This window comes from Poromitra crassiceps (genome assembly GCF_964638095.1).
Source record: "Poromitra crassiceps genome assembly, chromosome: 28".
In the NCBI taxonomy this organism is placed as follows: Eukaryota; Metazoa; Chordata; class Actinopteri; order Beryciformes; family Melamphaidae; genus Poromitra; species Poromitra crassiceps.
Window position 1 is genome coordinate 3,653,738 of NC_139651.1, and position 131,656 is coordinate 3,785,393.

Genomic DNA, 131,656 nt, shown 5'->3' on the forward strand with positions numbered 1-131,656 from the left:
ATGACACATACACAATTACAAAAAACACATAAGGCACAATAAAAGAACAAAAGTACATTATAAAAGAGAGTCATACCAGAGTTTCCACATTTTTTACATTTTGTTTCTATATATTTTTATTTCTATATTTGTTACCTTGCTTTCATTGTTTTTTGCTGTCGATTTCATCTGTTTCTGTTTTGATCTACTCGCTTTGTCGCTGTGTTTTGAAAAGTGCCATATCATTCCAGCTGATTAAATATGACTATACACTTTGCCAGCTGGGTGGTGTCGGTGTGGTCCAAGTGCTCTGGGTCGTGCGGGGGTGGCTGGAAGCAGAGGCAGGTGTCCTGTCAGCAGCTGGACACCCAGGGAACAGCCAGGACTCTAGCACCCCCTGCCTGTGAGAGGGGCAGCCGGCCGGCCAACAGGCAGCAGTGCACCTCCATTCACTGTCCCACCTGGGTGACCAGCTCCTGGGGAAAGGTAACTGCTAACACTTGATTATTCTGTCATTTCAATCAGATCGGCACATTATAATACATTGTATGATGAATGAGTCATGAGTATGACTTAATTATGCAGCTGAGAAATTATTCAAATTGTGTGTAGGCTATTAAATAGCATGGTCTGATTATATTAATTATATTGCACGCTTTAAGTACTTTTTATGCATTGCACAAAATATCCAGTCTTTTAATCTAGTAGTCTTCAAATCTTAGTTGTCTTTAAAGCTGCTCTTGGTAAGTTTTAAGGAAACCAAGAAGACCAATGCATTTAGGGTTAACCGCCTGTCCCCGCCCTCCACTACCCACTGAGCCAATAGCGATCAGCGTGTAGTTGATTGACAACTCGTAGCGAAGCTGTCCTGCTCCAGAGCTAATCTCAGTTGAGATTCTGCCATATTGGCTTGCCTTCTGGAAAACACTTTGTTGGATTCACCAAACACATCTGTTTTTTTTAAAGGAGAATTCATGTGAGCAGATTATTTTGAAATTGGTGCAGTATTGACCAGAGCCGTGTATATAGAAGAGTCGCGACATCTCCATTCACTCCAATGGACCAGTTTTTTACTCTCAAGAGTTCCAGGAAGTAAGGTTCCCGGATTAAGCAGCACTGTTGAGTTGCAGCAAAATGGACAGTTTGGGTTGTACTTAGTTTGAAAGTTTTTTTGTTTGTTTTTTAGAATCAAATTGTACATTATCAGCTTTATTTTAGCATTCAAAAGTAGCACGAGACCCCTTCCTGGCTGTTCATTGGCTAATAAGTCATGCATTTTGGTCCTCCGCTGACGCCACTCTCTCTCTAAATTGCTCTGGTATTGACTAAGATCGCTTCAGTGGTTTTTCCCACACGCCCTCGTGTCTCGACAGCCTGCGTGCAGCACGTCCACTAAAAGCTTGTTTTTGCACCGCACACAGATGGGCCAGATGTTTGGCATGCCGCAGAAATAATCATTAACGAACGAACTGTACCGATGCATTAATTTTTCTTCTTATTCTTTTTGTGTGCGACTCCATTTCAGTGCGCGGGGAGGTGTTCAGGCCCCGCCACCACTGTGCAGAAGAGATCTGTCACCTGCCAGCACGCCAATGGCTCCTCACAGCAGGGCTGTGACTTTAGAAACAGGTACACACACACGCACGCACACACACACACACGCACACACACAATTATCGATAATAAACTCAACTTTGAGCTGAACACCACAGCAATCTGCAAGAAAAGACAACAAAGGCTCCGCTTCTTACGAAGACTCAATATATTTAACGTTGACCGTAAACTGATGGTGTTATTTTACAGATCCCTTGTCGAATCAGTTTTAACCTTTTCATTAGGATCCTGGTATGGCAACCTAAATGTCCAAAACAAAAAAAGTCTGGACAAGATTCAGGACAGAGGTACAGAGTCCCCAGAGTAAAGTGCAATAGATTTAAATTTTCCTTTGTCCCAAGTGCAATACGTATACTCAACTCCAGGGGCGGACTAGGATCATAATTCAGGCCGGGCATTAGATACCAAGCAGGCCAGGCCGATACGGGCCGATGCGCGTGCCGGTGTCCGAAGGGCGGCGGCGAAAAATTTGGGCCGTTTGAAGCTCAATTTGGGCCGTTTGAAGCCAGATTTGGGCCGTTTGAAGCCCAATTTGGGTCGTTTAAAGCCAGATTTGGGCCGTTTGAAGCCCGATTTGGGCCGTTTGAAGCCCAATTTGGGCCGTTTGAAGCCCAATTTGGGCCAAGTCCAATTTTACAATGAGATGCACCCACTTTAAACCTGAATAAAGTAATAAAACCACTAGTAAACCAGTAGGCGGCGCCTGGCCTGCTGTTCAGTGAGTGGCCTGGCCTGGCCTGCAAATTTTTTTTTTTTTTTTTTTTGCAGGCCAGGCCAGGCCAGGCCACCGGGCATTTGCCCGACGTGCCCGATTATGCAGTCCGCCCCTGCTCAACTCGCAGGATAGGTAATTGTACCTTGCACTTTTGCACTTCCAGCCTACACTGGCGCTGCTACACTTGATCCTATTCTATCTTACCTTTTATTTTTTATCCATCCAACTTTTTATTGTATCACTGTACTGTCTTGTGTTGCTATGTTGCACTGTTGTTGTATGTCTTCTTTGTGCTCTGTGGCAAGATGAATTTCCCCCAGTGGGACAATAAAGTACTGAACTGAACTGAACTGAACACACACACAAGATGCAGCCAAAATAAAGACAAACGCCAAAAAGATCTCGCTTAATGAACTGCTCTTCCATCCTCTCCTCTCAGGCCGGTGGCGGTGCGTAACTGCTCGTCAGCGCTGTGTGACGTGCAGTGGCGTGCGGCTGCATGGCGGGCGTGCACGGTGGCCTGCGGGAGTGGCTTTCAGTCGCGCCGGGTGGACTGCGCTCAGCGCAGGACCAGCACCACTCTGGCTGAGCACCACTGTGCCTGGCTGAAACGCCCCCCCACCTGGCAGCACTGCAACACCACCCCCTGTGGGAGTAAGTGTGTGTGTGCGGGCGTGTGTTCGGTACAGTGTTCGCTTTATGCGTAGGAATACGGTAGCTCTACAGTTAGTGCCAAATAAAAGGGCTGTTTGACGGCAAGGTAAAGCGCTGAAAATGGTCAGAATATAGCGTACATGTACACTGACATTGATTTGTTTAGTTGAGCCTTCTTTTAGGTTTTTGATCGTGACCCCCCAGTCACAGATGCAGAGAGCTCTGTTTCCCTGTCAGAGCTGCTCCGCTGCTCCTAACTGGGAGCGCGCTGGATGCAATCTACTGACGATCGATAGGTACCTCATACAACCCCCACGTCAAAAAATCAGAACTATCCCTTTACAAATGATACTAAAATAATCAACACGCTAAAGCGTCCAGCGGGTCTGACATATTTATTAGTCAAGAAACAGTAACCAGTAAAACCTCCATCGACGAGAAAGAAATGTCTCCTGCATACTAAGAGAGAAAACAGAGCAACAGTGGAATTACTTTAAAGCCAGCTATACCTGGCAACCCTCTCTGAGTGGTAAAGCAGTAACCGCAAGAAGTGATGTGCTTTTGAATAATTTATGTATAAATCCATGTTGACATCAAGCTCTCTCTCTCTCTCTCTCTCTCTCTCTCTCTCTCTCTCTCTCTCTCTCTCTCTCTCTCTCTCTCTCTCTCTCTCACACACACACACACACACACACACACACACACAAAGCGACTCCTCCAAGTGAAACTGATGGCTTCGTAGTAATTAAACAGATTGTTTGACATTTTGCCCCATTTTTTTTCTCAAGAGACACCAGGATGCTTCTCGTGGCACTGGCAGGCTGTGGCACCTCAGTGGCAGGTAGTGGCATGCATGGCTGGCTGCGGAAATGTTTCATTTCCTTCATTTTATATAATTACTTCCACCAAGGAGATTATGATTTCGCCCGTAAAAAGGGACAAAAATACTCCCTTTACTAATCCTCTGTTTTAATATTGCAAGAGTGAAATTGTGTTACGTAAAGATAATTGAGCATGTAGGCCACTTAATAGAGTAGTGCAGGAATTAGTCCAGAAGTAGCATTTCCGGTTCGTAGGGGGAAAAGGCACTGAGATTTTAGTATGGGAATTTCGGTTTAAAATCCACAGGCTGCCATGAGGTGCCACAGCCTGCCAGTGCCACTAAGGAGGATCCCGGGACCTGACTGCGTGTTTCCTCTCCCCCCCATGCAGGTGAATGCAAGGACACCACCCAGTACTGCAACGTGGTGAAGAGACTAAAGCTTTGCTACGTGGACATGTACAAGCAGAGGTGCTGCGAGTCGTGTTCACAGGACACTGACTCCACCTAGTGGTGGCGGGTGGCTATATCACCACGCTTCTATCTTGTGAGCGGCCAGGAAGGAGCCAGCGGAGGGGCGACAGGAGCTGGGAGATCATCTGCAAGCAGCTGATCTGATTTCAAACACTGCACATAATAATAGACCGGACAGAATTCAATCTAATCCCAAATCTTATTTCCTCAAATGGAAATTGTGATCTGTCAAATTGGAACGAGTGGAGCCTGTTAAAGACTGAAAGGACGAGGGGATTTTTTTTTGCTAATTCGGACCTGACCCTCTCTTACGACGACGAAGTGTTCACTATGTGGATCGAATGGAGTCTGGGATTTTCTTACAGCCCCCCGGTTTGTTTTGGGTTCCAGTGGTGGAGGCCAAGATACAGAACCTGTTGATGTTGCTTGTCTTAGAATGTATCCCAATGCTGTCTTGGCATAAACTATGTAATCTAGGGTTAGATCGATATACTGGTTTGCAATATTGGCCTTCAATTAGATACCGGCTATTGGCCAGTGATGTCGATGGAGGTTCATCCTATCAGCAGCTCCATAAAAACTCAGTAAAACCTGCAATGAAATATTATTATTTTTTTTTTTTATCAAGTTCTTTCTGATTTTTCTTTTCTCTTCTCCACAATTGTATTTCAATCATGAGAGACTAGAAGGAAAGTACGATAAACTTTAATGATAAAACAACACTTAGATTTGGCGAATGACTCCATGGAATGATGACGCTCCTCTGAGACAAAAGGAGGACGTCAGTGATTTATAGGATAGAGAACCCCCATAGGGAGTTCTACTGGAGTCATGACATTGGTGGTGTTCAGGGGAGGAGGAGGGGCGAAGCAGCAGCAACGCAGGAACAGCAGCTATATGGGTGAACAAACAGGGTGAGTTACAACTTGCAAGAGTCTTAAATAGAACTTCATTTAGGTGATTGGCAACAGCCGAAGAGAGGGAAAGCGTGGGAGACATTGATTGGACAGGGATAAAGAGGGCGTGCATATTTATGAATGGCTGATGTAACCTGAGGGCGTTGCTGCAGGGGAGAGAGAGATGAATGGAAAGGAACCATGGATTAGTGAATGGGATGGATAAACAATCATTGACTAGTGAAGTAGTCTTCATTATTGAAAACAGTCTAAGACATTATTTAGTCAATTCCCCCCTGCTGTCCCTGGCATTGCTCCACCCCCTCTGCCAATCTGGGGAGAGTTGTAGACTAGCACATGCTTCCTCCGATCCATCTGCAGTCGCCAGCCCCTGCTTTTCAGCTGACAGTGAGGACTTTCAGCTGACAATGAGGTGTTTCACTGGCAGGATGTAGACCCCTTCCTCCCAAACAGACCATAGGAGGCGCTAGAACAGCGACCAGGACTCATACCCCACCGGCCTCCCACCCGCAGACATGGCTAATTGTGTCTGTAGGAACGTCTGACCAAGCCGGAAATACCGGAAATGTTATTTTCTTGATTTTTTTATTTTTTTTATTTTTTACTTTACTTTACTTTATTTTACTTTACTTTACTTTACTTTATTTTATTTTATTTTATTTTATTTTATTTTATTTTATTTTGTAAATTAATTCTTCATTTGAAGACTGCTGGCACTAAAAGAATCTCATTCGTCTGGGTTTCAATGGAGAGTTTTAGTGTTTCATGATGGTCTAAAAAAAATGCTGCTTCAGAGACTTTTCCACCCTGACAAGAACACAATTCTGGTAGAAACACTGACTTCTTGTGATTTGTTTGGCATGGAAATGGCCCAGTTTAACTCAACGATCAGCTCAAATATACCAGTTTGGTATCGTATTGGCCTTCAAAAACCCTTATCGGTCGAACCCTAATGTAAAGAGACAACCAGTCAAACCGTTCTCACTCCCAACTTGTAAAATACTGATGTTCAGTCGGCAAGAGTTCCTGACTGAAAAAAGAAATGAGGAGAAAGGGGTGGTACCCCAGACGTTATAAAAGGGTACCCCAAACGTTATGAAGTGACGGCTAGAGGTCCTGACTGACGAGTTTGGAGTGAGAATGTGTTGGTATCTTGTGTTTAATTTATGACGATGTTAGGTTATGCATGTACATAAATAGTATGAATTTTGGATTTAAATCCTTAATGACCATTCACACGTGTGAAGGCATGGGGATGTGATTGTAGTCACATGTCACTGATGATGGGGGGGGGGGGGGTGGAGAGTACATTGGGTGCTACTGTGCCAGAGAGCCCGTGTGGGGGGGTGGGGTTTGTGAATGCATGAATTAATTTTTTTGCCATATCCACATATTTATGAACACCACTTTGTGATTCCAAACCTTGACAATAATGGAGGTTTTCTGAGATTAATTGCGATTTTACAAGTTAAGAATAATCTAATTGAACAATTTACAGATGCGATACAACGCTGAAGTCACTAGAGGAGCCAGTGAGAGGGTTGATTTTGAAGGATGGGTCTAATTCCTTTTTAACTTTGTCTTGGTTATCATCATACCGATGTGCTGCATTGTAAAATATGTCTTGTATATACTGTGTTTTAAGTGCAATATTGTATATTGAGTGTATGTAGATTTTGTGAGACTTTTATTTTCCTACTTCCTTATTCATGATGTAACTCCTGTTTAAGACCTTAGAATATAAAACAAGACATAAAAGCACTCATTAATGTTGATCAGGTGGCATTTTCACTGCCACCCTCCTGGTTTTATTTGCATGTGTTTAAGTGCAATCTTGGATGTTTTATAGCGACACGCCACTCAGTAACATGCATACTGACGTTCAATGTTTCTCCCTGGCTACTGATGACTATACTGCATATTTGGGGTGTTTACATTCATACCGCTTGTGGAACTGCAGCTTGATTGAAGGAACATGAGATATTATAACAAAACATTAAAGCACTCTAGATAACGATACAAAGGAATAAAGACCGTTTGATCACTTAATACATTTTGTTAACCCATTTTTTGTATGCCTTCGCTGGCGACAGCCCTGGCTGGAGGCATGATGTTTTCGGGGTTGTCTGTCTGTCTGTCTGTCCGTCTGTCTGAGTGAAATGTTAAATCAAGTATAGAAATTATCATTTTTATTTCACAGCTGAGAAAACAAGGCAGTTTCAAATATGATAGACAAAAAAAACAATCTCCTGAGGACATTGTGAGTGCTGGCCTTTCTTCCTTTCTACAAAGTTTGCATTGGGCCTGCTGCACCTAAGTTCAATTTTGGTTCGAGTTGTGCTTGCATTTGGTGAGAATAAACCTTGTACCATGGCTATTAAATGGGATAAAGAGAGAGAGCCAAAGTCCCTCCCCTTCTGGTCAGGCCCTATGCGAACCTTAACCATATTAATGGCCTCTCCCATTGATTGCAATTAATATGGTTTAAACACAAAATGTTTGGCTGTTTATTTAAACTATATCCCTCTGTGTGTGTGTGTGTGTGTGTGTGTGTGTGTGTGTGTGTGTGTGACTGTGACTGTGACGGAGGTCTGGCGCCCCCTGCTGTTCAAACTCTCATCAACCATTCACACTCACATTCAGTCATATTTTGTTAAAAGTCAACCTTTATTTAACCAGGCAAGTCATTGCAAATTCTAAAGTCATTAAGAACAATTTCTTATTTACAAGGGCGACCTGGCAAATCATCACAGGTCCAAATCATCATCTTGATGACTCCGTACATTTGACTTGGAATTAGGAAATGAATATAGCCTAGTTAGTTTAAAATAATTACGAGTTTCTAACTTAAATTTACACTTCGCATGGATCGCATGGATATAAAGATTATAAACTGCACCATACTGATAATTAAAAAAAATCCAAGAATTGTTTGCATTGTGTTATGTACTGCTACATCCTATATGGAACCATATCGAATAAAAAAAAATATGGCATGTTTTATACATACATTATGTAGAATAATAATATAATGGAAAAATGTTAATATTACCACACAATGCCCATACACTTAGATGTAGGCTATATTTATATCCATGGTAGAGAAATATATTTTGACAATCGTTAATGTTTTGCTTCCACCTGTGTTACTTCCTGCCTTTTAGACACAAATTGGGTGGGAAGTGAAAATCATCAATAGGCTGCTGACTGACCCAGATTGTGTTAATAGCGGGGGATTGTATTATTATACGAGGATAAAACGAAAAAATAATAGCTTCTCCTTTAAATGTGGTCTTGTGAAGTGACAGCTATGGGGTTTTGGCCAGTCATCATCAGCTGATCGCTAAAGAATCCCAGCTGATCCAAACTAAAAGTCAAGCCGAACAGACGTAGACAGGAAAATACCAAAAGTTTTACCTTCAAAATAAATGTGTATTTAAATATGGATTTAAACTAGGTTACATTTTTATTAGTATTGCCTAATTTAATTGACTGGCAGCATAAATTAATGGTTTTCTGAAAATACATGCATTTCTGTTACTGTTTATATATTCAGATTATATTATGTTCAGTTTGTACTAGATTGCTCTGGTTGTAGCCAGAGCGCTATAATAGAAGAGTTCCGACATCTCCATTCACTCCAATGGACCAGTTTTTTTCCAGGAAGTGGAACTCTCGAGTAAAAAAAGCAGCACTGTCGAGTTGCAGCAAAATAGACAGTTTGTGTTGTACTTTGAAAGGGTTTTTCATCCCTTGAATCAAATTGTACATTATCAGCTTTATTTTAGCATGCAAAAGCAGACATGGGACCAAGTCACTTTGGTCCAAGTCTCAAGTAAGTCCCAAGTCATTTGGTCCAAGTCTCAAGCAAGTCCAAAGTCATTTTGTTTTTTGCAAGTCAAGTCAAGTCAAGTCACAAGTTATATCAAGTCAAGTCGAGTCCTTAGTTAAGGCAAGTCAAGTCCCAAGTCTCAAGTCACCCCCCCCCCCTGCCCAAGATACTACAGTCTTACCTTCCTTTATAAAGAGAAAAGACAAGGCACAGTATTAGTCGCCTACCTGTCTAATACTGTGGTGATATTATTGACCAATTTATCTAACCTGTTCAAAAAGCATGACAAATGAATTAATTTGTATTATAATTAAATAAATGAAATCAAACCAAACAAAAGTCAAATAACTGTATGCTTAAATAACTACTAATGTAAGTGCCTTCTCCATGGAGAAAAAAAATCCAGTGAGAGGAGTGTGACTGACAGCCAGTCATCCAATCATGACAATGCCATAAGGAGGAGCATGAGTGAGTCATCCAATCATGACAATGCCAATTCCAGCTTGCACTCGCACAGGGATGTGCACAGGTAGACCCCCAGGTGGTGCCAAAACTGCTGCCTTTTTAACCTCTAACTAGAAGACCGGACCAAATGCATCCATTGGTAACAACCGTCATGCTAATTTGTAAAGTGCTACCTACAGTATTTGGCTTTGTCTGATGGTTATATGGTTACTGCTGGCAGGGATAATAAAGATGTGAACGTTTGAACCTTAAAGCATCTGATATGAAGACGGAGAAGGAAGTCCAAAGAGTGAATCCAAAGAGTAAATCCACCGAACCTGATGACGATGTCACCAGCTGTGAACTTTACACCACAGGAAGTTTGTTTTTCAAGTTGAACAAATTTGCCATGGACGTTCAGATGAGAATAAAATTAAATGCTAAGAGATGAAAATATTCTGGGTGAAGATGTAACTCAAAAGTAATTGCACCATAGAAATGTTATCTAAATGTAATAAAAAAAGTACAAATATGGAATCTAAATGGAATCTGAAACTACTACTAGCCTCCTACTTCACCCTGACATGAGATTAGATACTGTATGAACTCCTTCATGCTGGCTATGCAAAATAATAATTAGTATTATTAGTATTAGTATGTTGGTGCTTAAGTTAAGTTATCCTTTATTTATCCCCATGGAGAAATTCATCCTCTGGATTTGACCCTTCCTCTACTAGGAACCTTCCTAGAACTAGGAGCAGTGGGCAGCCGCAGTGCAGCGCCCGGGTACCAACTCCAGTTCTTTTACCATTGTCTTGGTCAGGGGCACTGACAGGAGTCTTAACCCTAACATACATGTCTTTGATGGTGGGAGGAAACCCACACAAGCACGGGGAGAACATGCAAACTCCACACAGAAATGACCTGGGATGGACCGGGGTTCGAACCCAGGACCTTCTTGCTGTGAGGCAACAGTGTAAACCACTGAGCCACCATGCCATCAGCACAAGGATCTTGTGATCAGAGATAAGAATCAGATCCTCATATCGTCTGATGTCAACACATTTCATTTATTAGTTTACAATTAACAATTCATTAACTTGCTGACTGACAATTTTCCCACAGTGACATGACAGATGTGACAGATAAGGAGGCTCACTGCACTGAACAACAAGGCTAAGTCTGTTAGCTCTGCTTCTATCATGCTGTACATGAAAGTGTAAGAAAGAAGAAAAGAAAGAAAGAAAGAAAGAAAGAAAGAATGAAAGAAAGAAAGAAAAAGAAACAAAGAAACAAAGAAACAAAGAAAAAGAAGAAAAAAGAAAGAAAAGAAACTTAGTTATAGGCAAAATTTTGGCGAGGGAAAAAAATTGCATTGCCCTTCTCAAAGACGTCCCTTGACCTCTCACCTCAAGATATTTGAATGAGAATGGGCTCTCATGGGCACTTGCATACAGGATAACTTTACACAGACACTTGAACACGTTGAACAAGTTAATATTTATTATTTAATATTTAAACTGATGAACACAAACAAGTCCTCCAAGTCATCACGTCTCAAGTCAAGTCAAGTCCCGAGTCTTTAACTTCCAAGTCCAAGTCAAGTCTCAAGTCATTCAGTTTTTGTCAAGTCAAGTCACAAGTGATCAAAACAGGGACTCAAGTCGACTCAAGTCCAAGTCACCAAAGCCGTTTTCCCACATGCGCTTTGTACCGCTAAATGACCGGAACGTGGTCTAATGCCTTCATGTGGGAAAGTTGTTGTACCGGTATAAGCGCGACCCCGTCGTCGTGGACATTTCACCAGTTTCGAGCCAGTCAGAAGAGCGGTATGCGCGATAGCGGATACAAGTGAGAAACGGGTCCAGTCATTTTCCACGACACCGGTCCTTCAATCATGGGCGAGGTGTACACACGTTGCTTAACATTCACTTCCAGCGTGCATCATCTAATCATTCGCACACATCAAAGCAAACTACTTCCACATTTCGCTTCGTGCATTTGCTTTCTCTACATACATACAAGCGTTGGGCAGCTTGCAAGCCTCTGCCATTCTCGCTGTGTCTGTCCTGTGTGGCTGCTGCGAAGTGCGGAGGACTGAGTGAAGGACTGGCCTCTCTCGAGCAGAGGGGAGGGGGTAAATCGGCTGTGTTTATTACGCTGGCTTGACGCTGCTCTTAAGTCAAACGAGTGTGATTTATTGTGTGACAAGCGAACTTATTTCACCATCAGAGTTTTGCCGACCCCCCAAATAAGCTCCCCCCTCCCCCCGCCCCCCAACATACAGGCAATTCCGCTGCTAGATTCCCACATGCGAGCGTGAAGGTGTGAAGGGAAATTCAGGGAAATGTCCGATATTGACTTACAGGTAATTTTCCGGTACGCATGTGGGAAAACGGCTCATGTCTCAAGTCCCCATCTCTGAGCAAAAGTAGCGCGAGACCCATTCCTGGCTGTTTATTGGCTAATGAGTCTCGCATTTTGGTCCGCCGCTGACGCCACTCTCTTACTAGAGGACACTAGTTGTAGCTATTCAACATTGCTTTTACTTTGAACGTTCACTCCGAAAGTTGTCTGTTTCATTCTGGGCGGCTTGGCGGTCCATCCTCTCAGTGGCAGTGCGTCAACTCGTCAAATCAATTTTAACCTCGCGTCACCAGGCTCTTCTCGGCGAGAAAGAGCCTGGCCTCCGTTCACAATTGATTTTGTCACCCTGCATGGTTCCGGCCTAGAGCCTGCCCTAGACAGGAAGTAACAGCGGATATAGCTCGTCAACTTTTACGTTAACTTGACAATTAGACACAATGTATCAGAACGGCAAACAACAAAACAAAAGATGGACGTACCGAACAAAGTTTTTGAAGAAGTTCTTGTCGAAACATTGCGGATTCACAATCTCACATCTTTTAAGCCAATACAGAAGCTTTGTGTTCTGAAGTTTCCTTTTAGTTTTTCCATTTCCTCTCCTCACCCAGTTCACTTCCTTTACCTCACTTCTTTCCCTAGCTTTACTCCTCACTAATTAGTTATTTTGTTCACCTGTTGGTTCCCTCACTGATTGTCCCCTTTCATTTCACCTGAGTTCCCTCCCTCCTATTTAAGTCTGCACTCCTCAGTTTCCTTCATTCCTTCCACACCAATGCATGCGATGCACTGACCACACTGGTAAGATAACTCTGTTTTACTCTATTAGTTTTAGATCCTTATTATTTCTTATCCTATATCCTTATTTCTTTATTTGTGTATTTTAGTCGATGGACAACTTTAAAGCCCTAAGTTTACATGGCTAAATCTGACTTGTTTCTTTTCCTAATCCTTTGTTTTGTTTGTGTCTTCCAGCATTTAAAGGGCAGCTCCTGTGTTTCTTTTCATGTGTGTTTTCCCCCTGATTTCTCAACTATTGTTTGCTGGACGAAATAAATGTTTCACATGGACCAAGCTGTTTCTGGACTCATATTTCTGCATCCTGACCGATGCCCCATAAACTGAATCCTTAGAACCAAACCCTCCGTTACACTATCAGACAATTAATCGAGGAAAGAGACTTCAAGCTAACGGCAACAAAGACGTTTTTTGGCGCACTTCCTTCCGGTGTTCATTCTGGTTCCGTGGTTTACGCCCCCATGACAAAAAGCGGGGTGAAAGGTGCCCAGACTAAATCAATTTAAACTTGATTGCAGCTGTGGCTTTGATTTGCATTTCTGTGTGTTAGATTCATTGATCGGGGTGGGTAGCTGACTACTGTTTGTAGTAACTATAGCCTACTTTTGAAACGTTTGCTTGATTGGAGAACCGCGGTGCCCAGCAGCATGGCCTCTGCCACCTCCACTCCGGCCCTAGGCTCCAGCAGTCGCCGAGGCCGCTCGGCCAGCCGCCGCGGCACCCCGATGCCTCCACCGTCCAGCCGCAGCCCCACCTCTCAGTCCGAGACTGAGGAGAAGGACGAGCTGTGCCACCTCAACGACCGCCTGGCCATCTACATCCAGCGGGTCCAGGAGCTGGAGAGCGAGAAGTCCTCCATCCGGGAGCAGCTGGAGAAGAACGACGAGCGGAAGAGCCGGCAGATGGGCAACATGCAGCGGCTGTACGAGGTGGAGCTGGCCGACGTCAGGAAGTCGCTGGACGGCATAGCCGGGGAGAAGGACCGCCTGGAGATCGATTATGGGGGTCTCCGCGAGGAGCACATGAAGCTTCAGACCAGGTAGGTCTGACTTTTTATTTTATTTATTTGAATCCAACACACAGAACATCCACAAAGAAAATGACAGAACTCCAATAAAACCCTCCCTCCCATCCCCAATAAGATTTTTAAATCAGCCCCAGAGTGAATATAAAGCCAGACAGTTAAAACAAATAGTTTTCTACTGCTGACAAGCAATGGCAACATTAGATTACCAGTTTTATCTCTTCATACTACCGGGATAAGATCAATTTACTTCAAGTCAATCACTTTACATAAAGGTATTCCTGAACTGCAACACTTGTCAATTTTTGAACATAAGGGTATCTTGACTTATGCCCAAGTGCAAGGGCAAATCTTTGCTAGTTTCTAGCACTCAAAATCTAAATTTGTCTTATTTTAATTGCTGGGTCAGTACATCAAAGTCTTGATGACATGAAGAGTCTTTAGCTTCAGGTTTCCAAATTATCAGATATATTGTATACACACATTCCTGCCAAACTGTTCAAGATCATAACATCGTTTTGCCAGCCCTGCCTTATATTTCACTATATATTATCTTGTATATTTGCAAACACCCTATCACACAGACCATTTTTGGAGGTAGGCGTACTGCACAGAGCAGTGACTACAGCACATTTAAAAGATCAATATTGATGTTGACCCCGTTACTGTCTGTAATTGTCCTATAATCTCTCCAAATGGCCCCGTCTGTATTCCCAACATGGCACGCAGGACACTGAATGACCCGGGGGCCACTATCACCAAAAGTGCCACATAGATAAAGTTGTAATTGACTTGTAAATGTGCATTTTCATACCATAATTTTCATACCATCTACTACATGAGTGTGTTTTGTCCTTTTCCATAGAAAATATTTCATCACTCTGCAGTTGCAATTCCAAATCATTGTGAAACACCAATACATGGATGTAAAGTAGAACCTTGAGAGAAGATTACATGGTTGATCAGGTAGAATCAGTAGTCTTCTTTTAGTGCTGAAATGTGCTGTGATTTGTAACCTATGGAGAGCACATCATGCCAAATTTCATACAACACATTCTGACAATTAAACAACGCCTTGTTTATTGGAAAACAATAAACATATACATACATGCACACATACAGTGTACCTACATCTACCTAGTACTACAATCTGGGGGGGGGGTCAAGTCTCCTGCTGTAGTGAATACTATTTGTTGATGGTTTCCCCCCTCACTAGGAGCCAGAAGAAGGAGGCGTTGAAGAATATGGAGTACACTAAGCTACTGGCGGAGAAGAGGAGTCTGGACGACGAGGTTGCTGACCTCCAGGGCCAGCTGTAAAATGTATGAACGGAACGGTGGCCGACTTTGCTACCTCACAATAAGTCTGTCTTAATATTTCTGTCAAGTCAACTTTATTTATAGAGCACATTTACGACAAGTAGCCGACAAGTGCGTCACAGATATAAAAAAGACAAGTACAAAATACACTGCTACCAAAGTGCAATACAAAGTGCAACAGATACAAGTGATGCAATAAACCAAAATAACAGCAATTAGGTTGCCAGGAGGCAGGCTCAACTCAACTGATTTTTAAAAGCAGGGCTGGGCTGCGTTTTATTCATCTGAATATTCGCAGTGTACTCCCCAAGATCGATATGCTACGTATCTGGGCCAACTCAACTAATTGTTACCTTTTTAGCTCGGCAGCCTCTCGGCTCCGTGACCGTAGTCGGGAACACGCTGACTTGTATCTGACTTGGCTCGTGTCAAAAGGGGTTATCAGCTCGGTAACGTAGCTTACGTCCGAACCTCCACTTGCAGATTAGAGAGGGGAGACGAGGCGAGGAGTGGACTTGTAAACACAGGGCTTTTATTCCCATCAGGTTCAAGGAACACGGCTTCTACTGTACATACAGTGTTGAACTGGACCCACTTGCTTGGCTATTACTGCTGTAGCTACCTTTAGCATATATTGTTTTCAGCTGCTTCATACATGCGCATGTGTATCTTCCGCACGGAGAGTCTAGACTGCCTACGTCACCCACACACCTCACGCCCACCAACGTATTTCTTAAAGGGGCCAGGCCAAGCCTGCAACACTACCCCCACTCTGAATAATAGTTACCCCTTAACATTACTTCAGCACACAGTTACATTCTATCTAGGATGGCATTAGAACATCATTACGCTCAAACATTCCCCAAACACCCACAGTTCCCACAGTCCTTGAAGGGGTCCTCCTGTGGAAAGTAGGTTAAGGCAGAAAGGCAATGTCCATAATATGTCCCTGAGAATTCACATCCTACATGTAACACCTGAACGCATCCTGAAAGAGGGTGAAATACGAGTAGCTCTAATGTTATGTGACATTACTCTTAAATAGGACTTAGACGCAGTACTGAATGTAGCAGTTACTCAAAAATGCAAAAGTATTCAAACAACAGAATGCAGCTTGGTGAGATCCATATTACTCATTAACACAGTCGACTAAGTGGGCCAGAATAAACCTTAATAAAGTGCACAGAACAGTACAAATACAACTTTTTTTTCTTTCTTTCTTTTTTTTTTAACATTTCTTTTTCACAGTAGTGCATTTTTCTGGAAGTCTCTTTTTTTTTTTCTCTCTTCTTTTTATTTTATGAACTCTTCTCTCTGAGCAGGGCAGCGCTCGGCTTACACCCTGTCAGGCTAGGTTATTCCTTCAGTTTTGCCCAGTGAATCAACCATTCACCAAACATGTCCGGCGGTTTGCGGACCCTCCCGGGTCTCTGAGGTAGCGGTGTAGCACTTGGGGAAAAACCACCGGTTTGTCCCCCGGCAGGATGGGGGGTCCCAGCCTCATCCAGTTGAGGCTGAGTAGGGCTGACTAGAAGCTGGGTGCAGCCCGGCGAGGCTGGCGGCGAAGAGTCGAGACCCGGCAGGGTCTCCTCAGAGAGGCCCTCAGCTGCTAGTTGAGTGTCCCCCAGGCTGAGGGGACCAGTGTCGAGGACTGAAGAGCTGAGGTCTGTTGCCGATGAAGCCGGGCCCGGTGCAGAAGAGCTTGAGTCCAACGAAGGGGGTGGCACCTCCACTGGGGCCCATGTGTTGGTTTCTTGGAAGACCCAACCATTGTCCAGCGGTGTCCTGGAATGATACGGCTTGAGCTTGTCGTGATGAACTACCTTGGCTTTGGCTCTCGGCCCCTTCTTAATCCGGTATACTAAGTCGTCCAACACGCCTACGACGAAGTAGGGGCCTTCGTAGGAAGGCAGGAACTTTCGCACTTGGTTTCTTTTAACTCTTTTAGTTCCTTTAATCAGATGCCACACTGCATCGCCGACTTTGTGTTGGACTCGGCAGATGTTCTTGTCGTACTGTCGTTTGGCACGCTCCACTGATTTTCCCAGAGCCTCCCGTGCCAGCTGGTGAGAGAGCTCCAGCCGTTCTCTGAGCTGCATGACATACTGTGGGGGTGTGTTAACATTGTCAGTGTCAGGTGGCAAACCAGCAACCAGGTCGACTGGCTCAGTGATTTCTCGCCCAAAGAGCATCATGTTAGGGCTCAAGCCCGTGGAGCTGTGTTTGGTGGCGCGGTACGCCATGACTGCGTACGGGAGCATCGCGTCCCAGTCCCAGTGGCATCGATCAGCTGTGGTCGCCAAGATTTTCTGGAGTGTGGCGTTGAAGCGCTCCACTTGGCCGTCCGACTGGGGATGAAAGGGGGTGGTCCGTGTCTTATCAATCCCCAGCAGTTCACACATTCCTTGAAACACGGCTGACTCGAAGTTGGAGCCCTGGTCGCTGTGCAGGCTTTGTGGGGCTCCGTATCTGCACACCCACTCAGAGACAATCTTTTCAGCCACTGTTGATGCTTGCTCATTTGGGACTGGGTAGGCCTCCACCCATTTACTGAAATAATCCTGTACCACTAGAACGAAACGACTGTGCCTCTCTGTCTCGTTTAAGGGTCCCATCAGGTCGACTGCGATCCTCTCCATAGGTGCGCCGACTCGCACAGTGCCCATAGCAGCTTGGGGGGTTTGCTTAGGGCGAGCCTTTGCCGCACAATTGGTGCAGGTGCGGCACCACAAGTTGACATCGTCCTTCATGTTGTACCAAAAGTACCTGGTTTTAAGGCGTGCCAGGGTCCTCTCCACCCCGAAGTGGCCACCCACAGGGCCGTCATGCATCTGTTCCATCACGGAGGGGCGGTAGATGTGAGGCAGTAGTATCTGTGGGTAGAACACCTGGCCTTCAGTGCAGTAAAATCTTCTCGCTACGACTCCATCTTTCTGGTAGAGCCTTTTCCATTGTGCCCAGTAGGTTTTGGTGGCAGGGCTGCAGGGGGCTATATCGGCCCATGGGGGGCGCTCCCTCCCTTCCTCCATCCACTTCTTCACTGGCGCTATGTCTGGGTCAGTCTCTTGAGCATTGTTCAACTGCTCTAGTGTCCAGCCACAGAAGAGGTTAGTGTGAGATGGCTCACTCACCATGTGGACGCTTGGATGTGACAGAGCGCGGTCACAGCTGTCGTCGTTTGATGTGCTCAGTACCCTCACGAGAGGAAACTCCGGCGTAGCAGCTGGCCTGCTCATGTAGCAACTGTCGGCCACCACTACCCCCACTGGATGAAACTCTGTCTCATTTGAACTTTCATCCAGATCGCACTGCACTCCTTTATGTTGAGGCGGCTCACCGAGGTTAGGCTCTGGCACGGTGCATGGACACAACTTCCGGCAGGGCCTCCTTGAGAGTGCGTCCGCATTCTGATGGTGCCTCCCTGGACGATGGATCACCTTGAAGTCGTACTCTGCCAGTTTCTCAAGCCAGCGGGCAAGCTGGCCCTCCGGCTCCCGCATCCTGGTCAGCCAGCGCAGGCTGCTGTGGTCGGTCCGGATGGTGAATGCCCTCCCTAGCAGGTACTGTCTGAAATGGGAGGTGAACTCCACCGCTGCCAGAAGCTCTCGTCGGGTGGTGCAGTAGTTTTGTTCTGTAGGTGACAATATCCTGCTTCCATAGGCTAGAACCCTCTCCTCCCCCCTTTGCACTTGGGAGAGGACTGCTCCGATTCCCCAGTCGCTGGCGTCAGTGTCGAGGAACAACTCGCCACTGTCGAGGGGATAGCCTAGCACAGGTGCTGCTGTCAGTCGACTCTTTAGTCCCTCGAATGCCTCCTGGCACTCGGCTGTCCAATTAAAGCGTGCATACTTCTGGGTGAGTTCATGGAGCGGCTTGGCCACAGTGGCGAAATCTTCCACAAAACGCCGGTAGTACGACGCCAGCCCGACGAACTGCCGCACCTCCGAGACGTTTTGGGGTGTGGGCCACTCTCTGACCTTTTGAACTTTCTGGGGGTCAGTGGCGACACCTTTGGCGGATACGATGTGCCCCAGGTAAACCACTCGCTCCCGGAACAGGCAGCACTTGGAGGGTTTCAGCTTCAGGTTAGCCGCGCGTAGCCTGGCGAACACTTGGTGGAGCCGCTCCAACATTTCTGTGCCGTCCCGCCCCAGGACTATGATGTCGTCTAGATATACCAAGCACGTCTCCCACTGTAGCCCGGCCAGGACGCGATCCATGAGCCGTTGGAACGTGGCCGGCGCATTACACAGTCCGAACGGCATCACGTTCCATTCGAATAGTCCTTTTCGGGTACAGAAGGCGGCGGCTTTTCGGGCTCGCGGCGTCATCTCCACCTGCCAGTACCCTGATGTTAAGTCCAGCGTGCTGAAGTACTTGGCGGAGGACAGCGTATCCAGAGTGTCCTGGATGCGCGGCAGGGGATACGCATCCTTTATAGTCCGTTCGTTCAAGAGTCTGTAATCCACGCACAGCCGAGAACTCTGGTCCTTTTTCCTCACCATTACGATCGGTGCAGCCCAGCTGCTGTTGCTGGGTTGTGCCACACCCGTCTCCAGGCCCTGCTGCACCTGCTGATCCGCCGCGCTCTGTTTGTCTGCGGCCATTCTGCGTGGTTGCTGCTTTACAGGTGGACCTGGCGTGGTGAGGATGTCGTGCTGCACTAGGTTAGTGCGTCCAAGGTCAGTGGGCCCCGTAGAAAAGACGTCGCTGTAGGAGTGTAGTAGGTGAACCAGCCCACCCCGTTCGTTTTCTGACAGGCCGTCGCAGCTCTCGGTGTACAGGACCTGTAGGTGGCTAGGCACAGAAACAGAAACAGAGTTATTGAGCCCAGGTGCCGCTGGGGCACCTGGTGGCGGGGGTTCCACCTTCCCCAACACCGTGGCTGGCTGAAGAAAACCAGCCACAGCCCCTCTCTTTAAGATGACGGATGTGGCACCAGGGTTGAAGACTCTGATGGGGACACTGGCAGATTGCTGTGTCTGAACTACAGCGCGGGCTACCAGGACATGGTGCTTTTCGATGAAACCTTTGATTGGACTTAACATCAACTCTCCATCAGCAGCATGGCGGGGGCGGGCAGTGCCAGGCACAATATACTCACATCCCGCCTCCAACACGGTTGTGCGGGCCACCCTGACAAGGCGGACGGGCTGGTGGCTGGGGTTGTAACGAGGCACTTTTTCACCGAAGAGGGTTATTTCCTGCCGGCCATAGTCCAAGTGTGCATATGCCTGGCGTAGGAAGGGGTGCCCCAGTATCACCTCGGTGCTCTCTGCTGTGTCGGCCATGATGAAGTTCACATTGGTGACTTTGCCTCCAATCTGCATTGGTAGAATGACTTCTCCTTGGACTGCCAAACCCCCAGGACCGATGCCCTGTAGAATCTGCGCAGCGGATGGCTGTATTGTAGGTCTGGATTCAGGGGGAAGGGAGTGGAAGTGGTGGAGGGGCAGGACATTCCTCCTAGCACCAGAGTCCAGCAAAGCACACATTTCCAGTCCATTTATCAGTATTCGAACGCACATATCTTCCTGGCTTTTGGTGCATGTGACCACCGCTCCTAGGTCAGGCGCTGAATACGTGTTGACACTCTGAGTCGGCTGACTGGGTCGACGGGGAGACGGGCAGTCTCTCTGCAAATGTCCCATACCAGAGCAGTTGTGGCAGACAACTTCCCCCCGGTTCATGTTTACGTTTCTGTTGTTCTTTGTTCGCCACTGCTGCTGAAACCTGGGCATCCTCTCTTGCGGGTCGGTGTGCCCAACAGCTACCCCCACTGGCTCCTCCCATTCCAGCACGGTAGCATTCTCACACGCCGCAGCTCCCCTGGTTCTCCGTTCCACATAGCTACGTTGGCCCGGCTGCATCAGCCGTGTGACTGCTCGGGCTGCCCTCCTGGTTGTTTCATATCTGTGTGCTATCTCGTAGGCTCTGGCCAAGGTGCGCGGCCGTTCCTCCAGTAGCTTTTGCACCATCTCAGCATCAGCCAGAGCGTTGGTGAAGATCTCCACACTGATGGCGTCCTGCTCTGGCTCCCCCCGATCAGCATACACGATGGAGACTTTCTCATATATATCATCTCTTAAAGTGTGCAAAGCCTCGCCCTGCTTTCTCACCGTCTGCCTGAGTTCGATGCCGATGGCCGCTGCATGCTCAGAACACGGTCCGTAAGCGGCATTTATCTCATCTACAATTCGTTGGTAATTCCATCGATCAGATCTGGGATTTTTGTGGACGATGGCGCCCGCTGCACCAGTGAGGCTGAATCTAAGCTGAATGGCCATGGTCCTCTCTGACCAGTGGTTGCCCCTGGCACAGCTTTCAAATTGGTAGAGGAAGTCCTTCCATGAGCCTGTTCCATCAAACTGACCTGGCCGCAGTGTGGGGATTCTCTCTCTCCGACCATTTCCCCACATTTCTTCATCGCTACTGTTCATAAAGTCATCATTATGCACCTCATGGGATGAACAACCGCGTGGTGTAGACCTTGCTCTCCTCACACTAGGCTGCTGATCATCACGCAGGCCAGTACTGTGTTTAATGGGCTGGGGCATGCCTGGTGTGAAAGGTGGTATACTTTGCTGAGAGGTTGAGGCATGGGCTGCTGTGTTTTCCATGTAGTAGTTACAGCCCATGGGAGCTAAGGGGTTAACTGGCACTGAAGATGGGGAAGTGGGCGGCGGCCATGTTACGTTAGGTTGCGGTGCCGGTTTCACTGTGAGCGCAGCTCCACTGGCCAATGTTAGCTCCGTGCTAGCCGCACAAGGCTGAGTGCTATCATCTTTGTTGGCATGTGGGCCCTCCATTTCATTAGCTGAATCCGTACTATCATAGTCCGTTTTAACATTATTCAACTCGGCATGCTTCATTTTAGCTTTTACTTTACCTCCGGGTGATGCCATTTTGTGTGTGCGGCCGTCTGTGGTCCGGGCTGGAACAACGTTTCCCTCCTTTTCTTTTTCCTTGTTAGCTAGCTTAGCTTCCACTTCTCCTTGTATTTCCTCTTCTCTTGTGTGGAGAAAGCTCCCGGACAGAGCCCCCATTGTTACCTTTTTAGCTCGGCAGCCTCTCGGCTCCGTGACCGTAGTCGGGAACACGCTGACTTGTATCTGACTTGGCTCGTGTCAAAAGGGGTTATCAGCTCGGTAACGTAGCTTACGTCCGAACCTCCACTTGCAGATTAGAGAGGGGAGACGAGGCGAGGAGTGGACTTGTAAACACAGGGCTTTTATTCCCATCAGGTTCAAGGAACACGGCTTCTACTGTACATACAGTGTTGAACTGGACCCACTTGCTTGGCTATTACTGCTGTAGCTACCTTTAGCATATATTGTTTTCAGCTGCTTCATACATGCGCATGTGTATCTTCCGCACGGAGAGTCTAGACTGCCTACGTCACCCACACACCTCACGCCCACCAACGTATTTCTTAAAGGGGCCAGGCCAAGCCTGCAACATAATGCCGATGTCATTGTCTTATGTGAAACCTGGCTTAGTAAATCCATTTCGGATAAAGCAATTTCTATAGATGGTTATAATGTTTATAGGACGGACCGCCCAAAAAGGGGGGGGAGGCGTTGCCATTTTTGTTAAAAACCAAATTCCCTGCAAGTGTCCTGCTATCTAAATCAATTAGTAAGCAGTTTGAGTTTCTGGCCCTAATTCTCAAAGTGTCTAAAGGGTTCTGTATCACTGTTGTCGGGTGCTATAGACCTCCTTCAGCTGTTGCTGAAGCACTCCCCTCATTGACACAGTTGCTGACACAACTGCAGTATAGAGAAATTATACTGACCGGCGACTTAAACTGGGACTGGCTGACATCAACCTCTGATGCTTTTAAGGATTTATGTGTTTCACTTTTACACAGATTATTGGGAGCCCTACTCATCCCAATCTCAAATTTCCTGATAAATCACCCTTAATTGATTTGTTCCTAACAAATGCCCCACATTGGTACTCCATGACAGGTGTTTTTGCGAATGATGTAAGTGATCACTGCGTGATTGCTGCAGTCAAAACACCAAGGTTGCTAAGACGAGGCCCCGTCTCATGGTCAAACGTAACGTGAGGGCCTTTGTTGAACAAGGTTTTTTTTCATGACTTGTTTTATTATGATTGGGAAATAATTGATTTAATCAATGATGTGGAGGCTGCATGGAAGTTATTTTATGATGATTTTTCTTATCTTGTGGATAAGCACGCTCCTATTAGGAGGTGTAAAGGGGAGGGACAATCCTTGGTTTACGCCTGAATTGTCCAATCTACTTCATGAACGAAACTTGGCTAAGGCTAGGAAGACGGGGACAGAGGCCGATTGGCTAATCTTTAGACAACTGCGAAACCGATTTACTTTTATTAAAAGGCCAAGTCTGAATTTTATCTGTCCGCGACAACCGAAAACTTAAATGATCCTAGGAAATTCTGGAAAGTTATTAAATCTATTTCTGCCACTGAAACCCATAGCGAACTTCCTCCCTGTATTGTTTATGATGACACCATCTCTGATAGGGCTACTATCCTTGAGTGTTTTAATAAGCATTTTATTGCCTCTGGTTCTCTGTTCGCCAAGTCTTCTGCCTCTCCTGTATTGCCCTCTACTGCCCCCACTGTCTTGCCTTTTGCTCTGAATGATGGTCACATGTCTGTTGGTCAGCCTTTTTGTTTTACCCCATTCTCAGTTGAAGAGGTCCACGGAGCCCTTCTTTTGCTGGACCATACTAAACCTGTAGGCCCAGGCAATTTGAAGCCTTATTTTCTTAAATTAGCTGATTTTATTGCCAAACCCCTCCAATGTATTTTTAACCTCACTCTTAGAGGTAATTGTATCCCCAAAATCTGGAAGTAATTGTATCCCCAAAATCTGGAAGTCTGCCTATGTCCTCCCCCTACTAAAAGGGGGGGACCCTACCTCCCTTAAAACTATAGTTCCATTTCAAATTTGTGCGTCTTGTCAAAGGTCCTTGAAAGATTAGTCAATGACCAGTTAAAGGATTTCCTGCACACTACAAATACTCTTTCCTCATATCAATCTGGCTTCAGGAAAAAACACAGCACTATTGCAGCGTCCCTAAAAGTAACAAATGATATAATAGTCACTGGATCAGAAAAAATACTGTGCAGCACTTTTTGTTGATCTTTCCAAGGCCTTTGACACAGTGGACCAGTGGTGATGACAGTGGTCATATTGAGAAAACGATTGCTTAATATTGGATTGTCTGAGCAAGCAGCTGGCTGGTTTGTGAATTACCTGTCTGACAGGTCTCGGTGTGCTTTGAAGGCAGCTCATCCAGCATTTTAAATGTATCATCTGGCGTACCCCAGGGCTCGGTCCTGGGTCCAATTTTGTTCACCATTTATGTGGATGAGCTGGGCCGTAATGTTCCCAATGCTAAGTTCCATTTTTATGCAGATGACAGGGGTATAACTAATTTTAAATATTCAGATTTTAACCAGATTTAGAGGAATATCTCATTTTAGGATGAGACTTTGACAAACATACATACCTGATTCACGTTGACTGACTGATATATCTGTCAGACTGTGTGCGCCTGTGCTGCTGCTGTCTGTCTGCATGGTTGCTCTGGCTGAGTGGAGTGCGCACTGCTGGAGTGGGTGGGGACGGGCCATGTGCGTTTTTGGGTTGGTGCCTTCAGGGGCGGTTTAGAAAAACACTGCTCCATGCAGAAGCCTATTACAAATGGTGCAATCAAGGCCAAGAGAGCTCGGAAAAGGCATTTCTCTTTGAATGCTGCCTTCAGTGATGGCATGGAAAGGGCAATTTCCATACAAAGCATCATTAGAAATGCATTCATGGTCAGGAAAGGGCACTTTTTATTTTATTTTTTCATGTGTCTGAGCTGTTTGTTTTGTTCATGTGTTGTTGGAATGAAAATGAAAAATATATTATATTTAAAATAAAAGGGCACTTTTTACAGACTGAAAAAAAGGCAGGGGCTCAAGCCCCCTTTCATGTCTATGTGTGCACGTGCCTGAAGCTCACCCATTGGTACATGTTTATCTATAAATCCATCCTTGGATTAATTCCACCATACCTCTGTGGCTATATTTCTAGAGCCCACAGTAGTTACCGCTTACGCTCAACCGATTACTACCAGCTAAATGTCCCCAAAATCCGCACGGATCTTGGCAAACATGCTTTCATGTATTCTGCCCCTACAGCCTGGAACTCACTTCAGAGCAACGTCAAACTGAAGGAACTTGTTCCACTTGGAACTTTCAAAAATCTAATGAAGGTCATAGAAGTAGATTATTTTCGTATTTGCACATGTTTTTTATGAACGTTGTAACTGCTTTTGCCTGTTTTATTGCATGTTTGTGCATTGGTATTTGTTTGTTTTAATGTTGTAACTTTATTTCTTTTATGCTGCTATCTTGGCCAGGCTTCCCTTGAAAAAGAGGTCTTTGTATCTCAATGGGACCGACCTGGTTAAATAAAAATAATAAAGGTCGAAGGCCAGGGAGAAAAGGTGCATCCTTGAGCAGGGTTTTTTTTTTTATTGTTTATTTGGACAGGACAATGCACATTAATAAAACGGTTAAACACGTACAGAATCATCCATATGTGACAACGGTAAAAGTGCTGGGGTTAGCCGACGCTAATTTTCACCCGCAGTCCTTGGAACATAAACAACTAAAAACTACAGGATAAATACGGAATACGGGAATAAAAAACAATATAATAAAAATGCACAAGGGGTAACAAAGAACATACACAAGTGATAACAATACATACACAGAATAAAAGCAATACACACAAACAAGATAAAAAAATAAAAAAGTCCAAGAGAAGGCTATTAACTATGGGTGCACTGTTGTGTCATTTTGAGCCATTCCTTGATTTTGACTTTAAAAGTAGGGTACGGGGTCATTCCCTTACTGCGGCCGGCAGACTGTTCCATATTTTTCTACCCACAGTGGACAGGACGTTCTTCCCAAAGGTGGTGCGTCTGTGGCCCAGTTCGCAGTTTCCTCTTAGACACGCCCTGGTGGTCATGACTCATGTCCTCCATGGACCTCCGTTTAAAAAACTCTCCCAGAGGGGGTGGGGCAAGACCATGGAGACACTTAAAAACAAAACAGGCCTGTCTAAAAGTTTTAAAATTGTCAAAATCAAGGAAATCATGCTTCTTTATAATGTTACAAATCTGGGCGAAGATTGTTTTTTTTATCAAAGATCTTTAGGGCTTTTTTAAATAGATTCAATCGGCTTTAGAGCTGTTTTACATGCCAACGAAGGCAAAAAACGAAGGCCAAAAAAGCCACAAGGCTCTGGGCTGATCTAATATGGAGGGGGAGGCTATTCCAGAGCCTAGGGGCTGCTATCGCTATGTAACGGGCAGTCTTAATAGAGAGCCGCAGGAACGAGTCCGGAAATCATCGATGCTAACACTCCTGGTTCTTCACTGTTTTCGCCTATGGGAGTTTTGAATGGGTTTTTGGCGCGATGCTTCTAATAATCTCTCTGGGCAACGCTGGCTTAATCAAACGCGAACCAGTGTTTAGTAACATCATCTTCACACATGAAGACCACTTTTATGAGTTTTGAAGCTTTTACGTGCCGTTAAAAGGGTGGCTAGCTAGCAAACGGCTAAATGAGACTACACTGTTGAGTCGATGGGGATATATACGTCAATAACGTCATCACTTCAAAGGACGAACACGGAAATTCTCTTTCCCTCACCTGGTTCAGCCCAGGGTAATCAGTGCACACATCAACAACAGTCCAGGTTGAGTGCTGACGTGACGTGGAAGCCTATGCGACAGTGTGTATTCTGGATTAGCTTAGCTCGAGCTTTTTACTTCTAGGGCTCGCATTTACGCTACAAAACTCATGAAAGTGGTCCTCGTGTGAAGATTATCCGACTGAACACTGGTTCGCGTTTGATTAAGCTTGCGTTGCCCAGAGACCGTATTTGAAGCATCGCGGCAAAAACCCATAAAAAAATCCCATAGACAGAAACAGTGAAGAACCAGGAAGTCCGGGACTTCCGCGTTCTGGCTACAAAAATACGTCATCCCTGCGGCTCTCTATTAGACGAGTCTAACCTGAGAATCTAAGATAAGTCTAAGGCTAGTAGACTAGACTTATTAACCTGCTACTGTAGCTAACAGTTTTTCAGCTACCTACCTAAGCTACAATTGAGCGTTTTGGAGTAGGGCTAAAGACAAAATGGTTAACTGTGTTACAGTAACCTACATTTGGCAATAACCTCCATCAGAGCATTCACATTTAGCTATAATGTGTCTGTATTTTATCAGTTTAGCAGCAATTATGGATTTTATTTATTTGTTTATGCCCAGTTCCTTTGTGATCAGTTTGTGCAAGTTCACCTGAACATATTTGGAATACACAGGATTATTTGTGAATATTAGATGGGGTATGTGTTAAGTCTCTGCAGGGAAACAAAAAAGATAATGGCTTCCACTCCTGTGTCTGTGTGCGTGTGTGGTCCCCAGCTGGAGGCTGGTCTGGCGGACACCAAGAACCAGCTGAACTCCGAGCTGCTGAGGAGGGTGGATCTGGGGAACCAGATGCAGACGCTCAGAGATCAGCTTGATTTCCAGAGGAACATCAGCGAGCAGGTAAGAAAGAAAGAGAGTTTTCTGAAGAAGGTCCTTGTTGACCGAAACGTTAAAAATAAATCAACTGGGAGCAAGTCGAGCAGTGTGCGGACTCTATTTCTTTTTATATGTTTCATTGCTTTTGTCCTGCACCTGCATTTTGAGTGGATGTGCGCGCTCTACTTTTTATAGGTAACGCACGTAGGCCTTCATACCACAAGTTTCAAACCAACCGACCAAGCCGGAGGTAACACAGGGTTGCGTACCTGCGACCCTCGTGTTGGTAGGCAGGGAAACTACCGCTACACTACCCGGATGCCACAGGCTTGACGGTTAGATATGCCCAACCAGTATCGTGTGTGTGCTCATGTAGGAGATCCTGGAGCACCAGAAGATGCACCAGAGCCAGATCGAGGACTACGAGCGCCGGCTGGGCGTGAAGAGGGGCCTGGGCAGGGAGATCAAAGCCTACAGGAAGATACTGGAGGGCGAGGAGCAGAGGTATGGAAGCGTTTGGGAATTGGGGGGGGGGGTGGCAATGTCTGCAAAAGTATGGAAAATGTTGTGGTTCACGTGCGGTAGACGCTTAATCTCTAGCTTTTATGTTGTTGTAGAGCCACTTTGATTTAGGTTTTTGTTGATATGAAGAATATTGTTTAATTAGAGGGATTACCCAACCACTGTCAGTGTGCATTATATCAAATACCGACCAATATCAAATCCAGTCAAGAGCATATGGGTCTGCCTGGAAAAATATTGCGATATTTGTCGAAGTGAAGAACAATCTTCATCTACAGGTATACGATGATATGACCTTGGTAGCAGGGGCAAGCTCTGTCTGTGTAAATCAGCCCAAAAAAATATTCCAAACAAATCAAATCAAGGTCTGTAAAAAGTATGAAAGTTTTTTAATTTTAAAATGTGTAGGAAGTTAGGAACCCAGTATATGCCTCCGTTTAAAACGGTCAGTAATCACGTTTTACTGCAAGTATCCTGGCAATGTGCTGCCTGCGTTCTGTTTACGTACCTCCTATGTGGATTTGAGATGCACTGCGTTTGCCCCAAGTGCATTTCTGACCCCCTCCGGAGGTGCTTTAGGTGGATCTTCTTCTACTTCTTTGTCTGTTTGGATGCAGGTTCATGCAAGCTGAATGCAGGTCAGTGTGGCAGACAGTCCGGGCCTAGTGCTTGTAATCCATCTCTGCTTGTGTTGTTTTCCAGATTGGACCTGTCGCCCAGCCCCTCTCAGCGGACAGCGGTGCCTCGGGTCCACGAACGTGGCGTTCGCAGGCTAAAAGGGAAGAAACGCAAACTGGAGCCGGGTGCCTCCGGCAGCTCGCCCGCCTGCAACCCCGACGATGAGGTAACTACAGCTGCATCTCACTACCTGGCTAGGTAGTGCAGGACAGCAGAAGGCAGCACCAAGTCAGTCCTGTTTTGGCCACACATATTATTATATCAACACGTGGAACGTGTAACATTAGTCACTTACAGGGATCCAAAGTAGTCACCCACAGCATCCAGGCGGGAATCGAACCCAGGACCTTCGAGCTGTGAGGCAACAGCACTACCACTGCGCCACCGTGCCCCCATGTACTGTACTTTGCTGTATTGCAGCCTTTAAAACCAGGAAAAAACAACACGTGTGCCATGTTACCATATCCAAAATCTAAAATGATATCTAGTCTCATATCACAATATCGATATTGATATATTGCCCAGTCCTAGTCAGATCTTCTCTAACTAAGATGTGGGATGAAATGAACCAACGGATTGATCTAACACCCTTTAGGAGATGGCGGCGCACAGGGTGGTGGCCATGCAGGGCAGAGGGGGCGAGGAAGACGACGACGACGACGAAGAGTGCGTTGTGGGCAGTGACCTTCACACTTCAGCAGACAGGTAAACACACACACACACACAAAGCCATCCATAACCCTGACGTGAACTCTAAAGTGCACCGTAAGGGGACATTCAAACCAAAAGCGTTTTTGGAGCTGCCAGCGTCTTTCTGCAATTCATTCTCTATGTAAGGACGCGCTAAACGTGCTCCTCTTTTAATGAACGCACCTGGCGTTTAAGCCCTGGTGGAGTCTGTTGTTTTTGGAGGAGCGCTGTGGGCGTTTTAAAGCTGAAAAAAGTTGAACATTAGAGGAAAAGCGCGCTGCTCGTCTTTTCCACTCCTCCTACATTTTCTCCTCCCGAGGGATTTTCAACCTCCGCTGCTGCCAGGATTGGCAATAATCTGGCTTTCATGTTGACAGTGAACAACATCAAACAGACAAAACCAGCTGGCTACCGTCCGTGTGGTCGTTGTGTTCTGATCTGTACTGCACGCGACTACAGGGGAAAACAAAACGGAGCACAAAAAAACCGCTCCGTGCGCTGTGTTTTGTGCACAATGGAAGCGCTCTCAACATGATTTTCATAGCGTTCTGACTGAAAAAAAACGCTTTTGGTGTGAATGTCCCCTAAGTCAACGGGCACAGATATGCTGCAGTGTCTGAAAAGTGACCTCTGCCTTCTCTCTGTCCTCTGCACCACCAAGCCCAAGAGGAGAAAAAAGAAATGTTGTTCTGTGTGTTGAGGTGCAGAGAGAAAGCCTGGATGCTGCAGTGCAGGTGAGGAGAGGCCCGCGCTTCCCCCTCCCCCGCTTTGACTTCCTAAACATTGCTAAAATTAATCTCCTTTTGAAATCTGTTGCTTGTTGAAAAGATGCTGGATTTGCTGCTTCCTGCACTTTGTGTTGAATTCAGAAGTCTCAACACGTCTAGTCTAATATATTTAGCACATGAAGAGTTTCTCTAAAGCGGGGATACTCAACCTGCTTTGCTTGGGGGCCACTTCTGCAAAATGACAGGAGGCCAGGGGCCAGTTAATAAACAATAATTATATACATTTTTCGGTAGCGTATTGTAGTTTTTTGGGGGTGCCAGCTTGAGTTTAGTCTGACAATGTTGTGCACACAGGATAGTTACTGTATTAGTCGGCTTAAGTTAGTTAAGTATAAGTGCCTGAGCGATGAACAGGTGGCAATATTTGACAATTTAGCTGGAGCTCAGTCAAACTTTATTTAAGGTTAGTTGTCATTGTGAATTGGAAAACTTTTGGGGAGCCACCCGGCACCCTATCGCGGCCCGCATATGGCCCCCGGGCCGCAAGTTGAGTATCACTGCTCTAAAGCAATGTCCCTTTTGGTGTAACTAAGTTCAGTTCTTTGGTATAGAGACACTGATCCAAATTTTTCTTCTCGCCAATTCTCAATGGCTTCCTTGTTTTGCTCAGGAGTACAAAAAAACTTTAACTGGCGATTTTTTACATTTGTTGTCTGCGCAGCCCACCACACAACAGCTTTTAGCTATGTTTAATTCAAGGAAAATGACGCTGGTCTATGGGAGTGAACGGAGCGATTTCCCCCGTGATGGGCGTGGCCTATTTCATGCAGTGTCTCTATAAACTACTTTGCATGTTAACAACAGTAATTTATTGTTCGTATAAAAAAGACTAAGTATGTTTTGTTTGTCATACCTGACATGTTTCAACTGCTGACTTCCTGCCTTCTTCTTCAAACACGTCACGTGATGCTACTGTGACGTGTTCTATGGCTGGTTTATGTAGGTTTGGTCCTCCCACCTGGATTGGTGGAAGGACCATGATCCCCATTGCCCGGTAGTTTATGGAGGACTGCATCCCAGGTATGAGACATGTAGGCAGCACTTGAAACATGTTGGGTATGACAAACAAAACATACCAAGTCTTCTTATACGAACAATTAATTACTGTTCATCTTTTTTTTTATTTTATTTTTTATGTTTGACTACTTTGCATGTTGCCATTGTCAGGTGAAAATATCCAGAACTTTTCACGAACTAAGAAACGGCTTTAACAGTCGTGCATTTTTCAGTTTATCCAATGAGTTTTGAAAGGTCAAAGAATTTTCTGAACTCAGAGGAACTACAATTCAAGTGAAAACATGAAATTCACCATGAAATTCACCTAACTTGAGAGTTAGTGAGATTTCCACATGACAACAGCATATTGTTTGTTGCCCACCAATAGCAACCCACTCTGATAAAACTGCTTATTTGGCATGCTTTCCCTCGGCTGCATGGCCAACGACCACTTCCGTAAGAACTGCTTTGTTCTTGATAGGACAGCATGCGTCCCACGATGGCAGTTTGTTCAATGTGTTTACTTGGCACGTTGTGTTTTCCTCAGGATTACTCCAGGGAGGCCAGCTGTGCGGTGATGTAACATCTCCCACCTCCACTCCTCAACGACCTCCACCTCCACCTGGGAAACCTGGTCTCTGGCCTGGAAACTGGTCTCCTGTCGCTATCCGGATCCAACTCTCTGCTTGGAGTAGTTGAACGTTTACTGCAATATTTTACTGTAAATTCTCACTGAAGATGAATAACTTTGTTTTATTTAATTTAAATGGGTATGGGTGAATGTAGAGGCTCTCAAGCCTTAGTTGACATGAAATAAACCACAAACGTATCTGCAGTGCCTGATCTACATAGGTGACCTTCTCACAGGTGAGGTTGGTGACCAACTTGCAAATCTCCTGCTCCGGCCTTTTGTTGCCCTTGCCGGTATACAGGAGGTTTCATTATAGATCTCCGGGCGCCACCGGCGGGGTCCCTTCCGGGGGGCGCCGCCGTAAGAAAATGTGACCTTTTTTGGACGTATTTTTGCCATATATAGAGGCTGTTTGAAGTTACATCCCCCCTCAGATTCAATGGGCATGACCCTCTGCATCCTCTCTCATTCTCTTTGTGAATCTTGTAATCTTTATATCTTTGTCACTTGTCATCTTTATATCTTTATCTTTGTCACTTGTAATCTTCATAATCATATCTTTATCTTTGTCATCTTTATATCTTTATCACTTGTAATCTTCATAATCATATCTTTATCTTTGTCACTTGTCATCTTTATAGAGTAAACCAAATATAGATCACTCATTCAACTCAACATCAATCTACAAATAAACATCAATGTGTAAATAATAAGTAAACAATAAGGCACTCGCACAATACAAAGAAACATCAATAACTCAAATGAAGGCACTATCAGTGGACAGCGAACAGGCACTGCAATTTAGCATGAACAAGGAGCCACATGGCGGACGAATCCACCGCATGTAGAACACAGTATAAACATCATTCCACACAGACAACAACAAATAATAACACTCACTTGTTCCTTGGACCCACAGCAACATATAACAACAAAAAACCCCAGCAACTGGATCAGCAAAACTACCAATAGAGTCCACTCTGTAAACATTAGCAAAGCTCTTCGACCAGCAGTGCACTTTCTACTTTCACTTTCATGCAGTTAAGTTTCGTTTCTGCTCTGCTGGCTGCTGGTCTCCTGCGGCATCAGAGGAAGGGGGGGAATGGGCATGTCTGGACTAGTCCTTCGTCACAGATGCAGTTTTAGCACGGACTCGGGAGATACTAAAAAATAAATGCTCTGGTCTGCGAGGCCCTCTAGTGGACGAGGCTCCAGGCGGCGGCCTGTTCGGCCTGGTTCAAGAACCGCCTCTGAATACAGGGGGTCTCAGGGGTCCAAGACCTAGGGTGACCAGATCCCAGCAAACCAAATGTGGGACAAAGAGTATGTTTGTGTGGGACAATGTGGGACATGCTACCGATGATTTGAGGCAGTCTAAAATTTAGATATAGGCTACTGTAATTCTAACTTAAAAAATATATACTGTAACGTTCCTGGTAACTCATGAGGCAGAGGCTTCTTGTTGGTACAAGGTTCTTTATTCTCCGTTAGTTATATTACAACTCTCAGCGGTTGTCACGCTCATAACTAGCAACCTTCCCTTCTAGCAGTGTGTGGAGACTGACGCGCATGCTCAGTCCTCCCTGGAAGTATCCCCACAGCATAGTGTTCCCCAATACAACACTCCCACACATCAGTTCCTATCTGTAGTTGAGACACTACCAATGCTCACCCCTGTATGTGTACTGCTGATTCGCTACATACTCCCCGCCCAACAATAAGGTCAACGCCCACGTTGATACCACATCACACATCCCCTTGTACCAAAACACACCCAACATCTTTTTTTTAACAGCTTCTTTGTTTTTTTCAACCACATTTTATGTTTCAATCTCAGATTTCCCCACATCTCCTCCCCCACAATATCTCATGTCATGCACATCCTTTACTTTCTGTTACAACATTTCAACAATTCCAACCACCATCTCCTCTCCTCTCTTTTTTTTTTTTTTAATAATACAACTCAAAGTTGTTAAAGCGTCCTGGAGCCCTTTGCTCTCTCCGTGGCCGTGTTAGTCTGCGTTTTTTCCAGAATTTCCCCTCGGGGATGAATAAAGTAATCTATCTATCTATCTATCTATCTAGTCTCTGTGAATCTGCCTGCGGGGCTGATCCCACCTGCAGTGTCTCTGGGCCTTCAAGTCCCTGAGTGGGGGCCGCCCGGTCATGGCCGGACGCCCCTCTCTGTGGAAACAGAGTCCTTCTTTCAGCCTGTCTAGGTGAAACCGCCGGGCGGCCGAGATCTGGGGGAAAGGTGCACCCCCCCCGGTATGGGGCCAACCTGTCTCGGTGGAGTACCTTCTTGCCACCAAGTGGCATCTGCACTCGGTACACCACCTCCCCCATTCTCTCCATGACCCTGCATGGGCCTGTCCAGTGACAGTCCAGTTTAGGGCTACGCCCTTTTTTTCTCCAGGGTGTGTACACCCAGACCAACTCTCCCCCCTGGAAATGGTTTCCCTTTGCCCTCACATCATAGTTCCTTTTTTGTTTCATGCCTGCTTTCTCTAGCTGGTCCCGAGCGAAGTTGTGAGCGGACTCTAAGCGATCTTGTAGCCTCCTGGCGTACTCTCGCCCCGGGGGAGCGTCCAGTGCATCTGGTGGCTTGCCGAACGCCATTTCTGCCGGTGTCCGCAGTTCTCGACCTAACATGAGCAGAGCTGGTGTGCAGGCGGTGGACTCTTGTGTGGCAGATCTGTAGGCCATGAGGATGAGAGGCAGGTGCGTGTCCCAGTCCTTCTGGTGCTCCTCCGTGAGGATGGCCAACTGCTTTTTCAGCGTTCGATTGAATCTTTCTACAAGGCCATCGCTCTGGGGGTGCAATGCTGTGGTCCGTGTCTTTTTAATGTTCAGTTTCTCGCACATGGTGGCGAACACTCGTGACTCAAAGTTTCTCCCTTGGTCACTGTGTAGGGTCTCTGGTGCTCCGAACCTACTGAACATGCTGGTTACTAGTGCGTCGACCACCGTCCCCGCCTCCTGGTCGGGCAGTGCGTACGCCTCTGGCCATTTTGTGAAATAGTCCATGGCGACCAGGACGTATCGATTTCCACTGTCTGAGCGTGGGAAAGGTCCCATCACGTCTACTGCTACCCTCTCCATGGGGGCTCCTGCTGCTAGCTGTTGGAGCGGGGCGCGAGACTGGTCTAACGGGCCTTTGTACGCTGCGCAGAGGTCGCAGCGTCGACAGAAGTCCTGTACGTCTCTCCCCATCCTCCCCCAATAAAAGCCTTGTCTGATGCGACGGAGGGTTTTGCTTACCCCAAAGTGCCCAGCCCCTACAGTTCCATGGCAGCTCCTGCACACCTCCTCCCTCAGCGTCGTCGGCACTACTTTCCGCCACTTATGTTCTCCTGTCGCTGGCTCCTTCCAGGACTTCATCAGCACTCCGCTACTCAATCTCAGGGTGTCGAACCCTGCCCACAGCCCTTTGGTTGTGTCGGTGGCCCCTGCCACCTCTTCCCAGGGCGGCTTCTGGCCCTCTTCTACCCATTGCAGTACTGGCGACAGCTCCCTGTCGCTTTCTTGGTGGCCCCTCCAATCCGCTGCCTCTGCCATCCGCAGCGTCTTGCACACTGGTTCTTCTTGTAGCTGGCTCTCCGCTGCCATTCTCACCACTGGGGCGGCCTCCATTATGCCGCTGCTCTTGTCCCAGCCTTCTACTGTCTCTATCTCCAGCGCCAACCCCAGCGCTGCTCCCAGTGTTTTCGGGTGTCCCAGCGTTACCTTCTGGCTTAGACTCCGTGGCTCGATGGCCTGGACAAAGTAGCTTAGGGCTAACCCATCCAGCGCCTCCGTCGGTAGCTGGCTGTATGCGCGCCGGCTGAGAGTCTCAATGTCCGTTGCCAGTGCACGCAGCGACTCACCCTGCCGTCTGCGTCTGTTACACAGTTCCGCGGCTACGATGGCCTGCTCTTCACATCGGCCGAAGCGTCTCCGCTGGACCCCCATCACCACATCCAAGTCCTTTGTATCAGCTATTGCCGACACGCACGCCGTAGCCTCGCCCTCGAGGGCCATCACGAGATGGCTGGCTCTCTCCCTTCTCGTCCAGCCATTCCATTCTGCAGCCTCCTCAAACTGCTTGCAGTATGCCTCCCACTCGCCTTTACCGTTGAATTTTGGCGGGGTGATTTCCTTTCTTCCTCGCCGCCCGCTGTCCTTTGTCGCCTCGACCCGTGTCCCGTCTTTGTCCTCGGCCCGCAGGCTAGCTCCGCTGGGCTGTGGCACAGCCTCCATGGCTACAGCGGCAATGTCAACCCGCTCGATCTTCACCCTCACCGGCCCCGGTTCCTCTGCTCCTTCTCCCGCCTCGCTAGCTTGCCTGCTAGCTCCCTTGAGCCGCGGGATAGCTTCCGTGGCTACGGTGATAGTGCTGTCTAGTCCGGATTTTATCTTCACCAACCCCAGGCTTTCTGCTGTTTTTCCCGCTTGGCTCTCTGTGGTAGCGGCTGCGTCTACCCAGACATCTTCCTCTTCGGACGCCTGGTAGTCTGCTCCGGCTCTTGCCTTTCCCGCCTCTCGATTGAGTCGTTTGCGCTCTTTCTTCAGGAACTTGTTAACCATTTCGCCGAATCTGGAGGCAATATTCACCGTTTAAACTTCTGACGCCAGTGTAACGTTCCTGGTAACTCATGAGGCAGAGGCTTCTTGTTGGTACAAGGTTCTTTATTCTCCGTTAGTTATATTACAACTCTCAGCGGTTGTCACGCTCATAACTAGCAACCTTCCCTTCTAGCAGTGTGTGGAGACTGACGCGCATGCTCAGTCCTCCCCGGAAGTATCCCCACAGCATAGTGTTCCCCAATACAACACTCCCACACATCAGTTCCTATCTGTAGTTGAGACACTACCAATGCTCACCCCTGTATGTGTACTGCTGATTCGCTACAATACATTTCTATTCACCCCTCTCTATGCTTTGCCCTCTGGTTGATTCACACAATCTGCAAATAAAAACATAAATTATCTGACTAAAATGTGTAGGCTACAATAAAACAGACCAGACAGGTTGCTGACATGGGATTCAAGTCATGGCTTCATGTACAGATTAAACACATGGCAGGTGTGTGCCTTCCACACACGAAAACATTAAAGTTAGTCAGACTTTTCTAGTAGAACAATATACTACTGAACCATATAGGTATTGAAGTAGAACCATAGTAGGCTAGCTCCATCTGAACAAAACATTAACTAACATCACAATAAGAGCACAGCTTAGAATGGAATTTATAATTGCCCGTTGCAAATAGCCTGTAGCAGCTGTTGAGAAAGATTTGAGGCTGTCTTCAATTGTGCCACTTATACAACAAAGATGCACTGTTGTATTAATATGGGTAGTAGCTATTATCATTAGTATGGTAAGTATTTGGCCATTGGTATTGTTATTATTGCTACTAGTTACTGGGAATACACATCTCTCAGGCTGCACTATGTGAAGTTAACCATGCGCTGCACATCTCTCGAGCCACAGTGTGTGCTGCAGACAAGAGCAGTGGTGTGCACGCTCTCTCTCTCCCCTGCTCTCCCTCTGTCTCTCGGTCTATCTCTCTCCCCCGCTCTCCCTCTATTTCTCTCTCTGCCTCGGTCTGATCACGCTCTCTCTCTCTCTCTCTCTCTCTCTCTCTCTCTCTCTCTCTCTCTCTCTCTCTCTCTCTCTCTTTCGCCCAAAATCCGGGACATCTTCTCAATTTGCGGGACGCGTGAAAAATCATGAAAATGCTGTGCAGTCCTGCACAAAGCGGGACATCTGGTCACCCTAGACCCCTTGATTCTGATCTGGATCTGATCTGAGTCTGATTCTGATTGACAGTTGAGAGCCTCTGAAAGCCTCAACAGCAAAATTTTGGGGGGTCTCTGTAAAAATCTGCAATTGCCAGTAAACATTTATTTTAAAGGGTTACTATGTCTATTATTCAAATTGAAAGCATTTGAAAGTTTTAATAAATTAAAATGTATACATAATAAAGTTTTCAAAAAAACAACCGTTAATCTAATTGAACAATTACCGATGCGATACAACGCTGAAGTCACTAGAGGAACCAGTGAGAGCGTTGATTTTGAAGGATGGGTCTAATTCCTTTTTAACTTTGTCTTGGTTATCATCATACCAATGTGCTGCATTGTAAAATATGTCTTGTATATACTGTGTTTTAAGTGCATTGCAGTGTATATTGAGTATATGTAGATTTTGTGAGACTTTTATTTTCCTACTTCCTTATTCATGATGTAACTCCTGTTTAAGACATTAGAATATAAAACAAGACATAAAAGCACTCATTAATGTTGATCAGGTGGCATTTTCACTGCCACCCTCCTGGTTTTATTTGCATGTGTTTAAGTGCAATCTTGGATGTTTTATAGCGACATTATGACACGCCACTCAGTAACATGCATACTGACATTCAATGTTTCTCCCTGGCTACTGATGACTATACTGCATATTTGGGGTGTTTACATTCATACCGCTTGTGGAACTGCAGCTTGATTGAAGGAACATGAGATATTATAACAAAACATTAAAGCACTCTAGATAGCGATACAAAAGGAATAAAGACTGTTTGATCACTTAATACATTTTGTTAACCCATTTTTTGTATGCCTTCGCTGGCGACAGCCCTGGCTGGAGGCATTATGTTTTTGGATTGTCTGTCTGTCTGTCTGTCTGAGTGAAATGTTAAATCAAGTATAGAAATTATCATTTTTATTTCACAGCTGAGAAAACAAGGCAGTTTCAAATATGATAGACAAAAAAAACAATCTCCTGAGAGGACATTGTGAGTGCTGGCCTTTCTTCCTGTCTACAAAGTTTGCCTTGGCCCTGCTGCACCTAAGTTCAATTTTGGTTCGAGTTGTGCTCGCATTTGGTGAGACTAAACCTTGTACCATGGCTATTAAATGGGATAAAGACAGGGTCATCCCTATATAGAGAGCCAAAGTCCTTCCCCTTCTTATCAGGCCCTATGCAAACCAATCGCGAAAATATTAATAGCCCATCACATTGATTGCAATTATGGGCACGAGCCTATATGATTTTAACACAAAATGTTTGGCTGTTTATTTCAACTGTGTGTGTGTGTGTGTGTGTGTGTGTGTGTGTGTGTGTGTGTGTGTGTGTGTGTGTGTGTGTGTGTGTGTGTGTGTGTGTGTGTGTGTGTGTGTGTGTGTGTGTGTGTGTGTGAGAGAGTGTGAGATAGATAGATAGATGGATAGATTTTTATTTCTGTGTCATGCACCATATTCAAGGTGCCCAGCCTGTCTGGGCTTACAAGACACAAATCATTCAAGTTCAACAATACAAACAAATCAACAAACAAGCTACAAAACGCTCAAACATAAACAAGACAAGGCAGAGTTATATATATTCAGATGAACAACTTCTCCATTCTGAATTCCCAAGCCCTCCCAATAAACCTGGCCAAACTGAAGACTTCATCTCTGAACAACCATTCCAACTTCGCATCATCTCCTGACCAAAATAGTTCCGGTTTCTTATTTTGCATTAACTGAAATAGAGACAATCTTGGTTCCTCATATAGCGTACAATGAAACAAAAAATGAAATTCATCTTCCACAACACCTAATTCACATACAGTACAAAGTCTCTCCTCCTCAGCAATAGAATTGAACCTGCCAACCTCAATAGCCAAAGGGAGGGTACCCGTTCTCAACTGGGCACATAAAGATCTTCTGGATCTATCCAGGGGTAAAGTAACATAGGGTTCTGGAGTGAACATATTTTTTATTTGAACATATGTTCTAAGTTTTGGTTTGAGCCAGATGTCATTGGCCCATTTTTCTTTATAATCAAGAAATAGCCTATGTTTAATATAGCGAACACTTCAACGTAAACTGTTTCTGAAAATAAATTGCTGGTCGGCTTCCCTGCACATCATTCATATCATTACACCATGGATAGTTATGTGCTTTATCCCAGTGAAACACTTGTTTTGCTACTCTACTCTCTGGCATATTAGATAGACGGTTCCACAATCTCAACATTTCACCTTTTTGTTTGATCAAACAAGGCTCCCAACCCATATCCCCTTGAAAAGCCAACACAGGTGCAAATTTATGTATGCCCAGAAAACATTGGATTGCACGATTTTGGATGGCATTCACCTTGGAAAATTCCTTTCTTCCTCAAACTCCAGCTGCATAAAACAAAACTGGTGACACACATGCATCATAAAGCTTTGAAAATGTAGCATAACCAAGATTTTTTACAAGTTTTCACTTGACTTATTTATTACTGAACCCAGGGCTCTACCAGCAGTGTCGGCCAAGTGTGCGTGCGTGCGTGCGTGCGTGTGTGTGTGTGTGTGTGACTGTGACGGAGGTCTGGCGCCCCCTGCTGTTCAAACTCCCTCATCAACCATTCATACTCACATTCAGTCATATTTTGTTAAAAGTCAACCTTTATTAAGAACAATTTCTTATTTACAATGGCGACCTGGCAAATCATCACAGGTCCAAATCATCATTTTGATGACTCCGTACACTTGACTTGGGATTTCTAAAGGAAATAAATACGAGTTTCTAACTTAAATGTACACTTGACCTCATGTTGATCCCATGGATATAAAGATTATAAACTGCACCATACTGATAATTGAATCACGTGTTTTGATTTATGTTTTTATGTATTATTATTATTATGTATTATTCCTTATTGTATATGTATTTTATGTTATTGTATGTGATGTGGCACTATAGGTACAGTATTGCTGTTCCGGTTTGAATGTACTTTTTGTTTTAGCAGTTTTTACCATCTTACTGCCCAGGGACTACGATTGAAAATTAGCCAAGCTGGCTAAACTGGCGCATTTACAGAAATGTTTATTAATGTGCACTGTCCCTGTAATTTTAAACTCAATAAATGAAAAATGAAATGAAATGAATAAAAATCAAATAATTGTTTGCATTGTGTTATGTAGCCTACTGCAACAGCCTATATGGAACCATATCGAAAAAAAATGTTAATATGACTACACAATGCCCATGCACTTAGATGTAGTCTATATTTACATCCATGGTAGAGAAATACATTTTGACCCTCGTTAATGTTTTGCTTGCACCTGTGTTACTTCCTGCCTTTTAGACACAAATTGGGTGGGAAGTGAAAAACGCATGAATAGGCTGCTGACTGACCCAGATTGTGTTAATTGCGGGGGATTTTATTATTATAAGAGGATAAAACGAGAAAATAATAGCTTCTCCTTTAAATGTGGTCTTGTGAAGTGACAGCTATGGGGTTTTGGCCAGTCATCATCAGCTGATCGCTAAAGAATCCCAGCTGATCCAAACTAAAAGTCAAGCCGAACAGACGTAGACAGGAAAATACCGGAAGTTCTACCTTCAAAATAAATGTGTATTTAAATATGGATTTAAACTAGGTTACATTTGTATTAGTATAGCCTAATTTAATTGACTGGCAGCATAAATTAATGGTTTTCTGAAAATACATGCATTTCTGTTACTGTTTATATATTCAGATTATATTATGTTCAGTTCGTACTAGCTTGCTCTGGTTGTAGCTATTCAACATTGCTTTTAGTTTGAACGTTCACTCCGGAAGTTGTCTGTTTCATTCTAGGCGGCTTGGCGGTCCATCCTCACAGTGGCAGTGCGTCAACTCGTCAAATCAATTTAAACTTGATTGCAGCTGTGGCCTGGATTTGCATTTCTGTGTGTTTGATTCATTGATCGAGGTGGGTAGCTGACTGCCTTTTGTAATACCTATAGCCTACTTTTGAAACGTTTGCTTGATTGCTGAGAACTGCGGTGCCCAGCAGCATGGCCTCTGCCACCTCCACTCCGGCCCTAGGCTCCAGCAGTCGCCCCAGCCGGTCGGCCAGCCGCCGCGGCACCCCGATGCCTCCACCGTCCAGCCGCAGCCCCACCTCTCAGTCCCGGAGGAAAGAGAAGGACGAGCTGTGCCACCTCAACGACCGCCTGGCCAACTACATCCAGCGGGTCCAGGAGCTGGAGAGCGAGAGGTCCTCCATCCTGGTGCAGCTGGAGGAGAAAGACGAGTGGAAGAGCCGGGAGATGGGCAACGTGCGGCGGCTGTACGAGGTGGAGCTGGCCGACGTCAGGAAGTCGCTGGACGGCATGGCCGGGGAGAAGGCCCGCCTGCAGATCGATTATGGGGGTCTCAGCGCGGAGCACAGGAAGCTTCAGACCAGGTAGGTCTGACTTTTTTTTTTTTTTTTTTTTTTTTTAATCAATCAACACACAGAACATCCACAAAGAAAATGACAGAACTCAAATAAAACCCTCCCTCCCATCCACAATAACATTTTTAAATCAGCCCCCGAGTGAATGTAAAGCCAGACAGTTAAAACAAATAGTTTTCTACTGCTGACAAGCAATGGCAACATTAGATTACCAGTTTTATCTCTTCATACTACCGGGATAAGATCAGTTTACTTCAAGACAGTCACTTTACATAAAGGTATTCCTGACCTGCAACACTTGAGTACATTTTTTAACACAAGAGTATCTTGACTTATGCCCAACTGAAAGGGCAAATCTTTGCTAGTTTCTAGCACTCAAAATCTAAATTTGTCTTCTTTTAATTGCTGGGTCAGTACATCAAAGTCTTCATGACATGAAGAGTCTTTAGCTTTAGGTTTCCAAATTTATCAGAGATCTATACACGCATTCCTGCCAAACTGTTCAAGATCATAACATCATTTTGCCAGCCCTGCCTTATATTTCACTATATATTATATTATATTTCCAAATCACCCCATCACACAGACCATTTTTGGAGGTAGGCCTACTGCACAGAGCAGTGACTACAGCACATTTAAAAGCTGTAAAATATCAATATGTTGAGTGTTGACCCCATTACTGTAATTGTCCTATAAACTCTCCAAATGGCCCTGTCTGTATATTCCCAACATGGCACGCAGGACACTGAATGACCCGGGGGCCACTATCACCAAAAGCGCCACATAGATCAAGTTGTAATTGACTTGTAAATGTGCCCTCTCATTTTCATACCATCTGCTACATGAGTGTGTTTTGTCCTTTTCCATTGAAAATATTGCATCACTCTGCAATTGCAATTGCAAATCATTGTGAAACACACTGATACATGGATGTAAAGTAGAACAACCGTTATCTTGAGAGAAGAAGCATACATAGTTGATCAGGTAGAATCAGTAGTCTTCTTTTAGCGCTGAAATGTGCTGTGATTTGTATTCTATGGAGAGCACATCATGCCAAACACATTCTGACAATTTAACAACGCCTTGTTTATTGGAAACAATAAACATATACATACATTACATACATGCATACATACATATTGTACATAAATGATACAGGATGTACATGCATACACACTGTACCTACATCTACCTAGTACTACAATCTGAATGGTTGGCATGAAAGTGAGCCACTATGCTGCTCATCACTTAGTATTTGGATGGGAAAAGATTTAAAGTTTAAATGACAATGAAATAAGTGCTAATTAGTGGATTAGATGTGTGCTGAATTGAGGAGTGGTTCCTAACGGATCATAATAAAAGTCTGAAGTGATGTTCTACCATGTACTGTATGTTACCTTGTCGCTGAGCAAGTGCAGCTTTAAACTGCCAGATTTGTGAATGGAGTTTGGTGCAATGCAAGATAGAACAGCTATTTGGGGTCAAGTCTCCCTGCTGTAGTGAATCCTATTTGTTGATGATGGTTTCCCCCCTCACTAGGAGCCAGAAGAAGGAGGCTGACCTGGCTAATGCATTGGTCCAGTGGAGGAATATGGAGGCGGCCCTGACTTCCAAGAATATGGAGTACACTAAGCTACTGGCGGAGAACAGGAGTCTGGCCGACGAGGTTGCTGACCTCCAGGGCCAGCTGGAAAATGTATGAACGGAACCCGGTGGCCAACTTTCCTACCTCACAATAAGTCTGTCTTAATATTTCTGTCAAGTCAACTTTATTTATAGAGCACATTTACAACGACAAGTAGCCGACAAGTGCGTCACAGATAAAAAAAATATATAGAGACAACAAGTATAAAATGCACTGCTACCAAACAAAGTGCAATACAAAGTGCAACAGATACAAGTGATACAATAAACCAAAATAACAGCAGTTAGGTTGCCAGGAGGCAGGCTCAACTCAGGTCGAAGGCCACAAGGCTCTGGGCTGATCTAATAGAGAGCCCCAGGGATGACGTATTTTTGTAGTCGGAACGCGGAAGTCCCGGACTAGCTGGTTCTTCACCGTTTCGGTCTATGAGATTTTTGAATGGGTTTTTGGCGCGATGCTTCAAATAAGGTCTCTGGGCAACGAAAGCTTAATCAAACGCGAACCAGTGTTCAGCCGGATAATCTCCACAGATGGGGACCACTTTCATGAGTTTTGAAGCGTAAATGCGAGCCCTAGAAGTAAAAAGCTCGTGCTAAGCTAATCCAGAACTACACAGTGTCGCATAGGCTTCCCCGTCACGTCACCACTCAACCTGGACTTGTTGTTGATTTATGCGCTGCTGTGCACTGATTACCCCGGGCTGAACCAGGTGAGGGAAAGATCATTTCCGTGTTGGTTCTTTGAAGTGATGACGTTATTGACGTATAATAATAATATTAGATGGGGTATGTTAAACGGTTAGTCAAGCCCGTGCTTGCACATGCACACAAGCCCGTGCATGTGTTAAGTCTCGGCAGGGAAACAAACAAGATAATGGCTTCCACTCCTGTGTCTGTGTGCGTGTGTGGTCCCCAGCTGGAGGCTGGTCTGGCGGACACCAAGAACCAGCTGAGCTCCGAGCTGCTGAGGAGGGTGGACCTGGAGAACCAGACTCAGACGCTCAGAGAACAGCTTGATCTCCAGAGGAACATCAGCGAGCAGGTAACGCACGGCAGGCCTTTCATACCCCAAATTTCAAACCAACCGACCAAGCCGGAAGGTAACACGGGGTTGCGTACCTGCGATCCTCGTGTTGGTAGGCAGGGAAACTACCGCTACACTACCCGGACGCCACAGGCTTGACGGGTTAGATATGACCAACCAGTATCGTGTGTGTGTGCTCATGTAGGAGATCCTGGAGCTCCGGAGCCGTCACGACAGCCGTCTCGTGGAGGTGGACTTGGGAAGACGACGGGAGTTTGAGAGCAAACTCTGTGAGGCAATGCAACAACTCCGCCAGGACCACGAGAAACAGATCCTAGAGTACAAAGGCGAGCTAGAGAGGACCTACACTGTCAAGGTACACCCGCAATCAATGTTTGTCTGGAAATAGCAGACTAGAATGCTTTTAAATGTTCTCTTCTAAAGGGTGTTTGCATTGCATGCTCTCCGTACTCCAGCTCGAGAATGCCCAGCAGGTTGCGTTGGACAAGAACGACGCTGCATCGGCCACCAGAGACGAACTGGGAAGCACTAAGCTCCGTCTGGAAACCCTCAGCTCCCAGCTCCAGCAGTACCAGAGAGGGGTAGGCAGACTGCAGGGGAAGGGGGGGGGGGCGGGCGCGCTAGAGTGTGAATGAGTCCATCACAACCCCTAAAACATAATTTGCATATGAAGAGTTCTTTTAACAAAGCAAGATCAATCAAAAATTTCCTCTAGGCAACTTCGCACTTTGGTTGCCTCAAATAGCAGCGAGAGAAAACTTTGAATTGTTTTCTTGATTGAAGGTCTTCATCACGCAAGACATAAACGGAAACTACATAAGACGCAGGTTCCGCATGTCCTCGAGTGCCCACCGCCCGGGTGGGGTCGTCAAAAGGGCCTTTCTGTGTGGAGTTTGCATGTTCTCCCCGTGCCCCCTGGGGGTTTCCTTCATATAGGAACCCCTCACCAAAACATGCAATATCCTGGTCGCTGATGTGGTGCCTCCTCTGGTCGTTCGGGGCGCCTGTTCGGAGGGAGGGGAACTCGTTGGAATAGTGTGATCCTCCCACATGCTATGTCCTACCAGTGAAGCTTCCCCTGTCAGGTGAAAAGAAGCGGCTGGCTAACTGCCCATGTCTCGGAGGAAGCATGGAGCCAGCTTCGGCTCTCCCCAGATCGGCAGAGGGTGGAGTAGCAACCAGCATAAATAAATTAAAATGAGCACTAACGGGGAATAAAAATGGGATAAAATCACAGGAATGAAGGCACAAAATCATCAGTCCTATACCGGTACATAAACTCACTCCTATAATCGGAGAGGGGGTTGGCATGGCGGGGCGAGCACGAGCTGCGGCTGCGACCTAGAGGGAAAACCTACGGCAGAATTGATCAATTAGAAGGGGAAGGAGGACGAGGCACGGTTGGACTGCCCTCTAGTGGACAGAACGGTACATAACAACAACATGCTGATGAGCATTAAGGCTTAAGCCTATATCAGGTACAGAGAAACAGAGAGAAAAATAAAATATTAAAATAATAAAGCGCTGAAAATGGAATTTGATTATAGAGGAGGATTGACAGCCCTATCCCTCTGTCAGAAAGCGGTGCTGGAGGGGCGTGTCCAGGAGCTGGAGCTTGCACGGGACGGCGAGCGGGAGGAGTGGCAACAGAGGTCCCGTCAGAAGGAGGAGGAGGTGCAGAGCATGCACCAGAAGATGCTGAGCCAGCTCGAGGACTACGAGCGCCTGCTGGACGTGAAGATGGGCCTGGACATGGAGATCAATGCCTACAGGAAGATGCTGGAGGTCGAGGAGCAGAGGTATGGAAGCGCTCAAGACACCTGTTCACGCACAATCACAAGGTCTGGAAAAGTATTGAAAATCAATTTGATCATTTCCAGGTCTTGAATAGTTTGGGAATTGGGGGGGGGGGGGGGGGCAATGTCTGCAAAAGTATGGAAAATGTTGTGGTTCAGGTGCGGTAGACGCATAATCTCTAGCTTTTATGTTGTTGTAGAGCCACTTTGATTTCGGTTTTTGTTGATATGAAGAATATTGTTCAATTAGAGGGATTACCCAACCACTGTCAGTGTGCATTATATCAAATACCGACCAATATCAAATCCAGTCAGGAGCATATGGGTCTGCCTGGAAAAATATTGAGATATTTGTCGCTGTGAAGAACAATCTTCATCTATACAATCAATGATATGACCTAGGTAGCAGGGGCAAGCTCTCTGTCTGTGTAAATCAGACACAAAAAAATCTTCCAAACAAATCAAATCAAGGTCTGTAAAAAGTATGGAATTTTTTTAATTTGAAAATGTGTAGGAAGTTATGAACCCAGAATATGCCTCCGTTTAAAACTGTCAGTAATCACATTGTACTGTAATTATCCTTTTCTTTATTTCTAAGGATGTGCTGCCTGCCTTCTTGTTTACGTACCTCCTATGTGGATTCGAGATGCACTGCATTTGCACTTGGTTGTTAATAAGCCCAAGTGCATTTCTGACCCCCTCCGGAGGTGCTTTGCGTGGATCTTCTCCTCCTCCTTCTTCTTTGTCTGTTTGGATGCAGGTTAATGCAAGCTGAAAGCAGGTCAGTGTGGCAGACAGTCCGGGCCTAGTGCGTGTAATAATCCATCTCTGCTCGGGTGGTTGTTTTCCAGATTGCACCTGTCGCCCAGCCCCTCTCAGCGGACGGCGGTGCCTCGGGTCCACGAACGTGGCGTTCGCAGGCTAAAAGGGAAGAAACGCAAACTGGAGCCGGGCGCCTCCGGCAGCTCGCCTGCCTGCAAGATGTCCTCCCACTCAACAGAGCACGGCCCTGTGAGCGTGGCCGAGGTGGACCTGGACGGGAACTACGTCATGCTGAAGAACAACTCTGAGGCTGTAAGATTCTGACTTCACAGTTTGTCTTTTGGGTGTGTGTTTTCACCCTGCACTACTATGCAATTTAAAATGGTTTCACATATCTAAATCATTCAAATATATATATATTTTTTTAAGTCACAATTTCACTTCAGTTAGTTATGTACCATAATACAGAGCGAGGGGGGGGGGGGGCAGTTAATTTAGTGGCATACAGTATTTTAAATGTTAGCATTTTTGTAGACTAGTTTTAATGTAATTGTTTTCATCAAACTTCCATTGGACTATAACTTTCTTTGTTTTAACGTGAAGCACTTTGTACGCTCTGATTTCAGATACGGGTTGTATAATTAATGATTTATATAGGACTTATCTAAAACAGATTGTTATTATTAATTCAGAACATTAATGATTAATTCTACTCTGCATTATCTTGAAACATCTCTGGATGCCTGTTTGACCCCACCCCCTTCACCTGTGTTCTCATACCTGCATTCTCAGGAACAGCCACTAGGTGGCTGGTCAGTTCGGAGGACTTACCAAGACGAAGGTGACATCTCCTTCCACATTCCCCCTAACTATATACTGGCTGCGGGGCAGACACTCACTGTGAGTAGTTTGTTACATAACGATTAAAAAAAGGTAGTGTTAGCGTTGCTATACATTTTCAGTATACTGTATTATTATGGTTAAAACACTTGAATCACCACCAACCAAAGCAACCGAACTTTGTGTGTGTGTGTGTGTGTGTGTGTGTGTGTGTGTGTCAGATCTGGGCGGCGGGGGCAGAGGTGGAGCCCCACCCTGATGACTTGGTCCTCCAGGGCCACAGGAGCTGGGGCCCTCTCACTGACGTGAGGGTGATCCTCCTCAACCCCGACCATGAGGTAACTACAGCTGCATCTCGCTACCTGGCTAGGTAGTGCAGGACAGCAGACAGCAGCACCAAGTCAGTCCTGTTTTGGCCATGCATATTATTATATCAACACGTGGAACGTGTTTGTTAGTATAACATTAGTCACTTACAGGGATCCAAAGTAGTCACCCACAGCATCCAGGCGGGAATCGAACCCAGGACCTTCTAGCTGTGAGGCAACAGCGCTACCACTGCGCCACCGTGCCCCCATTTACTAGGGGTGCTCCGATCCGGCTAAGCCACGATCCGATCCGATTCCGATTCCTGGGGTCATGATCCGATTCCAGAATCGATTCTCGATTCCAATGATTCTCGATTCCAGAATCGAGAATCGATTCTCAATTATGTAGTTTTATATTGCAATAACACACAAAGGTAAATATAAGACAAAAAATGACAAATGTATTAATGCTGAACTTCAAATTCAACTTCTGTATTACAGTCAGGGCCTAAATTCATTTTGCAAACTAGGGGGGAATTCCCCCCTTATGTTCTTCAGATAAGATGGATTTATAGGCTGGGGGGGATCTGTAGACTTTTGGGGGGAATACATTAACCAGAGTTCTTAAGTGCAAGAGGTGGTGGCACCGTTACAGTACACAAATGACATGAACATTTGGACACTTATTCAGCCGGTATCTTGCATGTTGCGTTCAGGTGCACTGTAATTTTTTTTTTTTTTTTTTTTTTTTAACGATTTTAAGAATCGATTCTTGGGAGTTTGGAATCGATCCAGGAATCGTGGCATTAAGAATCGTGATCCTTTCAGAATCGATTTTTTGGAGCACCCCTACCATTTACTGTACTTTACTTTATTGCAGCCTTTAAAACCAGGAAAAGACAACACATGTGCCATGTTACCATATCCAAAATCTAAGACGATATCTAGTCTCATATCACGATATCGATATTGATATATTGCCCAGTCCTACTCGGATCTTCTCTAACTAAGATGTGGGATGAAATGAACCAACAGATTGATCTAACGCCCTTTAGGAGATGGCGGTGCGCAGGGTGGTGTGCATGCAGGGCAGAGAGGGCGAGGAAGACGACCTGGAGTTTGACGAAGAGTGCGTCGCGGGCAGTGACCTTCAACACTTCAGCAGACAGGTAAACACACACACACACAAAGCCATCCATAACCCCGACGTGACGTGAACTCTAAAGTGCACCGTAAGTCAACGGGCACAGATATACTGCAGTGTGTCTGAGAAGTGACCCCTGACCTCTCTCTGTCCTCTGCACCACCAAGCCCAAGAGGAGAAAAAAGAAATGTTGTTCTGTGTGTTGAGGTGCAGAGAAACAGCCTGGCTGCTGCAGGTGAGGAGAGGCCCGCGCTTTCCCCTCCCCTGCTTTGACTTCCTGCATATTGCTGCTAAATAGAGAGCCGCAGGGATGACGTATTTTTGTAGTACTTCCTGGTTCTTCACTGTTTCTGCCTATGGGATTTTTGAATGGGTTTTTGGCGCGATGCTTCAAATAAGGTCTCTGGGCAACGCAAGCTTAATCAAACGCGAACCAGTGTTCAGCGGGATAATCTTCACACATGAGGACCACTTTCATGAGTTTTTAAGATTTTAACATCCCATCGATGTTTTCCGGACTCATTCCTGGGGCTCTCTATATATTTAGCAGATGAAGTGTCGTCTCAACACGTCTAGTCTAATATATTTAGCACATGAAGAGTTTCTCTAAAGCAGGGATACTCAACCTGCTTTGCTCGGGGGCCACTTCTGCAAAACGACAGGAGGCCAGGGGCCAGTTAATAAACAATAATTATATACATTTTTCGGTAGCGTATTGTAGTTTTTTGGGGGTGCCAGCTTGAGTTTAGTCTGACAATTTTGTGCACACAGGATAGTTACTGTATTAGTCAGGTTAAGTTAGTTAAAGAGCATGGTGCAGGTTAAAAACAATCTGAATTGACATTTTGGGTTCATGATTACAGTGAAAACACTCCAAAAAGACAAAGATCCCCCCCCCCCCCCACAGGGTATAAATATGGAGGAAAAGGTGGCATTTTATAAATGGGCGTGTGACTGTGACATAACAACAGGAGTGACATCACAAGAGGAGAATGTTCTGCTGGGGCTGACACAGGGATGCAAAGTCATGGAGAGTGAAAAAAGGTGACAGATACCAGGGCAGACATAAAACCACTCAGAAATCCTCATATTTTGGGCTGAAAAATGTGACTGTCACCTAAAGGTGACTACGCTATTTTGCATCCCTGTGACATCACAAAAGGTAGTTCCATGAAATGGACCAGTGCCCCCTGCTGGTTACAAAAACTAGCCTAAACGCAGCTATGTGTGATTGAAAAAGTTTGTTTCCCCCAAATCCCATTGCTATATACCTCTTCCACATATTAATGCAATGTGGTCTCCAACCTGCACCATGCCCTTTAAGTACATATAAGTGCCTGAGTGACGAACAGGTGGCAATATTTGACAATTTAGCTGGAGCTCAGTCCAACTTTATTTAAGGTTAGTTGTCATTGTGAATTGGAAAGTTTTTGGGGAGCCACCCGGCACCCTATCGCGGGCCGGCCCACATATGGCCCCCGGGCCGCAAGTTGAGTATCACTGAGCAATGTCCCTTTTGGTGTAACTGAGTTCAGTTCTTTGGTATAGAGACACTGCAGAAACCACACCCAAAACGGCGGGAAACAGAAACCCCCCCTCCAATCCTGGCGTTCTCCTATGTCGCGTGCATGGTTGTGTGTTGCACAAAAAGATCGTATATACGGAAGATGAACACTCAACTTCCTTGACAGCTTGATCCACATTTTTCTTCTCGCCAATTCTCAATGGCTTCCTTGTTTTGCTCAGGAGTACAACAAAAACTTTAACTGGCGATTTTTTACATTTGTTGTCTGCGCAGCCCACCACACAACAGCTTTTACTGTAGCTATGTTTAATTCAAGGAAAATGACGCTGGCCTATGGGAGTGAACGGAGCGATTTCCCCCGTGATGGGTGTGGCCTATTTCATGCAGTGTCTCTATAAACTACTTTGCATGTTAACAACAGTAATTAATTGTTTGTATAAAAAAGACTAAGTATGTTTTGTTTGTCATACCAGACATGTTTCAACTGCTGACTTCCTGCCTTCTTCTTCAAACACGTCACGTGATGCTACTGTGACGTGTTCTATGGCTGGTTTATGTAGGTTTGGTCCCCCCACCTGGATTGGTGGGAGGACCATGATCCCCATTGCCCGGTAGTTTATGGAGGACTGCATCCCAGGTATGAGACAACATGTAGGCAGCACTTGAAACATGTCAGGTATGACAAACAAAACATACCAAGTCTTCTTATACGAACAATTAATTACTGTTAAAAAAAAAAATGTTTGACTACTTTGCATGTTGCCATTGTCAGGTGAAAATATCCAGAACTTTTCACAAACTAAGAAACGGCTTCAACAGTCGTGCATTTTTCAGTTTATCCAATGAGTTTTGAAAGGTCATAGAATTTTCTGAACTCAGAGGAACTACAATTCAAGTGAAAACACGAAATTCACCATGAAATTCACCTAACTTGTGAGTTAGTGAGATTTCCACATGACAACAGCATATTGTTTGTTGCCCACCAATAGCAACCCACCCTGATAAAACTGCTTATTTGGCATGCTTTCCCTCGGCTGCATGGCCAACGACCACTTCAGTAAGAACTACTTTGTTCTTGATAGGACAGCATGCGTCCCACGATGGCAGTTTGTTTCATGTGTTTACTTAACACATTGTGTTTTCCTCAGGATCTCTCCAAGGAGGCCAGCTGTGCGGTGATGTAACATCTCCCACCTCCACTCCTCAACGACCTCCACCTCCACCTGGGAAACCTGGTCTCTGGCCTGGAAACTGGTCTCCTGTCGCCATCCGGATCCAAACTCTCTGCTTGGAGTAGTTGAACGTGTACTGCAATATTTTACTGTAAATTCTCACTGAAGGTGAATAACTTTGTTTAATTTAATTTAAATGGCTATGGGTGAGGTTGGTGACCAACTTGCGGATCTCCTGCTCCGGCCTTTTGTTGCCCTTGCCGGTATACAGGAGGTCTCATTATAGATCTCATTATGAATGAGATCTCCACAAAGCTTGCTGTGAAGGTGAACTGTACACTTGCACATATACCTCCTCTGCAAACTGTACCTGTGTGCCATGCTGCCTGAATGCATAGGGGCAGGGTGCGAAATCCAGGGGGTCTCAGGGGTCCAAGACCCCTTGATTCTGATTCAGATCTGATCTGAGGCTGATTCTGATTGACAGTTGAGAGCCTCTGAAAGCCTCAACAGCAAAATTCGGGGGGGGGCGTCTCTGTAAAAATCTGCAATTGTCAGTAACCATTTATTTTAAAGGGTTACTACTACCTCCTCCCATGGGTGGCGCTGTTGCAATGGTCCGCATTTTCCACAATCCAAATGTTGTGTAGTTTAGAAAATCCCAAATTGGACCCCGTACAACATGAAAGCGGTGGATATATTTTTTTCTGCTTCGACTTAGTTAAAAATACTGACTAAACATGTCAAAAAGAATGCAGCAAAGCTTCTAAAAAGCTGAATCGGAACCACCAAGTGTAGTGGAGACCCCAGAGCACTAGACCGGGTATTTCGCACCCTGCATATGGGATTAATGTATTTGTAGACATTTTGTGTGACATTGAGCTAAATAAATTAAAATGTATAAATATTAATAAAGTTTTCAAAAAAACAACAGTTGGTACAACTTGGTTATTTCACTCTTTACAATTCAAGCACCCTGTACTGTTCAGTAGATGCTAGACTTGCCTAGTTGGAACAGATTTTCATTTGATGGAAGCGTTCACTGAAAGGAAATGTGTGTGTGTGTGTGTATATTAGGGCATTCACGACTAGTGAATTTTACTAGTCGACTAGTCGTCCCTAAAGGTAGTCGACTAGTCGACTAGTCGTTTTTAATTTATTTTTAATAAAAAAATTTTTTTTTTTTTTTTTTTTTTTTTTATCTTTAAGAAAGAACATGAGGTATTTACACGACATACAATACATGGACTATCATATCCCATATCCCCCACAAAGAACATCAAAACACAACAAAACAAAACAAGAAAACTGCATAAGATACACAATAATCCAAGAACAAACAAGACTATTGGACAAACAACCAAACAAAAACAATGCATTCAGCTCCTATCCTGATAAGCCTAATGACACTGGGGTAAAAAGTTCTTAAAGTCAAACTCTGTATGTGGTTGCCATATTTTGGGGATGTCTAAGAATCTGCCTTTGCTCTTGTAGTAAATGTTATCCAACGTATGGTAGCTTGAGAGTTCATTCCACCAGTGAACTACAGCTGGGGGATTGGATGGTTTCCAATTTAAAGCTATGCATTTCCTAGCTGCCAACAGGGCAAGATCTATGTATTTACTTTGAATGCATTGTTTTTGTTTGGTTGTTTGTCCAATAGTCTTGTTTGTTCTTGGATTATTGTGTATCTTATGCAGTTTTCTTGTTTTGTTTTGTTGTGTTTTGATGTTCTTTGTGGGGGATATGGGATATGATAGTCCATGTATGTTCTTTCTTAAAGATAAATTTTTTTTTTTTTTTTTTTTTTTTTTTTTGCTAAAACGACTAGTCGACTACTAAGCACAGTGTCGACTAGTGGTTTTACTAGTCGACTAGTCGACTAGTCTGTGAATGCCCTAGTGTATATATATATATATATAATTTCCCCCAGACTTTTCTCCACAATTGTACTTCCCCTCGCTGTCCCGGTCGTTGCTCCACCCCCTCTGCTGATCTGGGGAGAGTTGTAGACTAGCACATGATGCTACCTCTGCTACATGTGCAGTCGCCAGCCACTTCTTTTCACCTGACAGTGAGGAGTCTCACCGGCAGGACGTAGCGCGTGAGGATAACGCAATTCCCCCCCAGTTGCCCTGCTGCCCCAAACAGGCGGCGCCCCGACCGACCAGAGGAGGCGCTAGTGCAACAACCGGGACACATAACTCCACCGGCTTCCCAACACAGACACAGCCAATTGTGTCTGTAGGAATGTCTGAGCAAGTCTAATGTGAAACATTTGATGCAGTATCAATGAGAGAAAAGGAAAAGAACAGATCGTCACAGCAAGATTAGCTCTGGTTTCATTGTCATTGCAGGTTCCAGGACTACATCTTTGAAATGTCCACGCTTTTCAAGGGGACAATCTTCTGACTTGGAGACATGTGTCACATGGTAATCTCATATCGCAGTTTTTCTTCACGCTAAGACTTGTTTTTAGTCCTTATCTTTTTAAAAGTTGTTGGCAGTGAAGTTAACAGAAATCAAAAACGGTCTCCTTCCACACAATCGCTCATTGCTTTGATTTATGAAACAAAAGTTTTGTTAGAAAAAAGACACTGTAAAAGGCCGACGTATTTTTCTTCAATATCCTGTCGTAATATTTGGCTCGAATTCCAACGACGCGTTCAGATGAAGTGCCCTCCAGATCTTTATTGCTGCCGCCTTCAGCTTGTGTTGAGGTATATGCAGTGTGGTGGTGGTGGTGGACTCGGCCTACACCATCGTCTCTTTGGTGGTGGCCTTGCTGAGGAGGTTGATGCAGAAGGTGTGGTGGTCGTGTGTGGTGGTGTGTAGTGGCAGGGGAACCTGCAGTCTCACTATCTGCTCCGTCTGTTTCCACGTCCTGAACAGATGCGTGTGGTAACGCACGGATACCTGGAAAAGGTGGATGGCATGAAATGCCGTTAGTACCTGGCAACCAATATTGCTTCATGCTTTAATCTAAGCCAGTGATTCCCAAACTGTGGTCCGGGGACCACTGGTGGTCCACAAGGCTCCACCTGGTGGTCCTCGAGAGCCTTGCTGATTGCCATCAGCCCATCGGCAAATATGTTTATCTGTTTATGTGTTGGTTATTTGCGGTCCGACTGGCAACAGTATTGGCAACAGACTGGTATTTGGCCTTTCTGATGCTTATTGTATGGTTAAATCAGTGATTTTGTTTTATTGGAGGGAAAAAAAGCTGGTAGCCACAGTGGGAAGTGGTACTTGGGAAATTTGGTTTGGTGCGTGTGGTACTTGGTCAGAAAAGTTAGGGAACCTTTGCGCTAAGCAAAACCCGCTTTTCGATGGTGGAGTGAGTAGTTCTGTGCATCATATAGACACAGCTGATGCACTGACCTATTACTCTGTACATGAAAAACTGGTACCATAGATCCTTGGCTTACCGCTGTCCAGAAAATGTAGATGGTAAAGAGGGCCACGGTGAGGACTAGGAGTCCCAGGGCTTCCATGGCGTTGGTTAGGTAGAGGTCCATGGCTCCCTGAACACACAGCCACCCTGACAGGCTGGCGAGCGGCGAGATGAACAGGAAGCACACCACATCGCCGCACAGCGTCCGCCTCTGCTGCTGCACGGACGGAGAACACAGCCACTGGAGGAGGAGGAGGAGGAGGAGGAGGAGGAGGAGCCAGCAGATACAAGAAAACATCATGGTAGTTCAACCCAAACAAAAGATTGTAAAGTTCCTATTGGAACTTATACTGTATAATAATAATAATTCTTTTTTGTATACCGGTAGATGGTTTTCACCAGAGCGCAACCCCACAGCACTTCCTTTTTCTCAGCATTCGGCAAACTGCAGAAATATTAACTCGACATCACTACTTTTGTTTTCGCCGCTCAGCTGTATAGACGGTTTTCACGGAATGGTCAGTCCTGCAATTGAATGTTTTTTTTTCTTTTATGTCCATAGCAAACACTGCAACAGGAAGTGAGCGGGGGTTCAATTTAGAATGTTTTTGTTGTGAAGTTAAAAGCGTCTATAGCACTTTTCAATACATGTAAAAAAAAAAGTGCTTCACAACAGTCAAAACAATTGTGATTGAGATGTTTAATGAAGTAATAAATCAAGTGAGAATTAGTCATTAATTTCTCGATATGGGGAGTTACTCGCTTTTGAAACCAGCCTCTAGTGGCCATTTGACTTGCGGTTGTCATTTTTCAGAACCTGTGTGTGTGTGTGTGTGTGTGTGTGTGTGTGTGTGTGTGTGTGTGTGTGTGTGTGTGTGTGTGTGTGTGTATATATATACCTGGAGTAGCACATGGTTGTTAATCAGCAGATTAAACTGGAACTGCTACCCACGCTACAGGCAGAGGAGGAGGAGGCCTAATAGCTGTGCTGTGCAGAGCGGCAGGGGAAGGAGACACCATCTAATCTGCCTCTCAAGCTAAGTGGCTTTGGGGGAAAAGCGGCCCAGTTAACAGCAACAGGCTCTGCAACGTGAAGGCAGCAACTAGCCGAGCTACTGCTCCCACTGAAGCTACTGCTCCCACTGAAGCCCACGTGCGTTTTCTCATTCAGAAAAAAAGGGCCAAAACAAATTGGATGCACAAATCATGTTAACTGACATTGTTCTGAACGCACACTGGCAAACTGCCAGGTGCTTCATTGTCAGTGTTGGGCAAGTTACTGAAAATTGGTAATTAGTTACAGTTACTAGTTACTTCTCTCAGGGACAGCAGCTCCCCGGAACCACCTCCCTCGTGGCAGATCCGGCAAAATGGCTCCTCGCTGCACAGATTGGCACACAGGGGGATAATGGTCCGTTAGTTAGTTCACCACCGCACACCCGTGATCCACTCCCTGACTTGAGGAAAACCGCTTTCGTGGCCTCGCACAGATCGATAAGCATCCAGATCTACCGGATTCCAATTAGTATTTGGCCAGATTTGGGCCGTATTCACAAAGCGTTTTATCTTACCACTATAGGAGGACTCCTAAATAGCACTAAACCTGTTCACAAAGCTGCTGAGACCAACTTTTATTAAGGAACGAGGAGACCTCTTAAGCCAGAGGTTCTCAAATGTTTTTCAGCCAAGGACCCCTTAACAAGATGGAAAATATACCGGGGACCCTCTCATTCTGATTTGTGATTTTGGGCTGAGCTTAATCGTTTCCACGGTATAACGTGCTTGACTTTTAAATTGATAGGTTTGTTAGATTAGAATGTAATCCATGAACGATTTAGATTTAAAGCATCAAATATTTTTGGTTGAATTATGAAGCTTTTGCGAAAAAGAAACGTTTTTATTTTTATTTTCCTGAAAACTTTTCGCGGACCCCCTTGCAAAGTGCCACGGACCCCTGGGGGTCCCCCAGACCCCCATTTGAGAACCAATGTCTTAAGCTAAGAGAAATGGCGGGGTTGACCCTGTTGTTGCTATGGATGATGTCATGCTTCATGAAACTGATTGGCTGTTTGTCATATAATATAGTATGGTTTTAACCTGTAGTGTGTGTAAGTGCCCATAGCAAGTGCCTCTTATTGTATTTATCACAAGCTTCCTGAATCCTGAATGTGGTGTATGTCCCATTACTCTTGCCGTAACTGAACGCAGTGTGTTCTGGGTAAACATACATTATCGTATCATATAAAATATATAGGGGCTGCATCCCATTTGGTAACGATTTTTCCTTGTCTCCTCTTCTTGCATCTCTTCCTTGACTCCTTGGGTGACAAAGGTCACGGAGGAAACGAGGAGACGATGCAAAGAGACAAGTGAACCTGGCTTGTCCTCACAGGCGCCATGTTGAACCCACGCTCCTCTCATGCAGGATGACAGCTGTCAAAACGTATGTTTTATATCCACATAAAAACATTGAACAACTCAACTCAACTCATCCACATTAAGCCAACTGTGGAAAACCTCAGTGGGAATAGACCCTTCTCACAGGGGCCATTTTGTGTCGAAATGGCACCAACACTGACTTCCATGATTGGAAGTTGGAAACCCTCGTTAGTGTTTTGCTTGCACCTGTGTTTCCCCTGCCATTTCGACACAAAATGGCCCCCGTGAAAAGGGTCTATTGAGCGTACATTCCACGCGTGCTGGGCATTAATTAATCAGGTCCACACACCTGCTAGAGTTTGGAAGTTTGTGGAGGTGAACGGCTGAGGATCAGATCGCTGTGGATAACTGCTGTGTCTGTCAATATTGATCATGTAAATGAAGCTTATTTGTGTGATTAAATTGAAGTTGTCGCCATCAGTTGATTCCTGTTATTCTGTTGTCTTTTTTAAGGATCTGCATGCTTTGTGAAGCACTTCATTGCACTGATGAGTCATTCTCGTTTTGTATTTCCCATCAGTTCTTATTTGGACCTCCTTAATTATTTTCTGAGTTTTTGTAGTTCTGGGTCTGTTTGGTTCAGCTAGGAGACGAGGCCGTGAGGAGGGAGGTAAGGAGACTTGGAGGATCCTTCATGCATCTTTTTAACCAATTGGAACGGCCTTCATCATGATGGCAGCTCTTTTTTGGTTTCCGGGTCAACAAGGAGACAAGGCTGTGAGGACGGAGGAAAGGATACATTTTTACCAAATGGGATACACCCATCTGTCTCATCCTGGGTTGAACTCATCAAACTGAATTAGCGTTAACTGCAAGGCAGCCTCACAATGCAAGTTCTAGTAGGAACCTTCAACAATGAGGACAGGATAAGCTGTACAGAGTAGACGCACGCACAGTCAACATAGTCTTACATTATCATACATGATCTAAAATAAATAAAATAATCTAATCGCTGGATGGAATCATGAAACTGAATTAGCGAGGTAACCTTGCATGCACGTTCCAGTAGGAACCTTCGTTGGAAGTATTGTAGCGGTCCAGGAGTGGATCATTACAGTATATATATTACTTCCAAGAGATTATTTCCATTCAAGTCAGTAGCCAGGTGGTTAAGACAGAGGACTCTGAAGCAGGCGTGCTGAGTTCAAACCCTGCTTGGGGATGTCTTTTTTCTCTCTGAGCATAACCCTTGTGGGAGTGGCATATTTCGACTTTATGGGGAAGGAGACCATCTGGGGGGGCATTTTGTGTCAAAAAGGCAGAATAAAAACAGGTGCAAGGAAGTTTGAAACCCTCATTAGTGTTTTGCTTGCACCTATGATTACCCTGCCTTTTTGACACAAAATGGCCCCCATGAGAGCCATCTATGGGCAGGGGTGGGCAATGCCCACTTAGCCTGGGTAAACCCAGCCTCCACGTGACCTGCTCTCAGACCTGCCTGCTCTCAGTCACAAGAGCAGGCAGGTCTGAGAGCAGGTCACATGGAGGCTGGGTTTACCCAGGCTAATGCCCACTCAGACATGAGTCTTTGCAACCCAATCAAAAGTTAAGCAAATATTGCAACAAGCACAATCAGAGAGATTATCTCTATTTTATTAGTAGATCCTGCAGCCCGTACAACACGAGACTACAGGAAATACTGTTTATTGTTGCATTAGACCACACACAGCATCTCAGAGGGGGTCACTGAAATACATAGCCGACTTAACCATGGTGCCAAAATTTCAACATTGTGAAGCAATGTAAATAACATGTAGAACAACACTATTAGTCGGCACATAACCTTGCAGATAACTAACATCACACATGTAGAACAGGAAGTCCTTTAACTAACCTCCCAAAGCACATTAATAAACACATCTACCCCAGAGCATGCTGGGAACTCCGCCTACAATATATTTATTTTCACCCCAAACCAATGGAGAAATTCAGTATGTTGCAGGAGGGGGCGGCTGCAGCAAGGCCCTGTCAGAGGCCCCCCTGTCACAGCTTTAGCAAAGAGATACCTGTGATGCTTGTCAAAGTGGATATAAATTGTATGATCATATTCAGCCAGACAGTCAGATGGAGATTTAAAATGGTGAGCATTTTTTTTTTTTTTTTTTTTTTTTTTTTTACTACTGGGGGCACCTGCCCCCTCTAGCCCCCCATTAACTCCAGCAATGCCAACACTTTTTCACACCTCTCTCTCTCTCTGTTCTATGTCTCTCACCCAGAGGACACCCACGTTGCATTCAGGTACAGTCAGTTAGATTCAGCTTTGGGGGTGGTGGTTGCTTAAACCTGCACTAAACCTCTGGTGTCACTCCACATTTACTCTTTAGGCTTTAGGCAAGGTGCCACAATGTCTACTGGAAATTTCTTGGACCCAGTAATGTTGTTTCTTATGAACTTTTATGATTGAATGTCATATTTATGCCTAGTGGATGAAATTCAACTTGGTTGCTAAAAGGGGTTTTAGCAACCAAGTTGCCTAAAGCCTTAAGAGTAAATGTGGAGTGACACCAGAGGTTTAGTGCAGGTTTAAGCAACCACCACCACTAAGCTGAATCTAACTGACTGTACCTGAATGCAACGTGGGTGTCCTCTGGGTGGGAGACATAGAACAGAGAGAGAGAGAGGTGTGAAAAAGTGTTGGCATTGCCGGAGTTAATGGGGGGCTAGGGGGGGCAGGTGCCCCCAGTAGTAAAAAATAAAAAAATAAATAAAAAGCTCACAATCTCCGTCTCACTGTCTGGCTGAATATGAGCATACAATTCATATCCACTTTGACAAGAATCACAGGTATCTCTTTGCTAAAGCTGTGACAGGGGGGCCTCTGACAGGGCCTTGCTGCAGCCGCCCCCTCCCTCTGGAATGCCCTCCCCAGTCACATCTGACAAGCCAAAACTCATTGTCTTTCATACTCATTGTGTCATCTTTCCAAACAAGCCGTGGATCTTTTAAGTTGAATAGAATTTGAATTACATTATGACAAGCTCCATGTAGTGGACCCTAGGTCCACCAATGGGAGCACCAGCTCCCCTTCGTACTCAAAGCTCTTTGCTGAGAGCGTTTATGTTTTCCATCTGTCACTGTTCAAAACTGACTGAGCCTTGAACCCACAACCTAAAAAGTTCTTGAGGTTTGAAACCACAAGCTAAATACTGCTGGGCAGCAATCAAACTCTCTGAGCCACTGGGTCACACTTTATAAGACAGGTTCTCAGAGCTTTTCAGTCTTTCATCTGGCTATCGAAGTAGGCTTGAACCCACATGCTCAACAGTGCTGGGCAGTAACCCAACTGTCTGAGCCACTGGGTCACAGTTGCACTTGAGAGAGAAGGGGTGGGAGTGGCGGACCGGACCCGTTTGACACTTGGTTTGAATCTGCGACCCAAACCATAACTCTAACCGCAACCAAGTTGCTGTTGTTGCCTAAACTTAACTGGTTTTACTTACCTAAACCTAGAGCTGCACAATAATTCAATATTATCTTTCATCATCTTTCAGTGGAATCCTATTGTGATGATATGAAGATATTTTAATATCATGACACATTTCTGATGTCTAAATTGATGATGAAAAGCAAACTTTCCACATTGCCCAGCCTTACATCTCACATGTGTCTTTGACTTGGAACTGAACATTTAGCGCACTTGTATAAAATACAGAAATATACATCATGTATTCATTCATGTATACATACATTCATTCAGGTGTTCATTCATTCATCATTCAACCTAAAAATACCATGTTATAATTTTCCCTCCATAATATTGCCCAACTCCAGGCCAGAGGATGTGGGTTCGGTTGCAGCTCATCCAGATAAACGTATGGATGTGGTGAAGAAGATTGTCAGTTCAATCCCTGCTTCAGAAATTTTCACTTTTGCCGACTAATTCAATTCCAAATTCCAATCATGAAGTTTGAAACCCTCTTTAGTGTTTTGCTTACACCTGTGTTTACCCTGCCTTTTTGACACAAAATGGCTCCCGTGAGAAGGGTCTATCTATTTCTATTCCAGACGAGGCCAATTTCAGCTATAGGCAGGGGTTGGCAATGCCCACTCAGACATGAGTCTTGCCCACCCAATCAAAAGTTTGGAAAATACTGCAACAAGCAAAGGCAGAGAGAGGTGATCTCCGTTTTATTAGCAGATCCTGCGCCCACTACAGGAAATACTGTTTATTGCATTAGAACACACTCACCCACACACAACATCTCAGAGGGGGTCACTGAACTGCTCACCTAACTCACCCATGGTGCCAACATTTCAACATTGTGAAGCAATGTAATTAACATGTAGAGTATGTAACTCATCAAACAGAATTAACGTTAACTGCAAGGCAGCCTCGTAATGCAAGTTCTAGTATGAACCTTCACCAATGAGGACAGTATAACCGTACAGAGTAGACGCACGCACAGTCAACATAAAGTCTTACATTATCATACATGATCTAAAATAAATAAAATCAAAATAATCTCATTGCTGGTTGGAATCATGAAACTGAGGTGTATGATTTTGGATCAGATTGTAAACTTTTTAGTTCAGCAATTCCAGACTTTTCTTTTAGAGCTTCAGTAACTGTGATCGGTAGTAGTAGTTGTCAGTTTCTGACATGGTTTTTCCACGAAAAAGGTGCACATAATGCGTAAAAGCTGGGGGAGTGCGAGACGAGAGAGACAAACAAACAAGGTTACAAATCATATTTGTCTGTCATGCATTCAAATGAAAGTAACTAGCCTGTTTTGAAAATGTAAGGAGTAGAAAGTACAGATATTTGTGTTAAATTGAAGGGAGTAAAAGTAAAAAGTTGTCAGAAAAATAAGTACACAGTAAAGTACAGATACCTGAAAATCCTACTCAAGTAGGCTACAGTAACAAAGTATTTGTACTTAGTTACTTCCCATCTCTGCCGGCCGTGCAGAAAATGTCATAGAAAATGTCATGGACGTCACTACGATTTCCATTCCAGACAAGGCCAATCTCAGCTATGGGGCCACGTCCACTCAAACATGAGTCTTTCCCACCAAATCAAGAGTTAGGAAAATATCACAACAAGCACAGAGAAATTACTTCGGTTTTATTAGCAGATCCTGCTAATAAGACTACAACACAAGACTACAGAAAATACTGCTTATTGCATTACAACACTCACCCTCATACAGCATCTCAGAGGGGGTCACTGAACTGCACACCCGACTCACCCATGGTGCCAACATTTCAACATCGTGAAGCAATGTAAATAACATGCAGAACAGCACTATTAGTCGACACATAACCTTGCAGATAACTAACATCACACATATAGAACAGGAAGTCCTTTAACTAACCTCCCAAAGCACATTAATAAACACATCTACCCCAGAGCATGCTGGGAACTCCGCCTACAATATATTTCTTTTCAACCCAAACCAATGGAGAAATTCAGTATGTTTCAGCCAGAGATTTCAGGCAGATTTCTGGACTTTTCTCTGTCTGGCTGCACGTTCTCTGCTGCTTGACAACTGCTGTGTTAGCTACAGACTGCTACGTTATTCAAGTCTACTTCTTCTATCCCGTTTACAACAGTCGCCACTTGCTCACAGCACAGGTACCCGTCTTGTGGCGAGAATCGTGTAGTGCATTCTCACAGACCAAAGTACTTGTCTCAACTGTCAACTGTTCCAACTGACTGTCTAGTGCAGTCATACTCAATTTGCGGCCCGCAGGCCACATGCGGCCCGCGGGCGCCCCCTGTGTGGCCCGCGATGGAATTGCACACAAAAAAAGTGCACCTGAACGCAACATGCAAGATACCCGCTGAATAAGTGTCCAAATGTTCATGTCATTCTGGCCAATACTCCACTTCTGTTATAGCATTTCAGTCTGGAATATGGAATACCTTTCAATAATCTATGATTTATACGATATGATTTATAAATTATAATATAATGCAACTACTGTAATGCAACCCATCCCCGAACCGACAACCTCTGGCAACCTACCGCCAAAGTTGCCCCCTACCAGCCCACCCTAATGTAGCAGGCTAAAATCGGGCTTGCAGATATATGTGGGGCGGCTGTAGCTCAGGAGGTAGAGCGGGTCGTCCACTAATCGCTTTGGATAAAAGAGGTCGGTGGTTCGATTCCCAGCTCCTCCAGTCTGCATGTTGAAGTGTCCTTGGGCAAGACACTGAACCCCAAATTGCTCCCGTTGGTGTGCCAGCACACTGCGTTGTAACCTGCCGCCATCAGTGTATGAATGGGTGAATGTACCTACTGACTGTAAAGCGCTTTCGATAAAAGCGTTATATAAATGCAGGCCATTTTACCATTTTACCATTTATATAATTAGACCCTGACTAGACGTTGTGGTTTGACGTGCAGAAGACGGTCATTATACATGAAAATGTTTGCTGGGCCACTCTGGAAACAAACTAAAACTAAACTGAATTGAAAACAAAATTTAATAACAGAATAAAAATAACAAATAATGAAAAATACAAAACTATAATGACCCAGGTAGGATGTATCATGTTGCAATATTCAAATAAAGATTTTAAAATAAAAATGTAGGCTACGTAGGCTACGACTACTGATTTATTTAGCATGAAACAAAGAAGGAGTTTGGAAAACCTCAAAAACCAAATGCTCTCGATTATACTGATATAAACTACATGATGAAAATTGGAATTACTTTGTCTAATGTATGGTGAGTTCTACACCTTGTCATACCCAACTGATGGCCTTACCCGTCACTGGTGGTTGTGGACTCTGTAGAGGGCGTGTCTCCATGACTGTCCATGACTTCCTGGTTGCAGCTGTTGAGCTCGTCCTCCAGCCCATCTTCCTGCAGTGACTTCACCTCCCCTGTTGGGGGCACCCATGGGCTCAGGGGCTGCTCTGCTGCCATGTCTTCTCACAGTGTCAGGAGCATCAGCACTATTAGCAGACACAGGGAGACAGATGTTGTCAGAGTTGTCTTTGATTGATTAGACTTTTTATGATACAAAATCACACGGTCCACTGTTTATTCTATATCGTATAATTCAACTCTTTTTTTTACTGTTTTCAGACACTTAGAAATTATTCTCGATGTAAACACACACCAGATTAATGTTGATTTACAGCTGGATGTAACTTTTTTGTGAATAATAATGATACCAATAATACTACTTACTAGGCTACTACTACTACTACTACTACTACTACTACTACTACTACTACTACTACTACTACTACTAATAATAATAATAATAATTGTAATTATAATGAAATAATTATTGTTATTGTTTTATCATTATTGTTAGTATTATTAATCAGAGAGTAATTATTGTAATTATTAGTATTAGATTTTTAGTGCTATTATTATTATAGTGGCCTGGCCCCCCCAGCCCCACCAGCCCCCCCCGCTAAATCCACCCATGTATTATCTCTCCTCTCTCTCTCTCTCTCTCTCTCTCTCTCTCTCTCTCTCTCTCTCTCTCTCTCTCTATATATATCTCTCTCTCTCTCTCTCTATATATATATCTATATATATCTATATATATATATATATATATATATATATATATATCTATATATATATATATATATATATATATATATCCACAGTTTCACACTTTGTGACTTTGTGGCCAATTTTACATGGACATTCAAAAAAATATATATGAAAAATGCAAACTTGGCAATTCACAAATGCGTTTAAGGACTGTTAATGTAGCCTAGTTCAGAGGTTCTCAAATGTTTTTCAGCCAAGGACCCCTTACAAGATAGAAAATATACCGGGGACCCCCTCATTCTGATTTGTGATTTTGGTCTAAGCTTAATTGTTTCCACGGTAACGTGCTTCACTTTTAAATTTTAGATTAGAATGTAATCCATGAACCATTTTAGATTTAAAGCATAACATATTTTCGTTGAACTATGAAGCTTTACAACATTTTTTTTGAATATTTTTATTTTTCCTGAAAACTTTTCGCGGACCCCCTTGTAAGGTGCCACGATCCCTGGGGGTCCCCGGACCCCCATTTGAGAACCACTGGCCTAGTTAATGTAAATGTTTTCCAATGTGCTTTACACGTCATGTCTAATCATGTGACATTTTCCTTTTGCCTCTTTTTTCCGCCTCCGTCCGTCCGTCCTCCTCCCTTCCTGCTTTGACATAGACGTAGATGCATAGACATTCTCAGGAGGAGACAGGAGGGACACGACACACCTGTGAATCTCCAGCTCAGCTCATCTGTGCTCACATGACGTTCTCAGGAGGAGACAGGAGGGACACGACACACCTGTGAATCTCCAGCTCAGCTCATCTGTGCTCACATGACGTTCTCAGGGGGAGACAGGAGGGACACGACACACCGGTGAAGCTCCAGCTCAGCTCACCTGTGATCACATGAAGAAGTGTCAAAACAAGACAAGCTCAACAACAAGCTCCTGGCGTCACAGTGAACACAGGCAGGAGTCATGTCACAGGTGTACTGTGGCTGCCTGCCAGTACCTGATCTGACAAGTGTGTAACTTCAAGCCTTGGCGAGCTTTATAACACATACCCAGATCCAGGCATTTACTGTAGGAAGAATAATATATAGGCGACTGAATTTTGATATTCTCCAGCACTACGACTGTTGCTTTGATACATTATCCATTTAAATTGGGAAACTGAATATTCTATCAACATTTGAACTGCAACAGTTTTAAAAAGCAGTTAACGATGCGCATGCTAATAATAATCGGACTCAACGAGGTGGAAAAACACTCTCAACAAACTGATTGTTCTCTTTCCTGGCTGATATAATTGAGTGGCATTCCCCTCCCTTCACACTTACATTGCTGAAAAAAGACATGACAATTGCTTAAAACAGTTCTGCTAGTCCTGAATGTGACAGGCAGGCACACATCTTAAAATCACCTAGGCCTTAAAATCACCTAGGCCTATTAATACCCCCAAGGGACAACAACAGGTCCCCTATATTTTGATTTCATTTGCGTGATTTGAAACCCCTGTCTGTCAGTGTCAACTTTCTATTGATCACACAATCACACACCAGCAAGCAGTGACGCATGAACCACACAACATGCATTCTCATTCTCATGACAGCCAAGCCTGTGATGCAGAAGAGACCTCCCAACAAACAACACTGTGCCCCAAACAAGACAACATGCAACAGTCCTCTTACCACATGCTTGACATCCACGAGTACTCCCTTTATGCTGAGAAGAAGCAATGTCTCAAGGTGTCTATCGGAGAGAGAGAGAGAGACAGAGAGAGAGAGAGCGAGAGAGGAGAGAGGGTGTATGGGAGCTCTTCGCCGCAGTGCTTCTCCTCCTAAAGCCTGCCAACAGATTACCATGGCTGACAGTCGGCGGTGAGAGTAGTGAGGGATTAGATGAAGGGGCAAGTATGAGGGCCAGACGAGGCGAATGACCAGGCAGGAGCGCCACCTCACCACCACCATATCCCCCCTTAATCCTGTTAGGGGGCAGTGTCAGCCCTTTGGCTCCTATGGTAATTCAGACTGTGGTCTGGTTGAGGGGTTCTGGTGGTTCGTGGGTGTTATGGCGGCGTTAACGAGCAGAGAAGGCAGAGGAGGGAGAAAGGGCCTGGGGTGAATGTCTGGCACATGAGGGGGCTGGATGTGTCTGTGGTGGGGGAGAGAGGGGCTTTCATTCATTGCATTTGTCCTTTGTTTAATTAGGTAGACTGAGTGAGATGGAGATCTCTTCTGTAAGACACAGTGCAGTTCAGGGCATACTGGCATTTGGGGTCAATAGTCCTGACTCCTGATGGTGACCAGTGTTGGGGGTAACTCATTACAAAAGTAACATATTACATGTAATATATTAATTTTAGCAGTAACTCAGTAATGTAACTTATTACTTATAGGATTTCAGTAATATTATACCAGTTACTTTGTCAAGTAACTCAAGTTACAAATTGAGTTACATTTGATTAAATCAAAGCACATATTTAAAAAAAGATACAATCGTTTCCTAATCAAACTGTGTGTTTTTATGCAAATAACCACTATAGATGACAATAACAAAGGAAAAGAATAACATTTCGAATTTTGGGTTGTTTACACAGACTTGAAGGTGGTTGAGATTATTTTTCAGGATGGTTCCGGGGCAGCGACACAGAAAGTAATATTGTAAAGTAACTTATTACTTTCAAATGAAAGTAACTAGTAATATGTAGTATATTACATTTTGAAAGTAATTTGCCCAACAATGATGGTGACGCTAAATTAACTGGTATAATTGTTTTGCCACTCCTGTGGTCATGCCTCGGGTAAGGCATAAAGGGTTTGAGACTGAGGGATGCCGGTAGGTTAGAATAGTTTAGGCTGTAGATCAGATGGATTTTTTTTTTATGTCCAGATTAGATTAGAGTAGGTTAGGGCAGGTTAGGCTATAGATTATCTACAAAAAATAAAGACGGGGAAAAAATTATAATTTTTGATTTTCCCCCGTTGTTATAATTTTTTGTTTTAGCTGCAACTGAATGTTTTATGGTCACTCATGATTCAGTAGGTCACGGGTTGGCTTGTTTCCAGCCTTAAAACTCGTTATATAAGAAATGTTCCACATGTCTATGGAGAAAACTCACTTCCGGGACAAGAGACGTCCACATGACTGTTCAGCTCTACAGTATTAGGCCACATGTTTAAACAGGGTCACTTCTCCCTCGTTTCATTTTGTGATGATCAAAATCACAACATTATTGTGTAATCATTGTAATTGATTTAATGTGATTTCTGTCCATCTCTAGAGATTTTCTAGAGATTATTTTCCAAGGAGGAAGCAGGAATACTTTCAGGGTGCTGTGGCTGACCTTTAACCTCATTATTATTGGTTGCCTGTGATGATGATGATGATGATGCAATGATGCACTCATTGTAAGTCTCCCTGGTTAAGAGTGTCAGCTAAAAATAGAGGGCAAACTGGGGCCAAGTCCGTTTGGTCAAATAGAAACCTGCAAATAATAACTTTACAACCATGTATGTACCCATTACTCATACATTAAGTGTCCTACTTTTCCAATCTGTGGGGTCTCTGTGTACTGTTTTGAGTCGTGGGTTGAGGGAGAGAGAGAGAGATAGAGTGGTGTTGTGAATCAGGCGTTGCTGCCTACAAATGGGGGCGCTGTCTAGGACTTATGTCGGTGTGCCAGTCGGTCGTGTCCTGATGGTGAATGCAGTCTGGAGCAAACAGAGACACGTTCAATACAACTCCAACAGAGCTGCACGGCTCAAGCTCAAACAGGCCCCCCCAGTGGTTAAAAAAAGAAGAAGAAAAACGCTCACCATTGTAAATCTCCATGTCACTTTCCCCCATATGACCCCACCTCCTTCTGGATTTATCTACACACTGCTTCCCACCATCCTGCCGCTGTGGTCCTCTTAGGTCTCCTCTTCTTCCTCCTCTTCTTCACAACCACACACACACCTAAACTACCTCACACCCTTCCCACTGATGATGTTATCAGTGACGTCATAAAGTCTCGGCATTGTGACATCACTGATGTCATCATCAGTGATAGTTCTACTCATTCTAATATCTATCTTATTATATAATAAAATTGAGTATGTTTGTTTGTTTCAAGTTCTGTGTTCGGCCACAGGGCTATGCCGTGTTACGTGCGATCGGGCTGAAACCTTCAGGGTGTGTAAAGGGCACCCGTGCGGGTGACCTGACAGAACCGGATTTTCTAATTAGGCTAATTAGCTAATGATGTGACGTCATCAGTGATGATGCCGAGCCTAGGCATCGAGCGCGAGATGCCTAGTTTCTTATATTTCCATTCTTGTCCTTATTGAACAATAATTACATTAATGACGCTCTGATTAATAATCGTAACAATAATAATAAAACAACAATAACAATTATAATGATTTTATTATTATCATTATTATTATTATTATTAGTGGTGGTAGTAGCAGTAGTAGCTGCCTATTATCATTATTATCATCATCATCATCATCATCGTCATCATCATCATCATTATTTTATTATTCTGAGTTTGTTGGAATTATTGTGCAATAATAATTCCTCTAAATCTGGCTTCAAACGGCCAAAAAGAAAAAACCCAAAATTTCACTGCCCCCGGTCTGGTGGCGCCCCCTAAGTATAAAAGTCAAAATCCGCCCATGAGTAATATGACACAAGTTTATAATTAGGATAAACCAATTCAATGGAAAGTTTTAGTATCCCATCTCCACCCTGACAATAATTATATTTTTGGGTAAACACTGAATATTTATAATTGTCAGTCAAATTAACAAATATATAGAATATAGAATATATAAAATTAACAAATATAAACAAATATATAGAATAGAAAAGTTGCTGATAGCTCAAAACATTGGTTATCAGCAACTTTAAAAATTATTACTTCATAAATTATTTCAACAACCCAATCAGTCGACACACTACAACAGAGCCTTGTGACAGCGACTGAGTGAATTTCCTTTCTTAAAACAAAAAGTTCTGCAATAATGTCCACATCGGAGTAGTATTTTCACTGGCCAAAATATTTGATCGTTGAGCACAGAAATATAGCAAAAGCTGCGAGAGGCCCCATCTGAGGGTGGAGGAGATTATAGAGGACCCAGCGCAGGTTTATAACAGAAGCCCTTACGTTCATATCTATGGCTTGTTCTGTCTTTTTCTCCACCTAAGCGCAGATGAAAGTGGCCCCTGGTGAAAAACAACTCCTGAGTGGAGTAGAGAGCGAGACAGAGAGAGAGAGAGAGAGAGAGAGAGAGAGAGAGAGAGACTTCTTTCAAAGCACCAGTCCCCTCTCTCTCTCCTTCTCTTTCTGTCTCTCCCGACCCTGTAATCCTGTCTGCTATTCACTCCCGGGCCGCTCCTGACAAAGCCCAGAGGGGACGGACATCATTGTGAATTCCTTCATGAACAGACTGAGAGGGGGGATAATTCCTTGGACAGCCGCGGGACAGCAGCACGCAGAGCCCCCCCCCCCCCCCCCCCAGACATGCCGGATTAACATCCCAAATAAAAACTAATAGACACAGGGCCCCCTCCCCCCCCCGTCACGTCACAACACACCGCGCTGGGAAAAGCCACTTCCTCTTCCTCTTCCTCTCTGATGGGGTTGGATGCGGGGCAGAGAGGGCCAGGCGGCCAGCCGATGCCAGCTGGGTCAGCTGATGTTGTGTCTGGTCTTCAGTCAAGGTCTATTTGCCCCACCCGGGTACATTTGCATTGGGGCCCCCTAAATCCTGCTCAGGGCAGGAACCGAGGGGCCGCTCCACACCCTATCGATCCCCTCCCTTCCCTTCCCCACGTCCCAGAACGGCCATTAAAAGATGTTAATCCACCGCGCGCCTCGGTCCTTTTTAGGTCTCGGCACCGGATCGATAGCAGACAAAAACCGCCGTAGGAGGCTGTCTGGACCTTAACACACACATGTGCTTTTATGCTTCACCTGACTGTGCATGTTGTTGTCACTGTCATGATAAAGATGGTTCTGATGCACTGGTGCTCCGAAGCCATAAAGGTGTCATTTGAAGTGGAGATGAAGACAAGATGCTGTTAGAAAAGTATCACAGTGCAACAAGATTACGTCTTTATTCGATGCTACGCCCAGACGTTTCTATTCAAGACATAAATAGAAAGTGGACAGACCACTGAGAGACGGGCTCAGACAGGGACCAGACAGAGCTGTTTGAAGTAAGGAAAGGGGTCACTGAGTGTTTTATCTGGGCCGGGCGGGGGGCCACGGCGATTCGATGCAAGCAGACCTTTCAAGGGTCTTTTTTTAAAACGCAGATAAGAGGATTGGCAAGTGGCTGGAGAGGAGCAGTCAAAACAAGCAGCAGGACCTGGGCCAAAACATTTGACTGGTACTCTCCAACAAGGCTTACAAAATAACCCTTCAGCCGGAGGCAGGACTCGCCATCTTCAGGCTGCTCGGAGACCTCAGTCTCTGACACTGGGGACAACTGTTGCCAAAGAAAAACTTATCCTGAAAGAATGGAAGTCCCCCTCTCCGCCTTCTTTCCAACGGTGGTTGACGGACATGATCTCGGTCATAAAGATGGAGAGGCTCAGATCCCTGAGAACCAACTCACTTCATAAGTTTCTAACTATTTGGGACGCGTTTCTGGCCGACCTCGACGAGGTTGGGGGGCAGTGGGTGACTTGTCCAGTTGGTTCCTCTTGGACCTCCTTGAGTCGGACCCCCACGCACAACATTTCTTACAAGCACATAAGCACCCCTATATGGATGGTAGCGCCACATTATTGTCGATCTTTCCTTTCCTGTGTCTGAGCTTGTTCCTTTGTTTTGTTTGTATACTGTTAATATTGAAATAGAAAAAAAAAAAAAAATATATATATAAATATATATAAATATAAATATATATATATTATAAACATGCAGCAGGACCAAAAACCTCATCCGACACCCATGATGTAGAAACACTTCCAAGTGTACTTTTTGACGAGTCCAAACCCTATTCCTCAACTATTCTGCTCCACATTTGTTTGGGCGGTGAATGCGAAAGCAACGTCACCAAAGCAGACACAGCTCCTTCACACTAAAGCCGTGCACGAGCATCCAAGTGCTTTCCAGAGTGTGATAGTGAACATGCTTCATGCATTTGCAATCGTAGAACGCTGCCACATTTAAAAAAAATGCCTCCCCGTTAAAGGACGAAGCCATTAGCTTCCAGAGGGAGTAATCTGTGAAGAATGCTCTATCGGTCGCTGCTATCAGCGGCGCCTCCAGGAGAGGAAGGGTGCCGTCTCTCCGTTTTAAAATGGACTCTAAAGACAAGAGAGAGAGAGAGAGAGAGAGCCCACAATGTGACTCATGTCAAGTGGTCATCCAGGCAACTCATCCTTATCTGTGAAGGATGAGATGTCTCTCTCTCTCTCTCTCTCGCAATGGCTCCACAGCTCTGGAGCCAGGCAGAGCTGGAGGACATCCAGGGAGAGGATGTCTACGCATGCAGCCGGGAAGAGTGGCTGCTCTGCTGGACTTGACTGATTTTTACAGAAGACCTTTTCACCAAGAACCAATAAGGGTTTTTGGTACTGAGAAAAACACACAAGGACAAGAGGTCGAGAGGTCGTCGAGTTTAGGGCGGGGGGGGGGCTAAGCTCGTCCCAGGAAGGTTGAGAGTTGGTGTCGGTTTCAGATCATCTAAGCCCTCCAGGAGAGTCAGCAGCCGGTCTCACAGAGGAGGAGGAGAGGTGGAGGAGAGGTGGATCAGTCCCCAGCAGACTGCTCTGCTCCAGGCGGCTGGTCCCTACTCCGGTCGGCCGGCGGCCGCAGGCCACCATGACGGAGTGGACCCTGCTGAAGCGCCTGCTGGACGCCGTGCACCAGCACTCCACCATGATCGGCCGCCTGTGGCTCACCGTCATGGTCATCTTCCGGCTGCTCATCGTGGCCGTGGCCACCGAGGACGTGTACGCCGACGAGCAGGAGATGTTTGTGTGCAACACGCTGCAGCCGGGCTGCGCCACCGTCTGCTACGACGCCTTCGCGCCCATCTCGCAGCCTCGCTTCTGGGTCTTCCACATCATCAGCGTCTCCACGCCGTCCCTCTGCTTCATCGTCTACACGTGGCACAGCCTCTCCAAGCTGCCCCACGGCGCCGCCCAGAGGCAGCAGGGGGTGCGGGGGGCGATCCCGGGAGAGGCGGGCCTCGACGGCGGACGGGAGGCCTACGATCGGAGCTGCGACTCGGACAGTTGCTCCATCCGCTCCCATAAGCACCTGGGCCACAGTTTGGCGGACGTGCTGGAGGGCATCAACCCCCAGAGTCTCCAGAAGGGAGACCCCAACAACGTGGTGTCCTTGAGTCAGGCGCGACCTCGCGCCACCAACAGGGAGGGGAACGCAGAGGGAGTTCCCGGGGCTTCTGCGGGGGTTTTGTCCAAGTGTTACGTCTTCCACGTGTGTTTGCGAGCCATTCTGGAGGTGGGCTTCATCCTGGCCCAGTGGAGGCTGTTTGGCTTCCAGGTGCCCGTCCATTTCCTTTGTTCCTCAGCACCCTGCGCCCAGCCGGTGGACTGCTACGTCTCCAGGCCCACAGAGAAGACCATCTTCCTGATCTTCATGTTTTGCGTGGGGGTTTTCTGCATCCTGCTCAACCTGCTGGAGCTCAACCACCTGGGCTGGAAGAAGATCCGCCAGGTGGTGAGGCTTCGAGAGGGCGCGTCCTGGCGGGCTTGTCCCGGTATGAGAGGGGGCTACGAGACCTTCCCTCCAGACAGCCCCTCTCTCACCTCCTCTCTGGGCTTCAGGGACGTGACCAGCACCACCTCCCTGCCCACGCTGGACCTGGTAGTGGGCCACCGGCCGGACTGGACCTGCGCCGGGAACTGTGGCCCGCTGAGGGAGGCCGGAGAAGGCATCGAGACGAGGCCGGAGCAGCCGAAGAGACAGGACTCCCATAGAGGAGAGAGGCAGCCTCTGAAGGGTAACGTTAAGAGGGAGAGCAGGGGTCCCAAGCAGAGGAGCGCTGAGGTGTGGATATGAGCACGACCGTGGGCAAGCATTTAGTTGGAATCAATCTTTCTTTATTCGTCTAGACGGTCTAGATCATACATGGGCAAATGGGCGCCACCTGTGTGGCCCGCGATGGAATTGCAATTTTTTTTTTTTTTTTTTTTACACACAGTGCACCTGAACGCAACATGCAAGATACCTGCTGAATAAGTGTCCAAATGTTCATGTCATTCTGGCCAATACTCCACTTCTGTTATAGCATTTCAGTCTGGAATATGGAATATCTTTCAATAATCTTTACGACTAAAAGGCTACATTGAATTAGAAATTTAAATAATTAACTCATTGGTTTTGGATTTATTTAGCTTCAAGAGTGCATTTTTGTTCTTGTGTGACCCTCAACACAGGCTTTGAGAATCCCGGGCCACTTACTGATACTTATGCTTAAATTAACCCACTCATATTCTGATTTATTTCAAGAAAAACATTTCAGCTAGTGGAAATTCTAATTGGCTGGTAACTTTAAAATCTAGCAGCCATATTGGCAGGTGGTCAAAAAAGTTCATTTCAAGCCCTGAGAGCAGGTGGTGACATAGGAGTGAGTGAGAAAAGGATGAAATATTGGTGGTTAAGACTGAATAATGACATCACAACTGTTAATTTAAAATGAGTTATTCCTCTAAACGTGGCTTCAAATGCACCAAATTTTTCACGCTGGCGCCGTTCGGCCCTCAGCAAAACCTGGTAGTCATCAAAGTTACCCATCCATGGGTTACGGCATGACAATATTTGTTCGGCCCCGGCAACAATCTGGGTTTCTCAAATAATTGCCCACCCCTGGTCTAGATGGTCTAAGACCAGTGCCTTTCAAACCGGGGTTCAGGGACGGATGACATTTTGTTTGACACAGGCATACAAATGAAAGCCAGGGCAATGTGGCTCGATATTTGCTTGTCATTTATTTACGCAATATATTTGTTAATATATTCATTTACAACATCTATAAAACACCTTTTGTATAAATTACGCTACAGAAAAGATACAAAACAGAAATGTGCATTTTCCATTGGAAAGTGAGGAGATACTTTTCAGAGCTGGAAAGGCAAACAGACAGAGGTACAGTGTTTGGGGTGGGGGTCTTGTTTAGTGTTATCAAAGAGTCAGTCGTATATATATATATATATATACTGTGTATGGATGTGTGTATATATATATATTTATACTGTGTATGTATATATATATATGTATATATATATATATATATATGTATGTACATATATATACATATACATATATATATATATATATAGGCCTGTATACGACAAAGTTTGATGTTCTATTGTGTTATAAATCTTCGGGAAACAGTCAAAAGCTCTGCAAATGGGAGATAAGTTGAATTCTGTTGAAGACTTAATTATCTTAGCCCAAGTTTTTCAAATGTTCTAATAAAACTAAAACTAAGACTGAATACACGATTCAATCACCCAGATGTACATTATTTTTTTTGTAATGTAATGTGGTGTGACTGTGTTGCAGATAGCACCTTGTGCTAAGAGATCCATGATGGTTACAATCTTAAAAATAAAAAGATAAAATCCTAAAATCATCTGAAATATCTACAACAATCAATGGCAAGCTAACAATAGTTTCAATACATTACATTTTGTATATTGCCCCCTATTGTTCATAAAGTATACAGTAGTCCACATAAGAGATGAAACAAAATGAAGAATGCAGTCGGCTACATAGAGTACATTTTGGTAGCAACACCCCAGAGTTTTGGCGTGGGGGGGTGACGTCTGTTCACTTTAACAGCAAATATAAAACAAAACTAAGAAAATGCACACACTTCTGAAAAAGAAAGAGAGTCGTGGCGTTGCAATTAGGTCACTCCTGACGAAGCAGCCTTTTTCGCTCTCTTGTCTAGTTGCTTTTAACTCAGGAGAGGCTAGCTAGCGGGTTATCAGGCTGGTTTACTGTCTCACAAGCCCTGATTGGACTTCTTAATTGACCACAGGTTTTATCAGCACAGCTATACACAGACACTGTTCCCCATACTACTGCTTATCTTCTCACTAGCCAAACACTAACTAAGAAGCGATCTGGAATGAGCTTCACAAGTTATAGGATAATCTACCTCCGCAGATTTAGTCTACACCTGAAATAATTACACTTGTGTTTCCAATCTAAATTACAAACAATTGGGATAGTGGATTTAACAGTTTCATTGTTGTACAGTACAAATAAGATTATATCAATCTAAGCATCTACCATCATTTTGACGCATATCTGATGTGGTCGAGGGATTTTAACCCTGTCCGTCGGGAATGACGCAGAAGGTGCAACGCTCAAAGGAGAGACAGATCAAACAAAATTAGGTGCAGAAGTGTGTGGCAGGTAGATTCTAAAGCTTCAGTGCAATACAGACATTTAAAAAAAGCACTTTGACATGGTTTTTAAGTGTGACAAGGCATTCATCATCCCTATCTGACACAGAGTGGGCGGTGCAGTCCTTACTATCAGGCAGCTTCATGTCATATTAATACAGTAAGTCAGACCATGTAAACAAGAGACAAAGAGAGAGTTCCTCACAGTCTTAAAAAGGTGTTCCGGGGCAACACTTAAGAGCACAGCAGGCAGACAGGCAGAGACAAGTGAAGAGAAATACATGGATTGGAGAGAGCTACAATACAAAGACAGGCCAACCTGAACACAGGCTACTGGAAGTCTAACCAAGTAGCAATATGATACATCAAGTATACTGCCTACCACCATCCCGGGTGAACGTGAGGTTCTCGAACACGGGTGCGACTTCACCTGTGATGTAGATATGATCAATGTCCAAATATATATAGCCTGTCCACCTTTGAAATGTGTACGGCCACACAATGAACTGGATGAGACCTTTAAGAAACACGCTGACTGGATACTGAGATGGAGATGTTAAGAGGTTGAGCCTGAGCACTCTTTGGGATACGGTTTTCACTGTTCACAATAAACACACAAAAAAATAATAACAATATATTTCAAATAAATATGGAATGTCTGTGTGAAACGGTAGAGGGCGCTATTGAGTGAAAGCCAACATCGGCAATCAAATGTTTTGTGTACAGTGTGAAGACCGAAGTTCAAATTTTTTACTTTGGCAAGGCTTCTCTCGAAGTGCGGCTAAGGCCGGCTTACAACAACACGTAAGAATGCAATGCTTACATTATGATTGTAAAAGAGAACATAAAACGCTATCAAGAAGAATATTCAAAATGTCTTGAATAGAAGGCTTTCGGGTGACGTTAACAGCCTCTGGCGGCCATGTTGGAGGTCCTCAGTAGCCTGGGTAAACCCATCCCCCACGTGACCTGCTCTCAGGCTTACCCTGCTCTCAGTCACTACTCCTAGTGACTGAGAGCAGGGTAAGCCTGAGAGCAGGTCACATGGAGGCTGGGTTTACCCAGGCTAGGTCCTCAGCTCAGCGTTTCTAAACACAGAATTTGATCGTCTTTACAGAACTAAAATAGACATGGTGAATATCTGTGCTGTTTTGACTGTTGTGACTGGGAACTGATAATCTCATCACTGATCCAGCAGCTGATAGATTTTGTATTGAGATGTCAGCTTGTTAGCTAGCTAACCATAGCAACTTGTCAGTTAACCATCACTCTCATATTGTAACGCATCTCATTTGCACACTAGCTAGTAGAAGCTAGCGTTAGTAGTGGCTAGTAGTTGCATGTTAACCGTAACATTAGTTGCTTTACTAAATGAATTAGCCTGCTGGCTAGTTAGCTAGCTAACAGTGTGCTTATGTTCACCGAGCTTCTCAAGCTACAACAGTGTTGTACAAATCCACTGTCTCACACTACTGTATTCACTTTTACTTATAATGTTGACTAAATAGATCTACACCCTTACCACCCTAACGGTATATCTTTTTTCCAGCCAGGTTGTTATTTAGAAATTATTTGCACACAGATAATTCTCCACTCGAACCTCCATGATGGCGCCAGACGTGGCTGCTAACAGATTTGTGACGCAACTGCAAAGCCCCTATATCATTTCTGAGATAACAGTTTCATAACATGGATAATAATACACTGAAGTGCACGTCAAATCTGTGAGGAGACCATGAGGAGACCAGCTCAGAGAGCAGGGTGAGGAGACCAGCTCAGAGAGCAGGGTGAGGAGACCATGAGGAGACCAGCTCAGAGAGCAGGGTGAGGAGACCATGAGAAGACCAGCTCAGAGAGCAGGGTGAGGAGACCACCTCACATCAGGCCTCACAGGGGCCATGGCATCTTCTGAAGCATGGAGAGAGGCTGTAGTAGTTATGGAGTTTGACTGCTCCCTTGACAAATTCGCCCGGTCTGCAGCTCCAAAGACCTCGGGGGTTTGGGCCAGGCTGAATTTCTCGCTTCATGGCTTAGGGTTCAGTTGGCTTCGGGTTCAACGGAGAAAAATGCCGTAAACCCGGCAACACTTCTTTGAGCTTTAGTCGGGTCGGGGAACTCGAGACGAAAAACGACTACTTTCCTGGCTCGGTTCAAATTCAGAAAAGCAGGGGTGTTTCAGCTGCGGGTTGGGCTGCCCCCATCCACCCCCCAGAGGCCGGGGGGGAGGCTGAGTACGACGAGGCGCCTGAAGGGAGCCAGCCTGCTCAGGAGCGCCCTGCCCTCACTGGGGCAGAGGGACCATCACCTCCACGTAGTTGATGGGGAAGAAGCCCGACTCGCCGTGGATCATGCCCTCGTACCAGTTGTCGTCGATCTGGTTGGTGAGGATGATGACGTCGCCCTGCTTGAAGCCCAGCTCGCCCGCGTTCTCAGACTCAAAGTCGTAGAGCGTGCGGCAGCACGGCTGGTCCAACAACACCTCTGACTCTGAAGAGAGACACACACACACACACACACACACACACACACACACAAATAGAGAGAGACACACACAGAGACAGATAGAGACGCAGAGAGATAGAGAGACACAGAGAGAGAGAGAGAGAGAGAGATAGAGAGACACACAGAGACAGAGAGACGCACACACACACACACACAGACAGACAGACAGACAGACAGACAGACAGACAGACACAGACACACACACACACACACACACACACACACACACACACACACACAGACAGAGAGACACACACAGAGACAGATAGAGACACAGAGAGAGACAGAGAGAGAGAAAGAGACACACACACACACACACAGAGAGAGAGAGGGAGAGGAAAGACATGGGCAAATAGAGAGAAAGAGGAAGAGAGGGACAGTTGGTCAGAGGATGAGAGGAAGGTGTTACATAATGCAAGTTGTTCCTGTATTTAAGTATGTATGTGGACAGATTTGACTTATGTTTTACTCATTACAGGGTTCCTACACATTTTCATACCTTTGCCAGACTTTGATTTGTTTTGAAGATTTTGTCTGGTGGTGTTCAAAATGATTTTTTCAAGATTCCAATTTGAAGATTTTTTTTAAATTCACATTTATGGTGGACAAACTGGTGTCTCTAAAACCGCACGTGTGTGTGCGCGCATGTGTGTGTGTGTGTGTGTGTGTTACTCACGGTGGCTGTTGCCATTGGTAGTAGAGTTGTCAGGCCAAGACAGTGGGACAGAGGTGAAGTGATCAGCTGGGTGAGAGGTGAAGAGATATGGAGATGGTGATGACGAGGCAAGCAAACAACAAACACAACACACACCGACGCAAAACACCTGTTTATGGCTGAATTTTACCACTAGAGGGCAGCAGACGTTTTTCACAAAGCATCTTTTAATGGCGATTCAGGGGAGAGATTGAGCTCTACATAATAACATCCCCAGTGGGTGATTCATTGTATTATAATTGGGTAGGTAGAGCAAAAGAGATGTACACCAGAGATGTATTTTAATGTCAGTTGTAAACATAATCCAGCTACATCATAGAGTAGGGCATTCACAGACTAGTCGACTAGTAAAACCACTAGTTGACACTGTGCTTAGTAGTCGACTAGTCGTTTTAGCACAAAAAAAAAGAAAAAAAAATCTTTAAGAAAGAACATGAGGTATTTACACGACATACATGGACTATCATATCCCATATCCCATATCCCCCACAAAGAACATCAAAACACAACAAAACAAAACAAGAAAACTGCATAAGATACACAATAATCCAAGAACAAACAAGACTATTGGACAAACAACCAAACAAAAACAATGCATTCAAAGTAAATACATAGATCTTGCCCTGTTGGCAGCTAGGAAATGCATAGCTTTAAATTGGAAAGCATCCAATCCCCCAGCTGTAGTTCACTGGTGGAATGAACTCTCAAGCTACCATACGTTGGATAACATTTACTACAATAGCAAAGGCAGATTCTTAGACATCCCCAAAATATGGCAACCACATACAGAGTTTGACTTTAAGAACTTTTTACCCAGTGTCATTAGGCTTATCAGGATAGGAGCTGAATGCATTGTTTTTGTTTGGTTGTTTGTCCAATAGTCTTGTTTGTTCTTGGATTATTGTGTATTTTATGCAGTTTTCTTGTTTTGTTTTGATGTTCTTTGTGGGGGATATGGGATATGATAGTCCATGTATGTCGTGTAAATACCTCGTGTTCTTTCTTAAAGATTAAAAAAAAAAAAAAAAAAAAAAAAAAAAAAATTAACGGTTAGTCGACTAGTCGACTACCTTTAGGGACGACTAGTCGACTAGTAAAATTCACTAGTCGTGAATGCCCTATCATACAGTATCTAGACACAATAAAGTTGAGGTAAAAGCCGATTACAGGACGACAGCCTGACAGGAAATACCTACTTTTCCCATTGAATGTGTGGTTGAGCTGGATATCTGTAAGAGGAGTAACAGGAAGGGGAAAAAAACCACATACACCAGAACTTAAAGACACCAATGGAGATGGAACTGACAAGAGGAAATGACAGAAAACCAGGCAACGACGACACAGATAAAATAAAGGCTAATTTGGAGGCGTACCTGAGGATTTGAGCGAGGAGCTGTAGGACAGTCCGTTGTGCTGGACGTTGTCGATGTTCTCGATGCTGCTCATGATGGACTTTGATTGGAACTCTCTCTTGGGGCGGCTGCTGGCTGTGGAGATCCTAGGGTGAGAGGAGAGAACAGGGCAGCAGAATGTAAAAGCTTGTCATATAAGGTAAAATACTGTGGCCTGTTAAAGTGATTTGTGCATTTATTTTGAAGGCAGTTTTTTTTTAATGAAATGAAAATAGCTTCAATCACAAGAGCGAAGCCTTCTGTCTTACCTCTTCTGCATCTTTCCGCTGAGCTCCTTCAGGATTTCAGATGACTGCCGGTGGTACTCCAACACCGCCTCGATCAACGCTGACAACTGGCTCACCTGTTCTACCTAACACACACACACACACACACACACACAATTTTCATCTCATACAGATTTTCCATTCATTCCGTTTTGTTTATCTTAGAATGGTCTACTGCAGTTATTTTGCACTTCCTTAAAATGCGGCAATGCATATTTTTACAATATTTACATATTTCTACTTTCTACCGTAGGTATGTTTACGTTGTTGAACCAATGAGCTACCTGCGTTATGTTTAATATTCCCACTGCTCTAAATGGTATTTAGAACATTCATGTTGTCTTACATCGTTCTCCAGGAAGTTGAACATGCTCCTCTCTGCCAGGTCTTTGCTCTCCTCAAACTTGTCCACAGCCTGGCGGATCTCCTCGTCCGGGATCTTCCCCTGGCGCTTCTTCTTGTAGTCGAAGTCTAACCGGCGGCCCTCCAGCTTCTTGAGGTGGTGCTGCACACAGGAACAGCTTCATTACAAAACACTATATATTATACTCAGTATAATACTGATAATAATAAATAATAATAATAATACATCTTTTTGCTTTCCACGCCAGCATTTCCCGACTCTTTGCAGTTTTCTTTACACACATACCAAACAAGCTGAAATTCATACATTTTCATTCATGTATTTCTCTTATTATTTATAACAGTTTTTTTCTACGCTGTTAGTTGCTGCTGCAAAGCACCCAATTTTTTCGTTGGAAACATTCAACTGTCATCTACTCGAATATATTCTGGGGCGGAATTCAATCAATCAATTGAAAAATACAGATGGCTGCAAACTCAATGCACTTGGGTTAAGGTTTTCAAGATAGCTCTAACTTATTATATTCCATTTGATTACGAGTTTTACTGTCACATTTTCAAAAGTTGAGCGGAACATCACGTATGAAATGTATAGGTTAATCCATATAGATAGATACACCACAATATTTCATGAGCATGTAATGAAAAAGATTGAAAATGAGGTAGTCACAAAAGCCACTGTTTTTCCATAAATATGGGTTAAATTCTCGTGTTCAGCACTGATAGAGACACAACACAGTAAAGACTATTTGGGTGTAACAGCTCAAGTGAACACTAAAACATGGGGTGAAACATAACTACATTCTTTAAGTAGTATCCCTCATGAATTAAAGTGTTGTTGACGTTTTATCACGTGATTTTATTGTGGTTACTGTAACTGTAACATACCGTGATCTCTTTGAGGTCCTTGTCCTGTAGAATCTGCAGCGGGTCGATAAAGTTCTGTTTGACGTTGATGTCCAGGGAGTCCTTGACTTCGGCCATCTGCCTCATGGCGTCGCCCATATCCACCAGCCCACAGCCTGAGGATGCACAGAGACATAGCAGTCTTGTTAGCAGCCAGCAGGGGGCTCTTCACCTCAGCGCTGTCACATAGCGTATGCTAAAAGTGTTAGCATGGAGCACCGGGGGGGCAATATGTTGTACAGACAGGGAGAACACAGAGCTCATCCATGTTTACTTGTGTGAAGCTGCAGCCTCGGTTCCAGGTAGGATGCCAGTGTGTCCAGCAGGGGTCAGAACTGAGTTACAATAGAGAGGTGCAAAGCCACCTCATGACCTCCTACTAGGGTTAAACCAGGCCTTGGTTTGGAATAGAAAATAGATCCTTTGAGGTAAGGACTTGAAATGTTGCCTTTTCTGCCCCCTCCCAAAGAAAGAAAGAAAGAAAGAAAGAAAGAAAGAAAGAAAGAAATGAAAAGACCAGAAAAAGAAAAAGAGAAAAAAGTAGGATTTAATTTCAACATTGCTGCGGAGAAAATGTGTAGGTCTACTGAGGCTGAAATTATCTCAGCATGCCCCTATATGTTTTTCAAATACTTGAAACGAGGTTGATACCGTCATTAGGTAACTAGGCAAAACAGAATCTGATTGGCTACATTTGGATTTGCGATGTAATAAACCCACATAATCAGCGAGATGAACTTGTATCGAGTGGATCTGGTCGAGGCGTCGATGTGATCCACAACCTAGAAATAAAATGACAGGCAGCTTCCACATTTGATGTAGGGTGGAAATCCTCAAAAGATAAATAGGTATTATACACAGAAATGAATACAACTTTATCAATCGTCTCCTCAATTTTAGCGTATTTGCGATCAACTTGTCTCTCTTCTAACCCGTACTTTTCACAGAGGGTTTACAGACTCTTTCTCTCCCTGTGATAAACACACTGGTATGAGCGCTGCAGGCTAAGACGTCATGTCTAAGAACAACATGTCAATTTGAGCAATTCAAATGAGATTAGGTTGGGTGAGCGCGGATGCATCTTATGCATGATAAAAATTGCCAGTATGCAGCTTGGGGTTTGCCCCAATCGGCACAATCACAATTCAATCACAGATTAACAGCACTGCAAAAACATTCATTTAAACTACGTATCAAGTCTTACATTCTTATTCTTTAATAACATTTAAATTATTATTTAATTTAAATAAATGTGGGGGGGGGGTCTACAAATGGGATAAAATCATTTCACTATTTTCCAATGCAAATCAAACTGTTGCAATACAGCTGGAATGATGTGGAGTAATAATGTGAATTATCTGAGCGTATTTCATTTAAATGCATTGTCCAATGCTGGCGCTGTTCAATGGCGACACACGGTTTTGCTCTCCGACTCTGAGAGCGAACCAAGCAGAAATTCACACGTGATACTTGTACCATGGAGTGACAATAAATCTATCGATCTATCTTCATTCCACATTGTTTGAGGGTTTTAAAGCAAGTGAAACTGCATTGGAAACAAGTGGAATGGCAGAAAGTGACAGGTTTTCAGAAGAAATTATGATTTTAGGACTAGAAGACAAAACGACTCGTTAAAATGGACATTTGTGTAAAGTGGAAGAAAGCGAATGGCTGTGCAGCAAGTGTGTGCATAAATGTATGTCATCTATCAAATGTGTCAAATGTTGCCTTTGCCTTCAAACACATGACCTGGGTTTCCCCACATGTCCTCAGACAGCATGTGCATGTGCTTGTTTGTGTTGTAGCGATAGGGTTTCTCTACAACCTTTCATACAGTGGAATTGTCCTGGAATCAAAAGGAAAATGCTGTGTTCCTTAAAGGTGCGTTCACACCGACCTATTAAAGTTTTTCGCTGGCGTCGAGTTTACATACAAAGTCAATGCAAACGAGCGATTGAGCGTATATTCGCCCCGGGAGAAAAATCGCTGGGCGTCCGAGCGACAGAGACAGAGCGATAGGGAGAAAATACGCTCGTCGCCCCAGATTAGTCTGGGCACCTTTCACCCCGCTTTTTGTCATGGGGCGTAAACCACGGAACCAGAATGAACACCGGAAGGCAGTGCGCCAAAAAAACGTCTTTGTTGCCGTTAGCTTGACGTCTCTTGCCTCGATTAATTGTCTGATGCAAAGCTTCTGTATTGGCTTAAAAGATGTGAGATTGTGAATCCGCAATGTTTCTAAAATAACTTCTTCAAAAACTTCGTTCGATACGTCCATCTTTTGTTTTGTTGTTTGCCGTTCTGATACTTGGGTCAAATTGTCAAGTTAACGTAAAAGTTGACGAGCTAGAAACGCTGCCCTTCCTGTCTAGGGCGGGCTCTAGGCCGGAACCAGGTAGGGTGACAAAATCAATTGTGAACGGAAGCCAGGCTCTTTCTCGCCGAGAAGAGCCTGGTGACGCGAGGTTACCCCAGATGAAATATCCCAACTCGAGCGAAAATACGCTGGCATCAGTCGCTCGCTGTTCAACGCTGATTGGCTGCCGTGTGAGAGTGAGTCAAGGATCACACTGGCTTGGAACAAACCGCTGGTTTATTGTGTGGCAACAAACCGCATTGACAGGCTGACAGCTGACATGAAGTGAAGTCTGTACTACCGGTATGGAGCTCGCGTTAGGAGCACGCTGATAGGTTGTAAACATCTACGGTGGCTCGTAGTGGACAAACATCATGACATTGCGTAACGTTACAGCCGCCACATGTCCGTCAATTCGTGTGCCTGTTGATGAGCGATTTAAACAGAGCGACAGAGCGATTCCAAAGGGTTGAATCAAGCGACAGAGCGAAAAATAAATATCTCGGTGTGAACACAGCTTAATTAAATCCTTCCTGAGAACATGATCACTATTCTGCAAACGTCATGTCAAAATTAGCCCAGGTGAGTCAATTCCCTAATGTTACAAAACCAACTCAAAATGCATTTATTTATAACCAGGTCTCTTCAATACATCCTAATGGGAATTCCCGGACCGGTGTTACTTATAATACTTAATAATAATAATAATATAATACTTTTAATTTAATTTACAGTTCCCACGTGGTTTTAAAACCAAACTATCGCCCTTCTATATGGAAGCCAGAGGTTTCCCTATCGGTGCACTTTCTCTTCTCCATTTGCGCTGTGGAAGTGGATGAAGAAACTGTACTGAAAGTCGTGACTGACAACTGCTTTGCATAGATTCCAGACACAAAAAATCCCACACAAGTGTATTTTGAACACATCTTGTGGCACAAGAAAACATGCCAACAGTCACGGGGAGCGAATGCTTTTTATAGCCACTGCTGCGGTTGTTTCTCATGTCGTTCGGCCACTTTGCTGCTGCACTGCTGTGGCAGCAGTGGGGGGGAAGGGGGGTTCTACTCAAGCTAAATGAGTAACATCTGTATGTATGGTGCATGGGAGTGGTACAGTACCAAAGACAGAGTCCTCTCCCAGCAGTAAAGTGGACAAACTAAATGAGTAACAACATGATGTATGTATGGGGGTGGTACACTGCTGCAGCCATCCGACTGCTTCAGCTCATTCAGAACGCTGCAGCCCGTCTGGTGTTCAACCAACTAAATTCTCTCTTGTCACTCCCCTCTTCCGTGACCTTCACTGGCTTCCCATCTCGGCTCGCATCAAATTCAAGACACTGGTACTGGCCTACAGGGCAGTCCACATGTCAGCCCCTTCCTATCTGCAGTCCATGGTCAAGTTCCAAACTTCTCATCGCTCCCTCCGCTCCTCCACCCGTCCAGATCGCCTCGCTCCTGCACCGCTACGTGGGCTCAAAAGTCGCCCGTCCCGATCGCGACTCTTCTCGTCCCTGGCCCCTCAATGGTGGAATGAGCTCCCCCCTTCGGTCAGAACGGCCGAATCACTGCCAATCTTTCGGCGGAGACTAAAAACTTACCTTTTCAGGCTCCACCTGGGCCCTTCTTGAACTAACATATTTTAATTAATTAAAAAAACAAAAAACAAAACTAATGCTACATGTTACTTATTCCTTCTCAAACTACTTCCTACATGGTGCTAGTCTATCAAAATATCTTAGCTGTCATTGATTGTGTTGCATAGTGGTTTTCGGTACTGTTGACAAATTGTAATATTGTAAGTCGCTTTGGACAAAAGCGTCTGCTAAATGACGTAATGTAATGTAATGTAATGTAATGTAATGGTACAGTACCAAAGACAGAGTCCTCTCCCAGTTCCTGGCCGTAGCGCAGCATGCAGTCTCCCAGCAGGCCTTCGGGCTGGGGGTAGCCGGTGGTCTTCACCTGCCCTCGCATCTTCGACACCGTGTTCAACATGCCAAGCTTGGCTCTGGAGGCTGCAGCCAAAACGCAGGACAAATCGATAAATACACTCAAATACGGTACGAGACTTTGCTCTAGAAAGAGAGGGTCTATGAGCAGAATTAGGTTGATTACAAACGCCACCTGCTTTACCTGGGTTTGGCTGGAGGTATTCTTACCTGGGTTTGGCTGGAGGTATTCTTACCTGGGTTTGGCTGGAGGTATTCTTACCTGGGTTTGGCTGGAGGTATTCTTACCTGGGTTTGGCTGGAGGTATTCTGTTGTTTTGGACAAGAGGTCGAACACCGACTTGTTGGTCACCTCGATCTTCTGTTGAGGGCGAGACAAGAACGTCAGAAAAACAGGGACGTCGCAGCGCTGTTTGAGGATTTAATTTTCAATCTATATTAAGGAATAAGGGTGTAACGGTACGTTCAGGTAGCAGTTGGGATCAATAGCTAGCACTATACTGGGCTCACAAGTTCAATCTAAAGCTTTTAAAGATAATGCCGTGCTACTGTATATTATTAAGACCTCTGAAACCTGGACTCACCGAACGTGTGATCATCACCTAAGCTCAAACTTGCTAGTTTTGCGATCTAGCTATTCAAACAAATGCAAAAGAGAAAAGAAGAAGAATTGTGTTCGGCAAACTTTTGGTACATCCCCAATGCTGCATTCACATCATGTGACCGTCACATCATGTGACCATCACATCATGTGACCGTCGTGACGGCCCTGCATGTCTTGTGTGCTGGTTTCTCTCTGTCTTTGCCAGAGGAGATGACTGGGGAACTCATCGTCATGGAGGAGCAGCTGATGAGAAGATCTGGAGCACCTGGGCCCGGTGCACCAACACCCCACTGACACCTGGTTTTTATATGCAGCCTGTATCCAGATACGTTATCTAGATCAGAGGTTCTCAAATGTTTTTCAGCCAAGGACCCCTTACTTACAGTAGAAGATAGAAAATATACCGGGGACCCCCTCATTCTGATTTGTGATTTTGGGCTCAGCTTGTTTCCACGCCGGTAACGCGCTTGACATTTAAATTGATAGGTTTGTCAGATTAAAATGTAATCCATGAACCATTTTAGATTTAAAGCATAACATATTTTCGTTGAACTATGAAGCTTTTGTACACAAAAAAAATGTATTTATTTTTTCCTGAAAACTTTTCGTGGACCCCCTGGCAAAGTGCCATGGACCCCTGGGGGTCCCCGCCGGACCCCCATTTGAGAACCACTGATCTAGATAATGGTCACATTTAAAAAGCAGGTGTAAATAGGGGTGTAAAAGCTCCTGGCACAGTGGTTTTGTTCTTTGTCTTTATTTTTTAACTTGACAAACACCCTGCACTACACTAGACACTAGTGATGCTACAGATCAACACACTCCACACTTATTTACATTACTGTATTATAATAAATACGTTATATTTTTGGCACTTTGCGTCCTGTTCCCTTCTTTTGCCATAAGCCACAGAGCTGGGTTATGACACCATTGAAATGATTTGATTGCATTTGAACACGATTGGAGTTTTTTTCTCCAGAATTTGCTCGCTCCTGGTCAGCTCGTTCATACGCCTGTGCAATTACTGAGTGAGCGATACATTTTAGCTCGTGATTTACAGCAAAACCAAACACTGCGATGTGAACCACAAACCCAAAATCCAGCAAGTAGCTGTGACCCGCAAATGGAAGAGAGGTGTCAAGTCTGTCAAACTCACCCTCTCCATCTCCAGGAAGTCTTCCTCCAGCTTCGTCCCCTCAACCCCACTTATCTTTTCACTGATTAGCTGCATAGAGAGAGAGAGAGAGACACACAGACAGACAGAGAGAGAGAGAAGGAGAGAGAGAGAGACACAGACAGACAGAGAGAGAGAGAGAGAGAGAGACACAGACAGACAGAGAGAGAGAGAGAGAGACACAGACAGACAGAGAGAGAGAGACAGACAGACAGACAGACAGACAGAGAGAGAGACACAGACAGACAGAGAGAGAGAGATAGAGAGAGACACAGACAGAGAGAGAGAGAGAGAAGGAGAGAGAGAGACACAGACAGACAGACAGAGAGAGAGAGAGAGAGAGAGAGAGAGACACAGACAGACAGAGAGAGAGAGATAGAAAGATAGAGAGACACAGACAGACAGAGAGAGAGAGAGAGAGAGAGACACAGACAGACAGAGAGAGAGAGAGAGACACAGACAGACAGAGAGAGAGAGATAGAGAGAGAGACACAGACAGACAGAGAGAGAGAGAGACACAGACAGACAGAGAGAGAGAGAGACACAGACAGACAGAGAGAGAGAGGAGAGAGAGGGGGGGGGGGTAGGTAGGATTGGAGGATGCAGTGTAGTGACGACAGAGAGGGAAGAGAAAACACGCATTAAAACGTTTAAGTGTTTTGAGACAGATATACATTTTCTTGACCACTTCCCTAGGCTATATTTGCCATGCATTAGCATCTGAAAAGATTTCAAAATAATGTTTTTCAAGTAGACTTCAAAAGTTCATATCACAACTCTAACTGCAACACAACATTTGAGCCAATCTTCCTCCCGTGCCCACTGCCCAGCATTCCACATGTTCTGTTACAAAGCACTGAGAAATGCAGAGGACTGTGGCCTTACGTTGAGACCATTCCTTAGCAGGTTTAAAGAGGATTCACAACATTTTGTGCCTACAAACAGTGGGCGGGGCTAATACTGACATCATTTAAGTTGGTCGTGTTAACACCTCGCAGGGCTCCATCTAGGTCTCCTCCTGAGCAATATTCTCATGGCATCATTAATATGCCACCTGCAGTCTATGCATGCTCGCCCTCCGGTAATGAGGGTGTTCACAAGTAGTACAGTAGGCCTGTGAATCTTCACTGGCCTCACGATTCGATTTGATTACGATTCATCGGTCAACGATTCGATTCGATTCCACGATGCATCTCGATACAGCTCCAACAGTGTTGCAGCTCCAACTATCACATCCTCAATTTTCTGTACTATTACTGCACATGGCTACTTTTTCGTCAATTAATCCAAGCAGTCATAAATATCAAGTCCCTTTTTTTACTTTAAAGTGCTTTAAAATCTGAATGTCAACAGAAATTTAAACATAAACGATTCAACGATTCATCTGTCAACGATTCGATTCACACGTCCCTATCGCGATGCATCGATTATATGATTCATTTTGACACCCCTATTCACAAGGGTATCGCCAACAAGGCACCCAGTGTTACACGCATTCAGATGTTTTGGACAAATTGTCCACGTAAAGATGAAAAAGAACTGGAGATACAATCCCCCCTTGACGGACCCCAACAGGGGCTGATACACTATTGCTCCATTTGACTTGCATAGTCTGATGGGCATACCAAAAGGCCAGGATCCTAGTAACAATAGTAACTGGGCACACCTCTTTGACTTAACATGACAAACAATTTGTGATGATTGACACATGATTGCATGAGCCGTCCTTATACAAAGGAAATAATGATAGCCGTTCACCTTTCAGCCCCCATCGACAAAGAGGCCATTTACACCTGACGTTAACATGTGTTTTCTGTGATCAGATTGCAATCAGATTGTGTTTTATCACTTGAAAGTAGGGGTGTCACAATATATCGTCCCACGAAATTTCGCGATAGTAAAACGTCACGATATGTATCGTTGAGATGAAATCTCATATCGTGAAAAAAAAAAAAAAAAAAAATTTTTTTTTTTTTTCCCCCCCCCCCCAAAAGTAGACAAAGAAACGTCTTTGTTTGTTGAAGTTCAATGTGTGGAAAGTAGTTCAGTTGAACAAGACTCTGAAGAGACACATGAGAAGTTATACAGGAGAGAAACCATTCAATTGAGTTTCTGGCAAAACTGTTTACTTGACAGGAAAAACTGAAGATGCATACAAAATAGACTAAGAAAAGTCTTGTTGTTTGAGTTTGAAGAAAAACTGAAGATGCATAATGAGAATTTATACTGCTGAGAAACCTTTTAGTTCAAAGTAAATCTAAGTGACGGTGTAACTCATTCTATTTCAAGATAAGCCTTATCTCCAATCTCATGTTTTTTCTAGTTGTTATTGTAATAACAATTTCCCACAACAGCATGTTTTGTATTTGTGCATTTCAAATAAAATACTACTTTTCCAGTCATATATTGTCATTATTCAAGTTTAAAAAAATATTGTTAAAATCGTATCGTATCGTATCGTTATCGTGAACCCAGTATCGTGATACATATCGTATCGTGAACTGAGTGTATCGTGACACCCCTACTTGAAAGTACAGGTGTAAACACCCCCAAAACACATTGAAGGTGGATTGCAATCTGATCGGCCAAACCACATCCAGAGGTGGTCAGGGATGCATTGTGTACACATTGAAACACAAGTGTAAATGCAATGTGTCCTCTCAATCTGGATACAGCAACTTTATGCGGATTGAGAGGACAACCATTTCTGCAATCTGATTGCAATCAGATTGCAATCAGATTGCAGAAAATGCATGTTAACGCCAGGTGTGAATGGAATCAGGCTGAAGTGATAAAATACAATCTGATTGCAATCTGATCACAGAAAACGCATGTTAGCACCAGGTGTAAATGGCCTCAAAGAAATGACAAAAGACAAACTGCACTATCTATCAAGCCACTTGTCCTCACTGCTGTGATGTAAATGCAGAGGCATCATCATGTGGGCTCCAAACTGACTCACAGTTTGCAGATTACAGGTTAGACTTCCTAATAACAGCCTCTTCAGCAATTTGTACATTTTCACCCGCGAGTCATCTCCAAAAGCAGCACCCGCGAGTCATCTCCAAAAGCAGCAGTCTATTACAATTGACAGTTTAGGTGACAATTTGTGAACGTCCATAATAATAAGGAGGATGATGAGAAGGAGCGTACAGAACAAAGTGCAAAGAATGAAAAAACACAAACAAGGCCCGATGTAGGAAAAGATCTGAATGAGAGGAGTGCAGGCCAAGGTAAGAGCCGTGAGAAGAGGAGATAGACAGCTTTCCCTCTTTCTCTCCATAACTGAAAACATCAGTGTGACATGATCGATCACCACCAGTTTTTTTTTTTGAATGAAATGACGTTATCTCGATACCAGTCTGTGGGCAAGAGCAAGACATGATGATGCAAGTCTCTCTGGTTTGGTCTCCGGTTCCTACCACTTCCCAGTTTTCTGTCTACTGAATCTCCTGCTAGGGAAGCCTCTAAATCAGAGGTTCTCAAATGTTTTTCAGCCAAGGACCCCTTACAAGATAGAAAATATACCGGGGACCCCCTCATTCTGATTTGTGATTTTGGGCTAAGCTTAATTGTTTCCACGGTAATGTGCTTGACTTTTAATTTGATAGGTTTGTTATTAGAATGTAATCCACAAACCATTTTAGATTTAAAGCATAAACTATTTTCGTTGAACTATGAAGATTTTTTTTTATTTTTTTATTTTATTACATTACATTTACATTACGTCATTTAGCAGACACTTTTGTTTTGTCCAAAGCGATTTACAATATCACAATTTGTCAACAGTACAGAAAACCACTATGCAACACAATCAATGACAGCCAAGATATTTTGATAGACTAGCACCATGTAGGAAGTAGGGGTGGGACAAAATATCGATACCCACGTTATCGCGATATTTCCACCCGCGATACGTTATCGATACACTGGCGCCAAGTATCGATATGTTTATTATTATTATTATTATTTTTTTTTTTTTTTTTTTTTTTTTTTTTTTTTTAAATAAACAGGCTAAAATATTATGCTGTGTGTGGTAGTTGAAACATAGTTTCAAGTTGACTTTATTTATGTTTGTAGTTGAAACAAAAACATAACTACTGTAGGCTACATGAATGGAAATGTTTGATCATTAATATCTACTTTTAGAAATTATATAGGTAGGTAGGTAGGTTATATAGGTTTTCTTGTTTTAATAGTAATAATAAAAAGACTTAATGTGTAACTTTTCCTCCGTGGTATCGAAAATGGTATGAGTGAGTGAACTCAGAGAGTTCATGTCAATTCTGCTAATAAATGCATAATACATGATTTTTTGCCTTCAGAGGTATTTTTTTCACTTGTTACACAGGTATCGTGATGTATCGTCTTCCAATATATCGCAGTATCGCAGTATCGTGATATATCGTTATCGAGGGCCAAGTATCGTGACGATATCGTATCGTGAGCTACTCAGCGATTCCCACCCCTAGTAGGAAGTAGTTTGAGAAGGAAAAGGTAACATGTAGCATTTTCTTTTTTAATTAATTAATTTTTTTTTTTTTTTACCTGAAAACTTTTCGCGGACCCCCTGGCAAAGTGCCACGGACCCCTGGGGGTCCGCGGACCCCCATTTGAGAAACACTGCTCTAAATGGACTTCTTTCCTCCAGCTACTTTGAGCTTTGTTAAAGTATTCCTGGATGAAGGGAATATCACTGGATTTGGCTCCTCTTTGGAAATGAGTTTATGAATTGACGACGCAGTCTGAATATCAGGGGTGTGGTATTCCTGCACTGCAACACATGTGGAAGTATGTCTCCACACTAAAAGAACATGAACATAACTGCTACCAGCTATAGGCGGATAGTAAACACAAGAGATTTGTCTTTCAACCAGAGGAGCTGGGTTCAAGCCCCTGTGCCAGCAAGCATATCTGCCCCGCTGAGGTGTCCCTACCAGCTCCAGAGCTTGACCTCTGACCTCCCTGTGGAGGAGAAAAGATCATTTCCCCACTAGGGTTGTCAAAGGTATCGATAGTATCGAAAAGTATCAATACTGAAAATTTGAATCGGAGGCAATAGTCATTTGCAACAGGTATCGATAGTATCGATAATAATCAATAGCCTACTAAAAATTTGAAACGGATACAATACTCATTTGCAACTGTTTTGATACAATCAGTGCTTTCTTTTAATGAAAATTGGTGGCTGTCTGTTGCTTCAAGAAGCTAAACGTGTTCTGATGACTAGAGCAGCAGGGCTAATCTGCTGTCTAAGTTCAAAGTTTGATAAGGTCTAGATTATGGAGAAGTGTGCGTCTGTCCGTCCATCTGTCTAACTTTATTTTTATGCCTCTTGACGTGTCGTCATCCTCCCCTTCCCGTGGTATCGAAAATGGTATCGAGTATCGATATTTTCCTGGGTATCGGTATCGAAGGAGAAATTACAGTATTGTGACATCACTATTCCCTACACAGGGACTACAACGTCTGCTGAATTTTTGTAAGTGTCATATTAATTGCTGTGCATGTGGCCAGAGCTTTCTCTTTCCAAGATGCTTGTTTTGAACATAATGAAAGATCATCTCCAAATGTGTGGTTTATTAGGGGTGGGGGGGGGGGGATCGATACACCATGGTATCGCGATATTTTGCCTGACGATCGATATTTGGACGCCAAGTATCGATATTTAAAAAAAAAAATTTTTTTTGCAGACCATGCCATGCAAGGCCACTGGGCATCTGCCCAAAGCGCCCGATGTTGCAGTCCGCGCCTGCAGTGGCATATTGAGTCCAGAGAAGCTTAATAATGTAGCCTACATGTGGGGAAAAAACAAAACAAAACAAAAAAAAACACATGCATGTTTTACTTCCGGTGAGGTCAAGAAAAAGGTAGGAAAAGGAGTTAGACAATATATCGAAATTTCGCAATATTCAATATATTGCAATATTAAATATATCGCAATATTGGCAATATCGCAATACTATCGTATCTCAAGTATCGTTTTAGTATCGTATCGTGGGCATCTGGTGATGGCCACCCCTATGGTTTATTGGCCAGGGACTCTGGGGTTTGTCTCAAACATTCTTCATCTGACAAAGAATATGTGCAGCCTCTTACAATATTGCAATTTCAATTTGTTTGCCAATTAAGTGTGTGAGGCGGCCCTAACCAGCAGTGGAGCTACGTCTACCTCTTTGCCAACACTCAAACTCATTTCAATCGTAATGATGTAAAAACCCTTTCATAAGATCTCACAAGTGAATCTCCTCCTGATGGGGGGTGAAGCGATCAGCCTTGGATGAGTTAGTGTGAGGAGGAGGAGAGGAGATGGCCGGCGTGCGTTCTCTTTAGTCCGGTAAATGATGCGAGTGGCCGCGCCAGAGTGGGCGCTCTACGCTAGCTGCCCACGAGCAAGGCACTTATGTCAGCAATGAGACATCAACAACACAATGTCCAGTAGGCCTGCTGGGACACTGGGAAGGGATGGGGGAGGGGCTATGACAGGAAAACAGCAGGGATGGTGTGTGTGTGTGTGTGTGTGTGTGTGTGTGTTATTGTGTGTGTGTGTTAGTGTGTGTGTGTGTGTGTGTGTGTGTGTGTGTGTGTGTGTGTGTGTGTGTCACACAGTAGAATGAGCAGTGGGGCTAGTGAAATTAAATGGGTCATAAAGAACAAGAGCACAACAACAGTGACCGATCGTTCCCAAGCAAATAACTCAAGTCTATTGAATCAGCCCACACACACGGTGCAGCTTTCCTGTGTTTCATCACCCGAGCACACTTTAGTGCAGTGGTTCCCAGCCTAGGAACACTCTGCCCATTTTCAACCAGCTTTGTATCATTAGAACATCAGTAGTATATCAGAAAACTGTCAACGGTTTTAAAGTCTGTCATTTAATTTGACAGTTATTGAGTGTTAAAGTGTGGACCAGTGACATCACTGGTCCACACTAACTCAAATTAATAACTCATTAACTCAAATCAACTCAATAACTGTCAAACTATTCATCATTCATCTAGTTTGACAGTTATTGAGAGTTGATTTGAGTTAATGAGTTATTAATTTGAGTTAGTGTGGACCAGTGATGTCACTGGTCCACACTTTAACACTCAATAATTGTCAAATTAAATGACAGACTTCAAAACCGTTTACAGTTTTCTGATATACTACTGATGTTCTAATGATACAAAGCTGGTTGAAAATGGGCGGAGTGTTCCTTTAAGACTATTTATTACTTATTAGCAACTAACTTATTCAATCCAATCCAATCCACTTTATTTATAAAGCACATTTAAAACAACAGAGTTGACCAAAGTGCTGTACAATCAATCAAAAATAGCAGTGACAAAAGAAAATACTCGGCACACACAAGTAAGACAGAAGTTAAAATAGTGACAAAAAACAGAAAGTAGAAAAAACGCGACTCCCATTACTAGGTTCTAATTAAACGCTACGTCGTAAAGGTGTGTTTTGAGGTGAGATTGAAAGATGGGCAGTGTAGGGGCGGGGCCAGCCTAACATGCAGCAGTGTAGGGGCGGGGCCAGCCTAACATGCAGCAGTGTAGGGGCGGGGCCAGCCTAACATGCAGCAGTGTAGGGGCGGGGCCAGCCTAACATGCAGCAGTGTAGGGGCGGGGCCAGCCTAACATGCAGCAGTGTAGGGGCGGGGCCAGCCTAACATGCAGCAGTGTAGGGGCGGGCCAGCCTAACATGCAGCAGTGTAGGGGCGGGGCCAGCCTAACATGCAGCAGTGTAGGGGCGGGGCCAGCCTAACATGCAGCGGGAGCTCCTTCCACAGTTTGGGGGCTGATCTCCCCTGAGCTTGAGCCTTGCCTTCTGGACGGCCAGAAGAGACTGGTCAGCGGACCTGAGTGACCTAGTCGGGGCATACGGAGTTAAAAGCTCAGAGAGATAGGTTGGGGCTAATAATTTTTTTAAATAATTTAAAAGCAAACAATCAAATCTTAAAATGGATTCTAAAACGAACAGGCAGCCAGTGGAGGGAGGCCAGTACAGGCGGGTGATGTGTTCACGCTTGTGAGTTCCTGTTAAAAGGCGAGCTGCAGCAATTATTATTGTATCATTGTAACGATCACAGGCGCCTGCGCAAATAGCATGCAGTGATCAGTAACCAGGATACTACTACTTATCATGTATACAGGGATATGAGTAACCTGCTTTCTCTCTCTTCCATGTAAACGCCATATCCCGAATATGATCAAAACCAGGATAAGCCTCATAACCGGGATACTCAAGTCCATGTAAACGCAGTCATTGTAATGATACAAACCGGGTTGAAAATTGGCAAAATGTTCCTTTAAGTGTAAGGTTCGTCTTGAGGGAGGAGGACCAATCAAATAAAAAGCAGCAGTGCATCATGGGAGCGTGACATCACATGCTCCAGCCAGGGCTGGTTGCATTCGTAACAGGTGACAGCTGGAGCAGCAAATGAGTGGTGTTGGCCCGGCAAGATGAGAGGGCAGAGATAACCCAGCGTTTCATCCACACTGACACACTGTCATCTGCTGCACACATTAGAGCTCTCGTAACGGACAAGCCCGTCTTTTATTGTCACACGAACACCACAACACATGCATGCGGCCACAACACACTCATGCTGACGGTGGCCGGTGAAAAGTGTCCTCTGCATTTAACCCATCCAGGCATGTCCTTTCCTCCGGGGGACAGGCCAGGAGCAGTGGTCGCTTTCTCGTACAGCGCCCGGGGACCAACTTCGGATGTTGTCGTCACTGGTCGGATGACGATGACGATCTGATCTTCTGCATGTTTTTGGTGGGGGGGGGGGGGGGGTTATATATGGAGGAACCCCCCTGGGGGAGCACGGGGAGAACATGCAAACTCCACACAGAGAGAAAGGCCCTTACGACGAGATAACCCACCTGGGCAGTAGGCACTGAAGATATGGGGGGGAACACGACCACAGCGCCCACAGTGTCCCAGGCAAGAATCGAACTCAGGACATTCTGACTGTGAGGCGACAGCGCTACCGACTGCGCCACCGTACCCCCGCTGCAGATACCCTGAGCGCTGAGCTAAGAGAACACAGCATGCCGAACCCGCCGGGCCCAACATGCTGGCCAGAAGAACATGCTGGCCAGAACATCCCAGGCTGAACAGTCACTGAAAGTGAAAGTGAAAGTGGTCGGACCGCCGGGGGCTTCGGTCACGTAAGCTGCAGCCTTCACGGGCCAGGATGGGATTTTTCTTTTCTTTTTTTAAATGGCAGATCAAAGACACGATACCAGCAAAGATACCTCCTCTGTACGTGCATTTACACTCAGTTTCTTTGATTGTTTGACAATGTTGCTAGATCGTCGAGTTCCTTTTTCCTGAACACAATGCTTTGCAGATGGGCCTGGGGGAGCAGGCTTCCTCTGAGAGTACGCACGCACACGCACACACACACACACACACACACACACACACACACACACAGTCCACAATGTCCTTGTCTTCTCACCACACCTTCTCACCGATTATTAGTCTAAACAAACTCAACCCTGACCCGGCAGCTGAGACAATGCCTTGGAATGTCTTCACAGTAACACTGTTCTGCGGGTCAGTCTGACCTCCAGCAATTTCCAGAAATTACAAAGTGCACTGGCCAATCAGGGACCCCGCTGGCGAGCAGTATGGCGGCTCCCGAAGCAATGAGTGTTAAACGTTAATGTTCGTAGAAACGCAGTCGTGAGTGCAGTTACTGCAGACATAAACTCAATAACAATCACGTGGGAATTGACATGGGTTTCACACATTTCACATGTGAAAATGTTCTAAAACCACACGCTTCCCAATGGGCAAAAGCACATGTTTCACATGTGAGATTTAGCATGTTTTCACGTGTTTCACATGTGAAATTGCATAATGTGAAAAATCACATGTGCAGAATCACATGTGATTTTTGCACATATGAAGTTCACAAGTTCCTGTAAGGGCAGCAGCTCTTTCACCTGGGCCCAGGCTTGGCCCATCTTACGGGGAAATGAGTCTGGGCGAGTTGCGACTGGCATTCCAGGTCGGCTGCACAGTCTGCCTGCAGGGCGTCTGGATGGAGCAGAAGAACGCAGAAGGTCACAAAGAAAAGGAGAAACGAGAGTCCAACAACGCAACTGCTCATATATAAAGTGTTCACTGACTCACTGTCGGTCTCTCACCAATCACGACCTCTCCCTGAAAGCAACAGTGACTTGGGAGTGAACCCACGAGGCCTGTTGCCATAAACAGCCGTTTATTTTCAACAAGGTTGTCCATATACACAGATCACCGCCTTTAAGAGCTTTTCTGGCACGCAGACGTCGGGGAGTACGTGACAAGAGGTGAATCTAAAATATGCCGTTAGGAGTTATTTAACAAGCGGAGGGAGTAGGGATGTTCATCAATTATCGAAAATCGATAATCGATCGTTAAGGATTGGAATCGATCCTGTGGCATTTGGATCGATTTTTTAATTATAAAAAAAAAAAAAAAAAAAAAAAGTTTTTTTTTTTTTTTTTTTTTTTTTGGACTAGGTTTGGGTGGAATTCGTTCCTCCTCGCCCCACTCCATTGCACAGCCGACTAACGTGAGGTGGAGCTTCATATAGTCTCTAGTTTTCTGGCTGGGCATGGGCCTTTGTGCCAACAAAACTGTTTTAAACATGAGAAATTCACACCGGCATGCGCCGGGGACAGCAGTGTTGAAGAGGAGACACATTGAAATAAAGAGTTCATTGAGGAGAACATGTTGTCTTTCGTATTTTCTGCCATAGGCATTCATTTTGTTAAAAAAAAAAAAAAAAAAAAAAAAAAAAATGAAAATATTGAAAATTTTCTAAGTATTAATAAAATCGATAATCGATAATTGATCGTTAATTCTCACCGATTATCGATTTTGGAAAATTTTCAAAATGAACATCCCTAGGAGGGAGTATGCAGTAACAACAACCTTATGATCTGTACGATGATCGCAATGAAAAACTGCAGACTGTGTGTGACTGACTGACCCTGGGGACGGTAGCCAATAGGAATAATATATGACGTGAAGGAGAGGGAGCAGATTTGTTTAAGGTAGTGGAGACATCACCTTGGATAACACTGATTACACGAGACAGGCGCGCTGCATACCGAGGCTGCTCGAAATTCCATTCCCAGCCAATCACAAATGTGCTGCGCCGCTAACAGAGCGACGTTGACTGTAAACCCTCGTCGGTTAGCTGCTGCTCATTGTTTTTGATAGAGTCGATAAAAGGCCAGGCAGATAGATCGCTGGTTCCCAAACCCAGTTCAACGACACAGGCCAGCGTGGGAGAGGGTTGGTGGATAGACCAGTGGTTCTCAAAGTGGGGGTTCGGGGGGGGACCCCTAAGGGTACCTTGAGGGTTTTTAAGAGTGTCTCCAGCAAAATCAGGAATAGCCTACTTAAATATCTGCCTGATTTAATAATGAAAAATAAAAATAAAATCACAATTAGAGAAGGTATAAGAATGACAATTCTAATCAGAGCTTTCACTCTCATCACTGTTATCGCCTCATTTACAGTGAAGACTATATGCACAATTGATGGTGACGTTTTGACGGAGAGGGACAGAATGTAGGGAAACAGTGGATGGAACAGCGGATGGATAAATCCACCTCATTTTGTTCCCTTCATGTACAAGAAGTTGAAGAATGAAAAAAACTTCTCGTCCTTATAAAAAGGTGTGGAGAAGAAAGAAACTTTGCCTGTTATTCTGTGAGCAGGAAGAGGAATTACAATTCCTCTTCCCTATGTAAAAAAGCAAAAGATCAGACAGCATGACCTTATTGGATTCATCCTTCTTCGTCATACTTGGCGTAAATCTGGCGTCCCGGGTAATTTACCTCCTTACAGGGGCTCGTCCAGAGCATGGGACACAATTGTCCATCGCCATCATCCGTGCAGTTAAGTCAACCAGCTCTGGCCACAACTAATGCAATTATTATTCCTTCAGTCAGGCCGCTTGGCGTTTGTAGCAGAAAGTGGGCATGCACGATGATACCACATTTTTCACAAATCGCAACCAATTAGGGATGTCACGATACTAGAATTTCTACTTCGATACCGATACCCAGGAAAATATCGATACTCGATACCATTTTCGATACCACGCGGCAAGATGACAACAACACATCAAGAGGCTTAAAAAATAAACAAAGACAGATGCTTCTCCATAATCTAAGTCTGATAAAACTCATTAAAAACTTTGACCTCACGCAGCAGATTACACCTGTTCTCGTCATCAGCCTATCGGAAACACAGCAGATTACACCTGCTCTAGTCATCAGCCTATCAGAACACAGCAGATTACACCTGCTCTAGTCATCAGCCTATCAGAACACTTTGAACTTGTTGAAGCAAAATATACCCACCAATGACAGGGAGGGACAAATCAGTGGTTTGTTTGATTTTTCATTAAGAGAAAGCACTGCTGATATTGATACAGTTGCAAATGAGTATTGTATCGGTTTCAAATTTTTAGTATTGATACTTATCGATACCTGTTGCAAATGAGTATTGTATCCGTTTCAAATTTTTAGTATTGACTTTTATCGATACTATCGATACTTTTGACAACCCTACAACCAATATCAATCAATTAAGAGGACTAAGCTTGAAAAAGGTGCTACACTTAGCATGCGCCATTGTCAAATTGTGATACTGTCGTAAGATTACCGCTCCTTACTGTAGTTCCACCACCTGCCACTGCCAGGCCTGTCTGCGCCCGAAAGAACGGCGCCCTCTTCCTCTTTTGTGCCATGAAGCAATATGCTTTTGTGTCGTAAAGCAAAACCATCAAATCATCTGACCCCAGGTCAGATCACACATCACATATCATCAGCACACATTGTAAAATGTAGTGTAGATGCCATGTAGAACCATTGGACAAACGCGACTCTGAGATGTAAAACGTCACTGATGATTCACATAGGGAAATTCTCTTTTCTCCCGCCCTCTTACTCACTGCGGGCAGACGTGAGGTTTAGCCACATAACAGTCAGCCTGGAGCTGGAAGAGATCCAGTCTCTTGCTCAAGGACGCTTCAGCAAGGCAGATATGCTGTAGTGTGCATCAGAGGTGCCCAACCAGTCGATCGCGATCTACTGGTCGACCACGGACTGACCCCAGGTCGATCGCGAGGGGTGTCAAAAATCGATTATTTTAAAGAAAAGAAAAGAAAAAAAAAGCGTTTTATTTTATTTTTTATAATCAAATAAAATATAATGGAAGTACATGCAGTTGTTTATTTTAATTATGGAGCATAATACAATGCAATTCCAAATGCTCTTTTATTTTAAAAGTAGCCACACAGTGAGAAAAAAGAAAGTGAGAAAAAATAAATCATGTATTGGGGAAAAAAAGTGATGCATCGATAATCGTAATCGAATCGAATCGTAGCCCTCTGAATCGTAATCGAATCGAATCGTGAGGCCAGTGAAGACTCACAGCCCTACACCCGTCAAGTGGTTGTGGGACAACGAGAAAGTGTTGTGAGGTTAGTTACTGCAGGCTGGAAACGATGTGTGTGCGTTTTGCGATGTTGAAACTGGACTGGTAGATCTCGGGAGGCTGGCTACTTGAAAAGTAGATCTTGGGTCAAAAAAGGTTGGGCACCCCTGGTGTACATCATACAGCATGTGCTTATCAGTGTATATATAATACCATTGAAATCCTATAACAAGACATAGCAGCATAGCGATATCCGATGGCAGTAAAGCTGCAGCGACAGCACAGATAGTGGCCACGCCACGTCACTGCGATGCAGATGACGAGCTGCTTGGTTCTTTTCACTGAGGGCTCAGCTAGCTGTGTCCCCATCTAGTGTCATCTTTCTCTGTTATAGTAGCTGCCTGCCTGCAGGGGGCATAGGTTACTGTGATACCATGTACTCTAAAAGATAAGTGTTGATAAGGCTGTGTGCATGCACATGACAGCACACACCAGAGATTGTGTTGTTGACCAAATCAGAATCAGAATCAGATTTATTGCCACAGTATGCAAGTTACATACAAGGAATTTGTCTTCACATCAATATACAGAGATAAGAAGTACTAGGAAGATAACTAAAGACAATCACAAAGTTGCAAGTGCAATCAAATCGAGTAAATATATACAATATGTACATGAGTGGTGAAGTGTTCTGTGGATGATAAATATGAATTTACAGACTGAGTTAAATAGGCGTTAAATAGGCAGTGGATTTACATGAATTGAATACAGTCGGAGTTAAATAAGAGTTTACATTGAATGTACATGAGATTTACAGGCTAAGTTAAATAGGCATTAAATGTGCAGGGAATGTACATGGATTTACAAATATGATCTGTTATCGACACAGAATTGTTTTAACGGTGTCATAAAAATCTGAAGGGCTGTCCATCGTTTTGACAATGAAGGAGCAGCCGGACGGCGCAAAAAGTGTCAGTCTGTTCAGCGATGGAAATGGACTTATACAGGCTGCTTCCTTTGTGTTAGTTGAAGTAACATTGCAGTGAAAAAGTTTTTTGAGAACCACTGCAGTGACTGCTCAAGAGACCTCCACAATAGGTCCTACTTCCACATCTAGCCTAACTTTATCCACTACTGGATGTGCCTGTGAGACGAGAGGAAACACTTTGACGTATAATTTGCTTCAGTTCTGTTTGTCGAAGGCGATTTCCATTGTGACAGTGCATGCTAACATGCTAACACTTCAACATGCGCTGCAAGTTGATTGGATTAGCCTCGCATCATTTGAGAAGCACCATAGCACGATAACTATCCAACACACACAGAGCAGGGTGTCTACAAGATTCGTCAGGCTAAATTTAAGACTTTTTAATGGCAGTTCGAGTGAAATGAAATACAAAATCAATTTTGCACCTGAAATTAATGTGAAATACAACTGTAGTGTAGATGTATGACAATATTAGTTCTGACTGTGTGACTGGGCTGGTTTCTCAGCAGGCCACCAATATTTTTAAGATGTCTGAAACTGACTTTAAAGGAGAATTTCGTTTTTTTTTAACATGCAGCCCTCTCCTCACATTAATTATGATCCGACGACTCGTCTGGAAAGTCTCGCGGGACTTTCCAGACGAGAGTTGTGTCTCTCACTGACCCGACAGGCAAAAATGGTCTGCCTGTAACTAGTGAAAAGAGTGAGGGGGAGGAAATGCAGTCTGATCGTTCCTTAGGGAACAGTTTATGACGATATGCGTCGAAAACGGGAATAAAACTGTCTATTTAAATGGAGGAAAAGCATTCTGCCACTTGGCCCTCACGGAGCTCCATTCTAGGAGTGGCTTGGACGCTATTGATCTCAAAACAACGCCTAGGACGACAAAAACGCTGCAGAGAGCACTGGGTGAGTCGTCAGATCATAATTAATGTGAGGAGAGGGCTGCAGGTTAAAAAAAAACGAAATTCTCCTTTAAGTGTTGGTTAAGTATTTTGAATTCTAACAGGCTCACGGCACATGTTGTGGTTGTTTTGATTCATCAAAAGGTTCAAAATCCTTACTACTGTACTGTACAGCGCCACCCTAGTGATGTCATCAAACAGCGCCCTAGTTGGGGAAAAGCTGAAATGTTGTTCATCTTTCTAGCAAATCTAGGTAAATTTCAGTCTGGAAAGCAGTGTCCCGTTTCGTCTGAGGTGAAATGCAAATCAACTAGAGTCATATGATCAAATGTGATTTGGAGGAGAGATTGAGTCAACACGGTTCTCATTTCCCCAGGTCGTTGCTTTGGGTTGGTACACCAGACTGGCGTCCACCAATCCAAAGTGTCAGCATTTGATGACCTGGGAAAAATGAGAACCGTGTTGACTCAATCTTTCTCCAAAATCACATGTAGCGCTCATTTAAAATGTCATATTTAACTACATTCAAAATGAATGTCTTTTTCAGGAGCTGCAGACAGCCTGCAAAGGTGAAACTGGCACACATCCCTTTGCAAATTATACATGTACCAAAAGTGGGTCATATTCTTTTAAAGGTCCCATTCCGTGCAAAAGCTGTTTTTACTTGTAAATGCATATATACTGCTGTCAGCCCTCCCTGTAATGAGTGGTCACACGCTCAGAACTGCCACAGTTGGATTTGTCCCTATCCAGCGTCCCCCTGCAGTCTCCTCCAAGCCACACCCCCAAACGCTTCGTTTGCCCAGAGGGGAATCTGGGGGAATTGGGACGTCACTAGCTTCCTCCTGCATACTGCGCGGGTCTCTCTCACACAAGCTACCTGCACCATTTAGTCTATAGCCACAAAATTAACACTTCTAGCTGGAGCGACGCCAACTGTACGTGATCCAGCAACTGCAGAGGTGCATTCGGTAAGTCTAGGCATTTTGAGATGTCCTCTTTAGCGTAGTACCGTTAAGTTAACGATAACTCGCAACCTAGCGTGCTGGTCCACAGACGCTAATCTGATTGGCCGCTGGGAGCCTGGGGCGGGCTCTCCCTCAGCGGCCAATGGGAACTGTTAGTTCTGAATATATTATAGAAACAGGCCATTCTTGGGAAGCGACGAGATGAGGAAGTGAGAACTCCGTCACAACAAACGGGGTTGCTATATTTTCGACAGATTAATCCAGAATCATGTTTTATGGACCAGAGACACACGTTTTTAAGAGGTTACAGCTGCACGAATTGGGACCTTTAAACGTCACAAGCTCACCCAGTCCGGATGAAGTATAAATTACAGTGCGAGACAGAGCGATGATAGTAATAATTACAAATGATTAAACAGCCTTATTTCCATTAGGGGTGGGAATCGTGGAGTAACTCACGATACGATATGGTCACGATACTTGGGCCTCGATAACGATATTATCACGATACAGCGATTCTGCGATAATCGATATATTGGAAGAAATTTAACCTACGATACATCACGATATCTGTGTAACTGAAGAGAAAAAAATACCCCTAAAAGGCAAGAAGCAGGTATTATGTATTTATTAGCAGAATTGAGATGCGAGTTCACTCACTCACTCACTCATACCATTTTCGATACCACGGAGGAAAAGTTACACATTAAGTATTTTTATTATTATTATTAAAACAAGAAAACCTATATAACCTACCTACCTATATAATTTCTAAAAGTAGATATTAATGATCAAACATTTCCATTCATGTAGCCTACAGTATTTATGTTTTTGTTTCAACTACAAACATAAATAAACGTCAACTTGAAACTATGTTTCAACTACCACACACAGCATAATATTTTAGCCTGTTTATTAAAAAAAAAAAAAAAAAAAAAAAAAAAACATATCGATACTTTGTGCCAGTGTATCGATAACGTATCGCAAGTTGAAATATCGCGATACCGTGAGTATCGATATTTTGTCCCACCCCTAATTTCCATGTAGGTGTCAGACTTGTCAGAATTGATTTAGCTATAAATCCACACTGATGAGTGATGACGGGTTCAACCTGCACACCCAAACAACCCTGGACTTTGCACAGTAATGTGAGTATTGGATCACAGATACAGACAGGACAGGAGGAGAGATGGGGGCAGGTTGCAACAGATATTATCTAGGCCTTCAGAGATATCTACAACACCAGAAACAAATGTTCACGCGGCACTCCACAATCAATTCTGAATTGAGCATCCGAATATCTGATTTAAAAAAAACTGTTCATATATCTATTGTAGGATGTAACCAATATGGACTGTGTTGAAAAGACTAATTACAACAAATTACATCACATTCATTTTTTTTTTAAACCTGCGTTTCTCCTGCTTGTTCACAACACATTTCAGTTATGGTACTGTTGTATAGCCGTTTTTCACACATGCGCTTTATACCGGGAAATGACCAGAAAGCGGTGTAATGCCTTCATGTGTGAAAGTTGTTTTCCGGTATAAGTGCGACCCCGTCATCGCGGACATTTCCCCAGTTCGGAGGTTGTCATAAGAGCGGTATGTCTGCTTCATGTGTGGGCGTGCCGATTTCCCCCCCCTCTGCTCGCACTCTGGCCAGAGTCCTTCAGTCCAGCCCGACAGGGACACAGACAGCGAAAATGGCAGCGGCTTGTTCTGAGAGTCTTGCAAAGCCGCCCAACGCTTGTAAGCAGATGCACGAAGCGAAATGTGGAAGTATTTTGCTTACGTTGCCGACAGCGAAGGCAAGCCCCGCGACACATCAAAACGAAGCCAGTCTGTAAAAAGTGCTTCAACGCGACGCAGGTGAACGGATAAACATCGAACCAGCCAGGCTATTTCTCTCAGACAGGGATCCCAACTTCTTCAAATATTTCAGTTCAAAGACTGGTTAGCGAATGTGAAGGACACAACATACATGCCCTCTTAAGTCAAACGAGTGTGATTTATTGTGTGACAAGCAAATTTATTTCACCATCGGAGTTTTGCCGCCCCCCAAAATAAGGATTGATATGATAGGGATAAAATAAGGACGATTCCCCATCCAAGTGCACACGTCACTCACTCCCCACGCGCTCTGCAGTGCCCCCCCCCCCCCAGACCCCCCTCAAATACAGGTAATTTCGCTGCTATTTTCACACATGTGAGCCCACAGGTGTGGAGGGAAATTCCGGGAAATAGCCAGTCTTGATTGACAGGTCATTTCCCCTGTCTGTCTGTATGTGTGAAAACAGCTTATGTGTGTCTTTGAGTTTTGGACTAAATTGAAGCATCTCCCCAAGTGAGCTGTTTTGATTTCTTTCATTGTTGTTTCCCCGTTATCCACCATGAAGCTGGCTAAAAAGAACATTGTCTCAGGTGACTTGAGATTTCCTTAGTTATCGTCATCATGGCAACACTGACAAATGCTGAATTGAGTGTTCATTCAAATACAAGCCTCAGATCAGATCCATGTGGTCCAGATCGTGGTTTAAGAGGGGGTGGATGGACCCCCCCCCCCCCCCCCCACACACACACACACACACACACACACACACACACACACACACACACACACACACACACCAACCTTCAAATGATAACAGTGGAAAATGATTCAGATACGGTTAAACAGGAATCGACGGTGTTTAACTTTCCAGTGATCTTTTGCACTGAGAGAGATTAACTCTGTTTTTTTGGGGGGTAAACAAGTGTGGATGACACATGTAACCATGGGGGTATTTTTCCAGCAGTGGGGAGCCACCGTGCGCGACTCTGAAAGTTAGGAAAACTTTGAATTGTTTTACAGCGTCTGGCTGCTTTGATTGCTCATCATCTCTGAAAACAACACGCCGAGAAAAACAGGTGGCGTGGAAAAACTAATCGAAAACACTGTCGAGAGGAGGCGTATTTATGTTTCACCCAAAGGAAATAGTCTGTTATTGATTTTCAAAGTGCTGTGTCCACGGAATAACAACAGAAGTGAGAGCGAATACATGTAACGTGCTTTTTTGATCATTGTTCGGGTGATGTCATGATAGAATAAAACAACAAAAACAACACCCAGGGCTGAGTTTTAAGTCCAGTTTAAACTAGAGCCCTGCGACCGATACTGGATTTTTGAGGCTGATGCCGCTATTAGGGAGTAAAACATTTCCAATATCGATATATCGGCCGATATTCTTAGATTATATACACATTATATTACCGGTACACTTTTCTTTTTGCAATGATCCCTCAAATATCAAACACTTGACAAAGATATGACTTGACATGACTTGAGATATGTAATGTAGGCAGGATAATTTACAGCTTATCAATAAACTTTGTCCAAAATGACATCAATGCAATGAAACAAACAGTAAACTTCAGTGGGGATTTAATAATGATAAATAACGAGAAATACAAAAACACAAATAGAACAAATATAAAATATAACTAAAAAAGGATCAAATATATACAACATGCTGTCTATAACTTAAAAAATACAAAATAAAAAAATATTGGCAATATGGGCCAACATATCGGCCGATACTGATGTATCGGTTATCGGCCAATATCGGCTCTAGTTTACACCAATGATTCACAACGAGATGAAACCGTTTCAGAACGTTGCAGGGAAAAGTAATTAATCTTCTCAAGTGGCAGCAGGGGCTGGTTGCGAATAGTTGCAAGTAGTTGCATGTTTCAACTCGTCTCGTTGTGAATCTTTTGTCTAAAAACTGGGTGTTATCATGGCTTCCATAAATGTTACGTCATCGACAGACTGTGAGAGTGGGGCAGCGCTTCCAGCCAGGCAAGCTGAATGTGAAACGACACCGCTGCCTGCCTGACAGACAGTGTGTGTGTGTTGACTTGCACTAGCTTGCGGGAGCAGATCACACACCACACAACAAAGAGACAGACACGCGGAACATGTGTAACAACACAAAGACACGCGTGCACGCGCCGCGCATGCGTGTGGCACAGCACAGGATGTGGCGTGTTGACATTCAGCTCGCGCACAATGGAATAACTTTACCCGGCTGAATAATCAGAGATATTGACATTCATATTCACATGCACCACCCCCAGATCATGCCAAAAATTAGATTTGCTCTCCGCTGAGGAGGGACAAGAGAGAACAACATTATACACAGCAAGATTAATTAAATCTCTGATGTGTGGCCCCCTGATCTATGATTCAGCCAGACGCTGGTCTAAGGTCATCACTAACGTCAGCGCCTCTCTTTAGCTAGATAACTAATGGTATTTGGTGTGGGAATTTCAATGACACAGGCAGACACTGCTTCGATTATAGTCGGAGGCCACGTCTGCTGTGTCAACAAACCACAATACTGTTCAATGTGGACCTTTAGCACAAGCACACGTGGGAATAAGTGGATGAATCCTTTATGTGACTAATGATCATGTAACGCGGACGGGTTCAGGCTTGTAAGCTCCGCTAAAGCGTTAAGTGACAGAGTCAGAACTGGTTTGTGTAAAGTGCAGAACTTCACACTTTATCTGACAACTCAAACAGTTAACAGCTGGTCTCAGGAAAACCACAGTATGTTATTTTGCAGAACTAGGCCACAGTTCCTTAGTACAGCCTACTAATACTGTGTAGTACTTACTGTACTCAAGCGAACTACTCTTAACTACTTTAACTACTATTACTCAACTTTCCCCTTGGTGATCAATAAAGTATTTCTGATTCTGATAACTACAGTATCAGCTGTTGTTTTGACTTACACAAGTAGACCAATATTGTAGCACTTCCAATAGCAAACTGCAGTTTACATGTCGCCTACTACAATAAGGAGACTAGACCGATGGACAACACAGAACAGGCTAATTTATTTTTATAACGGTAATTGTGATGAATTCCCAGTCATGTCAGTACTGGTTCACACCATTGACTGTTGCTGCTGCTCACCCCGGCAACCATGGTGTATTTTGGTTGGTGGCGGTAAACCTATTATATGGTGACAGTAGTAAGACTAAAGAGACCACAACAGAGCACTGACTTTTTTATACACCATTGCTAAATTATGCCTTTCCTTCATTGTGTCAAGGTAGTTACCAATTGTAGATTATATACATAGAATCTAGAGAATATCTTTCGTGTTCACGAAGGGATCAGCTGAGCAGAATTTTTGTAAACAAACCGCGTTTCCGGGGGAAACAGCAACTATGGAGCCAGCCTTGAGTGCTGCACTCTAGCCCTAGCTATTATAAAAACTGCGACAGTTCGCACAACTTTAACACGACATGTATATATTATACATCAAACTCTTGAGCTACTTCTCCTCTCACTCAGAATGTCAAAAATATAAGCGATCTGATCTATAGTTTTTGAGATATGAACGTTTGTTTGGCACAACTGAACTCATACTAGTTCACTGCTGTGCCTCACGGTGTCGTGACGTCACGCTGATTCCTCGAATTGGAGAGCATCAAGCCAAACTCGGAAAAAAAAACGTGATTAACATTTATTATTAATTAATTATTGGGATCCACAGTTCGGCATACATCCATACATACAAGCAACTCTTATTTCAATATAAATTCAACTTCATAAACATTTCACCTGTCTCTGGTACGCCTTAATTCCCACCAAAAACACAGAGCAGCAATGTGAACCAGTTGTAAAAGGAGATTTAATCAATTGTGTGCTGCTTGGTGAATAAATTGTATGCCGAATATTCAGGGAATCAGGTCTGTTTGCCGATAAGCAAGGAAACTTTAAATTGTCCGATTTTTCACTGCAGTTTGGTGGCATGACGTTACTCCCCGCGACAGAACAGGACGTTATCAGGGTTGAAAAGTAGCTAGCGTTAGATCGTGAAGATTCCTCGATACAGTGTCTAAATGTGTGCCACACAGCAGTCATGATTTATATATCAGACCATTTCTAATGACAATTTGCCACTTTTTGTTAGCATAGCTAGGCCTATCTGTTATAATCTAACACCACATCCGTTAGATTCACAACAATTGTTATGATGAGCATTATAACGCGCGTCTCGTCTCCATACCTGACTGGCTTTGTGGAACTGTTTCTTCAGCCCGGCCACAGACATCCTCACCAAATCTGTTACGATTCACCTCTGGAAGAAATGTTGAGCAAAAACACGAAATCAGAGGAGGAAATCCAAACTAAAGAAGGAAGAAGGCGTGGAGAGTCCCCAGCACTCATCAGTCTCTCACCAGACTCATCAAGTCTCTACTGCTACTACTAGCAGCGAGCAGCAGCGTCAAGCTCACCAGAGTTAGCAAGCATAATACCGGAAAACAAGCATACACATTTTTTCATATTTTTTCATGTTGGAAAAAATAAAGTAATAATTCAAACAGAAAATATCGATATGTTCAAATAATCACAAGCGCTCTTGGATGCCAGGACAGAAAGTAAATATTATGATCACAAATTGGCATAAAAATTCCCAAGTCCTGTTTTATTTTGAAAGTAGTGACCAGAGGTAATGTATGTTAACTCTGTTTAACTTGATACGACCTAACCAGTGGAGTATGAGAAGGGTCGCCTCTTCTCAAATCCAATTGGCTGACAGCAACACGGGCGGAGGGAGCTCTTATGACATCACTGATGTCACAAGACAGCTTGATCGCTGTGCGGGCTCACCCGCTCTTATGACATCACTGATGGTATCACAACTTTGCATCTTATGACATCATCAGTGATTTATGACATCACTGATGATGTCACCAGTGTCTTGCCTACCAGTGGAGAGCCAAACGTTTGATCAGAACAGCCTAACAACATTAATGGCTAACTTCAGCTGAAACCCTCTCAACAACCCCAAAGGACCACACAGTCTGGAAACACACTGCCATTGAAAAAGGCAAACAGTGAGAAAGATGTTCACACTGCTGCCCCCTAGTGCTCCCAGTACAGACATACATGCTGATGGAGGCCATGACCTCTATATATACTCAAGCCTCTCTCTAGGTTTGTAGGCTACTACTAACACATTCACATAATCTATAGCCTCACTAGCCAGCCTCTCTTCCCTTCCGTCAGAGACGGGAAGAGAGGCTGGCTAGCGAGACTACATAACCTACAATGAAGACCAAAAGAGTGAAGTCACTGCATCATTTCTGATGAATAAGGGAGTTTGTTCATAACTGATCATAAAAGATCATTGGAAGATTGCTATATGTTTGAATAGAAGAATGCTAGAGAAGAATAGGTCAATCATTTTGATCGGTATCAGCATTCTGGGGGGGGGGATCATGCATCTAAAAAGGACGACAGGAACAGAGCTTCATGTTGACCAAGCAAGACGCTGGGGTCATTTATTTCCTCGTCTCCAACATATTACATTCTAACTTTAAAATATAATGAACAGATTACAATCATTGAAAAAACTAAAGACAGGCAGCCTTGATCTGCTTTGTGCACACTAGCCTGAGGGCACAGCAGCCACTTTGTATATCAACAGAAGACAAAGTGTATAATATGGAAAACCCCACAGTTTCAGTTAATTAATGCATAAGTCATTATCACCATCATCATGTGATTACAATGGTGTGTGTGTCATAAGAGAGAGAGAGAGAGAGAGAGAGAGAGAGAGAGAGAGAGAGAGAGAGAGAGAGAGAGATGTCCTCTAGGGCTGCAACTAACGATTATTTTCATTATCGATTAATCTGTCGATTATTTTCTCGATTAATCGATTAGTTGTTTGGTCTATAAAATATCAGAAAATGGTGGAAAAAATGTCGATCAGTGTTTCCCAACGCCCAAGATGACATCCTTCTATGTCTTGTTTTGTCCACAACCCAAAGATATTCAGTTTACTGTCATACAGGAGTAAAGAAACCAGAAAATATTCACATTTAAGAAGCTCGAATCAGAGAATTTTCACCTTTTTTCTTAAAAAATTACCCAAAACGATTATCAAAATAGTTGTCGATTATTTTCTGCCGATCGACTAATCGATTAATTGTTGCAGCTCTAATTTCCTCTACGTCTATTTCTGTGAGAACTTAATTTGAGTGTTATTTCATGGTTAGGATTTGGTTTTAGGCAGTGTTGGGGAGTAGTTAACTGCATGTAGTTCAATTACTACGTTTGAAACGATCGACTCGTTCCCGCACATCACCAGCCGGCAGCCGCAATTCGGCTGGATACAGATATCGTAGGTGGTAGTCTGACTGAAACTCAAACTCAATCCCACCGCCCACCACTCGCTCGCTGCTGCAGAGCAACCAGGGGAGAGAGCGAGAGAGCAGCCAGGCAGGCAGGGGGCGCACTGTCCCTGTGCGCTGCTGCGGCTCTTTTGACATCACGAAGAACGATTTCTCTGAAATGCGTGATATAATTAACGAGCCAATTACACATCCTTAGTTTGCATACATTAAACTGAGACCACTGATGCTTTTTAAAGCAACTTGGAGATTTTGACAGTAGCACTGGGAGGCTGCTATCCTGACAGCAGCCTCCCAGTGCTACTGCACAGCTGCCACAGTGGCCTTTGTGCAAACATAGCAACTTGGTTATCACAGTGAAAGTTTTAGTCTTTAGGGACGGGGAACTTGCTCGCCGCCTCGTACAACACCTGGTACACTTTGTGTTGTGCGCTCAGCCTGTGATCGGGGTGGACTCGCTCCAGCATGTCCCTGAGGACGGCCACAAAGCGAGCCTCTGGACTGTCCTGTTCACCACCCACAGCAGCGCTGCCTCTCGTTCTGTCTTCCCTCCGTCTCTCTTCCTTCTGTCTCTCGTCCCTGCTTTGGCTCAGCTGCACCAGTCTGTCCATGAGTCTGTCCTCTGTGGCCAGCCTCTTCTTTCCAGAGGCACTGGGAGACGCGGGGCGGGCCGGGGGACTGGGAGTGGCAGGGGGGCAGCCCGGGCTAACGGGAGCCACAGGGCGGGCTGGGGCGGTGGAGGAGGCCACAGGACGAGGCAGTGGAGGAGATGGTGAATCCCTCTCAGGCGATGATGGACTGTGAGAAGAACTAGAAGGCGACGAGCTGAGAGGAGGTATGGGGCTGCCAGATGTCTCCGCTGAAGATGCTCCTTGACTGCTCCTTGACTGCATCCCCTAAAGAAAGGTGAAATTATAAGCCGCCCCATATAAACACCATGATAACGAAAACACAGGACACTGCCAGCTACTCTGACAAACAAACCTAAACAACTGGAAATTAATTACAAACTGTTAACACGTTAACTGCCAACGACGTACTGATACGTCAAGCAGAATCCAACCGTTAACTGCCAGCGACGTATGGATACGTCAAAAAAATCGTTTTTTTTTTTTTGACGGTGGATCGTTGATCTGGCCCTTTTGCATCTTCTATTATACTGTTAGAGCCGCCGGGCGTGTGCAATCCATTCCGCCGACCCACTGAGTGGCGACGGTGCTCAGACTATTGAGTGTTGTTTGGCCAGAAACGCACGCATTCCAGCTGAGCTCAACCGAGGACCCAGAAGCGAACGAGCCTCATTCTCATACTGTAGGCGAAAACCTTTCACACGGGCGCACGGCGGTGGGGGCTTCCAAAGGTGGACTGGGTGGAAAGCACACTTTGAAGCGCGCAGCATAAGCCTAGAGTCACACAAGGCTTCGTCAAAGCTCTCAACCGAAAATCCAAGAACGGATTAAGCCACATCCACGCTCGCCGACGAGGGGCCGCCAGAGAGAGAGGCTGCTGCTCACTGCTCAGACAGGCAGGAGAGACTGGCTTGTGACTGACAAACACGGAGACACGCCCACGGAGGGAGGAGTTGTAAGGAGAGGGGGTGCGGGTGCTGCTATGGAGGAAATTACTGTTCAGAACTATATTGTTTATGTCTGATGTCTCACTGATGCCAAAAATAAATGGTTAAAGTGACTGTTTGATATTGAATTTCACAAAACTGCGATTATCTCAGCTTTTTGTCTCAGACGCTGAAACCATGCTGTACTCAACGGCTAATATCTACATAACTACTAACTCTACAAACTAACTCTTTTAGACAGAGAAAGCACACATTCTATTAGTACTTTTGTGAACTTTGTGTTGACAAACTCCAAGCAGAAAATTATCCTTGGCTCTTGTAAAATGAGCCAGAATCCTCAAAAAAACCCTCTGGCAAAAGCTACCTACAGTAAAAAAAAAAAGGCTGGCAGTGAATGTGTTAATACGCCATGTTTGTGTAATGAGTATCGAGTACTGAGTACTGAGAAAAGCATTCATTCTACTCATTTCAAGTGGTGGATATGATACTGATGAAGGCCTAGGGCCGAAACTTGTTTGTGCTGTACCCCGGACTGAGGTAAATTAAACGATAAAAAAGGACATTTCGTGTGCTGGCTTGTTCTGCGTTGAGGCTAATCACATGGGTGACCAGATGTCCCCGTTTGACCGGGACAGTCCCAATTTCAGGATGGCCGTCCTGAGCAGCACTGTCCCCAGTCCCGACAGATGGGAGCCAAGAGACTATAGAGTGACGTATTTGTGACGTCAGGGATGACGTATTTTTGTAGGCTTAACCAGAATTCGCCGCCATGTTGGTTTTTAGGGGGTAAAAGGTTATGGGATTTTAGAATATGTACTTTAAATGGATGACATAAGGTCTGTGGTAATAACAAAAGTATATGGGGGTTGTCATTTGTGTTCAGCAGGATCATCTTCACAAATGTGTACCACTTTTATGACTTTTGAAACGTCATAAAAGTGTCATTTGAATCGCGTTAAAAAAAATGCATATGGCCTACGCTTCAAAAGTCATACAAGTGGTGCACGTTTGTGAAGATTATCCTGCTAAACACAAATGACCACATACACTTTTTTTTTTAACCCCACGGACAACATTTAATAGAGAAAGACAAACAGTTTCGATCCAGTAGTAGGCTATATCCATCTCGGATCGAAACTGTTTGTCTTTGTCTATTAAATGTTGTCCATGGGAGCAGAAGAAATGTGTTGTTGTGACTTGTTGTGAGTCCTCTTTTCTCGTTGATTTTCTGTTATATACAGTTTAGCTCAGCACCAATATAGCTGGATGTGCAAAAGTTCCTCTATACAATAACAAAAGTTTTACTACATGGGTCAAGAAATGTGGTCAAAACAAAACTCTTCATTTAATTTCTCTCCTGCAAAGCATACTGCGCCCCGGGAGCGCGCGCCCGACGCGACCAGCGCCGTGACGTCGTATGTGGCGCGCCGCGCGCACCCGCTCGGTCGCGCATGGATCACTACTACGGCGACCATAACATCAGCCATACTACCAAACAACATTGTTGCTTATGTGTACTGTCGCTATTACCTCCAAATCCAACATCTGATGTCTCTCACGATGTGTGATGAAGCTGGACAGCCATCCCAGCTCAACGAGGATAGGAGGAATCACTTTGCTCGCACGAGGATCGCCACTCTTTTTCACTTGTGCTTTTTTTGCTTTCACAAAGCGATCCCTCGCATTCTTCCACCTTTTCCTGCAGACGTGCTCGTCCTCTCCCAGTGTCTTGGCGATCTGTCGCCACGTGTTTAAGTTAACTTGGAAGTCCTTGTGGTCTCTCAGGGACGAGTCGTAAAGATGTATGTGGAGGCGGACTTGTTCGGCGAGGCTTGCCTCGAAGGCGTCCATCTTTGCGGCTGCGCGCGCTGTAAAAAGGGTGCGCGCGCCGCGGGCAGCTACTAATATCACCAGAGTCCCTTGCGCCACCGAAGAGAGCCGAGCCGCAGCAGCAGCGTCAAGCTCACAAGAGTTAGCAAGCATAATACCGGAAAACAAGCATACACGTTTTTTCGTCACTTATGTTGGAAAAAAATTAATAATTCAAACAGAAAATATTGATATGTTCAAATAATCACAAGCGCTCTTGGATGCCAGGACAGAAAGTAAATATTATGATCACAAATTGGCATAAAAAGTCCCAAGTCCTGTTTTATTTTGAAAGTAGTGACCAGAGGTAATGTATGTTAACTCTGTTTAACTTGATACTACCTAACCAGTGGAGTATGAGAAGGGTCGCCTCTTCTCAAATCCAATTGGCTGACAGCAACACGGGCGGAGGGAGCTCTTATGACATCACTGATGTCACAATGCCCTGCAGCTCGACCGCTGTGCGGGCTCACTTGCTCTTATGACATCACTGATGATATCACAACTTCGCATCTTATGACGTCATCAGTGATTTATGACATCAGTGGGACAAAAATGTCAAATGTTTTCTTTATAAAGTAGTACACCTATTTAACCATTGCACTGTTGATAAATGTCTTGCTTACACGCCATCCACAAACATCTTCATGTCCACACACAACTCCCATTTACATAAACATTACACCATAGACCCCCATTTGATAAGGGTTTCTCCAGGGACCTTCCATTTGCAAAGAGCGTTGCGTCTGTGCGCTGTACCCTAGGTGGGGAACAGGCCTACCAGTGGAGAGAGCCAAACGTTTGATCACAACAGTCATTCAATACATAAGGGCTAACTTCAGCTGAAACCCTCTCAACAACCCCAAAGGGACCACACAGTCTGGAAACACACTGCCATTGAAAAAGGCAATCAGTGAGAAAGATGTTCACACAAGATGCTGCCCCCTAGTGCTCCCAGTACAGACATACATGCTGATGGAGGCCATTGACCTCTATAATATACTCAAGCCTCTCTCTAGGTTTGTAGGCTACTAACACATTCACAGAACCTACAATGAAGACCAAAAGAGTGAAGTCACTGCATCATTTCTGATGAATAAGGGGGTTTGTTCATAACTGATCGTAAAAGATCATTGGAAGATTGCTATATGTTTGAATAGAAGAATGCTAGAGAAGAATAGGTCAATCATTTTGATCGGTATCGTCATTCTGGGGGGGAAATCATGCATCTAAAGGGATGACAGGAACAGAGCTTCATGTTGACCGAGCAAGACGCTGGCGTCATTTATTTCCTCGTCTCCAACATATTACAGCATGCGCACTCAGGCTAGCTAACAAGGCACCGCTAACTACAGGGTTCATATACACATTTTGACCAATGCATTTCCATGACTTTTAAGAAGCTCGAATCAGAGAATTTTGACCTTTTTTCTTAAAAAATTACCCAAAACGATTATCAAAATAGTTGTCGATTATTTTCTGCCGATCGACTAATCGATTAATTGTTGCAGCTCTAATTTCCTCTACGTCTATTTCTGCGAGAACTTAATTTGAGTGTTATTTCATGGTTAGGATTTGGTTTTAGGCAGTGTTGGGGAGTAGTTAACTGCATGTAGTTCAATTACTACGTTTGAAACGATCGACTCGTTCCCGCACATCACCAGCCGGCAGCCGCAATTCGGCTGGATACAGATATCGTAGGTGGTAGTCTGACTGAAACTCAAACTCAATCCCACCGCCCACCACTCGCTCGCTGCTGCAGAGCAACCAGGGGAGAGCGAGAGAGCAGCCAGGCAGGCAGGGGGCGCACTGTCCCTGTGCGCTGCTGTGGCTCTTTTGACATCACAAAGAACGATTTCTCTGAAATGCGTGATATAATTAACGAGCCAATTACACATCCTTAGTTTGCATACATTAAACTGAGACCACTGATGCTTTTTAAAGCAACTTGGAGATTTTGACAGTAGCACTGGGAGGCTGCTATCCTGACAGCAGCCTCCTAGTGCTACTGCACAGCTGCCACAGTGGCCTTTGTGCAAACATAGCAACTTGGTTATCATCACAGTGAAAGTTTTAGTCTTTAGGGACTGGGAACTTGCTCGCTGCCTCATACAACACCTCGTACACTTTGTGTTGTGTGCTCAGCCTGTGATCGGGGTGGACTCGCTCCAGCATGTCCCTGAGGACGGCCACAAAGCGAGCCTCCGGACAGTCCTGTTCACCACCCACAGCAGCGCTGCCTCTCTTTCTGTCTTCCCTCCGTCTCTCTTCCTTCTGTCTCTCGTCCCTGCTTCGGCTCAGCTGCACCAGTCTGTCCATGAGTGCGTCCTCTGTGGCCAGCCTCTTCTTTCCAAAGGCACTGGGAGACGCGGGGTGGGCCGGGGGACTGGGAGTGGCAGGAGGGCAGCCCGGGCTAACGGGAGCCACAGGGCGGGCTGGGGCGGTGGAGGAGGCCACAGGACGAGGCAGTGGAGGAGAAGGTGAATCCCTCTCAGGCGATGATGGACTGTGAGAAGAACTAGAAGGCGACGAGCTGAGAGGAGGTATGGGGCTGCCAGATGTCTCCGCTGAAGATGCTCCTTGACTGCTCCTTGACTGCATCCCCTAAAAAAAGGTGAAATTATAAGCCGCCCCATATAAACACCATGATAACGGAAAACACAGGACACTGCCAGCTACTCTGACAAACAAACCTAAACAACTGGAAATGAATTACAAACTGTTAATACGCCATGTTTGTGTAATGAGTATGAGTATTGAGTACTGAGAAAAGCATTAATTCTACTAATTTCAAGTGGTGGATATGATACTGTTTGGAAGTTTTGAGGTGGTAAAGCAGGAAGTAACACAGGTGTAATCAATAATGGTGGTTCCGTTCAGGTGTTCCAGTACCAGTCCCCTCATTAAGGGCGAGATATACAGTTAGTCAAGGCAAACAATCCTGGCCACACTGCATTGTCCCCGCATTCACCAAGGCATTTATGGACAGTGCTGCAGCTAAGTGATCACTGTTTCATTGTACAGTGATAAGTGAGAAACTAAGTCCCCCTACAGTACATGTATCAAGTGAGTTTGATTTTTAATATTTATTTGAAATCGGCTTCTTTCAATGGCCTCTGGGAGAGCACAGAAAGCCTGGATTTCTGCTTTTCCATAAATGTCAACAACAATCAAATGTACACACGTGTCGCTACAAGGGCAGGTTCCTATGGCAGATAAGGTGTCCCCCTACATGTATCAAGTGAGTTTGATTTGCCACGATTGACTTTTGATTTTTAATATTTATTTGAAATCGGCATCTTTCAAGGCTATCTTTCAATGGCCTCTGGGACAACACAGAAAGCCTGGATTTTTGCATTTCCACCAATGTCAACAGCTGTCAACAATGCAATATAACATTTTCCAATCGTATGTGTATTCAATTACCGTGAAATCAGTTCAATTTGTGTATTTTAGCGAGTTTGAATGACGTCTTTTATTTTGAAAAATCCTGACCGGAAATTGGGGGGAAAAAATGCTGCTAGGTTTATCCTGCTTCGGCGACCATAACATCAGCCATACTACCAAACAACATTGTTGCTTATGTGTACTGTCGCTATTACCTCCACATCCAACTTATGATGTCTCCCACGATGTGTGACGAAGCTGGACAGCCATGCCAGCTCAATGAGGATAGGAGGAATCACTCTGCTCACACGAGGATCGCCACTCTTTTTCAGTTGTGCTTTTTTTGCTTTCACAAATTTATCCCTCGCATTCTTCCACCTTTTCCTGCAGAAGTTCTCGTCCTCTCCCAGTGTCTTGGCGATCTCTCGCCACGTATTTAAGTTAGTTTGGAAGTCCTTGTGGTCTGTCAGAGACGTGTCGTAAAGATGTCTGTGGAGGCGGACTTGTTCGACGAGGCTTGCCTCGAAGACAGCGTCGTCCATCTTTGCGGCTGCGCGCGCTGTGAAAAGGGTGCGCGCCGCGGGCAGCTACATGGCTACAAACAAATATCACCATAATACCCAGAGTCCCTTGCGCCACCGAAGAGAGCCGAGCCGAGGGTGTGTGTGTGTGTGGGGTGGGTGGGGGGGGGGGGTTCGACCTGGGGTCGACTCGCTACGGCGCCGTGGCGAGCCCCCCTCTTTCCCGACCCCCGACCATCGACATAATAGCTGAGTGCTCCCGACTGCTCGTCTTTCTTCGGTAGCGCAAGGCACTCTGGTGGTCAGATGGTTCGATTTAGCTCCCGCGCGCCGCACATGTACGCGCGCCCGACGCGACCAGTGGATCCTGCGACCAGCGCGATGACGTCAAAAATATCGCTATGACGACCAAAAAACAACAACAACAACAATGTAGCTAGTAGGCCTACAGTAGTTATTTCACAGACAAAACACGCCAGGGGGGAGGGTCTACTAGGCCTAGCCTACTAAAAGTGACAAAACAGTTAAATTAATATCTTGTAGCTTGGAGTAGTTGTAGCAGTCAGCATTGAAAGTTTGGCTTTTTTGAATTAATTTGCATCTGTGAATGTAAAATTTTGTCAAAAAATAATAAACAAATGAATCGAGTAAAACTGAGCAGAGATTGCTGTCATATTCAGTAAACCCAGACAATACATTTTTTTTCCAAAGTAAAGAGAAGTGAGGATAGATGTGAATTCCACTCTCACCACTATTCTTCCAATATTGGAGTCTGCAGGGACAAAATCCCAGCAAACAGGGCGTCCAAGGCAAACCAGTGTCCATGGGGGACCACAAGGAGGCACTACAGGCTCGCAGAGGAGCAGATCATAGACTCCAGCAGAGACCTCAGCTCCGGGCACAAGGGGGCAGACTCGGACCAGTTTCTACTCCTGTGCGGGTGCTGTGCTGCTGGATGTGGTGAAGTTGGACCGTGATTCAACGTGTTTGCACTTTTGACTTGGTATTACGTTACAGGATGTTAGGTAGGGTGTCTTCTAGGAGGTCACCACCGACTCACCGCAGGTTTCATCTAGTATGGAGTGAATGTTTTATAGTGTTCTCTTCTTAAATAAATGTGTAAAAAGCCTCAGAGCGGACACAGTATGGGTTGCTGCAGTAACTTTAAGAGAGGATAGTTGAATTTGTTCCTATCGGGACATGCTGGCACACACACACACACTGCTGAAAAAGTCAGTGTGTCCAGAGGAGAAGCAACTTTCTCTGAAAACTTTCCCTCCCTCCCCCTCCTTCACTCCCTCTGCTTTAACTCCTCTCCCCACACCACCACCACCTCCTCCACCTCCTCCCTCCTCCTCGGCCTGCAGAGTATTTGGAAGAACAAAAGTCATCTGCTGTCCATCTGGCCGCTGTGCCGGCCGGGGCGGTAATACCCCCTCATATTCCTCCAGCTTCCCAAGCACCCGTGGACAATCCATTCTCTCTCCCCCCCCCCCCCACCACCACCACCTCCCTCCCCTCACCATCCTCACTCCCTCCCCAACCCCCCCCCCCCCCCCCCCCCCCCCCGCTGGCCCTGATCTCCCCCCCCCTCCTCATCCCAGGACCGAGAGGTGGGATCCGGTGTCAGTGCCCCAGAAAGACCCCTCTCTCTGGAACATGTGGGGGGATCAGCAGCCAGTGTTGCTCAGAGGGCTTCAGTTTCACTGTTTGGGATTCTCACAGTAGCGCGCACGTATCCATTGCTTTCCAGGTGCTGGCTCGGAGGGAAAAGCTAACGTGCGATGTGGCCCATCCGCTGATCTATTCTCACGGAAAGGCGTGAGAATTGTTTGGGGAGACTTTGATTTTCTGCGAGACGGAGGCCCGGCCGGGACGGAGCAGAGGCTAAAACCGACCCAGGCTCAGCAGCTAGACCCACCTTTTCTTTTACAGAAGACATGTCCAAAGTCCGGCCCGGGGGCCAATTGCAGCCAGCGGACTGATTTTAAAGGAACATTTTCAACCAGCTTTGTATCTTTAGAACATCAGTAGTATATCAGAAAACTGTGAACGGTTTTGAAGTCTGTCATTTAATTTGACAGTTATTGAGTGTTAAAGTGTGGACCAGTGACATCACTGGTCCACACTAACTCAAATTAATAACTCATTAACTCAAATCAACTCTCAATAACTGTCAAACTAGATGAATGATGAATAGTTTGACAGTTATTGAGAGTTGATTTGAGTTAATGAGTTATTAATTTGAGTTAGTGTGGACCAGTGATGTCACTGGTACACACTTTAACACTCAATAACTGTCAAATTAAATGACAGACTTCAAAACCGTTTACAGTTTTCTGATATACTACTGATGTTCTAATGATACAAAGCTGGTTGAAAATGGGCGGAGTGTTCCTTTAAGTGGCCCTCATCTTGTCTCTCAAAATATACTAATATGTGGCTCCTCTACACAGTATTGGTTAATCAAGCAAGTTCAATTTGCATTTTTCCCCTTCACCTAACGATGACAGCACTATCATATACAGTTTATAGACAAGCACCAAGTAGGAACAGCACATGCAGAACTAATGTTTTCAGATGTAAACAAAGGCCCCTATCGTTGCATCGGCGCAGTTTCTAGGCCGTGCGGCAGGCGCAGATCAAAGCAGTGGGCGTGGAAAGGCGCACTTGATATCGTCGTGCTGGGCTAGATGCAGCCCAAAGCATTACAACCACGCCTTTTAGGCGTAAAATTATGCACCGTCATGCTCATTGGATAAGTGCAATAAACGAATCGCACGCTTGCCTTTTTAGCTCCAATTCCAGTGATCCCGCAAAACCAGACGAAAGCCAAACGCTCTGCCCCCCCCCCCCCCCCCCCCTCCCTTCATCCAGCCTGTCTGTCTGCATTATAGGCTATTACTCCATATTATTATGCTTCTCAAACCAATCTAACTGCAGTTTCAATACTGCAAGCATGTAAATACGCTACACTATAGCAAGATCAAAGTGAAAATAATGTTCTATGCATCAGCTAGAAAAATATAGCCTATTAGATTGGTGAAAGTTTGTCCAGAAAGATATCATTTTCTCTCGCCTGCTGCAGGAAGGATGATGCACATAAATATACCCTACATTATGTCAAGTCATTGCATAAATGTGTTTTTATTGTAAAACTAAATGTGAAATAGGGCCAAGTTATTGGACGGACATCACCGTATAGCAGATGCCATTAGAAGCGCGTTCCGAAGCGCGTTCCGCTGTTACTTCTCTAAATCACGTTAACTCGACAAGGGGTATATATATGCCCAGGAGGACATATATGTTTCACATAGGGTGGTGTTTTCATTTCGAGGTTTTATTTGGTCCAATATTGAAATGTTGACAATGGCAGGCTGTGTTACCATTACACATTAATTTAGAACTACCTTTTATATCTATTTTGGCTCATTTGGTGGCTATTTAGTAGCGAAATGAAGAAACACAATGCATGCTGGGAACTCAGAGAGAGAGAGAGAGAAGGGTGACAGAGAAGAAGCAGTGAAGGCAAAGAATAGGCCTGCTTTTGAAAAGCGCAAAGCGCTAAATGTAGGCCAGCTCCCAAGATATGACTAGGCTGGTATTTAGCGCCGACACGCCCACTTTGGGACTGCGCCACGCCCATTCGGCCTAAAGCGCATTTGGCAGCCTAAAGCCTATTGCTATCTTGCCGAAACAGGCGCAAGGCACGTTTTTTTGCGGTTAAGGCCCGTAATAGCGCCGATGGCCTGTGGGAGAATAGAGCCCAGTATCTTTAGAGTACATTTGTATGTGATTTTTTATTGTTTTCATATGGTAAACAAAATCTTTAGAGTACATTTGTATGTGATTTTTTATTTTATTTTATTTATAACCCATATGATGTGAGAAGCACCTGGCCCCCCCGGCATTTTCACATTATCTAATCTGGCCCCCATTCAAAAAAGTTTGGACACCCCTGTTTTACGGAATCAAGTTTAGCGACCATGTTAGAGCCGACACAAATCTTTATGACTTAAATTCACGCTTCACACCAAATTTAGTATCACACAGATGTAGCCTAAGCTATATGACGATAGGGCTTATAAAGGATAAAAGCATTTCTCAATGCTTTTTGAAAGTATAACAGATTTTTTGTTGTTCATATTGTATTATATTGCCCGAGGTTATAGTTTATATCCACCATTTCCTTAAACAAGTTGTAACAGAACTGTGTTCTAGTGGTTTAGAAACCTTGCTATAAAATTTGCTTTTGGGACACCACACATGACAACCCACATCTGCTGATCCTCTGTCACACACAGTGCCCAGTCAGTCTCTGCAGTGTGGTCAGCTTCAAGGAAAAACAACAAGACAACAACAGGGGTTTCTGATGCAAAAGGCCTTTCATTTTCCCCCCAATTTACTTTTGCCCCTCACAACTTGTTGAAAACGAAAATATCTTCCACATTTGGAAGCTTTAGAACGTTTTCTTTTCTCAACATCCAAAAACAAGTCCCTCACAAGTCCCTCATCTCATGGCTATTTGGACCAACGGCTGCAGCACGGCACGGCGCCTCTATCCTTTCTTCTCTCCGTTCCACGTCCCCCCACTGAATGGTCCTCTGAAAGTGCTCCCCTGCTACTTAAATAGAGCCCTCTCTCCATGCAGGTCTTTCCAGAAGAATACAGCTCCAGCTACGTATGTGGAGGTGGTGGTGCACCGGCAAGTGCACCAGTCTCTCCAGCTCTCTGCTGAATATTGTCGCCTACATGCAGGCAGCACACAGGATGGGACTGAAATAACCGATGCCCTCCTCCCAGAGTGGTACTAGATGTCTGCTCTGCACCATAGCCAGAGATAAGGGATCGGGGCCACTCGTCAGAACTGGGTTTTTCAGCGCCTAAGTGATGAGGAGCGGCTCTAGCAGGGCTTTGCTAATGTACAGTAAATGTGATGGGTGGGTTGAACGGTTGAGTTATGCAAAAGGCTTTCAGCCCTCGGTAATAGCGCGGTACTTTGCACCACGTTGCATAACTGGATTCGTTGTCCTGGCTTTTTTTTTCTCTCACAGTGTGGGCCGAACTACTCGACTACTTAGAACTACTGGTTCACGACCTTTAACTCTGCATAGCAATATCACAGCTATTTAACCACTTCACTTAATTTACATTTCTCTTTTCTTTTTGGTGGCGGCGAGCATAGCATGCCATATAAGAATAAAACAAGTGTAAATTACAATTGAATGTGATTAGCATTCTTCTCCATAATTGTCTGTTTCATTCCCCCGTGCCAAAAAAAGAGAAGAAAAGCTGAATCAAAAATATAATCACAACAATGGATCACACAGCGTGTGTGTAGATGTTGCTGTTTGTGTGTCTGCCTGTTTCTCTGTGTCCCTGGGTGTGTTCGTGTCCGTGCTGTTTGTGTGCAGGCAGGTGTGTGTCTGCCTGTTGGTTTCTCTGTGTCCCTGGGTGTGTTCGTGTCCGTGCTGTTTGTGTGCAGGCAGGTGTGTGTCTGCCTGTTTCTCTGTGTCCCTGGGTGTGTTTGTGTCCGTGCTGTTTGTGTGCAGGTAGGTGTCTGTTGGTTTCTCTGTGTCCCCGGGTGTGTTCGTGTCCGTGCTGTTTGTGTGCAGGTAGGTGTCTGTTGGTTTCTCTGTGTCCCCGGGTGTGTTCGTGTCTGTGCTGTTTGTGTGTAGGTGTGTGCCTGTTGGTTTCTCTGTGTCCCTGGGTGTGTTCGTGTCCATGCTGTTTGTGTGCAGGTGTGTGTCTGCCTGTTGGGTTCTCTGTGTCCCCGGGTGTGTTCGTGTCCGTGCTGTTTGTGTGCAGGTAGGTGTCTGTTGGTTTCTCTGTCCCTGGGTGTCTTTGTGTCCGTGCTGTTTGTGTGCAGGTAGGTGTCTGTTGGTTTCTCTGTGTCCCTGGGTGTGTTCGTGTCCGTGCTGTTTGTGTGCAGCCAGGTGTGTGTCTGCCTGTTTCTCTGTGTCCCTGGGTGTGTTCGTGTCCGTGCTGTTTGTGTGCAGGTAGGTGTCTGTTTCTCTGTGTCCCTGGGTGTGTTCGTGTCCGTGCTGTTTGTGTGCAGGTAGGTGTCTGTTGGTTTCTCTGTGTCCCTGGGTGTGTTCGTGTCTGTGCTGTTTGTGTGCAGGTGTGTGCCTGTTGGTTTCTCTGTGTCCCCGGGTGTGTTCGTGTCCGTGCTGTTTGTGTGTAGGTGTGTGCCTGTTGGTTTCTCTGTGTCCCTGGGTGTGTTCGTGTCCGTGCTGTTTGTGTGTAGGTGTGTGCCTGTTGGTTTCTCTGTGTCCCCGGGTGTGTTTGTGTCTGTGCTGTTTGTGTGTAGGTGTGTGCCTGTTGGTTTCTCTGTGTCCCCGGGTGTGTTTGTGTCTGTGCTGTTTGTGTGTAGGTGTGTGCCTGTTGGTTTCTCTGTGTCCCCGGGTGTGTTCGTGTCCGTGCTGTTTGTGTGCCGGCAGGTGTGTGTCTGCCTGATGGTTTCTCTGTGTCCCCGGGTGTGTTCGTGTCCGTGTTGTTTGTTTGCTTGGTCTGGGCGGTGCACCAGTGCAGAGGGTTCAAGCTGAGGTTGACCTGACCCCGGCTGCTCCGTGGCCCACAGCCCTCCTCAACCAATCAGCCGCGCAGAGGGTCGCTGGCAACATAAGCCGTGCCACAAAGAAAACAGTCCAGCATAGGGGGGTCATACTTTCTCATATTGAGGCAGTCCCCGCCCCCACCTTAAAACATAGTATATAAGTGAGATCATTCCCTTTGTTTCACTTGGGATTTTCTAGTGTCAATACCTTGAAAAAAAGGCAGAATAAGGGTGCTGATATCAAGAAAATAAACCATTGATTCAAAACAAGCAGCTGATTTGGAGAGATTGTCTCACTCGTTTGAAGAGAAATAAGATTTTATGACTAAATGATTTGTGTTGCAGTGAAGCCTGCATGTTAACCTAACACAGAGCAAGAATAATAACATTCATAATTATAATAATAATAATAATAATAATAATAATAATAATAATATTTGAATGCATTTATTTGATAGTGCTTTTTTAAAGTACTCAAAGCACCTCATTATCACATTATTACAAGCCAGCCTGGATCAGATGATACTGGATCAGATGATACTGGATCAGATGATAGCAATGCAGACGATCAGGTCAGCACCAATGTTACACGTCGTACATGTGACTCTACTCTCCAGCTCAGCCCCACATCTTTGTTTGCGTTATACCTCATGTTCACGTGTTTTTTCTGCGGAAGGTTCATTGGATAAAGATAGACTTCAGTTATGGTGTGTTGCAGATTTGTGTTGAAGCTCTGCTAATGATCTTCTTTTTTTTTTTTTAACAAAGCTATATATTTCATTCACACTAATAAAATAAATTATTTTAATTTAGTGGTTTCAAAATAAAATGGGATGAGGCTTGCAAACAGATATGGCTTTTTATTTAATAGGAATGAATATTGTAACATTAAATCAAAGGAAACATGAACACCTATTAACATGTCGGGTTTTGCTCTCTTTTTTTTTCTTTTTTACAAATCCAAAGAGCAAATGGGATCTTAAATCTAGCCCATCGTATTTAAATACAGAATGACAAAAAAAATATGCAGAATACAGAGCAAAACCAAATAATCAGACACATGTACTACAATGTAACTTTTAGACATTGTTTTTGAAAACGAGAGAGAAAGAAAGACAAGCAAAAAACAACAAAAAACACATCTCTAATGATGTGGAATGTGAGTGGTACATTTAGTCTGTTTTATACAGTATATTTTTTTGGTTTCTTTCAGTTAACAAATTACTCTATTCACAGAATATACAATTCAATAAACATTTTATTTACCAGTTACTTTTGAGGGTGTGCTTATATGTGGGGGCCCTTGTTACAAATTGTTTTTAATTATTATTTTCTTCTCAGTGTTTGACTCATATTCACAGTAATACATGCTTTTAGTCTCCAAACACAGCAACATCTTCCTACCTACCGTTCATCCAGTCAGTCAGTCAGGAGAGGAGACTGCAAGCGACCACACGTGACACTACGATAAGAACAATACCTTAAATCAAGTCTAATCCTGTGAGCAGATTTGATTTCTTTAACAAAAAGACCACAGAAATATAGATTTAATTTTTTTTTACCCTCAGATCAGTCAAAAGTTGTTTCGCTTTGATAACGGAGCCCCATGCCTGAATACTGCTGTTAATCTCGGTCATGAATTCGATGAGAGGCGGCTGGGTGGGCCCTTTTATTAATACTGCATACCCCCTCGGAACAGTAGGAGGGTTTTTCTACACGCTGGGAGAAAAAAAAAAATCTTTGGTCAACATTAGCAGTTTGCAACAACCAGAACGGCAAAGACAGGGAGAACAAAACCACACGAATCATAACAACATCAAACAATAACTTATTGATCAAGTTTCACGACACTATTATAGCTTTTCGACTTGAGAATCTTTTTTTAAGACCGTTGTCCGAATGAACAAAATGACACAGATCTAGAAGTCACTTCACTGCTGCTTTTGATCAGAACATTATGCATAATGTCACACGGGGGAAATGTGGATATTTGACAACAAAAAAACACACAAAATTGCATTTGAATGGGACTTTTAAGGTTTAAAACGGGACTATAAAGGTAAAGCAATGGCAATAAATCTGCTTACTGCATAGAAATGAAAGATTGGTTGAGATTTGATTTGTGCGTGTCCGCAAGCTTTTTCAGGTGAATTCAGTCTGGTGTGTGTGTCTTTTTGATTGTTCTTTACATTGACATGTTGATGTGTAAACACGGTAAACAGAAGCCAATGAGAATCACTTTTAGTAAACTTGCAAAATAAAGACATGTCAAGATGCTGCAAAAATAAACGCCGTCAAGAAAATGCACAAAAATAATCAGTGGATAGAAACCCTTTTGCGCCAAAAGCAGTTGACTCTGCCACAACAAAAGAGGCGTATTATTTCCCAAATTCAAAAACCCATGAAACACTGCACCCTCCTTTTCCCCCCAAACAATGGCAACAATATGGAATTTATGCAAAAGTGCTGATTGGAAAAGCCTCATGTCCACACAAACAAAAAAAAACGGAGAGACAAGTTTAACGAAGGAGAAATCAGTCATGTTGGCATAATTATCTGAAGTCCAGTCTCTACTCGTGGTCCGGAGTGGGACCGGAGGTAACGGCTAGGTTCCTGTGGAGGTTTGGGTTCTGGCTGTGTCTGTTTCGGCTCCGTACCGAGGAGAAGGACGTGTCGCAGCCCGGCACCTTGCACTTGTGCAGCAGCCGCAGGTGGACAGTCTTGTAATGGGCCCTGAACGTGCCCTTGTTGCTGTAGACCTTTTGGCAGACGTGGCAGGTTATCGGAGACCCGCCCCCACCGCCCTGAAGCCCGCCCTGTCCTCCCCCGACGCAGCCTGGGGTCCTCTCCGCCCCGGGGACCAGCTCGTCGCCGCCTCCGGGCCTCCCGCCCGCGCCGCCCATCCCGTCGTCGCAGCTTTCCTCACTGTCCTCCAGGGGGAGCGCTTCCTCCTCCTCGTCATCGTCCATCCCTTCGCCTTCGTCGCTGCCGGCGCCGTCGGAGTCCCACGAGGAGCGGGCGCTGCCGCGGGGCGGGGCAGAGGAGGAGGTGCTCAGGTCCAGGATGGCCCCGTCCTCTCCACCACCACCTCCGACGACGACGACCCCCTCCATCTCTCCCAAGGGAGAGGCCCGGGAGTCGTCCGGCATGGAGGACGTTTTGCTCATGGGGAACACCAGGCCCATGCGGTTGTGTCCTCTGAAGATGACGGAGGTCTGGCCGGTCGGGTCTCTCTGGTCTCTGTCCCTCTGGTCTCTGTCCTGACAGTAGTCCAGGCCCGCGGAGTCTCTGTCCCTGCAGTGGGACGAGGGGGAGAAGAGGGAGCTGGCCGGGACGAACGTGTCTTTGGTCAACAGCTTGTGGTGCAGGTTCAGATTGGCGCTGTGTCTGGGGATCAAAAAGTTCAACGTTAAAACGTATATTTTACAGTAAATTACCGTAATGCATTTCTATCCAGTGCACCGTACAGTACCATGAGGGCATACATTTTTAGCCCAATTTCTTTGTCTCCATTTGGAATTGAACCGCTAACCCTGACAGTGTTTAATTTGAATTATTAATGATCTTTGAGTTATTACTGATTTCTAAAATGGATGGTTCCGGTCCTTTATTGCGATTGGCTGAGCCGCGTTTGAAAATACTGCGTCTGTGTGTTGCTTGGCAACCATTTCGCTAAATGTCGCCGAAGAACTGCATTGCTTGGCGGAGAATTATTATTTCTGATCAATAAATTATTGATTGATAATTGATAATTAATTACTGATAAAAAATGTTTTGCTGTGTGGCACCTTGCCAGCTAGAAACCATTTTATAAAAGCAATAATAATAATAATAATAATAATAATAATAAGTTCTAAAATCACTGTACAGCACGACCTCTTGGGGCTTATTGCTTTAATACAGTATGTCCGAAAAGTCCCAAATCATAAGGAAACTGGCAGGTCTCGAACATTGTGGAGCCTTAAATCTAGCGCCCATGATTCCACACTTGACGCACACCCTGTACTATAAACTTAGCATTATTGTCATCACAGTTCCCCCCCCCCTCACAGGTGTGCTCACCTGTCTC

The 131,656-nt window shown here is 44.6% G+C and overlaps 7 protein-coding genes and 1 pseudogene across 9 annotated transcripts in view; 3 read left to right on the forward strand and 5 right to left on the reverse strand.

Annotated features, from left to right (window-relative positions):
• The window catches only part of adamtsl3 (ADAMTS-like 3), a gene marked incomplete at its 5' end in the record, with an annotated part of 209,171 nt that extends 204,864 nt beyond the window's left edge, over window positions 1-4,307 (forward strand). The window contains 4 exons of the mRNA XM_083662451.1: window positions 261-465; window positions 1,505-1,608; window positions 2,748-2,962; window positions 4,175-4,307. Of these exons, the coding sequence (XP_083518577.1) occupies window positions 261-465; window positions 1,505-1,608; window positions 2,748-2,962; window positions 4,175-4,293 (643 nt within the window). The 3' untranslated portion in view covers window positions 4,294-4,307. The remainder of the gene's footprint in view (window positions 1-260; window positions 466-1,504; window positions 1,609-2,747; window positions 2,963-4,174) is intronic.
• Window positions 4,308-41,636: 37,329 nt separating this feature from the next.
• LOC310799630 (lamin-B3-like) lies at window positions 41,637-52,611 on the forward strand (the record flags this gene model as incomplete). Its single annotated transcript, XM_083662218.1, has 11 exons — window positions 41,637-42,028; window positions 43,559-43,715; window positions 44,580-44,705; window positions 44,893-45,063; window positions 45,164-45,289; window positions 46,287-46,507; window positions 47,356-47,578; window positions 48,059-48,166; window positions 48,328-48,444; window positions 49,470-49,583; window positions 52,232-52,611. 11 exons carry the CDS (start codon window positions 41,637-41,639, stop codon window positions 52,265-52,267), a joined length of 1,791 nt encoding a protein of 596 aa, XP_083518344.1. The 3' UTR covers window positions 52,268-52,611.
• Window positions 52,612-55,009: 2,398 nt separating this feature from the next.
• Window positions 55,010-64,964, reverse strand: LOC310799844 (E3 ubiquitin-protein ligase MARCHF2-like; the record flags this gene model as incomplete). Its single annotated transcript, XM_083662452.1, has 4 exons — window positions 55,010-55,171; window positions 55,684-55,890; window positions 56,964-57,030; window positions 64,804-64,964. The coding sequence occupies 4 exons, from the start codon at window positions 64,962-64,964 to the stop codon at window positions 55,010-55,012; spliced, it is 597 nt and encodes a 198-aa protein (XP_083518578.1).
• An 8,400-nt stretch (window positions 64,965-73,364) lies between these two features.
• LOC310799788 (gap junction delta-2 protein pseudogene) lies at window positions 73,365-74,570 on the forward strand (annotated as a pseudogene). Its single transcript has one exon. The product of its transcript is annotated as a gap junction delta-2 protein pseudogene (transcript).
• Window positions 74,571-75,492: 922 nt separating this feature from the next.
• On the reverse strand, window positions 75,493-111,652 carry sh3gl3a (SH3-domain GRB2-like 3a). Of its 2 annotated transcripts, XM_083662295.1 has the most exons (11): window positions 111,548-111,652; window positions 89,159-89,227; window positions 87,687-87,759; window positions 87,321-87,464; window positions 83,074-83,207; window positions 82,169-82,327; window positions 81,805-81,908; window positions 81,518-81,642; window positions 81,341-81,373; window positions 80,106-80,171; window positions 75,493-79,414 (listed from the first exon to the last, which is right to left on the reverse strand). In XM_083662295.1, exons 1-11 carry the CDS (start codon window positions 111,590-111,592, stop codon window positions 79,209-79,211), a joined length of 1,158 nt encoding a protein of 385 aa, XP_083518421.1. In that variant the 5' UTR covers window positions 111,593-111,652; the 3' UTR covers window positions 75,493-79,208. The 2 variants fall into 2 exon arrangements, with proteins under 2 accessions (XP_083518421.1, XP_083518422.1); XM_083662296.1 differs by lacking the exon at window positions 81,341-81,373.
• Window positions 111,653-112,913: 1,261 nt separating this feature from the next.
• On the reverse strand, window positions 112,914-117,105 carry LOC310799845 (uncharacterized protein; the record flags this gene model as incomplete). The annotated part of the gene is made up of 2 exons (XM_083662453.1): window positions 112,914-114,574; window positions 116,785-117,105. 2 exons carry the CDS (start codon window positions 117,103-117,105, stop codon window positions 114,044-114,046), a joined length of 852 nt encoding a protein of 283 aa, XP_083518579.1. The 3' UTR covers window positions 112,914-114,043.
• Window positions 117,106-118,404: 1,299 nt separating this feature from the next.
• LOC310799678 (uncharacterized protein) lies at window positions 118,405-121,191 on the reverse strand. Its single transcript, XM_083662269.1, has 2 exons — window positions 120,726-121,191; window positions 118,405-119,727 (listed from the first exon to the last, which is right to left on the reverse strand). Exons 1-2 carry the CDS (start codon window positions 121,050-121,052, stop codon window positions 119,197-119,199), a joined length of 858 nt encoding a protein of 285 aa, XP_083518395.1. The 5' UTR covers window positions 121,053-121,191; the 3' UTR covers window positions 118,405-119,196.
• Window positions 121,192-128,306: 7,115 nt separating this feature from the next.
• The window catches only part of bnc1 (basonuclin zinc finger protein 1), a 37,564-nt gene continuing 34,214 nt past the window's right edge, over window positions 128,307-131,656 (reverse strand). Inside the window, exon 5 of the mRNA XM_083662333.1 lies at window positions 128,307-130,974. Within this exon, the coding sequence (XP_083518459.1) occupies window positions 130,158-130,974 (817 nt within the window). The 3' untranslated portion in view covers window positions 128,307-130,157. The remainder of the gene's footprint in view (window positions 130,975-131,656) is intronic.

Bases quoted from the DNA above. Each gene is read 5' to 3' on its own strand.
- sh3gl3a (XM_083662295.1), bottom strand. From the start codon at position 111,592: ATGTCTGTGGCCGGGCTGAAGAAACAGTTCCACAAAGCCAGTCAG. The intron at 82,328-83,073 runs GTATGTTACAGT...TCCTGTGTGCAG, and splicing joins AGGACCTCAAAGAGATCACG to CACCACCTCAAGAAGCTGGA. The intron at 79,415-80,105 runs GTGAGTAACACA...GTCTCTCTTCAG, and splicing joins TACCAATGGCAACAGCCACC to AGTCAGAGGTGTTGTTGGAC.
- LOC310799678 (XM_083662269.1), bottom strand. From the start codon at position 121,052: ATGGACGACGCTGTCTTCGAGGCAAGCCTCGTCGAACAAGTCCGCCTC. The intron at 119,728-120,725 runs GTAATAGCGACA...ACCTTTTTTTAG, and splicing joins ATCATAAGTTGGATGTGGAG to GGGATGCAGTCAAGGAGCAG.